Raw genomic sequence first — 136,955 nt, forward strand, 5'->3', positions numbered from 1 at the left:
GCGTGCCTGATTTGCTTTTAGAAACAACTCTCTAACTCTTCTCCGGTTCTCTGATGCTCTTTTGGGACACCGGAGTGGAAGGAAGAAGAAGAGGAAGAAGGAAAAAAAAACAAAAAACAAAAAAATACATGCAAGTAATGGATAGCATTAAGATATTTTCTTTAATTTTTTTTTCTAGTTGCTCCTCTCCGTTTTAGCTTGCCCCCTCGAAAGCTTTCAGAGTCGTTATATCTTCTAATTGCTGCACAATGGACGAAGACGGGATAGCAAGTTTCCTCCGGAGGTAGTTGATATGTCACTGACTTAATGAAGCTGGAATTTCCGGGCCTAACTAGCCGATGAATTATTCAGTGAAACACATCGGTAGCGCTGAAAACAGCGGGAGAACGTTTTTCTAACCACAGCGCCTTCTAAGCCTTCTATTAATGTGACGTCGAAGAAATAATAAAAAACAAAGACTTAATTAAAGTGGATGTATCCTTGGAGAGAGATGAAATTAGTTGTCTCAGAATCACCCCTCGTCTAGTTCATTAATTTTACGAAAAGAGCAAAATAAAATAAAAAAAATAAATAATAAAAAAAAGAAACTTAAGATGAATTCCCATGTTTGTTCGACCGGAGGTTTCGTTGAGCCGTTTTTTGAATGAAATTTTGTCTCAATCAAGAGGGTTAATCCTCTTTGAAGCGAGGCGATCTTTTAATAATATTTCTCCCCCCGTTCTACGGAGGAAAAACCTCCGATCCCTCCGAGAAAACTGTTGATATCTACCGAAATTTATGGAACGTGGTTTAATTTAGCATAAAAATAGTACTAAAAGTATACGTGAAAATAGTAAAAAATATTCGGCGATTTTTACCCTACTCAAAAATATTATTTAAAAAAGAAAAAAAGAAAGGTGGCGTGGTGGCGGTAGTAAAAATACAACGCACTCCGCGCCATCTATCGTCGTCCGTACGAATTACAGTCAACGCTAGTGCCATCTGTAGAGGATAGTCGGAACGACTACTGTCATTAAATATCACTTGCATTGTCCTGTAGCCTTGTAAATGCACAATTAAACACCGATTATGAAAGTAAAAGTGAGAGTCACGTTTTCAAAGAGTATAACTGCCTCTCGTATTAGGTTCTATTATGAAAATTAAAAGAACGTTAAACAAGGAATTTTTGACACCATTAACCGCCTCATCTACCTTAAGTAATTTGAGCGGCATCTATGCAAATATTTATATATAAGTTTACCTATCATTTTTAATAAAGCAATTATTTCTTCGTTTATCTAGTTTTATCTTTCCGAGCAAAAAGACAAAAAAAAAAAAAAGAAGAAAAAAACGATTAAAACGACATCATTTTAGCTAGGAGAATAATTAAACTCGCTCCATTTTCAAATGATATTTTTGCTGGCGTAAGAAAAAAATCGAGTAAAATATATTAAATATATATTATATTTAAAAAAATATATTATAATAATAATTTAAATTTATGATACAATTAAAATAAGTAAAATTCTAATGATATTTTCCAAATTTTAAGTGGTTTATTTATTTATTTATTTGGAGTATAAATTTAAATTTCTGTGAAGAGTTTATAATCAACGGGCTATTCTAGCTAAAATTTAAGCTCAGAATTATGTATTTTTACAGTAGAAATTCGAAAAAATTGGCCAAAATTAAACTAGGTTCTATAGAACCCACAATGCGAGGGTCCGGAGGACCTCACACTACTTGAATATTTTTAAAAATTACATAAGAAAATAAAGAAAAAAAATTAAAATATTTTTGGTTAGGTGGAAGTCCCGAAAAATTTATTGCGTGGGCCTCAAAATTATTGATGCTACCGTCAAGAATCATCCAGTTTGAAACGTCTTCAGTATGATAAAATTCGGAAATAATTTAATTTATATTTTGATGCATCTGGCTGCTGTTTAGGAACCTTTTAAAAAATGTCAGATGATGTTCGAAAATTTTCCACGAGCAGAAATTCTTGAAAGCAATAAGAAATAATAAATATTACTTATTCTGTGAATTTTTCATTCAATTTTTCAACTAGGAATTTGTTTTTATGCTTGATATAATAAGAGACCTTAACCAGGCAGTCATGAGAAACTTAAATTAAACTCCAAAGTGTGCAAATATATATAACGTTTCCTAAATAAGTAACGTATAAAGTAAGATATTTGCTTAAAATTGAATCTTAGCAGATATTTTTCTTTCACTATTTACCATTTCCAGAGAGATAGAAACATTAAATTTGTTATAAAGTTTGAAAGTATTTGGTAAAGTCTCGTTTCCTAATCTATCAATAAGAACGAAAACAATAATCAATTTAGAATTTAGTACAAATATAAAGGGTGGGTTGAAAGTAACTAGGCAGTAAGAAATCGCTATATTTTTTGTAATAATAATGCAATGATAATAAAATATATGTATGCGTGTACAGTACATGTCGGATAATTTTTATTATCTTTGCGTTAGTAATATAGAAATTATAGCGATTTGTCAATACTTAGTTACTTACCACCCACACACTGTAAGACTCGAAACTCAAATATAAGTATATTAAATTTATTTATTCTTGTTTCTCACACACAATTCAGTGTAATTTAGCGATCACTTGGTTTCCTTTTATCTTTATTTTAGTTCTTTAGTTTATTTATTCTGTAGTATTTGCATGAAAATAACTTGTTTGTCACACGTTTTTCTTACTTTAATACATATAAATTAGTTCTAAATTTATATTTTTAACGGGATATAAAACCCAGCATATAATCTAATAAACACAAGAATAACACTTTATAATATAATTAAATAAATATTTAATTAATATGATTTTAAAGCGTCATTATTCAAACTCAAAATGGAAGAAAATAGAATTTGCTCTGAGTTATGTCACCATTGTTTATCAGTGGTTAATGCCAATTATCTAAATGAATATAAAGGAATAATAAATAAGTTATAGCAACCGAAAGGAGGCTTTATCTTACTTAAATTATTTATTTATTTATTTAAATTAAGACGAAAAGTAAATAAATAAATTAGGTTCGAGCCTATACTTTCAATGCATCAGTTTAATCTTTCGATTAGAAACAGCGAAAGAATACAAAAATTATTTATCTGTTCCTTTGATAAATGCCGCCAATAACAATTATTCATGTTATTTTATGAATAATTTCCATTTAAAATCGATATTTATTATTTTAATTTATCAAATTTCGATAAGACAAAGTCTTTATCCTCACTTTTATGTACTGTAAAACCTGTGTAAACCGGAATGGAATATTTTTTTCGTTTAGACAGGTTTCACTGTATATAGATTTAAGTATTAAGGAATTTAAAAAAAAATTAATTATGTAAACAGGTTTTTAAATTAATAAAACAAAAATTCTGAATTTTTTTAAAGGTGTTATTCCCACATTAATTTTAAGCATGTACTACAGTACTTAAGTGACAGTTTATTATATTTAATACAGGAAATTTTTTATTCTTCAGGAAAAAATAAAAGAAAATTTTAAATATATATTTTTTTCTAAATAGAAAAAAAAATTATAAGAAAAATAATTATAATATAAAGAAGTTGCGAGTAGTGTTGACATTGTAATTTAGTTTTAATCGAGTGCTGGGTAAAACTCGTGTGTCGCCATCTTTTGGTGATATTTTTTACAATTTAAAAATTATTTACTAAAAAATTAAAAAATAATAAATTTTTCGATACTTAATGTTAATAAAAATATTTTAAAAAATTAATAAAAATTTAAATTTAATCTTTTCTTTAATTTTTATTTTCTTGAATACATTTTAAAACAGTTTATTTCTTGTTTTTTTACATGCCAATATTATTTTTTATATGACGTTTTTCTAAATTTAGATTCTGTTTATGTTTATATTATTAAATATTCGCGATTATATTCCAATTAACTGTTTTACGTGTTGATTATTTAATTTTCTTCACTGGCATCAAAATATTGTAACGTTCCACACCGAGCCATTCTTTTTGTTTCTTCCTATAATAAAAATAAAATAAAATAAAATTAATTAATTATTTTTCTTTAATTATATTAAAAAATTATAATATTTAACAGTATACAAGCGCATAATTGTTATAAGTAAACCAGTCAATAGAGAAGCTTACGTGCAGGGGACGTGGCTTTAAATATCCAACGTTAACGGCAATTAAAATAAAGGCTAAATTAATTAAAATTAAGCGGTTTTTTTTGAACGATTACCTGGATAATTCTGAATAATTTCACTTGAAATTCCGATCCCAATCTGCTGCAATCATCCGCTCTCTTCCCCGTTTTCCAGTTCCTGGAGAAGGTGATTTGTCCATTCATTTGATCAATTGTCAAGAGAAAAACAACCACCAAAGCAACCAGATAATATCTTGAAACCATTTCTAGGGATATAAAATATAAAACCAACTTAAAACCTTCGATTATAATTAAACAAACTTAAGTTAATTGAACGAACACGAATTAATTTAAGAAGAAAGTCCACGTTTAGAACCGAAGAAATTGCCAAAAAAAGAGAAAAACAACAAATAAACTAATTAATTACTTAATAAAGAACCTAGTTTTATTAAAAATAAAAAAAAATATCAAAGTTTTGCCGTTTTGCAACTACGAAGTTCTTAATTAAAATATAAAAATTAAGGAAGAAACTTAAGGACGGGGAATTAAAGAAGAAACTTACCTAAATCCTTGAGTGATAGTCGACGTTCGGAGTGGGCAAAGTATCTAGATTTTCTTCAGCAGTAGTTCTTCTTATAAATCATGCCCGGGGTCACGTGGTTCGGCGATGTGTGTGTATGTGTGGGTAGAACGTCTTTCGGCCTGGTCACGTGATAAATAAAAATTAATATATATATATATATATCAATATATAAGGAAGAGAGAGAGAGAGAGAGGAGAGAATTAGACAATGCAGGTTCATTTTACGCAAGATTTTAATTTTTAAATCCATTTAAAACGTTTATTTTATTTAAGATTTAATGCATTTTTCGTCTTTGTCTACTCGATATTGCAATTGGAAATTTGTTTTCCTTGTTTTTTTTTTGTTTTCTCTCCCCCCTTCCCGATTTCTGTCCATGAATTATTTACGAAGAAGTTAATCTCGTAGGGATAAAGTGTTTTAGCATTAAAGCACATTATAAAGTTGGTGGAGAAAATATGTTGGAAATCATAGTGTAAATCGGTTTAAAACTGGCATTGTGTTAGGTTGCTTGAAATTTTAATAATTTACAATAAATAAAGGAAAATGTGTCCTTCTTATACAGTATATATACAGTATACAGCATATAAAATGGCATCGCTATGGGAGATCAGAAATAAATCGCCGAAGGAAAATTCAAAACATCTGTTAAAACAGATGTTTCGAATTTTTCTTTTCAGTGAATTTTTTTCCAGCCGATTACATTAATGCCTTTTATATATATTTGCGAGAAACGATTGTGTAGTTAAAGCAAATTTTCCCTTCTAACTATTGTTCTATCCCCCCTTTTATATACCTTTAAAGTAAAAAGTACATGAAGGGGGGGGAGTAATAAATAATTAAATTCAAATTCCACATTTCGTTTTGGAATCGATTTATCAACTATTTATTCTTTTTCCACAATAAAGATGGGTAAATTAAGATTGTTTTTATTCAGTTTAAACAATTATTTAAATGAATTTCTTTCATTTAAATCTCTAAACAATTTTTGTTTCGGGTATGTCATATGATGTTCCGTTTACAATTTATATGCAATTATGTCGAATTTTTTTCGAATTTTTAAAGATTTTTCATTAATAACCGGCGATTAAAATGTAAGAAAAATGAACAAATAAATGGAGAATTTACTAATTTCGTTATTTGATCGAATTTTATTAAATTTAATCTGCGGGGAATTAAAAAAAGGAAGAAGAAATAGTAGTAGTAACAAAGGCAACTCTGCAAATTTATTATAACTAGTCAATTAATTAAATTTGTTGAATGTTTTCATTCAATTATATAGACAAATATCATTTATTGTGGCAAAAAATATCAGCAATTTTTTAATATATAAGCTAATTATCTTTATTCATTCTATCATTTAAGCATTTTCTTTTTAATTCCTTTCGTTTTCTCTAGTTTAAAAGAAAAATGCCTTTTAAATACAAATAAAGGCAAAGTTTTAAAGATGTTTAATTAATTTTTTGAATATTTGTAGAATAATTTGTAAATAGAAATCATTTCTTTCGTCTCTCTTTGTTGTCGGCTTAAAAAATGCAGCGAGGAAAATAATAATAAGAAGAAGTCAGATGAAGTATTCAACTTCATAAATTACAAATAAAGAATTAAAAATATATAAAAATAAAAGTCTAAGACAGCTAAAAATAAGACGGGATATACTAATAAATGTAAAAATAAATTTTTTACACACTTCTTCACCAGACCAATCCAGCAATTCTGTTCAGAAAATTAAAAAGATTCAACTAACGAGTTGCGTAACTTTCCCGGCAAGAGTTAATGGCAAAAAGGTTAAAGGTTTGAGGGTAGAGATGAGAAGTTGTGTACATATATATTATATATATATATATATACAATTGTACAGTGTATATATATATACTGTACAATTGTAGATGCTAATAAGTAAAATCTTCGTCAAGTCCGATTCCACTTGAGATAAGTAGTGACCGTCTCTATCTTCCTAATACACAAACCTGCCTGAAAAATTTCAGAAATTTTCTACAAAAGGCACAGGAGTTATCAAGCTTTAAAGTGGGCGAACAAAATCGTCCACGACATACAAACAAACCCCATACACATACAAAAAAAGCACCAAATTTTGTTCCATTTCTGGAAGTTTCAAGGTCTCCAGTGTCCAAAAATATAAAAATATTGGTAGGTCATTTTTTGACTGATCTCCACACTTTTCCTCTGTTAACAACCAGGAAAGTAATTAAATCTTTAGCCTTTTTAACATGTCTATTGTGAATTTTTTTAAATATTAAAAAAATCTTATAAATTAATTTACAGGAGTATAAAGGAGTTACATCATATATCATTAAATTGTTTATGAATAAAGTTTGTATAAGTTGAAAGAAAAAGTTTCATTCTTCACCCAACACTCGATTATTAGTTGTAATCTGACACCAATTATAAGCTTCATTAGAAGAAAATAGCTATTAAAAGGCTGGTAAAAAATAATAAATAAGCCTCAAGCCTAGCGGAATATCAATTAATTATTGATTTATAAATAAAACTATTGATAAATCTTATAATTATTATTTTAAAACTTACCTGTTTTTTTATTGCTTCCTTTGTAATATACAGTATCAAAAATATGACAGGTTAATGCCTTTTATTGCTAACAGATTGAAAATAATTAATTACTTCCTAAAGATTAAGGGGAAAAATCTTTTCTAGTCTGGGAGATTATAACTTAGGAATAAATAAAGCATGACAAAGGAATGAAAACTTTATCAAAGGAGTAGAGATCATAAACCAGCAAAAATTATTGTGGCATTGTCACAATACCCGGGCACCAATTTCTAGTCACATTTTTAAAATTTGTTTAATTTAAAACATATGCTCTCCATCTCAAATTACTTGTCTTGCCCCTGTAAATCATACTTTTCCTGATAACAACAGAGTCGTGCCTGTCATCTATCTAACTCCGTTCTAAAGAAAATTTTGGATAAAAATCACATGACTATTCTCGATAATATTGATTATTATTATCTTTTATTCTCCGAAAATATGCAAAAATTAATTTAATAAAATTTCCTACACGTCAAAAAACGTGTTACTATAGTAACAATACACTAGAAAGGTAAGAAAGTAAGCTGCGAGAGTTGTTTTAATCGCTGTTATTTACTATAAACTAATTAAAAACGTTAGGAAAAACGTATATTGTGACGGGGGAAAGGTATAAAAGTAATATTTTAATAAGTTAACGTTTCTAACTCGATGCTTATTTAATGTTTACAGATGAATAAGTAAAATGAAGCAGAGTTTTTTCTTCGTGTTTTCTCAACTTGTTTTCATAGGTTTAGATCAATAACTTTCAACGTAAGAAAGTTATTAAGTGGAATCAGAAACAAAACTTGTCGACGTGACCGTTTTATGATAGAAGTTAATACTCCTGGGAAGTTCATTTTTAGAATCCACATCAATCGGAACCACTAAAGCGAACTTACTTAAATTTTAGATGTTTCCCGTCTTTAATTAACTTCTAAGTAATTAGCGAGGAGAGAAAAGGAAAAAAATATTCATAAAAACGCCAACATTATATTAATATTTATTAATGTAAATAAATATATTAATTAATTTCGAATCATTGATTGATATTTAATATATATATATATATATATATTTATGCAGCAAAAAGATTTTTTTTGTTAGTTTTATTATATATTTAAACAAACTTTCTTCGCTGTTAATTCTTGAAAAATCTGGAGAAGTAAATATTTGACTATGTAGACACTCGATTATTGCTTTAATAATAGTAAAGGACTTAGTCCCCCCCCTTTCTTCCATTCTCTTCCTTCAGAGATTTTTTTAAAATGTCGAGTGAAGAAATAATCTATAAAAGAATGATTAAAAGTAGAATTAAATCAATTTAACAAGTAGATTATTTTTTAAATGTATTCAAATTTGCAGTTTTATTATCTAATTAATCTTATAAATGGTAGTTATTTTTAAAATAATTTTTTAAATATATTAGTAGCGTTAAAGCTTATGTTCAACAGTATATTTTATTTGTTAATTTACAATTTTTAAATTTATTTATTTTAATTTTTAGGTTTCGTAACAGAGGACTTCATAGTTAGAGATCGAACGATAGATCTAGAGGATGCGAGAGGAGATGGAACGAAGATATATCTAGAGGATGCGATGAAAGACATCACCTTCAAAGACTTTTTTATTGATAACAGAAGAAATAATACGTTTATATTTTAAATATTTTTATCATTACTTTTCAGCTTGTCTCATTTTTATGTTTAAGTTTATTTAATTAATTTTTTAAGCAATAAAACTTTTATATATTTCTTATTTCTTTACACGAATTAAAAGACGTACCACTTCAAAATTAACTCCAACTTTCTGAGAAAAAAAGCAATTTTCTCCCTCCTGAGATTTGCCTCGTTCTTTATTTTTTCTTCTTTGTTTTATTTGAGATTTTATAAAGCAAAGAGATTTTGTAAGAATTATTCTCCTTAAAGCCCGATGCAGGGGCTCTAATATTTGAAAGGCTCTACGATTTTCAAGGCTTGTATGTTTATTATTCACTCTCAGACAGATAAAGATCTTACACAAGCAGCAAAACAAAACTGTTTAAGAAAAATGATTTTAATGAATGAATCGATCGGTTAGTATATTTATATATCCCTGAAACAAGAGCATTAAGCAATAAGAAAATTTATTGACTCCTGAAACAAGAGCTTTAAGCATATAAACATATGAAACAGAATGCTAAGATACAAAATCCTGTCCTCTTGTTTCATACTCTTATTACTTAAGTTGTAAATATATATAGTCTTTAATAATAAATGCAAGTGTTTAAAGGGCCCAGTAATAAAACTTATTTTTTATGCAAAATCCATCTTCCTTATTTCAATTGTAGATTTACATAATCCAGGACACACAAAATTATTTAAGTGCGTGTAGATTATATATGAACTGATAAATAAATATATATTTTTAAAAAAATAAATTAAATTATTGAAAAATTTTAAAAAATTTTCTAATTAATTTTTAATTACAAAAATTAATTTAAAATATTTTATTTGTTTTTAAATAAAATTAAAATAAAATTAAAAAGAAATGTTTTAAGAGGATTAATTTAATGTAAGTCAATATTTAGTAGTAGATTTAACGATAAAATAATCTTAATAAAATATATGCTCTCCACTTCAAATTAGTAGTGGCTTGTCCCTGTAAATCATACTTTTCCTTTAGCAGCAGAGTAGTGCCGATCATCTAACCCCGTTGTCGTGATTAAGACAAGACAGACACACAGACAGACGGTGGGAATTTATAGGTCTACATTTTGTTTTCAAATTGCAGCTCAATTAATACAACTAAACTGCGCATAAAATTGTTATTATTTATGAAATTAAATTATGTTGAGATAATGAGAATTAATATTTATTGGACTTGTAGGGAAACATTAACTGCGCGCTGATATTTGGGATTATTACTATTAGTTGACAACACAGGAAAAAAAAGCTTCTCTTGCAGAAAGATTTGAAATTCGTGAAGCGTGAGACGACTGCCAATACTGTTGAACCTCGAAATAATGGGTTTACAATAAGATTTAAATAAGTAAATTAACAAATTAAAATTTAATTAATTACCTAAAACTTAATTTTAATTTACAATAGAAAATTCCTTGAAGGTACAAATAAACACTTTTACCCCTGTTATTTATAATTTGACAGATAATTTTGTAGTATTTGGTTCCTTATTTACACATTGACTGTAGTGGCAACATTGACATTATTGAAGGAAAGTACAGGTGAAAGGGCAGTGGCGCATTATACTATGGGCAATTTCCTGAGGTCCTCACCAACAGGGGGTCCGAAACCAATCTTTTATAAACTCGTTACTCAAAATTTAGAATGTCAAAATTTAAATTTGGGCCATATCTGTAGACCCTACATTGTTACAGCACCCTGCATTTGCACCAAATCAGCAATTTAGGGACCTCAGATATAGCCCAAGTTTAAATTTTGATATTATTATTATAGTGATGACTTTATAAAAGAGGTCGCGTTGAAAAACGAACGTTAAAATTTTCACGAACACTAATTTCCACGTTTTTGAAGTGAATACTGTACACTGGGCCTTCTAATTCAAGTTTGCCTAGGCCCCACGAAGCTATAAAGTGTCATTGTGAGATGGACGTATCTTTTTAGATTTTTCGGACCCTGCTGGTATGCTGTGTCTGTAAATCCTTACACGTTGTACAGTACAGGACAGTGTAACAGATCATACACTTGTATTGAACGTCTGTCTGTATCTACGTTTCACTTGAAGGAACCATATTGTATCCAAATTAAAGTATTTAAATTATTCAGAGTATAATTTAAATACTTTAATCCAAATTTCGGGTTAGATTTTTTTCGTGAATGTTTCTCTAGAATTATTCTATAATAAGTAAATATAAACACGAGATAAGATAATAAAGTAATTAAATTAATAATGATTAAAATATGCGTATTGTATTGTATGCATATGTATTATATTACATTATATTGTTTGCCTACGTATTGTATTTTAAATAAACGTGTACAATACATTTATATATTGTATGAAGCTTGTAATGCCGATCTATTAAAAACACCAGCAATGTAAAGTCGATAGAGAATGCTGCTTCTTTAAATTGTTATTGTATTAAACGAGAATAAAGGAACATAAAAATCGAAACTTTGTGATAAAATATTTTTCATAAAATTATTTTGAAAAAATTCTACATCAGAAGATACACAAGTCTTGTATCAAGCAAAACTGATTTTTTTAATGCTATCGATCAGAAAATTTGATTAATTTCGAATCTTTCCTATAAGAAACAGAAGATTTTTACTATAACAACCCATTTTCACATCGAATTTTCGATTATTTAAAGCTCGATTTTCTTATTTTCGTTATGTAAGCCAACTTTATAAACTCAATAATTATTAAATAGGTCAATCGAACACTTAAAAAATAATTTTAATTTATATTATAAACAATAATAAAAAATCTTTAACTCTTTTATAGAGCATAAATTTTATAATAAACAAATAAAATCATATTTAATCGAAAATTAAGTGACCGATTTTTGAATGTTAATTTTAGTTTAATGAAAATTAAGTACATATTTTTTTCACTTTTAAAATCCTTGAAAAATAAATAAATTACGATTAGACAAATTTAGTAATTAATTTGCTTCATTAACTTATTAAATTATGTTAAACCGTCCGTCATTTTTTTGATTTATCAGAATAATGCAATTATATATATATATATATATATATATATATATAATTATAAAGAAATTATTTATTTGAATGCCCGAATATTCTTTAATTCTAAATAATTAATATAATTTAATCATCGTAATGAATAGCCTTTATATACAGGCTACTTACTTATTATTGCCTTAGAATGATTGAGAAGAATCCTTAATCTCTTGTAGGATCCTTAAAATCCGATCCTACATAAACAAAGTACTGATGCTGACGGTAGCGTGTTATAGCTTCATGGGGCCCTGGCAAATTTGAATTAGGAGGCCCCCCATATACGGTGTTGACTGACTTCAGACATACTTCTTCGTGGGGGAAATCTTTTGGGAAATGCTTTATTATAAAAGATTGATTTGGGGGCCCCAGGCAACTTTTTTTTAACTTTCCTTTTTTGCCCGTAGAATAACGCACCACTGGATAATGTTGGTTTGCTATTTGGCCTAAGCTTGAAAGCCATGAGGCTCCATCGAGAATACTACAGGGAAAAAAGTATTGTTTCACATTTTAATAATACTTATCCCTTCTAATAATGGAAGCCAGTCTTACAGAGGAACTATGAAACTACTTTTCTAGCCACATAATATATTTATTACGCTTTCATCCTAAGAAATACGTACTTTGTTTTGGATTAAATGTCAACCTTTCACTGACAATATATAGCAAGTTTTGAGTCGAGTAATGGATAAATTTAATTATATTAAATAAATAAAAGATTTAAATTTTATTTCCATTACTCCTTGTAGATCTATTGTTGGGCTGCAATTTGAAAAAGTTACAGATCTATAAATTTCCATTGTCATCCGTCTGTCTGCCTGTCTTTCCTTAATCTCGAAAATGGTGTTAGATAGGTGAAATAGAAAGCATAGGGGCAGGAGACCTGATAAACTACATTGGTATTAAATTGAAATTGATAAATACCCAAAAAATCATTTAAATAAACGATGATTATATATATAAAATAGAATGTTTGTTGTCTGTATGTTCCTAGTAACTTCTAAATCCTTTGCCCAATCTGGACCAAATTTTTCATAGTTATTCTCTGCGGATAATATAGTCTACCATGGATCCCGGAACCATACCCTTTCCCACGACTGAATACCTTTGATACTTTGTGATAATTCAAGTTTGGCGCGTTATTACACAAGTAAGCATTGAGTAATAATTAATAAAAGGCCCGAAAAGAAGTGTTTATTTGACGCATTGCTCACTGGCCTGCCTTTCTATTTTAAAAGATTGAATAAACAGTGAGCCTTTCAATTTTAATGACGATAAAACAGGCTCAAGATACTCTTGGTAGTCGGCATTAACTTAGAAAGTCCATGGTCTTCCCATTGGTGGCACGCTATAACGTTTATATATTATAACCTCGGTGAAGAAAATCAAGAATATTATGTGTTATTTAATTATATATTCACGTCTGTCTGTTTGTCTGTTCGAGTATCACGTGAAAACGGCTGAATCCTTCATGAACCAAGCGATGAGCTTGGAGCATCAACTTGGAGCAGCATACTTTCAAGTGTCGACACTTTTTAGAATCCTATAAAATCGTTTTTTTTTTTAATTGAGTATAATTTTGCTGCAGACCTGCGGGTAACAGTACAGATTGCATCATCGTGTCGTCAAAACAGATGTAAAAATGAACACGAACTATGTGTTCGCTTGTGCAATATAGGATTAGAGATCAACCATCCACATAAGAGGCCATTACCAGTGATTAAAGTCCACAGACAGCATCTGATATGAGTTAAACGACATGCAGACATGTAAAGTTCTGTTAGGGTTTTCGGGTAAATTTAAATTTAACCGGTACGGATCTGGCGGAAAACAATGTTAGACGTACAGGCATGCAACAAGGATTTCTTAATGCAGACAGTAAAGTTTCTTGCCAGTCAAATAACGTAAAGATACATTAGACAGATTACACTTGATTCTGCAAATGCAATGCTACAAAAACATCTTATTTTGCCAAACTGATTATAATAACCAATAAACAGTTCGTGACACGAAATCCTTCCTCTTCCAGCACACTTTGCGCCACGACACCGAGCCAAGATGGCGGCTCTGCAGTCATTGTTACCATTATTGTCACTTACACAGATACATAGATTGTTGTTTAGATTTTTAAAAATGTTTACAAGAAGTCCAGATTAGATGTGTAAGACGTGTATCCTGGTACCAATCCTATTGAGAACTGCTAGCATATGGATACGAATATTGAAGAGAACAAACCACTTCAGGTATGTACTGTAGTAGAAGACTACGGTATAGTTTACTTGAGGAAACTCATTCATACTATGTTGGAGCGATGAAAAACTGCTAATAAGACTTGAGGTAGGAGTATTAGGATCCCATTCAATGAGAAATAACTGTTTACGTTATATTTTTCAGGCTTACTTACAATTATAAATGGAAAACGTTTTCAACAATGCTCATTGTGTAGTGAGATTGTGATGTAAAGTAACACTTAAGTTCAATGTAGTATTTATATGTAATAAATTGCAATTTTTTGGTTTATTCTACTTGGTTTCTTCCTTGTACTAAACGTATTATACGTGTTAATTTGTAAATCTAAACAGCACATTAGTGGCTATGGAAATTCATCACTCAAGCAATTTTCGCAGCCACTAATGTATATATTTAATCCAAAATATTGTTATTTTACTAATTAATATTTATAAGGAACTGTTTTTTTTAATTAATTTATTAGAGTTGTTTTTGATAGCTTAAATAAGCCTAGAATTTTGTGTCGCCTTCAAAAATTAACGTGCATTTTAATTTTTCTGTTACTTTAAATTAATAATTGGATTAAAAATAAATTTTAACACGAAAATAAGTGTTAAATTACAATAAGCTTCCGACTTTTTAAAATTAATTATAAATATTTTATTTTGTAACATGATTGGGAATTAATAGGCATTTAAATATATTAAAATACACCACTTGGCTTTAATATAGTGTGAATTTGACTGATAAAAGGTAACTATTTAATGTTTTTAATCGTTAATAAAATTATATTTTTTTCTGATTAATCTATTAATAATTCTGTAGTCGATAAATAAAATAAAAACTTAGATGATAAGTCAACTTTTCCCACTTACTTGACTTATTAAGGTTTGTTTTATAAACTTTACAGTAAATATAAAAAGTTGATGATGTGTTTTCTTTACTTATTGGATTGCAATTTTCAAATTACAGATCTATAGATTTCCACTATCGTACGTCTGTTTGTCTATACGTTCTTCCTTAATCTCGAGAACGGAGATTAAATAGATAAATAAGAATCGAGAACAGATTATTTGATAATATATTTAGATAGGTTAATTAATCCTATCCTAACTGGTGTCAGTCCTGACAAGAGACAGAATCTCGCGATTCCCGTCTCCCATACTCTAAAAGCCATCCATTGACAGAGAGCAAGTTTAACCGATTCGTCGCCGATTAAGTGGTATAAGGTTCTTTGTTCACGGCTTCTCACACTATATTTGCTGCATGGCCCTATAGGATAACTATAGAAAATGTATTGCAGAACGGGTTTAGAGACGTGTAGAGTACAGAGAGACAAACAGGCAGACAATCTATTGTATATAAATTAGAAAAATAATGATAAAGTTATTAAATAAGATTTGAGATCTAATTAGTTTCTATTTGAGAAAATGCTAAAAGTTGTAAGCGTATAATGCTCAGAATATTGAAATATTGAATAATATTACGATAAAATTTGTTATTTTGCTTTAATATAAAATAAATAATCAAATAAATAATGAAAAAAGTAAATTATTAAACACTATAAAGTATTTATTAAATTTTATGGAAGCCTTAAGACAAAATAGCTTCATCCCCTAAGAGCACGGTCAGTTCCTCCGGTTTTGCGGTGCCTCAGGGAAAAGTTATTAGTGGGGCCCTAAAATATTTGCAAGAAACAATTGTTTTTAATCAAGTTTTCTTAGCAGTTTGAGAGTGCGAGGCCTCGGTCTTAGGCCCTAAAAACCGAACTCTGAGCCTATCCTTGCCTAAGATAAAACTATTCATAAAATTATCCACTGTGAATAACACTACAGCATACGTAAATCCCGAGAAATTAAATAGCTCGATAATACTAATTTTATTATAAAACAAATCTGGTATAGCAAAATCGAATTATTTCGAAGAGGATATTTTAAAGTAAAATCCTTTTCGGATATTGCTACTACAGGTGATAAAATAAAGAAATTTTACTGAATTAACTCTCATTACTGTGCCAATACACCAGTACAAGGTCCTATTAATAAATAACGTCCACGTAGACGACTTTAAATGATGATAAAATCCTTTTCATTCATCGCAGCCAGCGGCAACATCGTTTTGACTGTTTAGGTGCTTATATCTTCATCAATAAAATATCCCTGCATGAATTATTAACAAGAGTTCTATTACTGATTCATTTTATTATGAATAATTTATTTACGATAATCGCTCTGACGTGTTGAAAGAATTCACAATGATAAAAACCCAGAATTACAATTTTTTCATCATCAGATCTGGAAATTTACATATCTAAGATCGTGTCAATTCTAAAAATAATACAATAAAAGCATAGATACCGTTTGAATTATAATTACTCTATATGCCGCACCCCATTTTACAAAGGCATTCTTTGGAGGCAAGTAAATCTACATAATAAAAAAGTAAAAAACAGCATAATAAAACATAATAAAACAGCAAAAACTATTGTAAAATTAAGTCCCCTTTACACCTTAATTAACTGTAGGGATTTAATACGGAAAATCGAATGTATATTATCGTGACATAATCACAATGCTAGACTGCAATTTTTAATCATATTTTGATTTAAAAAATCACCTGACTTCCGGTCCACATCGTAAATTCGTTTATAGTTACGCAGGGCGTTTGGCTTCTAAGCTTTCCACATTTCGTCTCGATTTCCATTCATCTAACTGTGTCTTGAGGCAAATTCCTGTTCCGCTGTCTTTGAGGGCTAAATTTAGTGCTCACAGGAGAAAACACCCCAAAATACGAGTACCTCAACTCTTTCTTATTTAAATACGTAGTTATTCAAAACTCTTGAATATATCAGTGTGTAGAATTGCATTATATAGAAAAACTTGCTCTAAGTGTATGTAGACCTAATATTTATTTATTTTTTGGTAATTAAAATATATTAAATTAAAAAATCTAGCAACGAGTTGCTTAATTTCCCGGTGACTTTTGGTGGCGCCATCTGTTATCATATTTTATTTAGAAAACATTTTATATTTTTTAACTATTAAAAAATGGCAAAAAGCTTAATTTTATGAGTAGAGATGGGTTTTATAAAAAGTTTTAAATGCTAATAACGAGTAAAATCGTCATTATGTCCGACCCTACTCGAGATACACACGACCTCCTTTATCTTCCCACCCGCACTACCTTTAACCTCCAAAATTTAATAGCATCAATCTCCCTAATAAATAAACCGCCTTGTAAAATTTCAGGAATTTTCGACGAAAATAACGAGAGTTATTAAGCTTCAAACAGGGAGAACAAAATCGTGTCTTCCCACACACACTAACATATGGAAAAAATACCCGAATTTTTTTGAATTTCTCGACGTTTGAAGGTGTAAATGTAAGCACCTGGGTGGTCATTTTTTTTTTTTTTGACGATCGCCAATGTTTAATAAATTTATTTAAAAATAAAAATATAATTAAAAATTAATAATTAAATCATCAATTTGCATATTAAATGAATAAAATCGATCGTTTGATACAGAGACAAGCATTCGATTTATTTAAAGTTTAAAAATTAATTAATAGAATGAAACAAAATTAATTCTGATGTTGACTTGGTAAATAAAATTCTCCGTTTACTTTGCTCGTATTTACAAAAACAAATTTTATAACAATAAAAAATAATGTAATTTGAAAATAAAATTATTATATTTATATAATTATTTTATTTTATTCTGACGCACCTTCTCCCGATTACTACGTTAAATCGAGGTCTATCGTGAATATAAATTGGACTTTAAAAATAGAAATACCAAATATTTATAAACACTTCTATTTGTTTAGAGCTTAATAACACTAATAAGTGTTACCATTATATACCACTAACTTTGTAACAGCCCTATCAATGCCCTCGTATATATTGTAAAAGCATTATCAATGTCTTCATATACGTAACATACTTAGTCTCTCTTGACAAACTAAGTACAGCTGTACTTGAAATACATTTAAGAAAACGTACAAAATTTTTTTTAACAGAATAAATTGGTTTATCGTTGACCTCGAACTAAATTAAATGATTGATTTTAGGTCTCCTGAACAGCATCCTGAATGCGTTGTCTCTACTTTTGAGAATAGAAACACGAATGTATTGAGGTGTCACGTAACAAGAACACGTTTAATGAATGGTCTCACACACCGAGTTGATACCACGTGATATTCTCAAAGCGTTTGTCACCGCTCACGTAATTGGAGACTAGGCACCCTGGTCAGGATGCTTGAAATCAGCTTGATCTGATCACAACCTGGAAGAATAATTACGTAAAATTTTAAGTGTTTTTGTTGTTATAAACATCAGTTTCCCATGTTTCGATCGTAGGTTCGCGACACATTAAGTTTTCTGGTTTTCTTCAAGTTAACACCTTTATGAGGCCAGTTTTCTATAGAAAGGACCCTCGGGAGGCGTTTTTTTTTTCGGCAGATCGTGCGCGTGCCGCTTTGCCCAATACAACAAATAAACAATCATCTCACAAAAATCCAAATTCTACACCGAGAATGGATACAGATGATCGTTCTGTGAGATATTTTTATCGCAACTTTTGAAATCGTGAATATTCACATTTCTATGTAATTCAAATAAAAGAAACAGAAAATGTAGTCTTTTAAATAACACTAGAAATCTATCTTCGGTATAGTAATCATATACTCTAAGTTCAGTAAACTTCAAATCTCAGTCCAATCATTATTTTTGAGAGGAGGGTTTTGTCTAGATTGGGTGTAAAAGTAATTCCGAATTTTGAAACTGCTCGAATAATTTCTGAAACATCAATCGATATTTTATCCGATAGAAATTCTGATGAGATTTGGCCTTTCTCAAAACAGGAATTTCAGTCAAATCAGTCTTATATACTAAGGCAATGGTGCCAAAACTATAGCCCTCGACCCAAATCCAGTCTCCCAACATGGTGCCAACTGTTGGCAGCCTGGATGATGTAAGTGGTACAAGGCTCCCCCAAAAGTTGAAAGCTGAATATTACTTTTATCTCTCAGCTTTGGGGCTGCACCACTTAATACACTATTGGGTTCCGGGCTCGTTCCAGCGGACATATTTAATACATCAATTATAAATGATAGAAATAGGTCTAAGTTTTGAACATACGAAATATGCAAAATATATGTATCTCGCCAGTATACGATTTGGCCCACCAATCGAAAAGTTTGAGCATCACTGTACCAAAGTATAATTATAAAGCATAAAAGCGTATCTACTAAAAAGATAAATTTTAAAAAATGAACGAAAGTTTTTGATTTTTTAGAAAATATTTTAAATTAATTAATTACTCTACAGCATTCACAGAGTTTTAAATATTCGGTTATACCGATTTTTGGCTCCAGAATATTATCATAAAAAATGAAAGCGTTTTTCTATCATTTTCTAATGTCATCGTGGTAAACTTTCTTGAAGATTCATCTGTATGTTTTATCGCGCGCGATCTCCTTTCTCCAACGATCCAGAAATTCTGAAAAACGTGCCATGTATATAAAACAAGAGCATCAGAAGTTCTAAGAGAGACCGCCACCTAACAAATCACAGTTGCAGCAACAGCTGAAGGCCATGTAAATAAATTGTCTACTTCGTTTTCTACCGAATTAAAAAATTGCTATAAGTTAAAATTACTAACAGCTAACAAGTATTAACTAAATCTGAATCATAATTTAGCTTCAAATTATTCCTTTTAATGTTATTTTTAGATATTCTTTGCGGTTTTGAAAATTGCTGTTATCATCTCTATATTTTATGTCAAAGAACTCATATTTATTACTTCTTGTTGTTAGTATTCAGATAAATATTATATTCATCTCTATATTCTCACATTTTTTTATTTTTATTTGTTATTATATGTGTTTTTATTTTTTAATTTCAGTCCATCAGTAGCCGACTGAATAAAAGCACTGAACAACGGACCGTAGTCGATCGCGGTTTCCCGCCTGTTACGTGAAGTTTTCCATTTTTTTTTTTTTTTTTTTTTTTTTTCAGGTGACTTAAACATTTAAATAGGAGGCAATTCACATAGAAACTCCTCCTAGAGACACCTTTCCTTGGCAGATCACCCACGTGTACCATTAATCAAATCCAACCAATCCTTTTTTATTTTTGCATTTATTATGTTTCCCCGGAATGCCAAAAAGAAGCTTTAAATGGATGAAAGAAAATGGCAATGGTTCCGTGCACGGTTGTTTGTAACGTGCTTTTGCTACGTTACAAACAACCATGCTGTAGTACGAACCACAATAGAAGTGTTGTCCTGCCTATTCAATAAATTGTGCTGACATAAGTCAGAGATCTCGCTGCAAAACCATGAAAACCAACCTTAATACAAAGAAAAATTTGCGATTGTTTTTTCAAATAAGGTATTTTACTACATTTATTTCATTTTATATATTACTGTATTGAATCATCATACAAGATGATACAACACAGTAGTATATGTATAGTATACTACTGTATTGTATACTATACATATACATTTACATATATTGTATATGATACAATACAGTAGTAATACAGTAATATGTTCACATTAATTAATATGTGAATGTCAATTACCCGAAAATTCGCGCATCCAAACTGTGCTCGGTTCCAATTGATTCAGATAATCGACGTCCCACTGTAATGAAAAATCAATCAAATAAATACAAGAATTTCATCCTTCTTTTATTTTTCTGATTGCCCTTAAGATTTTCTTTTTCAAAAGTATAAAAAAATAAATAAAGTTATAAATATTTAAATAATAATAATTATATAATATATTAAAAATTAAAATATAAACTTTAATCCATATTTGAAATCAATTTTAAATAAACATTTACCATTAAATAAATTACTTATAAAATATTTATATATTTTTTAAATCTAAATTTATTAGTAGAAAAAATGAATATTTTATAAAATTATAAACATTTAATGTTTATAATAATTACTTAATAAATAAATGCAGAACAAAAGTAATTTAGAAATCATTTATCTTCTAGCATCCAATATTCTGATACCTCTTGCACTCCGAGACTGGTTAATTAAGGATTTGGCACTGAGATCTAGGTCGAAACAGACACGACAGCATAAGACAGATACTACACGACAAATACACACAAAAATACTTACATATCACTATAAAAGAAATGGTTTCAAATTAAGGGTTTTTGGTCAGATAAGTAGAAAATCTACCACTTTATTCACATTATTCCACGTTTGAACATATCAAACAACAAATAAACTAGATCGCACTGTTGATCATACATCCATCGACAGTATCTTAACAGCAGACGTTCATGTAAATATACTGTACATAACATATACAACTACAGTAGTTACACTATAGACACTGAATAAATTATGATAATTTATTTCAAGAAACACTCATAAATATAGGGATTTAGGCCTAACAGAATACAAACGTATTACCAATACGCATTCAACCAGAATCAACTGTTTAAGACAGCTACACATACATTCGTTTATTCTGGTGCAGTCACTTAGTTACTTAACATGGCCTTAAACTACAATCACAAAGACAATCAAAACACAGAAAAATCATAAACCTACCTGTCAAAGAGCCGTAACTAGCCATTCCTGTGCCCTGTGCAAGAATTTGAATTTAGGCCCCTTAATTTATTTGATTTGGGAAAATAATAAAACAAATACATTACAATAGATTTTTAATAAGTTTTATTTTAATTGAACTTTTCTGGCTTTCATTTCAGCAAATTCATTAATTACATCAATTTAGCAATTAAAAAAATCCCCGGGCAAATTTACTTTCGTTACAAAATGTTACCTTTACAGATTTCTAGCTCTGCACACTGTAGAAAAATCTAAAAATACGGTTTTGTATATCGTAATAATATTAGTCGTTGCCAGAGAGCGCAATAGAGAAAAATTTGTAAATTTGAAAACTATAAACATAAATTTAAATTTCGCAAAAAATAAATGAAAAAATTTCAAAAGTCGCTACTTTTGGCTGATTTGTCTGCGGTTGACGCAACGTCACTACGTCCCTCTAAAAGTCGCCACGGTTGGGAACACTAGTGAGCAGACATCTAGGGTCTAAGTAAGGCAAAATGTAATCGCCAAACCGCGCTGTAGAAAGGCGGAAAAATTTAAAATTTAAAAATATAATTTCTTGTGAACAGCAGTTTGGCCCCCCCCCTTTCAAGTGGGCCCTGTGCGGGTGCACCTGTTGCACCTGCCTAGTTACGGCTCTGCTACCTGTCAAAGAACACTAAAAAGATAAATGAATAATATTAGTCAACAATTAGACGAATTAACACAATACACTGAAAGCACATAACGCCATACATAATGGAAGAAGTTAAGAAAATATTCAGAAAAATTAAAACACACATAGCATGAACAACACAATACTAACATATAGGAATACATTAACACTCAAAGCAAAAACTGAAATGATACAAAGCCTGTACTTTATGAAAACAACAAAATAAATTATCCACAATGAGGCACTTTTCTCCAAAAACCATGCTAAACCCACCACACAATCATAGTACAATGGTAGGCCAACAGAAAAACAAGTCACAGACTATTAGTTTACTGTTTGGTCCAATTCATTCATACAAATAAAGCAATGAAGCAAGTTGGATGAAAGAGAAAAAAGAAAACATACATGAGACATCAGTCGAAAATAAGACCATGCTTACATAAACAGGCAATACAAAGAACACAGAAAACATCTGATGTAAACATCTACGTAGCGCAATTTCTGGTATAAAAATTTATATCTCTGCACCAGGATCTAGTCAAACAACTTACACACACCATCAACAATCTACAAGACATGCCTAAATTTCTTACACAAGGCATCACAAACATAAAATCCAAAAAACAACAACAACAAATAGCCTACACAATACAAACCAACTACATGCCATCCTACACTCTACAGAAAATTCACTTCATGCATCTCAAACAAAATATACCATCATATACAACAACACAACATTCTCGCAGAACAAAAAAAAAAGGCTGTCGTAGAATACATAGGATACAATGAACAGTCACTCATGAATTCAATCATTCTATAACGCTTTAAATCAATGGTGTTAATTGCAAGAGTGTAATAGTAAATTAAAAGGTACCAGGGCGTTAACCGGCGCCCCGAGTTTCAATCGCCACCGTTTATGGAATTTTGTATGGGCAAAGCGCAACTTTGTGGCGCAATATCTGAAAAATGGTTTAAATGTGCCAAAAAATAATTTATATATTCCTAATCAACGCAAAAAAAAAAAAAAATTCCGTGCAAGAAGGAATTTTTTTTGGCCGAGGTACAGTACACAGTCTAAACTCCAACCTAGACTTTCACAAAGTACAAGCGTTTCTCCCTGCTTAAAACAAAAAGAACCAGGGCGCCACCTAGTATGCCTGGCACGACTACAACGCTGGTTGATTAGTTATGTTCAAGACGTATATTTTATAGTGTAAAAAAGTTAATTTAAAAATTAAACTTTTTATACTATATAACAAAACCTCATGTACCGCCATTATCGTCCAGATAAGGAATCGCTTTGTTTTAAACTACAAATACCAAACAAATTAACAAGTACTAGATAAGGTACTTTTTTACATAAAGCAAAATCAGAGACGATAGATATATTGGTCCTTGAGCTATGATCTCAAGTAGAGTTAATGTGTCAGGTTGCAGATAGCTGGCGTTAGAGTCTCACTGTGGCGGGAAGAAGATGGTTTATCTATTTGGTTAGTAAGTAGTTTTATTGTTTTTGAGCATTTTTATAACTTTTTTCTACTGTTCTGTCAAAAAATCTTATTTGTAATTACATTTTTTAAATTTTATATCATGTATAAAGAAAAAAAAGTATATTTGGTTTATAAAAAAATTTAATAAGATGATAAATTGAAATGACAGATGAGGATGTGGATAAATCAAAAGTAATTTCATTTTCGATTTAATTTATTCAGGTTCAAATATAGATTTGTTTAAAACTGTTGTTTTGCTACATATTGTGAATGAAAGTTTTGTACATAATGTTCGGAGTATAACGTATCTGTTCAACAAATAGGTAAGTAAATAAATTTGCATTTTACTATTTTGTTTTATTACATATGCATGAAATTATAATTAGGAAAACCATAGCTTATCCTCTGATACATTTAAATAGCCACAGAAATTTAATCCAGGTAAAGACAAACTATTTTCTAAATAATTTATTAACTTTAACACTACATAAAGTGTGCTATACAATTTTACTGGATTCAGTATAGTGAGAAATAGTACTTGGGATGAAATAGTTTTGTATTTTCGACACGAGAAATTACATTTCTTATGACACTCCCATTGGATCTACATATTTTGGTAATTTATATAATATTCTGCACTATCAAAAGTAGAATATAAATGAAGATTGGCCTACTACACCTGTCCTTTTTTTATATAGGATTAAAACTTCATTAACATGTTTTTTAGACTCCATGTCATCACTATCATTGTCAATATCTAATAATACCGTCTAAACTATTACTATTACTCTTTACCTATTTTATTTATCAACCTCTAACTCATCAACCTCTAACTCATCATCCTCTAATTACCTCTAAGTTATTGTGTCTGTAAATTTGTTGAATATGTTGTCTAAGTAGTTGGAATTTCCTCTTTTTCCTCTAGCAGCTTATATTTGAAATTCAAGAATTAAATCTAGTGATTTTTAACCTCCCTCTCATATCCTATTCCTAACTTTTTTAGGCTCAACTTTAATCTCTCTCTATCTCATCAATAAACACAATATAAATTGTGAATAACATATATCATAGTTCCTTTCTCACTGCAAACTACATTAATAAATAAAAAATAAGATATGGGCTTAACCTTGATGAACTCCACTCTAAATCCTAAAGCTCTTTTTTTGTAACACTTTAAATCTATTCTATCTTAACACATGGTTTAACATTTCTGTACATTTCCATAATGAAATGTATATAGTTCTCATCATTCCCTTTTCTTCCTGATTCAGAGAGTTCTCGGGAATCCCGAAGACATCCCTTATTACTATAATAATGTAAATGCAGGCTTAACTATTAATTTTTTGACTTCGTTTTCTTGCCTTTAACGAAAACTCCCCGTTTCTCGCCCCTTTGTGGGCCTGGCCGAACCCATAATAGGCATACTAAAAGAGGCCCTCTTAGAACCCCAGAGCGGAAAGAGAAAAAAGTCCATTACCGCCTTTGAATATTAAATTAGATAAATTGTTTTTTAATAAAAATATTATTATTATAAATCTATTATCTGATATTTATAAGCTGAAATTTAAATAAAACCGATGCCATTTTAAATATTCCCAAAACGTTTCAATATATGGCAACACGTAAAGTAAAATGAATTAAAAATGGCGTCTTTGGTGGAGATGATAGCGCGTCAAGCTCAACAAACATTCTCCAGAAATTTCAACGAAGACGTCTTCGTGGACTGTTTGGCAAAATTAAGAATCATGTTAGGTCATATTAAGTCGTCGGACGTTAATTTAAGTCGCGATATTTTTAAACTTACGAAAGATAACTCCGTAGAGAAGAGTGCACCCGTGACTTACGTTGATTTATTTGAAAATCAGATATTTTCCATGGGAATATTTATAGTCAGGAACGGAGCGAGAATTCCTCTTCACGATCACCCAGGAATGTACGGACTGTTGAAAGTTTTACACGGAAAAGTAAAAATTATAAATTACAACCGCACGAATTTAAATGAAAAAATAGGAAGAATTCCCCGGGAGATAATTCATAAAATTCCCACGTGGCAAAGACATTTGCTCCTACCCTCGAAGAGGAACGAAGACATAGAAGTGTCTACCGATACCGAACCGTGCGTCCTTACTCCCACCGAAGGCAACCTGCACGAAATTCATTCCGTAGGAGGAATTGCCGCATTTTTAGATATTCTTGCTCCTCCGTACATGAACGAAACGGATTGCCATTATTATCAACATGTCGGCGACCAAGACGTCAACGACAAAACTAAAATCTCTTGGTTGGCCGAAATATCCTCCCCGACGGACTTCTGGTGTGATTCCATTCCGTATACCGGACCGAATATTAATTTGGATCAGGGTTAGATTCCGTTCGTATTTCTAAATAATATCTTTGCCATAATTCTCCGATAAATGCGGCATGAAACTCTTTTTCGTATGTAGTCTACTGGTAAGAAAATTAAAAATACACATTTATATATTCCATGTTTAATTGTTGTTAGAATATAAAATTTATTGAGATGAGGCTTGTTTGATTACCGAAGAATCGAATCTTAACTGATTAATATAAACTATTTAAAATGATTGGTATCTTTTCCTGTCGCAGCTTTATTTAAGCAGAAAGTAATTTCTAATGTAAAATGGATCGAGACATTTGAATCTTTTCATAATATATCTTTCAACAATTCAATATGTAACAAAATAAAAAAATAGCACTTGCATGTTTAGAAATTATTACTTATAAAGTAATACAGAATTTATAGAAATAATTTTTTTAAGATACATTCAAAAATACAAAAGTGACTAACTTTAATGAGATGTTAATGAATTATGTTAGAATATAACTTTGTATTAACAAAGCATTCCGTCTTGTTTTGCATTTCTGAAAATTTCGATAAAATACAAGAGCTGCCATTCAAGTCATGATAAAACCTTAATTCTTGATGGAATAAACTTTTGTTATTCAATTCTAGTTATTGTAAAAGATAATGAACATCAATATTATTCCTTTAAAGTGACATATGTCACTTGAAAAGAGTAATATTGATATCTATATACATAAATAAAAATATTAAATTAGAACAAACAAGCTGGATCCAGGTTTCTCATAATAATAAAGGTCAACATTTGTTTTAAGGAATTGTAGAAAGCTTGTGGAAACCAGACACTATCTTATAGAATTGTTTCAACAATTGAAATGGCTGAGTTAATATATTTAATCAACTGCAGTCAGGAGGAATGGGGCCCAAGTTGCCATTTTGGAATTGCCTTTACAGACAAATGGACCTTGAGATAACTGTTTAAACTTTTTCATGACATGTTTTCTGTACAGGTCATGAAAAAGTTGAAACAGTTGTTGAAAAATTCCTAGAAATTGCAGAAGATTGCATCTTGCTGGGTTCTACATCATTTGATGCTTAAATATGCTAGTGCCTGAATTCATATGGAACATTATGATAAGGAAGAGATGTATTTTTTAAGGAAATTACTGTTATAAATGAAAATTGATTGTATGAAATGAAGCTGAAATAACAGTCAAATGAGTGGAGACATTTTGATTCGCTCACATTAACCTTGTAGACAAATATGCCAATAATTATGGAAAATTTCTAGATCATCACATTTGTCTAACTACATCATAAATAACCTGAGAAACAAGCCTTTAATCATTCTGCATGATTATAATGCTTGCTATCATGTATGTGTCAAAGTTTATGACATTTTTTGCAGCTAGATCTATGAAATACTGGAATGTCCTCCAACTTGTCTAATATATATATATATGAGCCCCTGTAATTTTATTTGCAAGGATCAAGGAACCCTAAAACTATTTAGTGACAGCTGATCTCTGTGCTTTCGAGCAGTTTGAATGTTATCTCTAGAATAATAATTATGCAGATGAAATAAGTTAACTTCTAAAGAATTGGCAAAAAGTTTCAAAATAATGGCAGAGACTATATAGAAGGAATCCATGTAACTGACTTGTGTAATAAAATTCTATTGTCATGACTTAATTGACGGATCTTGTACAATAATAGTTTAAATATTTTCAGTAAGATACGTAAGATGTGATATAAAACTAAATTTAGTTTATTCAGAGCAAAAAATTTGGTGATTAGGTTAAATCGATAGAATACTAGCCAAAAGGAAATGTAATATGCTTAATAAATATTGTTCCAAATGGTTATTTAAACCAATAATGTCAATGGCTTACTGTAAACCAAAAATGGAGTCCAATTTTTTGTTCTAGAAGTAAAATAAATAGTTTTTTTAATGTTTTAATATAGTGAGATAGAAGCAGTATATTTGAGTATTAAAGTACTATAGTTATTAGAAATCAAATTAACAAGATTCATTAAATTTCAGTTATTTTGTTTAATTCTAAAACAGAATAACTGAAATTTAAAGGATTTATTGATCTGTGTATAAGTAAAGCTGGATTGCAAAAAATGTGTTTCTATCTGAAAAAGTTAAATTAATTACTGCCATTTACATAAATCAAATAAAGTACTGTTAACAGTGGATAATAATTTGAAAAAAATGCAAATTTTTCAACTTATTAACAGTTTAACTTCAAATTTACACCCAAAGATTTGGATCAAAATAATTTATTTGTAACTCACTATTAAAGGTGTATTGTTTGTTTGAAAAGTAATTAATAGAGACAGTTTGTAAGATTGGTCTTTGATTTTTTTTTTTTTGGCAGTGATTTGAAATTAATTTTTTTTATATTGAATCATTTTAATATTTAATATTTTAATATATAATATTTAATACAAGCTAAAAAATATCTGTAGCAAGTAGAGATTATACAACTTACTGCTTTCTAGTCTAAATTTATTACAAATATCAACTTCCTGAAGTCCAATGTATGGATAGAAAGCCAAACAGTCATTGTAATTAATCGGGCTATTAATATACTATAATTAATAATTAGAAACTAAGTAATTTGGTTTAAGTAAATAATTAGCAACATCTACCTCTAGTACCAACTTACTTAGTTTCTAATTATTAATTATAGCATATTAATAGCCCAATTAATTATGGTGGTCGTTTGGCTCCTAAATTTATTATTTTTATCATCCAAATATGAAAGTAGATAGAATTAATCATGTAAAGCAAGATAGAAAAACCAATAATCTTTTTTAGTGTTACACAGGTTCACCCTGTATATTATGCAACTAAATGCTATAGATCAGTGATTCTCAAAGGGTGCAATTTCCCCAGTGTCTACCACTCTTTATACTGTCACACCCTTACCTTCCAATACTGTCTGAGTCGCCTACCACTCTGAGGGTGGTATGCGACTCAGACGGTATTGGAAGGTAAGGGGCGGTAGAGTAAGACGAGAGAAAAATTCATTTTGAAACAAAAAAATATAAGAAATATACTATACATACTAAAAGGGGTTGTAATCAGAAAAGTTTGAGAAACAGCTAAATATAATGAAGAAATACTATTTAATTTGGCAGTTATAGTTTATGCAGTGATAATTTATCATTAATAAAATTTGATTTGCTAACTTATTAAAAGAAAATGAGAAATATTTTAAGTTTTGTTCTTAAATAGACTTTTTATTTTTATGGCAGATTCAAGATCTAAAATCATATCAAAGTAATAACTTCTTATCTAAATATTCTTGACAATCTTAAAACACAAACCTAAAAATTCAATCATTTACTTTTGATAAAGCACTAAAATTGTTGTATAATGTAATTTATCATTGTAAACATTGAAATATTCATATTGTATTTTATAATTCTGTATTGAATTTAAAAATGACACGAATCTTGATTAATATAACTAATCAAATTTTTATTGATTAAAAAGCTATGTTTTAAATCTTTCATACAATTCAAATTTTGAACTAATTTATTAAATACTGAAATGAATTTGAATAAAAGTAAAAATATCTTCTGTAAAAATTTTGAACTATAATAATTTGGTATATACTTTAATTTTTTATATATGTACATACATATTCTTCTATTTAAAGTTAAAAATAAATTCTTGTACATTCTCTAATAAATGTCTAAATTTAAAAAAAGCTTTGTTTTGTATTTATGAACTTAACATAGACTTATAACGTGTTACAGTAATTTTGGATTCCTTTTCGAATGTTTAAAATTTCAACAAACTCAACTTTTATCGTGATATTTTAAATTACAGAATATTTTTACAATATAATTGAACGTTTTAGAAATTTCAAATAAATATAAATTAATGTTTAATTGTAGACTCAATTTTTGTATAGTTTAAGATATAGTTAATAACAGATTTATATATTTATACAATATTTAGCAATAATATTCCAAGATTATATATAGTATTATCTGTTCAAGATATTCTGTATGAGAAATTACACGAGAGCTGCTTATAGAGCTGTACAAATAAGTTCAATTAGATTTATTGCCATTCCTTTAGTTGTATTCTTATTTTCATATACAAACAAGATGATAAATACAAAAATAATATATATGTGTATATATTTGATTTAGTTATTCTGTTTGTATCATAGTTTTTGTGAGCACCTGAAAAGAGGTTTTGTCACATGTCCTTTTAGAAGTAAATAAATAAAAGTAAAAGATATACAATTTACTGTATACTGTAGGTCCTGTAGATCTTACGAAGTTTATATTTTGTTTTCTTTACCACAGCAGATTTTCATCAAGTTCAATATAAACTAACATTGAAATAGAAATCAAAGTTTAACTCTCAACTTTAAACTTATTATTTTCATTCTCTCTTCTATTTCTGATTCTACAGAGTAGTGATTTTCTTGATATATTTGGTAATTAGTTTTTTGGCTAAACTTTTGCTAACATATGATTCATGTAAAACTTAATTTTGCTTGGATTAAATTACTGTCTCTCAATATGACTTATGCTTTATGATTTGATTATATGCTACAGTATAAAAGATTATATTAATTTAAAAGAATTTAGTTCATTTGCTCTACATATTTTATTGGTCTTTGTAAGCCATATTTCTATTTAACGATGTTGACATATACAAAACTGATGATATCTTGGAAACTTTCATGTTCTAACAACTTGTTTGAAGTTTTGTTTGAGAGTACAAATGATAGATAAAATTATAGTTGACCAACCATTCGTCAGATGTATTGAGATCACATTCCTCCTCAAAACATTCTAGTATTAAAAATAGTAGAACTGTTAGTCTGAAGACAATGGAAATTTTTATTAAAATTATTCTATTGTCTTAGATTCTAGTTTATATTTGTTTCTACTTTGCATTCTGCTATTAGACAGATACATCATCTCATTGTATTTGATATTAGGTTGGACACAGACGCTAAGTTCTTTTGCCATTTTTATGTGAGAAACATTCAATACGAGATTCATATTTATGTATTGCAGCTTATTTTCAATAAACCTCAATATATACAATTAATTCTTAGAGTAGAACATCTCAAAATTATGTATAGTATTTTATTTTAGTTTAAACAATTAAACTAAAATAAAATTCTAATAATTTATGTTGAAATAAGCAAACTTTTTTAAAATAGCTATACTTCAGTTTTATTTATTTATATTTTAAAAGTAGCAATTTCTTATTTTAAATCTATTAATAATCTCAAACCACGTATTTAATTACAATACACATTTAAATCCCAGATTTAAAGCATATTTAAAACTTGTATGATTGAAGTTAAAGCATGAATATATACATTTTAGGACAATGATTTCTATACATGTACCATACTAATATGAAATATATTTCATGTAAATATGAAGAAACATATAGTTACCGGTACTTACAGTGATTTACACATATAATACTGTATATTTAAACAAGGTCAAGGCAAATAAAATGTAATGCAACTCATTAGTTAAATATCTTCAGACTGTTGTTTGTTAATCATATCATTTATTAAAAAAATAAAACAAAAATATTTTTTAAATAAGTGAATTTGCTTATGGTTGATTAGTAATTGAGTTCTTTTCAACCAGATCAATCTCTTTATGACAACGGACATTTGTGCAACAGTTAATTCCTCGAAAATCACTTAACTGACTTAAATCATTTTTCGCATACAGATAGAATCCAATTCAGTCTGTCATGATGCAAACAACATTTTAAAATTTTACCTGCAGCCTGATATATACAATATCAAAGTTTGTAATGTGTGAGTGGAGCAATGTTTCTGGCCCACACGACCAAATCTAGTTTAAAAATGTGACTATTTAAGATCTAAACAAAAGTTTGATGTACAAGATGATTTTGAATCAGCTAAAAAGGAAAATACTATAGTTTTACATGAGTATGTTTTCAATGCATAAATAAAATAAACAATTGTCTTTGATTTCTTGTGGTTTTAAGCTTTTTATAAAGAAATCCCTTGAAATGAGAAATACACAAAACAGGTGAAATATAATCACATTAGATAAATTTGACTTTTTTTTTTTTTTTTTGAAATAATAGAATGAAATCTGTTATGTATTGCTAATACAGCTTATAGTAATATGTTTGTATATTATAAAATCAAAGCAGTATAAACAAATACATTTATGTTTTTAGAATTAAAAATACCTATAAGAAATTTATGAAGATCTCGTTTTTTTACAAAATGATGAATTATCATATTAACACTAAAGAAACATTAGAAAGCACACTTATGATTGAGGTAAGTAATTTTTCTCAGTTATAATTTCCAAAGTATTGTTACTGTAATATTTAGTGTAAAAACAAAAGGAGGAAAGCTTTGCTAATGCTGCCCCATTGTACATTAATGGAAATAAAAGTTATACTGTTGTACGTTTAAAATTTATAACCTTTTGTGCCCTTTGCTTTTATGCTAAATATTCAGTGCTTTTAAGAAGGGTTTATTAGGAAAAATGCAAGCTGCTTCATACCACTGTCCAATCCTGATGATATATTTTATTTAAGAGTTTTGAAAATATTATTCTTGGATTACTGAAATACTTCCAAGTTACTTCTAAAGATGAAATAATGTTATTGTATTGTTATCTTATATATAAATTGAATACTATTTTATATTTCATAAATATATAAAGTGATTCTAAATAACTAATAGGAGATTACATTTATTTTTCTTTAATGAAATTTCTTAAATTGCAATCAGAATTTCTTTGTAACAGTCAGATTAATTTGGAGGTAACACCGTAGAAAGTCTAAGCAATGGCACTGGAAGAATAATTTATAACAAATTATATATCAAAATATTGTAATAGTAATGTATATGAAAATTGAAATATATACTATCTGATATACCACATTTTGGAATTTTACTCCATTTTCCAGTTTTCAGACATTGAATTGTGTCATTTCCAATTAGAACAAAGTCTTTAGCACATTTTATCCTACATGTCTCACCTACTCCCACACTACAGGGTTGAATCAAGACTAAGTTTGGAGGTAAAATTGGCCGAAGACACGATATTGCTGTTATAAATGCAAACACGATTAATATACAATTAAAAATAGTCATAAAGATTATTTAATAATTTAAAATACAGAAAAGTTAAATTTACTAATCAACCTAAAGATTATAATTATATTTTTTAAACTCAAGCAATAATAATTATAATTTTTAGATTTTTCTCTTATGGCTCAGATATAATGTTTATGTTAATTTCTTCAGAAATAACTTGAGACTAAATATATATCTTAATATTAATTATGTAATAACTTTCATCTAATTTGAGTAGAATAGAGAACATGACAGATAAAATATTCAATAAAGGGCAATTTTAAGTTATGAAGAAGCTAACTTAATAACTATGTTTACCAAAATTACTACATAATTACAAATGGATTATAAATTATCCAAATTGCTCATTGTTTGTTTATAAATATTATATACTAGTACAGTATTTTTGAAAAATAAATTTATTTAGAAATAAGCAATTAATACAAGCAACTTGTTTGTTGCTTTTTATAATTTAGAAATAAAATTACATCTGTAATAATATAATATTGATTGTGAAGTATTTTTTTCAAACCTATGTATAATCAAGCTATAAAAAGAATTCACATTTATTATTATTATTACTGTTTTATGGAGAAAAGATTTTAGATTATTATGAATAGAAGTTTTTAAGAATATTTCCTGAAAACAATTCAAATGTAGCTGAAACAAAAATAATCCTATAAACGAAAAGTAATTCAGCATTGGAAATAGGTATAAAATATAAATAGAAAAGTTTTTTTATGTTTTTGTTTTCTTTTTAAGAACATTGTCTATTGGTTTAGTTAAATACAGTTAAATCGTATTGTTTACGTGTTTATTACAGTCTCAGAACTACAGTGAGTACATAAACAATACAATTGAGCAGTAATTTTCAAAAATTGCAGACCCATGAATTCCCACTAATGCCTGTTGTTAATCTCGAGAATGAAGTTAGACAGATGAAAGTCGAGATCAAATATGGGAAGCTTAGAGGCAGGAGGCACAGATTAACCATATAGAAACTTCTATTTGCACAGAAAATCACGTTAATTCAAAAAATTTTCTCCGGAACGGCGTTAGATAACCGGCATAACTATTGTTAACAGGAGAAGTATGATGTACAGGGGCAATACATTACCAAAATTGAGAACAATTGCTCGTAGAAAACTTCTCATACATACGTAATTTCAATTACCAGAAGTATCTACATAATTAAAATCAAATAAAGTAGCTGATTTGTCAATTTTTTAACGGACATATTCAGAAAACCTTCATTATATAATGAAATTTCGGCCTTAACGAACGCCCCCGAATTAGTCCGTTAAATCGATGTTTTACTGTAATATATCCTACTTTAATTACGTTTTTTTTCTTTTTACTGTACACAATAATTTTTTTTTAAATGCAAACTTGAAAGAAGACGCTTTTCCGTTATTATATTAAAACATCAATATGAGCTGTTAATTCTCGTTGTCATCGATATCTGTCATGTTAGCTGTTTCTTCAAACTACAGGCTAATATATATTTGTCACTCTCTTATATTTACTGCATCGATCAGTAAGCGAATTATAGAATAAAAACATAAAACTTATATTATAATCATTCGTATTTTTACATTCTTGAATAAAAAGAAAAAGTGATAAGTATTGAACAGTATCAGAATTATGGTTTTTTTCAATAATTAGAGAAATTTTTATATTCACAACATTCAGTAAAACTACAGCTTCAACTCAGTATAGCTGCTGTAATTTGAAAGTTTTGCAACACAAAATTAGACTAAATATCAATAATAAACTTACGGCATCTGAGAATTTCGGTCCAAGTACCATCGTTATTACAATAGATATATTCTTCAATATGTAGATTTTGTTTACACTTAACTTTGCACATGCCACCAAAATTACATTGACATGGATATTCTAATATAGTGTTTTCTGGTAATTCAGGACTAGAACAACCTAAAATAAATTACGAAACATTTTAAAAAATACTTAAATTAGTATAATCGATAATATGCTATCTGCCTTTACGCGTTTCATTAGATGAAAATCATGAACTAATATTCTAGACACGCAAGAGTAATTGAGAATGAAGATTGTTCTATTCAATAAATCATGGCTTCCCAAGTTTTTTATAATTTTAAATCCAAACAGTGGCGTAGCGTGGGTATCAGCCGCCCGGGGCGGAGGAAAATTTCGCCGCCCGCTTATTTAGGTATTTTTACAAGATGATATTATTTATTGTGAAATTTTGCCGCCCCCTATAAGTGCCGCCCGGGGCGGGCCGCCCCTACCGCCCCCACTACGCTACGCCACTGAATCCAAATTAAACATTTTTATATCCTCGTCGTCTAGTTGTGAACTCTAACTAAAGCATTTTAGTCAGCAGATACATTTTCCTTGACAGAATTACAAAGCATAACATTTTTCTAAAAAAAATTTAACTTTTTCCGCCTGCACGAACAAAGAAAACAATTTTTAAAAACTTTTTTAGCTTATGGATACCGAAAGGGTGCTTTTAATCCTAACCTTGTATGTCTAACCGGGCTCGGTTAGTCATACAAGAGGGATAGCCGAAGGATGAAGGACGGGACCCGACATATTTAGGACAGGCCATTCATAAAAAATGGGTGGTCGGGATCGAATGGCGGACCTAGATTTAGTCCTGAGTCTCTGAAACGGCAAACTGATGTTTTACCACTCTGGCCATCACTAAAACGACACTGTTTTTACACCCATCATGAGTTCATTCAAGCCCACAATGAGAGCGGTCGAGTGATGAGAAAGGAGTCCAACGTATTGGGTCACTAGGAATCTTTCTGAACTGCTTTGTATATTTAGTTAGAACAGTTTGTTGTTCATGGTTAATGTGTTTCGTGTGTATTTATTTTAAATATATTCTTTCTTTTTTTAAAACTCTTTTCGCCCAGTGGGCACTAAGAGGGCCTCTTTTCTAGAAGGTCCATTATGGGTTCGTCCAGGCCCACAATGGAGCGACCGGGTGGTGAGGGACGAAGCCCGACATATCCGAACGGACCGTCCCCCGAAAAATTCCTGGGGATTATTCGACCCGTTCGGATTCGATCCCGGGTCCCCAGAGCGATAGGCTGTCACCTTGACCGCTCGGCCATCCGGTCGTCAGTTTAAATGTTTATCTTTTGTCTAATCGCTCTCACATGTTCTAATATTGTAATGTTGGAGTTTTCAAACCTGATGATGTCTTCTGATAGCAGTTGAAAACGTTTGTTTATTCTAAACCTAAACATATTCTGAAAATGTAAAACCTGAAGATTCTCAGTGATGATTGATTTTCAATGATGCTTCTCAAGCGCAGTATGATACTATCGTTCAAGGCTGCCAAATTCCCAATATGTCCTCAAATAAACCAAATCTTTTAAGTATGGCCATAAACAAAATTTACACGGATGACCCAAAGCTTCAAAAGTGCCATAGTGATGAGTTTTAGTACTAATTTTCTTTTGTTGCAGATATGTCTTCCGCATATCTTGAAATGCCACCATACCAGATTTGGTTGCATTTGGACTGCTTAATTGCAACCACCCGGTATTTACTAAATAAAATATAAAAGTGTGCTTACTTACCAAATTTTTTATCAATTTTCCAATTTCTCCATCCCATACAGAGACCCCACTGAAGAATACTTTTCATAGTCAAATGTTCTCTTTCGACATTATTCATCGTATAATAAGTATTATTCTTATAAGTATGGTCTAACGGAGCAGATTTCATATCTAGACATCCTGAAAATGAGAACATTTCTAGTTAAAACGTCATTAAAGTAAATTCTAAAATAAAATAGAGTTGGTCAAAACAATACATTTTTATCAGAGGCGTATACAGGAGGTGGTGTTTATGGTGCTGCAGTCAGCATCTTTGATACCAAAACAATCAGTTTTCTTACTTACAGATAAATACAACGCATATCGCACGACTTCAATTAGGTGAGATTATGTAAATAAAGTAATTCTAAGTTAATTGCAAGTGGAAAATGTGCAGGTGGCAGGTGACTTGGTTCACCAATGCCTTGAGCAGCATCCATATTCTCAGAATCTTGCATACGCCACTGATTTTGATCATTCAATATTGTAGCATATTATTTAAGATATAAACTATAATTTACTTACTTTGAAAATATTCTTCGCATCTGCTTAAATTGCAAGTTATCAATAATAAAGTAACTGGTGTGAAAAAATGGAATATATTCATTGTAAATATTTCAAATGGTATTAGAACATGTTAAATGTCATATGGAATATTAGGCTGCATGATGCGATACTTCAATAGATTAATTTCCATTAGAAATGCAATTGTTTTTTAAACATTCGTATTTTTAATGAAATAGAATAGAATATAAAAGATCATATTCAAATTTTATTTTAAACATAATATATTACTGCCACCTAGTCTTTAATTATGAAATATTTTCTTACTGGCCAATCTTTTAAAACTCTTTCCACTGTGAGCACTAAGAGGTTCCCGTTATAGGCCAGGCCCAGAATGGAGCGAGAGTTAGTGAAGGATGATGTCTGACATGTATGGAAAGACCATCCCCGGAAAATTTCTGGGAGTTTTTTCAACCGGTCCCGGATTCGATCAACTACAGTGTAGTAGACTGGGTATCTTAACCCTCTGGGCCATCCGTTATCGTTCTAGTGGCTAGGATATCTGAACTTTCATCCGAATCGGACGAGTCGAAAAACACGAGAAATTTTCGAGTGTAGTCCATCCTTATACGTCAGGCCCCGTTCCTCACCACTCGACAGTTCCATTGTGCGCCTGGCCGAACTCATAATAAGTTTGCTAATAAAAAGGTTCTTAAACTCTTAGTGCTCACAAGAAGGAAAGAGCTAAAAACTAAATACTTTGACGACCGGATTATCGAGAGGGTAGAGACGTTAACTTGTCTCTTTAAGAAATCTAAGTTCGATTTTGTATTGTAGAAATTTTGACGGCCGAATGTCTTATGTCGATTCAAGTATCAGTCTACCGCTCTGCTCTTGGGATCCAGGATCGAATTCAGGCGGGCGAAAAATTTCGAGAATTTTTCACGGGAGATCCCTCACCACTGGTTTCCCCCATCGTAAACCTAGCCAAACCCACGATAGAATTAAAAAAAAAGGCGCGCTTAGTGCTTACAAGGTGAAAAGACCCAAAAAACGAAAAAAGTTTTAAATTTTCATAAATGGATATGTCGGACCAATCTACTACCGAGCCTTTCCATTGTGGGCATAGTCAAACCTGTAATGAACACGAAAAAGGCGTATTAAATGCCTGTAAAGCTGAAAATATTAAGTGAAGCAGGATTCTTTTTCACTCAAAACATATCGTAGGTCTATCTACTGCTAAAAATTTCAATTTACTCTAATAAATTCGAACCGAGATACATTATATTATATTTCAATAATTTAATGCGATGTCGTAGAAGCAATATACAGTTGTATAAAAATTAATATACTTTTATTTATTTAATAAAAATATATTATTTTTATGAATCTTTAAGGAAAAATTTCTACGGATCGAATCTGAACTCAACACATCAACGCACTAGAAACGTTCGTCATACGGAAGGGCCAGATAATCTGGTGGAGAAAAGCGGATAAAAAATCGAAGTCAGTAGCACCCGAAATAAAATAGAAGAAGAAAAAAGCTTTTTTCTAATATTAATAATTACGTTTTAATTATAATTTAATTAAAATTATTAATAATTACATTTAAAATAATTATTTTTAGACAGATGGCGCTAGTGTGATTGGATAAGTTTTAAGGGTTATGTTTGTTATTTAACAAAGAATTTTCTTAAATATTTAATTAAAAAGTAAGTATAAATTAAATTAATTTTTTATAATAGTTTGAGTAGGAATTTGTCATACATTTATACAATTTAATCAGAAAGATTTGTCTTCATTATTAAAGCGTAATTAGACTTTTAATGGTTGCAAGATGGAAGCTGAGCATTTTTATTCCTTGAAAACATCTCAAAACATCTTTATTATTCAGCATTCACTCTCTAATTTATATTACATGTGACAACATTTCAGAAAGATTCAATGTCAAATAATTTCTTTTGTATAATTTTATGATAATGAAATATATTTTTATAACTATCACAAATATTACTCACCAATCATCATAACACATGAAGCCATTCTTATTTCCAGGATACTTCTGAATAAAAATGACTTGTCTCTTGTGGCGTGACATTTAAAGGCCGTGATGCACTAGGCACAGCCTTTAAATGTATAAGGCGTCTCCGAGCGGTAAAAACCTGTCGATGTTTCGGCATGCTAGGAGACGAGTTGCCCGAGTTATGTGATCGACATTTCTTATCCTGTAGTCTTACATTTTTGCTAATGGCGTGAAAGCGTATATCTTCGAGTACCTTGACGTTATATTCTTTAATAGTCTGTTTATAAATTGGTTTGTACGATTGAATTAATGAAATTAAACTCTGTGTCCTACGAGTGAATATCTTCCATTTTTATTTTTGTGTTGTAAATGATAATTTTACTTATGTGGTAAATCTATATGCGCTCGTTACTTACGGCGAGCAATGGGAGACTTTTTGTTTCCCGCAAGTCAAAGCGATTTGACACCTCGACAACTGCTCTGCCACTGCTCGGGAAATGGCTCTGGTAACGTCTCCTGCAAAAAATCGTCTAGTGTGTCACGGCCTTAAGCTTCGGCAATTTGACAAAGAATGGTCACAATTCTAAGAGTTTGTCTATTATTTCTAGTTTGAGATATGTTACTAAGTAAAAACCTGTAAAAGCCACAATTACAGAGGATTCTAAACTTTTTGGCTTATATGGGTTTTCTATCTTACAAGCTGAGTTTCTGAGTAACAAATGGATATAGCCTATATCAATATTCTAAAACCCAATGTATTGATACTAAGTCAAATAATTGCTGCAATTAATTGGGTTAATATTATGCTATAATTAATAAATTATTAAATTATTATAATTATTAATTTAGATAAGAGATGGTGCCTAACATCTACCTCTAGTACTAAATTCTTTAGTTTCTAATTATTAATTATATCATAATATTAGCCTGATTAATTATGGCAAACATTTGGTTTAGTAATAAATGGATACTGAATATTCATTTTGTATGAGTGTACATAACAAATATCAAGAACACTTGTCAAAATAACACTTGCTGATTAATCAGAATCAGCAAAAACACACTAATTTTCTGTAAAGTTATTTAGTTTTAGGACAACAAATGTATAACTGCAAATTTGTCAAAAAATGCTAAAAATTTGTTAATTTGACATCAATACTACACAAAACATTGTTTATTGAACTTCCTAATGTTGACAATAATGAAATCTATATTCTAGTTCATTATTCAAAAAGAAATCATCAAAGCAAAGCTTGATCAAGCACCAAGAACATTGCACGTGAGCTTTTTGTGGGCAATTTTCAGTTTTATTGTTGTGGACACTGAATTTAAACATTTTAAACATTAAAATTTTTGCATTTTTGAACAGTTCAAATTCTTATCTGATTCTAATCAATGAGCTGGCTGAGTTGCATAATTGCAAGTTTTCACTCTTCAAATGTAAAAGTTTTGTTTATTGCTACATTATGATTCTTATAGAAAATCAACAACCTTACTGAAATGTTTTATTAAGTGCAAAAAAAATCCTATATTTTCAATTTATTACTCCGTTTTGGAGTAATAAATTGAAAATATAGGAAAACTGCTCATTAAGCAGACTGAAACAAGATAATAGTCATTGATTCAAAATATGAGCATAGTTTTCTTTTACCTAGTTTCAATTTAAACATAGTATTTGCTATATTTATTGAAATTAACTCAAAATAAAAGGAAGAGGGTGCAGAAAATAAATTATTTATTCTTATACATAAATTTATATTTCACTATGAATTATTATACAGGGTGACACAGACCACTTGTATGCCCCTTTTAAAATGAAGAGAAGTGAATTTCATGAAAAATCCTAAATATTTTGATAAATAAATGTTTGAGATAAAAGTTTATTTTACTTTATTTATTATTTTTTTAATTTAATTGAATCTAAATTAAAAAATACCACGTATTATTTAAATTTAAAATTTGACTTTTGTCCTGGATTATTTTATAATACTGACATTCTTAACCAATACTGAAAGTTGAAAATATCACCATTCGATAATGTACCCAATTTACTTATAAAAATTTTTAGGATTTTTGATGAAACTCACTTTGCCTCATTTTAAAAGGGATGTATGGGTGGTCTGTGTCATCTTGTATTTTTAAACAAGAAAAGAAAGAATGCATGACATGCATGTGTTCTAAGGGAATCTTCTTTGTGCTTTATCACTGGAAATGCATGTGCCCTCAAGTTCACTATCTCTTCAATTAGTCTCAAATATAATGTCTGGAAGTAAGCAGGACTTTGTAAGCTACAATTTTGAGAGATACTACATTGATAAAAAGTGCAAATATTAATCAAAAGATATCAAATGTAATTTTAAGTGTTGTACTAACAGTTCCTCCAAAAATAATTGAGCTTGGCCATTGTTTATAATTATTGTATATATTTAATCATATATCCTGAATTCTTTATTTGCTACTACAGAATAAACAGGAAATGATCATGAAGCATTATGGCATGTTTATAATACTGGAATGTATTGTAATTTTTTAAAACTCCTAACACAGTTTTGCTTTATGTAATTCTTTAAAATGCCAGAATTTGTTGTGGCTCTATATAAGCAGCTAAGGCGTGAAATTTCTTGTTGCAACTGTATCTGTAAAATTACATGTTCAGGTCATTTCTTATTCATTCAGCATTTTTGATCTTTGAGCCTGGTATATGATTTATAGTTGAGTCTGCTTAAGAAAGTATCCTTGAGACTGTTGCATCATGCTCTCTTGTTCAAAATTAGCAGATCACTCAAAGTATCCAATTCTCTCCACTTTGTCATGTCTTAGCTTTAGGACAACAAATTTATAACTGCAAATTTGTCAAATATGTAAGCTATAACACCTTTAGAACTATAAAAATTCATTATCTATAACTTCACTGTATTTTCATATTAGTTTCCATTCTTAATCAATTTTATTGTTCTGTTGAATTACAGTATATTTACCAATCACATTACTTTCATTTCTTCTCAGAAATATAATAGGAATTTTATATGTATAGTTTTCTTGCTTTTTTGACTGCAACCAGTCAAAAAATCCACAAAGCAAGAATTATACATGTCTGCTCATGATTGATTGGTCAGTCATGAGTAGACATGTAAAATTATTGCTTCATGGATTTTTTTCACTTTTATTGTGTTAGACTTGGAGTTGTATAACTTTTCATAAGACATACCAAACAGATCCTTGCTAACGACACTGGTGTCACAAGGTCACAGCTATTGCCAGGTATTATTAACTTTTTCGTAAATGAAGGCAATCAAGATGTGTTAGTTGCAACTTTGACAGATTCAAGATGGTGGCAAGACCCGGCATTTTTGATTGATACGACAGGTCATTTGAATAACAAATTTAAATCTTCAAGAGAAAGATAAAAATATTTTGAATGTCATATCTGTAGTAATTGCATTTACAGAGAAACTAAAGTTGTGGAAATACAATCTCAAAGAAAAACAATTCAAGCATTTTTTATGCTCAAAGAATGAAATAGAAGAAAACATTCAGCTGTATTCTGAGATAGAGAAACATTTGAGATTAATTGTAGACTTACAGCAGGACTTTAATAGGAGATTTGCAAAATTTAAAAAAAAATAGTACAATCTGTCAGTTTGGGTCATTTCCATTTTCAAGTTTAGATGCAACAGTATTATTAGCAGCAGTAGAAAAGAAATTTAACAAAGAGGGAATTGCAGTAAAGCTTGAAATAATAAATCTTAATGATTTGAACATCAAAAGACTTGCAGATGGGTGAAATGTTTGGCCATTGATTGCTAGAGAAAAATACCCTTATTTAGTCAGAGTAGTGCAAAGAATCAAGTCGCTGTTTACTTCTGCGTATCTATGTAAATTCTTATTTTCAAATATGAATTTCATAAAGAACAAATATAGAAACAGAACGACAAATGAATATCTTCATAGCTGTTTGAGACAGCACAACAAATTATTTGCCAGATATTTCAAAAATAGTGAATGAGAACAAGTGTTAAGTTTTACATTGAGTTATAAACATACAGTGTGTTTTTGTGGGTAGCACAACTGTTGACTTTTATGTTGCATTAACAATAAAAATAATGTTGATTGTGTTTTTGTATTTCCTTGTCGTGTTTTGTGGTACATAGTCAATGTTACAGTTGGTGATGCTCACTTTGTACTGATTCATGCTCCCTCTCAGTAGGAATAACTGGCAGTTGTAAAATATATATATAAATGATTTCCTTATCATGATACTCAATATAGGTTTGTTTTGTAGAGTCGATACCAGCTTGGGAGCCTGAAAGTAAATCAGTAAACCTCTCAGGTTGCCAACCACTGCAATAGGAGACCTAACTAAAAAGATGTGAACATCTTTGATCCAAAATTTCTGAATGCTTTCTAATGGAATATACAGTATAAAAACAAATAAGCACAGTATTGCCTTAATAAGTAATTTTGCTGGATAAATATATTGATATATATTTATCCAGAATGTTCAATATATGCTGTAGATCTTAATTTCAAAATATTTAAACAAAGATCAAGAATGATTTAAACCATTTATAATTGTAATAACGATAAATTTATTCTATAAACTTAAAAGAATTTAGAGTTAATTTAAATCTGCTTTTTTAATTAACTGAAATTTTTTCATTCTAGGATAAATTCCCAAATGGATCCATTTCAATCAGAAAGTACTCTTGCTCCTCCAGGTACAACGAGTATTCCTTCGCCACCACCAATTGAAATAAATGCTATTCAAGTAATTATTTTTAATTTATTATATAATAAATATTTCAGTAATATTTTATCAAATTATACAAAATTCTCAATATTACAAGCCTGTTTAAGGGCATGTCTGAAATAATGATATACTCTATAAAATTAGGATAAATTGTTTTTATGTGATGATAAAATAAGTTAGTAATAAGCATTGTGTAAGTTAGTAATGGTCATTGTTGTAATATTTGTCATTTTCTTTCACTATATTCTTTTGAATGTTCTGTGGATGTTTTTGCTGATGGTTTTGACATCAAAGGACTTTTGTTGTCATCCAAACTATGATTTCATTTCTTTCCTTTACTTTTATGTGAAGGCATTAGTAAAATTTTATCCACATGCCATTCTTCATCACTATTACTGATGACTATTCTTTAATTAATGCAAACTAAGTTCATATTATTATGAAATGCATCTCCACATACTAGTTGCAAACATTACAGTTTTTATTCAAATCACATAAAAACAAACTTTCCTTTCTGATTTTCACCATCAAAATCAAAACATGAACAATCTTCAGAGTACAAAAAAAGCTTTTTTCTTTTGAATTGGTTGAACATCACAATTTTTTGAACATTCCACAGGAAATGATTACATGGTTTGCTTCACTCACTTGCCCCATGGACTTTGTCCACTTTTTCAAAATATTTTGTGATGATTTAGCAATTCTTGGTGCCAATGTTTCTACTTTTCCCTCCTGGGGCCACTGTTGGTAGCCCAATCTCCTGCTTGGTTTTGCTTGTTCCATGGGTTTTTCCCCCACTTGTTGGGCTGAAATTTGAAAAAGTTGTATACCCATAATTTCCCACTTAGTCTTGATAATGGAGTTAGATAGATGAAATTCAAGACCAGAAATGGAAACCTTAGGGACAGGAGGTCCCGATTAACTATATACAAACTTCTGATGCAAACTGGAAGTCGTGTTATTTTAATTCAAAAATTTTCCCTTGTAAGGGGCCATCCATAAATTGCGTAAGGGTGATTTTGGCCATTCTAGACTCTCCACCCACCCCTGTGTAAGAAACCATAATATTTTCTTTTATCCTCCCTTCCTTTCCCTATCTTATGTAATATTTAGGCATGATTTTATAGAAAGATTTTAACAAAAAACATTTTTTTATGAAACCCTAAAAACCTTAGGTCCAAAATATATACCGTATACCTCGGCAGATAAGACGATAGTTGAATCATAAAAAAAAGTCCCCAAAATCTGGGTCGTCTTATAGGACAGATACAAAAAATTAGATTGAAATTTATATAAATTAAAACACTATAAAAAAATGGACAAACCGTAATTATTTACTAATAGAGAGTAGGGTATGTGCATAAAATAGAATAGCTCATACGACATTTTTGTGAATAGTCAAGGTCATTACCTGAATGCCGAATCACTGCAAATGCTTGCAACAATCGCAAGGCAGTGTTGCCAGATGCAAGAAAATAAATTTGTTTGTTTGAAAACTTACAAATAGGACATAATTCCCTATATGCTATACAGTATTATTATTCAGATGATGATTGCTGATCTAAACTAAATTCATAGGCCGTTGATAGTTTGAGGGTCATCTTATAGGACAGATATAAGCTAAAACTATAAAAGTTTGAAGAAAATTTATTCCTTGTCTTATCTGCCGAGATATATGGTAATTATTAATTAGTTAATTAATATGTACTATTATTTATAAAAGACTATGTGAACAAATTTAAAAATATAAAAATTTAATGAATTCGAATGAACAATTTATTTTAAGAACTTTATTTTTTAATTATTAACAATCTGTTTATTATTAGTATCATTAATCAGTGTCATAATATTCATTTTCATATTAATTTTAATTTTCACAAAAGGACGCAAAAAAACTTTGACAGATCAACCAGCTAGTGCACGTGTAAACAGAAATGTCATACAAAATAAAACAAGAGAGAATAAAAACCACATTTCATTGCCATACTAATTACATCTTGGCTAAGGCCAAGAAAATAAACTACATGCTGCTAAAATGTGCTAGGTGCATCTGGAAACTAAATCATAAAGCTTGTAAAACTATATATATTGGGACAATGCAACCAATGTTACTTTATGCAGCCTCTAGCTGAGATCATGTAACTAGTATAAATTCAGTAGCAAGTAAAAATTACTCTCTTCAAGGACAGTTTGCCTTAAGAACTTTAAAATGCTGCAGAACTGTTTCTACTAATGTCTCTCTGATATTAGCAGAGCTCCTTCCTTTGCCACTATGTATTGTAGAAAAGGTTCTAAACTACTACATCAGAACACATCAAGGCTCAACAACAGTCTCTGCTCCTATCTACGGTTGTTCATATGCTACCACATTGCAATTACCCTACTATCTGTGATCATCACCCTGTAATCTCCAGGGTACATTTGGTGTCATCTGCTTCCTCCATGGATAATCATGCTGACATTAATATCTACACAGATGGGTCTAAAAGCTCCCTTCATGTTGGCTCAAGTATCTGTATCTTCCTCCAAACTGACATATTTTGCCCAAAATGTTAGAAGATACCTCCCACATACCTCCATCTATCAAGCTGAAGAAGATGCTGACTACCAGGCTGTTCAGTGGGCCACTTCATTACCAAACAAAATGCTGTCTATCAACATTTACAGTGATTTTCAGTCTGTCCTAAAAGCTCTATTAAATCCCAATTGCAATAGCAATAAAATCGTATATATTCAGCACCATATTAAAAATCCTGTAAATATGATAACTTTTATATTTTTTCCTGGCCATACTGACATACTTCGAAATGAAAAAGCCAACTTTGAGGCTAAGTCAGTTGCAAAGAACACTGACTTGGACTACACTCGCATCCCTCTCTCACGTAGCGGCCTTAAAAATTATATTCCTGACAATGCTATGCAAAAGTGGAATCAACAGTGGTTGAGCAGTAAAACTGGTAGAATAACAAGACTTCATTTTCCTAGTGTTGAATGCAAGTTCTCATCACCACTTAGAGATTTAACATTTGTTACTGCTCAACTACTTACTGAGCATGATAATTTTAGAAGCTATCTGGCAATGTATAACTGGGTAGAAACTGCTTCTTGCTTTTGCTCTACAGAAAACCTAGACACTGTTGACGATATGATCTATCATTGTCCAATTTATGATTAACATAGTTATTCTGAAATTAGAAATCTTTACACTTGGTTTCAGGTGGCCATGTCTGCTCAATAAGCTTGTTCAGAAACCACTGTTTGATGCGTTTTACAATTATGTTCAAAAAACATGGAAGAAAAGACTATTTATAATTTCTAATATCTAGTTTTACATTTTAGTTTTCACTGAAAGCCAAATACTAATCTTACGTTTAAACTGTATCATGTATTTTGGTTTATGTATTCTTAGTATTATACACCCTAGAGTGGTGCACTTATTGTAATAAAAAAAAGAGAAAAACCACCATATGACCTTTCTCCCATGATAAAATGTGTAGAGCGTAAGTCTGCTAGCATTATTATTCTATCACGTCACATGAGATGGCATTAGTACAATGAGTGTTCTTAATAGAAACCACCAAATTGAAGCCAAATTCAAAACTCCACCATTCAATGAGATGAAAAAATAAAAATAAGAATATTACGTAAGACGAGATCTATTACTCCCTACCCCTGAGTAAGAAATCATAAGAAATCCTTGACCCCTACCCACCCCAAAATACCTTACATAATTTATGGACGGGCCCCTAAGGAGTTAGATAGATTATGGCATGACTCTGTTGTTATCAGGAAAAGTATTATGTACAGGGACAAGACACTACTAATTTGAAGTGGAGAACATATATTTTAAATGAAATAAATAAAAAATATGATTAAAAATTGCAGCATGTGACGATGTCACAATAAATAGTCGCTCATTTATTGAAATTAAACGAGCAATTATTATAGCTTATAGCTCATAGCTTCATATATATATATATATATAGAGCAGTTATTCCAAAATTGAAACTGTTATATAAAATATATGAGGTACAAGTTAATTAAAATCATATAAATTATGTTACCAAATTAAATGTATTTCTTGTTTTTAACTTTTAGAAAATATCTAATGATGATGATGATGAAGAAAAGAATATAAAACTTCCTCAAGCATTAGAAAAAGTACTCGCTCTTAAGACCGTAAGAGCACAACAGTTAGGTGTTGATCCAGATTCTGAAATCACGCCATGTGTGTATCAATTTTAATTATAGAAATTATGTTTAATTATGATTATATTTTACAGAACTTCCAAAAATATAATAATGATAAATTTTAAAATGTTTTTGTAGTTTCTCAAACTTCTCAAGCAAAAGGAAAGCCTAAATCTTTAGTTGCAGTAGATGAAGTTGAAGATGATGAAGGTGATGAGGAAGTTACTTCTCATCCAAAAGAGGTAATTAATATATATGTGTATATATAAAATTATTTATGATTTATAAAAATATTGGGTTGTTCGGAAAGTTCGTAGCGATTTTTAAGAGAAATAAAAGAAATTGTTTTAATACTAAAAATATACTTTTATTCCATGATGTATGCGCCATTGTTTTTAATGACGTGTTGCCATCTATGGGGCAGCTTCATGATACCCTCTTCGTAGAACTTTCCAGTTTTTTCCGCGAAAAACTGATCCACGTGGTTTTTGCAAGCTTCCAAAGTATCAAAGTTTTTATCATGAAGGGAATTTTGTAGAGAACGGAACAAATGGTAGTCCGACGGGGCAAAGTCGGGTGAGTAAGGGGGGTGGGGTAAAACATCCCAGCCTAGTTCCAATAATTTTTGGCGTGTTCGTAAAGACGTGTGAGGTCTGGCATTATCTTGGTGAAACACAATGCCTTTTCTATTGGCCAGTTCCGGACGTTTTTCTTTAATTGCCATGTTCAGCTTATCCAATTGGGAACAATACTTATCAGAATCAATTGTTTGATTCTGTGGAAGCAGCTCATAGTACAGGATTCCTTTCCAATCCCACCAGACAGTGAGCATGACCTTCTTTGGATGAAGACCGGCCTTTGGAGTTTTTAATGGTGATTCATTTTTCTTACCCCACGATCGTTTTCGGCTGATGTTGTTATAAATGATCCACTTTTCATCGCCTGTCACTAAACGCTTCAGAAAAGGGTCATTTTCATTTTGTCTTTCAAGAGAATCACAAATGGAGATGCGATCCAGTAAGTTTTTTTCCGTTAAGTCGTGAGGTATCCAAATGTCATAACGATTCACGTATCCAAGCTTCTTTAGATGTTGAAATACAGTACTGTTTGATGACTTCACTATGTCTGCAATCTCTCAAGTTGTGTAATGAGGGTTTTCATCCAATAATGCTTTGATTTGGTCCTCTTCAATAACAGGAGGTCTTCCTGAGCGAAGAGCATCTTCAAGGCTGAAATTACCCGTTTTAAATTTTGCAAACCACTTTCGAACAGTTGATTCTGATACAGCACTCCCACCATAAACATCACATATCTTTTTTGCTGTTTGTACAGCATTTTTGCGTTTACGAAAAAAGAAAAGAAACAAGTGTCGATAATGCACGTTGTTCGCATCCATTTTTGCAATGAGCCAAATTAAACGCTATTTGAATAATCTTAACGGTTTTTTTGTAACGGACGCGTCTCAAGGTCATTTATCGTAATATTCATTGGTTTGTACAATTCTAATCATTTTTGCGTCAATCGGTGTCTCAACTGTCGGCTATCAAAAATCGCTACGAACTTTCCGAACAACCCAATAGTTAATAAAATTCATACGAAATGAGAAAGAAGAAAAACACTTTAAAAAAATCTTTAATTGTCTGATTATTTATTGAGATTAAGCACATTTTGGGATTTTAATGCCCCATTTTTGGATTTGAATTAAACAGAACATAAGTAGAATATAAAGTTAGAATGAAAAACAAATTCATATAAAGCGTTCTATTGATATATATAAATTATAAAAATGATAATTAAAAAGCAAATAAAAAGGTGACTTAAAAACCAATTAATAAGCATTTTAAGATTATCTTCATCTGGTGTTATCTACCAGATCCAAGATACTAAGTTTAATTTGTTTTTCCTTGTTTCTGATAGATTTGGTATTCATGAAAATGGTCAGTTTTTCTGTAATCCTTATGGAAAGGGTCTTTGTATTATCCATCACAAGCTTTCACTTGTCCCATATTATTTGAGCCTTTTTGAGCTACTCAGTTATATAAAATGATGCTAAATTAATAAATGAAAAATTTTCATCAAAATTTAGTATGAATTATTTAGTTCACTTATTAATTTTGTGTAAATGAGATTTATGATTAAGTTATTCATACATTGAAATTTATTGCTTTTTAGCAAATTATTTTAAAACTTTCTTTAAAAATGTCTTTATTTCAGAATATTTGAAACGTTGTGTATTTAAAAATTTACGTATATATAAATAAGTATAAATAATAATTATTACAGTTATGATTATAGTTATTAAAGAATTATATAAATTATAGTTATTATATATATTGACAAAGACCTCATTTTTCTTTTCAAATTTTAAATATATATAAATATTTCATTACAGTCAAAAAATAAGAGACGCAAAAAGAAGAAAAAGCGTAGGGCACGACAGAAAAAATTGGAACAACAAAAAGATAAACCAAAAGTTCCACAAGAAGAAAATAAAGAAAATACTGTTGATGTTGATGTGGAGTAAGTTTGAAATTATAAATTCATTATTATTATTATTATTATTTTGGGTTAAGTGAGATATACTCGGTTAACACTGGTGGCTGTGTACTATGCTGGACCAAAGTCAAGGCATAGCAACCAAAACAAAACTAAATAAGTGTATCAGTGTCAGTGGCTGTATTTTGAAATTTCCTAACAATATGACATGTATACAATATAGTGGCCTTCTGTAGTGTGATGTATGTGTTTCTATTCAATTGTAATGTGCCCAGGCTTTTATGTAGTGTGTGTGATATGACACCTGTAGAGGAGAGAACGACAGGTACAATAAGCATATCCATCCTCCACAGATGCCTTATTTCCTGGGCGAGTTCTGTGTACTTGCTGACTTTTGCAGTGCATATGTTTTGTACATTGTGAGTGTTTGGAATGGATATGTCTATAATGTTTGTGATTTTATTGTGTTTTTCAATGAGTGTGATGTCTGGTCTGTTATGGTAAATTGTTTTATCTGTGATTATGGCTCTGTCGTAGTACATTTTGTGCATGTTGTTTTTCAATACTGTCTGTGGAATGTATTTGTAGTATGGTTCATGGATGTCTACTAATTTGTGTTTCTTTGCAAGCTCTTGATGTATTATATTTACTACTTGATTATGTCTAGTAAATAATTTGTCTGTGCCAAGAGCTTGCAACCAGAAGTGATGTGTTGTATAGTTTCTGGCATAATTATTATTATTATTATTATTATTATTATTAGTCATTAAAAATTAAATTTAAGTAAATAAATATTTTTAAACAGATATGTGATGGAAAACCTTGAACCGACTGATCCTCTTTATGCTCAGTTTGTAAAAATATTTGAAAAATTTAAATTAACAGAATCAGATAAAGGCGATGAAAAATCTGATGAAGCACAAAAAGAAGCTTCACGTGAACCAGTTCGTTTAATAAAAAAACCTGCTGATTTGGATGAATCAGATTCTGATTCAGACTATGAATATATGATGGTAACTATAATTATTATAATTATAATTTATTAATATAATGATTGTTTTGCTTATTATTAAATAGCATATTTATTTTGTTATATCACATATAGGTCACTATTAAATTGCTATGTTGTCTAAAAATTAAAACAAAAAAATAAAAGATTTAATCTTGCTCTTCTTAATATCATTAATGAAAATTTTGCACATTTTGTGCAACTGGGCTTAGACAGTTATATGTTGTGTATATATGCAGGGTTTAGGAGAGAATAATGTGAAAATTCAAGTTAGATCCAGTATATAACATATCTATTTCAGAAACAATTCTAGCATTAATGTCACCAAAATTGCAATCTCATCATTCCTCTAAAGTCTATTATGTGTCTATCAAGATTGTCAGTCAGTAATTCATGATCAGTTATAGAGATATAACTAAAGGAACTGATAGTTTACAATGAAATGGTAAACAAAACCTTATCAAATAAATAAATACAAAATGGACAGGTGCCAGGTGCTCTTTGACTTCTGATATATATATATATCAGAAGTCAAAGAGCACCTGTCCATTCCAAAATGAGATAATGTACCTTGACATTTTTCTGACAGTGCTTGCATTTCAAATAGTGGCAGAGATAAGGGCTCAGTTCGAGTTACAAGGATACATGCAGGACATGAACTCTTTCACCTCTGACATAGGTGGTGAAATGTCATAAGCAGACTGTGCAAATTAATTTACTGAGGGATGACAACATTCCTGGTGGTTCCCAATTCTAATTGTTAGTTGGAAATTATTTGTAGTTTTTTTTTTTAAATATGTTAAAAAAACACTGTGTCTTTTCTTGGAAGTCTGCAAAGAAGACACAGGGTCTTTTACCTCAAATACAGTATAGATTATTACTTTGTTGCAGTCACATTTACTCAAAGAAAAAGACAAGACAACTAGCTTGAAATCAAAGGACACATGTCCATCCATTTAATCTTTTAAAGGTTGCAGGGTAAATCCTAGACATGCAATCTGAAAATTCATGACATTGCTGGATTAGACTATATAAAGTAACTGCAAACAGTTTGTATTTTCTGAATTAGAAGTGTACAGAAAAATTAAAATAATTTTTTGTTTCTTTTGAAAAATGTCATTATGGCATATGCTTTGGCTTCTGAGGTATTGATATAATAATACTTTTGAAGTTCTTTTACAGCATATTTAAATGTATATACATACATATATATATATATATATATATATATATATATATATATGTATATACATTTAAAAATATATATACAATAGCAAGTGATTAATCAAGAGTATAATCTTGATTAATCACTTGCTATAAAATATAACATAAAAAAAATATATATATATATATATATATTCAAAACTTTAATATAATCAAATTTTTTAATAAATTTTTTGTTTTGTTTTCTGAAGAATTTTTGAAAGTATTATTATAATTAATGATGATAATTTTTAAATTTAATTAACTTTATCTTATTTGATAGAGAAAAGAAGAAGAAAATAAGCCAAAATTATCAAAGAGAAAGTTGAAAAAGTTAAATAGAATGAGTATTGCCGAACTGAAACAAGTAAGAAAAAATTTTTATCTTAAATTTTAGTTTTATATTTTGACATTAGGTATTAATTCTAATTATTTTATAGAAAGTCAGTAGGCCAGAATTGGTTGAAATGCATGATGTTACTGCAAAAGATCCTGTTTTGTTACTACAGTTAAAGGTAATAAAATTTATATTTTATTGGTTTATCATAATTTTTTAAAAGAAAAAATTTACATTAAATTTTAATGGCAAATTTTTAATTGGGCCATAACAAAGCTAATTTGATGATTAGATATAAAGCAATTTGGCTATAGGGAAGTGGTTAGACTGCCATCTAATGATAAATTTAAAAATCAGAAATAAATTTAATTTTTTATTTAAATTTAGAATATACTGGAAAGAACTATAAATTTAAGTTTCATATTGTTTCTTGGTAAGACATTTAATATTTGACAGAGAAATCAACATCATGTGGATATAGGTAATTTTATTTTGTAGAAAAATTGTTTTTGTTAAATATATAGATTCAACTAATCATATTTTCAAGCTACTTCTGTAATAAAAAAACAAACTTCTTGGAATTAAAAAGAAAAGAAAGAAATTAAATAAAATTCAACATTTTAATGGTGAATTGCTTTTGATTAGAAGTTTCAGTTCAAATATAATAAACAATAAATACAATTATTATAAGAAAGAAAAGAAACAGATCTTTTGAGAAATACTCTTGATTAATCACTTGCTATTGTGAATTGGGATAAAAATATATAAAAGTTAAAACAAAAGTTTATGCAGAATTGTCAGTTAGAAATTCTAGTTATAAATTATAACAATTAAATTTTGAAATTTTTAACATATAAAGATGAAAGTATTTTTATCTTAATCTTTAAAAGTTGGAAATATATTTAGAGCAGTATAGTAATAATATTTTATAGTTATATTTTAAAAAATTTGTTGTTAGGAGAAAATGTATTATTAAACTAATTTAAAACATACTACATACTAAATTTACATTACAGTGATCTACATGTAACAATATTTTCAGTTTTAATTTATTAAAAATTATCTATAATCTATTTATAAAACCTTTTAAATAGTTGATTTACAATTAATCTTTTTTTATTATGTAATAAGGCTACAAGAAATACTGTTCCTGTGCCAAGACATTGGTGTTTTAAAAGAAAATATCTTCAAGGTAAACGTGGTATTGAGAAACCTCCTTTTGAATTACCTGATTTCATTAAACGAACAGGAATAATGGAAATGAGACAAGCTCTTCAAGAAAAGGTATCAAAACATTGTTGTTTGAAAGTGAACTAATTATATTCTAGATATGTTTTATATTTATTTAAACAAGAATTTTTTTTAAAGATTTAATATGTAATAAATCATGAAGTGATCATTGAACTTATTTATTAAAGATCTATCTGGGGAATTTTAAATAAATTGTGAGTCAATTTCAAGCCAGATGTCGAAACAAGTGGACTATGATTTTATCACCAGTATTATATATATATATATTTTGCAACTTTAATGAAAATATTGCCAAGTGGCAATTTTGGCACTGTGCAGTGTCACACTGCACAGTGCCCTGATTATTCACTTTTATAATCACTTAAAAGGGGTTTTTTGGATGAATAAACTGAAATGTTATATCCTTCGAATTTGACATTCACTCGAGTTAAAGAATTACTCAGAAGACAATTTAATTCCCAGATATTTTATTTAAATGCATTTCAGATCTGAATTCTCTCTGATTCACTTCAGTTTATAAACAATAAAATTTTTTTGTAATTTACAGTTAAAATTTTTTATAAAAATATGAACTATTAAAATATATCACTCACAAATGCTACAATATGCGACAGAACCTATACCAATATTTCAGATTCTTCAAAATCAATTACAGTAACAATCAACTAGCATCGCATAACATACTTGTATTCTTATATGTGACATCATTCCACATGTCATCTATTAACATCCCACTATTCAAATTAATTGTTATCATTATTTTTAATCACTGCATGTTCTGTAAATTGTCATAGATATACATCATTTTCTAGAAACAAAATTTTAATATTATCTTTATTAATTGCAAAATTATTTTCACTGCAATGTATAAAGTGATTGAGTATTTTTTAACCTGATTGATGCCTCATGTTGTTTTATCCTTTTTTCCAATATTCTTCCAGTTTCTCCAATATAATAGACTTTATCTGCACATTTACACAACATTTTGTATATGACACCAGATTTTTCTAATTTATTTTGTTTAGTAAATATATATATTTTTAAAAGTAACTACTGTATTGCTTCTATTTATTGTTATGTCTTATACAACCTCTATTTTCATGTTTTATTTCAAATTGGATATGCTTATTTAGGTTATTTGCAAAGTTTAATGTTTTTAGTTCATCTATTTTTTCTGAATCAAATATTATTAAAACATCAACCACGTATCTTACTGTAAAGATTATACCTGGTAAATTAGCTAATTTATTATCTATTGTATTCATATAGATTTCTGCAAGTATGGGTCCTATCACACAACCCATGCTAATGCCTTCTTTTGGCAGAAATACCTTTTATCGATTTTAAAATAATTACCGAAATATGTTAACTGAATTAGTTTTTGGATCCAACTTTGTATATCCAGTGTTTGTAAGCTTGCTTCTATCATTTTCCATTTTATATTTGGATACATCCAAATTACATCTAGACTTAACGGATTGTATGCAAGTTCGAATTTCAGTTTTAATATTCTGTTAATTAATTCATCTGCCAACGTTATTCTATAATCAGAGTGCGGGTTATCGTGTAGTTTCTTTTTAGATAATGCTCTAAGTTATACAAAATAGAGTTCCAGAAATCAACTAACGGTCTACATTCTAAACTAAACTACAACTAAATCAACTAACGGTCTACAAAAAATGAATTATTTTGTAAAAGAAATATATTTCTTTTACAAAATAATTCATTTTTCAACAAAATCCATTCTGATGTTTGATGGATCCAATATAAATTGTTTTTCTTTTGTATAATTATTCATTACATTTATATACCATTAGTAATGTGTATTCTGACAACAGTGTTGTGGCAAGGGGAACCCTGGGCAACTGCCATTGACACATGGAGCTGCAAAATCTCTTGAAAAGTGCATTGACAGAATTAAATAAACTCTAAATAAACCTTTAAAGGGCTTTTAAAAAGTTTTTATTTTCAAAATCTGTTGACTAATTTTTAATTGGCAGAACTTGGGTCTCATTGATGATAAAACTTATTGGCATCATTAAAATTTGAAATAAAATAATAATTTTAAATAGCTTCAATTAATATTTGAAAAGTATGTTGCCTGGTTTAAGAAACAAATGTAATTATAGTTTAACTGTATTGGTAAAGTTCTTTAAATATAAAATGTACAAAAATATTGAATTAAAACTCACAAAAATAAAAACAAACTTAGGTTTTATATATTTAACAATATTTTGATAAACCAGTTTAAGTAAATTTTAAAGTGGTAGAAAGTAGATACTTTTTAGAATAAGACTAAATATTTAAATAAAGTGTGTAATGAAAACAGAAATAATAATTTATTGTTTATTCGTTTGTTTTTAAAAGTATTTTATGAAATGTATTTTATTTTTAGGAAGATGAAAAAACACTAAAAGCAAAAATGAGAGAAAGAGTGAGACCAAAATTAGGAAAAATTGATATTGATTATCAAAAACTGCATGATGCTTTCTTTAAATGGCAAACCAAACCAAGGATGACAATTCATGGAGATTTATATTATGAGGTAATAATATTTCAGAAATAATTATGTTATATATAAAAGGTAATTTTCATTACATTTCATGTGCAAAATTACACTATTACATAATAAAATAGTTGTAGCCAGCAAAATGTTTGCTATATAAAACTGTTCTTAAATTACAAATAAATAGGGGAAATAAAGAAGCAAATAAGGCTTGCACAAAAAATGTAAACAGTGGGTGATCGGTTAATGAACAAAATGGATAACAAACACTTTCACAAAAGATTTTTATGTTCGGATAACGAACACCTCACAGAACAAACACAAGGAGAAGCAACATAAAATAATGAATACCGATTGGTCTTCCCTTGTCTTCAGGCAACAATTCGAAACTTTTCGGAGCGTGGGAGACATCAACATTGACACTCAACCTGGTATATACCGATCGGATAGTATTCCTCAGAACTTAAAAGGGTGGAATTACAAGAGAGTTTATTTTTCTGACAGAAACAATTCTTTTGTAGTATTCTCAAGACTGTCGAGCAGGCACTCATTAAGTTTTGCATCAGTTTTTTATTTTTTATTTTTGAAAGGTGAGAGTATAATAGCAAAGGTAGAGAGTGGGCAGATGATGTCTGATGTTTCTGGGAAGTATGGCTTGAACAGATCTACAGTAGGCTGCAGCTCAATCTTATCTCAGAAAGATACTGTTTAATCAAAAAGACTCAAGCAGCTTAAGGAGTAACAAAAATCACATCTGAAAAATAAAGAACATTGAAGAGCTCATAATGGAACCTGAAACTGATCTGATGACAGAAGAATGCCAAGAACTCTTGAATGAAGAACAGCAAGAAACTTGGCGAGATATATTTTCTTCTGAAAAAGAGGATTAATTCTGATATCTGCTATTAAACATCTTTTGAAGAAGTGGAAGGATGTCAGAACAATGGTCTTAGAATGGCATTCAAACCAGGTTGAGGTTAATAGGCTTAGGGATCTCTATAATGACAATGCTATTAATTACTTCTGAAAAATCCAGAAAAAGAGAAAAGCAATTGACATTAGACAGATTCTTTAACCCCCACAAATGGAAAAACATGACTGATAAAAATGCAAAACTATATATATATATATATGTATTTTTATTATTACATATAAATAAATGTAGTAAGAAAGTATATATTTTTTATTTTTTGGGGTCTCCAGAACAAATTAATCAAATTTCCAAAGAACCTATGGTAAATCAATAATCGGTTAATGAACAATTCGGATAGTGAACAAAGTCTTAGAACGGATTATGTTCATTAACTGATCACCCACTGTACTGAGAAATTTTGTAAGTTGCTTTCACAGTGAGATGAAAATAACTTATTTACTCTCAGCATACAAATTAAGTCACATTTCTGCATGCAAATTATGTTGACAATATTTAATCAAACATAATTTCTCATTCCTTTCTTGCCTATCTGTAAGGATTTTTCACTTAGTCACCATTTTATTCAAAATAGCTTTTACAATAGCTGTTCCCATATATACATAAGATGTTAAATGCAAGCTTACAGTGTGGTGGATGAAAACAGTATACGATTGACTTGCCCTCTAAAGTTCATTTCAATCACAAACATAGCTAGACTTTTTTGAAATTTGAAAACATGATAATTTCAAACATTAAAATGATTTTTAAAAAATATCCAGCAGTGAGTTCCTTAACTTTCCTGGCAATATTTAAAACTGCATATGATGCCATCTGTTATAATATATTAGTAAAAAAGTTTTTATATTTTTACCTATTATAAAATGACAAAAAGCTTAATTTTGAGGGTAAGCATGGGTTTTATAAAAAATTGTAAATGCTAACAATGAATAAAATCATCATTAAGTCCGACCCTACTCAAGATACAAGACACGATCCCCTTTATCTTCCCATCCCACTGAACTTTAATTTACATTAATCCTCCTAATACAGGATCCTCTCTGCAAAATTTCAGAAATTTTCAACAAAAAGCACAGGAGTTATTAATCTTCAAAGAGGATGAAGAAAATCATGCTCCACAAACATCCATACGTACAGATAAAAACCCCAAAATTCTTTTGCATTTCTCGACTTTTCAAGCTCGATATTTTTAATTTTTTGACTCAAAAATTAAAACTATTGGAGGGGGTCATTTTTTGTCCAATTGCCATATTTTTTCTCTGTAATATATAACAGAGCTAGAAAAGTAATAAAAGATTATATATGGTAAAAACTGTTCAAATGGAACTTGAATAAAACAGAAACTTATCTAAATGGGAAAAATTCTTTGGAACAAAGCAATGTTAAAAAATACTTGCTGAACTAGAAAAAAGTTTGGTACCTTATAATTCTAATTTACACAGGTTTTATTGTATTTAATTTATAGTATTGTTAATTTATTTGTATTCTCAGATCAAATATATTAATTTATTTATAATAGAGAGTATTTATGGATTTTTTTAAAATTCTGTTTAAAATATTTTACTGTTTTCAGGGAAAAGAATTAGAAACACGTCTAAAAGATAAAAAACCTGGTGAACTCAGTGACGAATTAAGAGTAGCATTAGGAATGCCCACTGGACCTGTAAGTTTAAAACTTAATGGCTATTAATTTATTTTACATGGTTTTATTGTCATGATTTACTTTTATTTTCTTTCACAATAAAAGATGTCAATATTAAAGATGGAAAATGTGTATATATATACACCATCTTTAATACTGGATAAACATGTATATGTGTGTGTGTGTTTATTTTAGTTTTGTCAAATAGTTCCTGTAATTACTATATCAGTAAAATATACTTCTTAATTAAATATTCTTTTGAAAATGTTGTAATTTAAAGTATTTTGCGAGATCACAAAACAATGGCATTACTGCTACTGTTATCACATTCTCGCAATAATAATAATGTCATTCTTAAAACATTGTTATTGATTATGTTATCAATAAACTTTTAAGATGAATAACAAAATTCTAAAGTAAAAATATTTTTATATAATATAATGATAATCATTATGCATTTTATTATTATAACTTGATTGTTATTACAGTTTATTTTTAAATTAAAAATTTAGTGTGTAATTTTTAACAGTGCAAATTCAAAATTTGAATTAAATACATCTTTATTATTATTATGTCTTTTATAAATTTGTTTTCTCTTAGTATTGGAGTCTTGCATTGTATTATTAAAAATATTCAAATTTGACTGAAAAATTCAACTTTTATTTTAAATTAAAATAACTATTATTTATTAAGAAAGTTTTATTTTAGTAAAACCTCAACTTAACGGACTAATTTGGGCAAGGGGGTGTGTTAAAGCTGAAAGTCCACTATATAATAAAGTAGGTTTTCCCAATACATACGTTTAAAAGCTGTCAAATTAATTAGTTTAAAGAAAATCTGTTTTTAATCATGTAGATATGATTGTATAATAAAATTACGCATGTATGAGGACTTTAATTTCACAGAAAAGTTTTCTGTGTTATTGCTTATTTACACACTGTAATTCTGAGATTGTAATAAATGAGTATGCAATATAAATCAGCATGAATAAAAAAAAATCATTTTTTGGAAAAGACACCTTGAGGAGTGGCTCTTGGATTGAAAAAAATAAACCTGCTAATTTTAAATCACTTTTCATATGTAATTAAATTAACAGATGTTAATTTTCACATATGGCATATGATACGGACCAGAAATTTTGTCCATTAAATTCAGATTTTACTGTAATTAAAAGGTAAAATAGGTTTAATAGTTTGATTTTCATTAAAACAAATTTTACTACTAAATAATAGAATTAGTTAAAACTTTGTACAAATTCAACACAGTTCTATATTATTTTATGAATATTTGATCCATGAAATTATATTTTAGGAAAGAATTTCATTCCAAATATTAGACTACTTCCTTATTTTACTAAAGCAAGTACAGTTAAATCTAGCAATGTCTAAGATAGAAATATGGTTTAATTATAAAGAATGATAATTATTCAGAAGTAAAGCAGATTGAATCGTAAAATTTTATATGCAAAAATTATATTTCTCCTGTTAAGGATAAGTAAATTTTATCTTTTATATATTTTTAGAATGCCAATAAATGTCCTCCACCCTGGCTGATTGCTATGCAGAGATACGGGCCTCCACCTTCTTATCCAAATTTAAAAATTCCAGGTTTAAATGCTCCAATTCCTGATGTAAGTTTCTGGTATGTCTTAATATTTATTTATTATCTTTATGTTTAGTTTGACCAAGTTTTTAATAAATTATAGAGCTGTTCTTTTGGATATCATGCCGGTGGATGGGGTAAGCCTCCTGTTGATGAGTTTGGACGTCCTCTTTATGGTGATGTATTTGGAACACAGCTTTCTGATAATCAGGTATATATTTTACTTTTTTGTGTATACCATTTTGAAATTACCTTAATTATTATTATTATTATGAAAGTTTAATGATAAATATGACAAGGCCCTGCCATATGTAAAGTGTAAAATAGCACCTGAATTAATTATTAAATACCTACTAATATACCTATAATGATACTGTAAATCTGAAAACTTTAAAATCGTTTTTGTGAAGCAGACTTTTTTCCTCACCGAACATAAAATTTTAATTTTTTTCTCTAAAGTATGAACCTTATAGCTTTTCTTTGGATTATCAGAACTACCAGCATTTTGGAGTCATGTTTGCAAAGTAATTAGCATAAATGAAATCAAAGAGAAGCTCTGATATCATGCAGGGACTTGTTACAAACAAGTATTCCATACAAAGACTGATACATGCGCCAGTGTTTAGTGTTTCTCAGAACAAGAAACTGAGACTCTATGCACCTTAAAAAATGGGATAGTTTTAATGCAAAATTAGGAGTATTTTGTGTATTTTTCACTTTTTTTTTAATCGTCAGTAGTGTAAACCTGAAAAAGCATGTGGTGAGACCACATGCTTTTTCAGGTTTACTGTGGGTGTATTTCAAATTTAAATTATAGTTAACTGTATTTTAGCTGTAGTTACAGTTTAATGTCGGATAACATATTATGTTAAGAATAAGACGTTTTGATATAATTTTGGAATTTAATTATACAGCCCCAGTTAAATGATGAAGATATTGACCGAACTCTGTGGGGTGAGTTAGAATCCGAGTCATCTGAAGAGGAAGAGGACGAAGAAGAAGAAGATGAGGAGGAAGAAGAAAAAGCAGAAGATGAAACAGGTCTAGTAACTCCGGCTGAAGGACTGGTGACTCCAAGCGGATTTAGTTCTATACCTGCCGGAATGGAAACACCCGATATGATAGAACTGAGAAAACGTAAAATAGAGGCCGAAATGGAAGGGTTTGTATATTTTAATAATGTTAGAGAAAAGTAGTCGACATCGTAAAAAAAAAAAAGAGTATCTTATTATTTATAATTATTTCTAGTGGAGAAACACCAGCCCTGTACACAATATTACCTGAAAAGAAATCTGAAAAAATTGGTAGTGCCATGATGGGTTCAACTCACATATATGATTTATCTGCAGTAAGTTATTTTAATATTTATTATGAAGATTTTTAATAATATTTAATCAATATAGTATTGTATTATATAAATCTGAGTATGTTACCTAGTAAAGCTGCTTTGTTAAAAGACAAACTATTTCTGCTTTATATTAGCTGCTATAGCACTGAGGTTAACTTCTGCCTTCAGCACTTGTGAAGATGGCTGCCACCATAAATTATACACACATGTACTTTACATCAAATGAAAACTATGACATTGGAAAATCTATTTTACGCTAGTTATCAGAAAAATTAGAAATGCAATTTTCCATGTGATCTTCTGTTCCAACATAAACATCTTCAAATTTATTAGTGATGGTGAATGCACATGTTCTGTTATAGGTAATTGCATTCTCTTGATCAGCTAGCTGCCTTCAATATTTTATAGTCTCCGAGACAGTTCTGCATTATTGCTGACTAAACATTTCTATTCATGCAAAACGTCTACAAAAAGCCAAACAACAATGCCAAGTAGCTGATGTTTAGAAGTGTTTTCTACTAAAATGGAAATTGCTTAAAGCACCCTCCAGCAGCTTTACTAGGAAACATTCCCCCTAATTACCAAGCAATTTTTATCTGTTAAATTTCAATATTTTCCTATCTTTTAGGCTATTCCTGGTGGAAAACCGAAAACACCGGGCATGGTTATTTCAGGCACCACTTCTGTTCCTCCTCACGGTATCGAAGTTGCTCTAGATCCAAGCGAATTGGAAATGGATACCGCAGCAATGGCCGCCAGATACGAGCAGACGGTCAGGGAACAACAGTCTCATCTTCAAAAAGAAGATCTGAGTGATATGGTTGCCGAACATGCTGCTAGGCAAAGGGTAAATACAGTACAATTACTTGAATAAATTAAAACGAAAATAATAAATCATCATCATTTAAAATTTTTTACAGAACAAAAGAAAGAAACAGCAACAAGACAGTGGGAAAGCGCCCAAGAAATACAAAGAATTCAAATTTTAATTTTATATTAATATTCTCTCCCAAATGTTTTAATTAAATAAAATTTTATTTAAGGAATCAAGGTACTGAAATATTAACATCACCATATTCCTTAATTGCACGAATGACCAAATTAAGTTTATGTTTGTGGTTATAATTCTTGACAGTCACAAAATTTGGAGATGTAATTGTGTATGTTTGACATTGAAGTAGATGATTGTTCATTCATTTCTTATGTGTAAAATAGTTTTGCATATTAAAATAATATTTCCTTCATCTTTTGTATTTTTAAAATTCTTTAACAACAAGAATGATTTATAAATAAGACAAAAACAAACATTCCTCCATTTTGAGTAAACTGAATATAAAGTTATATTTGAGCATGGTGTTTTGGAAATTTAAGGCAAATAACAGGTATTTTTTTTAAAGAATATTTATATTTGATTATGTAGAATATTCCTGATTTTTTTTTTTTAAACACTTGTATTACAATTCAAGGATACTCATAAATTAATACAATAGTTTTATATCAAGCATTTAAAATCATCTGTGTTAATTAATAAAGCAGTAGTGGAATTCATCTTTAAGCATCAGTAACAACAACCGTTACTTTCAAAAATCCACGAAATTCACCAAATGGCAGTTTTAATATTAATTAAAGTCAAAAAAATGAAGGTAGAGTCATTCGAAATAGTCACCTTTTATTAGCTTGTTTTGGAGTACATTTGGTGTAACTATTTCAACAGACTTCTGCCTTTAATATTAATTGAAATAAAAAAATAAACTGCCATTTAGTGAATTCCATAAATTTTTGAAAATATTTTTTGCAAGAATTCACTTCCAGGGCCAGCTAGAAATCTATATATTAACAGCACTTTCTCCCATAGATAAAAGATATCCAGCAATAGGTTTAGTGCTGCATGGATGGAAGAATGGAAGACAACCGCTTGTTCTCATTCAGGTTTTTAGAAAGTTTTTAATCTTTTAATTTAAAATATGTTTTAAATTTATTTGACAACCAAGTAGCTTAAAAAAGGAGGTCAAGTCATTGTCGTCAAATGCATTCCAGAACGTGGAAATGAATAAAAGGGCAACTATTTCGACCATTGCCTTCATTTTTTGATTTTGTTTTGACTTTGTATCGTCGAAAGTATGATTTACAAAAAATATGGAATAAAGAATATTAACATTAATAAGAAAAATTAATTTAATTTTCCATATTTTCAGTGTTGTCAAGAGTGTATAATAATGGATCCGTTGCCCGTGCTCGTAATATAAATCGAATCTAGTCCAAATTTTCAGGTATTTTTGTGGTATTCAACTAACAAACTTGGATAATTTGAATGGGAAGCATCATCTGTTATTCAAATTATTCAATTTTAAGGCTGCATACTTCTAAATTAAGTATTATAATTAACCTTATGAGAAATATGTACATATGTTGGAATCTATATACCTCAATTATCCAACGTAACACAGACTGATGCTGCCTCAATCAAAAACTTGGATTAAACAAGCTCATTTTAAAAACTTATGTTTTTAATTATTGTAAAATGGCAAAAGCTTAATTTTGAGGGTAGAGAGCAGTTTTATATGAAAAAAATTGTAAATGCTAACAAGCAATTATTTATTGTGACATTGTCACAATGCCGGGTGGCAATTTATAATTAATTTAAAATATGTGCTCTCCTCCTCAAATTAGTAGTGTCTTGCTCCTGTACATCATACTTTCCTGTTAGCAATAGAGTTGTGCCGCTCATCTATAACACCTTTCAGGGGAAAATTTTTGGATTGAAATAATGTGACTTCCAGTTTGTATATAGGGGTAGAAGGCCCAATTAACTAAAGATAAGACCAGATATAGAAACCTGTCTTTCATCTATCTAACACCATTCTTGAGATTAAGGAAAGTTATGTGGATGATAGTGGGAAATTATAGGTTTACAATTTTTCGAATTGCAGCCCAATAATGAGTAAAACTATGGTTTCTTCAATGGGATCCTGGGAAATCCAGGATTCCGGCTGTTTTTTTAACCAGGGAAATCCCTCAAATTTCTTTTTCTTTTTTTTTTATGTTACAGGTGAGGAAATTTTGCAATTAGAAAATACAATTATTAACCCATAAACTGTCAGAATACATTTGTATTTATTAATTTAATTTAAGCCTGCCTACTAGTTTTTTTTAAATTTTTGCTAATTATGGCATGTCATAGATTGTCAATAATCAATATGTAGCCTATTTGTGACAAGAATCTGAAAATTCTTTACTTGTTAGAACCTGTAATATCTGGAATAATTGTGCTTACACTGTCTTAATTTTTAACCATGCCCAGTAGCTTCAATAACTGCATAATGCCAGGTTGTGAAAATTTGGAAAGGATACAGACGAGTACAAAGTCTGTATGTATGAAGTTTTTCTTCATAAACCTGATTATTAAAGACAAACAAACTGCCAAATTATTGGACTATAAGTTTGATATTTCTATTAAAGCATCCAAGGTAGACAAATCAAGAATACTAGAGAGCAAAAGAAGTACTACAATCTCGAAAATGAACTAGAAATTTTTGAGGTTACAGGTGAAAAAACACATAACATTCATCTTCTCTTCCATGCATTGAAAATGATTTCACCCGCATCAATTAAATTGAAAAGGGCATTTTCGGTAGCAGGACTTTTCGTTACTAAAATAAGAACCAGATTGAGTGATCGGAGAATTGATTAGCTTTTTAAAATCTTTATAAAAATTTACAATATTATTTTGTATTATATGTTAGAAGTTTGATCAAAGGCATTTTTGTTGTAAGCAGTTTTCAACAAATTTTTCTATTTCTGAAAATTATTGAAAATTAATAAAGCTAATATGTTTGATAAACACTCCAAATGATTTGCCAAATTCTTGGGTTATGTAAAGGCTATAATTAAATATTAGAAATTAATTAATTTGACTAGAGGTAGGCAGTTATGTTTCCATCTCGTATTAAATTTAATAATAAATTTTTAATTCAGACATTTCTAAAATTTCATTTGGAATTGGTCATTAAATTTAATGACCCAAGAATTTGGCATATCATTTAGTGTGTTTATTATATAACGGGCTATGGTTGTTGATGTTTATAAATAATGTGTGTGAACGCAAGTTTGGAACGTCCCCTCTCCTCATCACTCCTTACGCGAAACATTGGCACCAAAGAAACAGGACTTGTTTCATTGGTCCACCATGCAAATGTGTTGAGAATATGCTAGCCTAAAAATTTGAATCAGATTCATTAGGTTTGTAAATACAAGGGTAATCTGTTTGGCTAAACATTACAGTTTTGGGAAAATAATTCAAATGATAATTCATATATATTCTGCATGTTAGTCTCTCTGTGAGGTATGCATGTTGCTTTCTTGAGCCTTGTAAACTCGAACACACAGGACAGACCTGTTGGTTTTTTCATCTGCACGTTCGGGTATACAGAAGCTTTACATTAGAAATTATGATAATTCTGTACTCTGACATGTACTTAGTTAACCTTACATCACAGTAATTCATTGGATTATATCAAAATTGATTTTTAATTGTAATTTAACAAATTTTAACCAATATAATCAACAACAGTATTTAAGAATTTGTTTATGCACAAAAATTTCATTATAAAAATACGTGCCCAATTTAAAAAGGAATATGTTACTTCATGCATTTCGATAATAAGGTTCATAGTAAGGCAGCTCCAAGTGCCTAAATACTTCCTCTTCTGATGACGCAGGCAATAACCTGTCCTAGAAATAAAAAGTGACATTAGATTGGAACCACTAAATTATAATTTAAGAAACGATGTCATACTTCGGTAAAATCATACAATCCGTGACTGGTGAGCTTCATGTTCTTTTCCTTCTTGGCGTAGTTCTTCAGGCTTCTTTCAAAATGTTTATTGCCCGTCCAACCGACTAATGCAAAATAAAATTGGGAGCGGGGCGCAATCACCAGATCGACTCTTCTCGCCGTCCAACTTCTTGGCCGAGATGCCATTTTCAGTAGAAATTCTAAATCACTTCCATCTGAAGGAAAAATATATTTTAAACAAATCATTTGAATATTTTAGTTTCACACATGCTTCTTCAAATTAAACTCGAAACCTAAAATAAATTTGAAAAAGACTGCTAATAATCTTGAGAAACAGTAAAAATGGCAGATTAAAGGTATGGCACATGGATGGGATGACTTCCCACTCAAAAAAAAAAGTGCAACTTAATTTCTCTGATGCAAAACTTCAAGCATTGCATGATTTACAGTGCATTCTTCTAATCTGCACTTCTGTACCTTAATTCTTTGTGGATGTTACTCGTGTCAAAAAAAATTCCTTGTCTAAATACCTTCACGCTTTCTTTTATAAATTCCACTCGAGTGCATGTACCGATGTAATTCTGTCCAAGTATGCAAGACCACTTTTTCTCTCTCCATGCTCGTCCTCCAACTTCTTGCTCTAAGTTGGATTGAGTTTTGGAAACATGCATTCAAAACACACTTGTTTCTCAGAAATTAACAAGATAGTTTTGATATTATATTGACTTAGTGATTGACTCAATATTGAAAACAGATGTAACATTTTCTTTATTCTACCTTTTCAAAGTAGTTCCTTCATTTTGTAATCTACAATCCAAATGCTCACTTCTAAGCAGTGCCTAAAATTCAAAACAGTTGGCAAGAAGAGTTTGGAATAGAAACTTTTAAAAACACTCAACTGGCCATTATCATCCCCAGAAATGATTGCATCTTGCAGTTCACAAAAGACAAGTTTTTAAAAGACAGAAAACATTCCTAAATAGAGCTGTAGTAGACAATTAAATTTTTGATTTGTCAAGGAAATGCAGTTTTTGGAAAATGTCGACAAATAACTAGATTTGATTCATAACATGAAGGTATAAAAGTAAGAGTAAAATCTCTCAATGAACTTAACCTATATTATTCAAATGTCATCACAGTATTGTGATTAGATTAGGTAACAAAACAATTTAAGGAATTGAACTAGAAACAACTGGCCAAATTAATCTTCCTTCTTTTTTACAGGTTCAGCAAAAATGTTGAATCATCCATATTCTTAATGCAAGTGACAAATGCATCCATTTAAATATCTACCGATACCACAAAATCTGTTTGAAGAAGGCAACAGTTTTAAAAAAAGTCTGCATTCATATCAAAGAAACAAGCTGACTTTTTAAGAGTTAAAATTCAGCTAAGACAGAATGCTGTCTTGTGTTTACATCATCACCCATTCCTGCTGATACCCAGAGAGTGTACAAGTCAACATGGTGAAAAAAAATCAAACTTTTATACTACCATCCATTCCTTTTTCCAAACTCCTATCAACAGACAAGTTTTTAGCCTGGATTAAAGTTAAATTCCTTTCTTCTAAAGCCTGCTTAACACTATCAATCTGTTTTCGTCTAGGATATCCCTTTGGTTTTAGCTTCAAGTACCTGTTTGTATCAGTCAGTCTTCTCCCATTCTTTCCAAATGGCCAAACCACCTTGGATTAGCCTTGCTTACTCTTGACCAAATATTTGTTATCCTAAGGATTTTCCTTACATCTTCAGTTTTAGTGAGATTTTGTCACTGTATCAAGCTGTTAACACCACTAATTTTTCTAAAAACCCATTTCTGCTGGTCCTAATTTTTGGCCAATTTCCTTATTTCTCACCCAACTCTCAGAACCATGTGTCAGTATAGGTTTAAAAACTGTTGTACACAGCTGACGACTTATTTCTTTCTTGTTCCAGATATATTTGATCAATTGGCTCCCTGCCAGACCTGCTTTGTTTAATCTACTGCCAATTTCCAGATCTAACTTTGTCTTCACTAAAGATTTTTCACGAATATGAGAACTTATTGACATGTTCTAAGCATTTGTTTCCAAGTATAAAACTGTTATCATCTCTTCTAATAGCCATAACCTTCGTTTTCTCATAGCTTACTGAAATTCTCTATAGACTTACTGAAATTCCTGCAACTTCCCTCTAAATTATTTAAAGATTGTCCTACTAAGCAGTAAACCCAAGGCCCTCCAGCAATGTCACCTGCATAAAGAACCAATTTTTATATTTCCCAAACTGAAGTTTGTCAATGGTTTTGAGTCTTATTAAATTATCCATGAAAATTACGAATAATAGAGGAGACAATGTACTGCACAGCCTTACCTTACTCCTAGTTTTACTTAGAAACAGTCACCTGTTTGTCCTTCTATCATTACAACTTATTTACAGTTCCCATACAAGCTTTGGATTCCCCTGAGTAGGGTATCCTTGATGTCATGTTTCTTAAGAACTTCAAAAAGTAATCAATCCTCTAGGCACTATCAAATGCCTTCTTGGGTCAACAAATCCCAAATATAGTTGTTTCCTATATTCTCGTTCTTTCTCTGTCAATTGCCTTAGTGTAAATATTTGATATTGGCTCCTCTATTTGGGCTAAAACCTGTCTGTTCTAGGTCACTTTCGACTATTTGTCTGATCCTTTTTTCTAAAATGTTGGCATAAATTTTATCTGGTACACTGAGGAATGAGATTCCTCTACAATTACTACATTCTGTTTTACTTCCATTTTTATCAATTTGAGCAATTAATGCTCTTCCCCATATCTTTGGAACCTTCCCTTCAGACCAACATCTTTGAATAATGTGATGTAACCACTGTACTATTGTTATTCCTCATACTTTAGCATCTCTGGTCTGATATCATCCACACAGCTTTATCCACTTCTAAAACCAAGATGGGATCCAACACTTCCAAAATTTCAGTACTTTTCTCTTGTTCAACTAAATCTGTCACTCCTTCATTTGATAGCTGTTCAAAGTATTTGCTCCATACCTTTAGAATATCTTTTTCTTCTGTTATAATTTTACCTTTATCATTCTTTATTCCTCTAGCTACAGTTTTCCCACAGGTTCTGAGATTCTTTACTAATTGCCAGGGCATTTTGCCCCTTCTTTATACTTGCTTTCTATTTGTTCCAAAATTTTCCCAGAATCTTTGTTTAGCTGTCTTACATTTAGCTTTATAATATAATATGTTGTTTTTGATCTTATAAAAGATATCTGGCAAATAAGCTGCCTTCTTCTCTTGTGTACTGCTTGTCTAATCTCTTTGGTTCACCATGGAGTTCTAACCTTCCTATTTTTGCAAATGACTTACCCACATACTATTTTTATTGATTCTACTAGCATTTCCTTGAATTTTTGCCATTCCTCCTAAATCCACTTCGGTAATAGGGACGTTATTAGCTGCAGTATTAACCATAATTCCGTATTTAATGGCATTTGAAAGATCTGATCATTTTTCTATTTTTATCCATTGAAGCACCTTTTTACATCTCCTCTTCCTAATATTGATAATTATTTTGCTCAGTAAATGATGATGATCACTATCAACTTCAAAACCTCTAAAGACTATCCATTTAGTTGAAGATGCAAATGTCCTCATCTACACTAATATATCCAGTTATGCTTTTCAGATTTCTAATGTGTTCTCTCCATGTGAATTTGTGACTCACTTTGTGTTGGAATATTGTATTTGTAAGTACTAATGAGTGACTAGCACAAAACTCTAGCAGTCTTTTGCCATTGGTGAGAAAGTTTGTTGTTTGTTGTTAGGTAAGAAAAACCTAACAACAAACTTACCTAAAATGCTGCCATAGATGTAGTTGTTGTTTCCCACTCTACTATTAAGATCTCAATATATTCCCTTAGCACACCAGATTGTTTAAAAAATAGTACTCGCATCAAAACCAATAACCAATGCAAAAACTTTCGACTCCCCTTCTGGGATCTTTGTCAGGCTTATATATGTTTTTTGTTGAAACCGGATTCAAAGGTTTTTTAAAACTATAGCGTGCTTTGCTTCCAAATAATTTGTAAAAAGGAAGCAATTCACGAGCCGTTATGAAAAAATATAATTGGCCGATGGGGTCGCATCGAGTGCACGTCCTCATAAAATAACTTACTTACGAGTATATTATTGCATCATTCCCGATTCATCCTCCAATAATCACTGCCATTCTGTGGAGAGGTTTTTTTTCTTCTTTAAAATTAATGCATCCTGCATCGCGATCAGCCTTAAAAATTTCAATCGCTTCTAATGTTCTTGATGTTGGGTGGTTCTTATAATTTGCGTTTCTTCAAAAAATGGTATTATGTCCAGGTTCGTGGCATAAGTGGACAATGCTGTTGTATACTTGTTACATGCGATATCAGACTTGTGCTCTTTTATTCTAATATTTAATGGCCGTTTGGTGGAACCGATGTAAAGTAAATTCCTATCCCATCTTTTGTCTTTCAAAGGAATGCTATATACACCCGGGAGTCTATTCAGGTCAGAGCTGTCTTTCCCATTCCTTAAAATATCATATATGGAAGGGTTTCTTCTGTATACAATCTTTAATCCTTTTTTCTTAGCCACTGTGGGTTATACGATATCGGGATTCTCTGTGGATTGCTATCCTTCTTTGGTTCTTCCTCAACCTCTGGAGTGTTTTGTTGCCTACTGTATCGGTTACATAACCCCTTTATGATGCTGCCGTATCCGTGTTGTTTGGCTATGCTCTTAATATAGGATAATTCCTTATGTAGATACTGGGCTGTTGAAGAATGGGTATAGGCTCAATGTATTAAGCCTATATTAAGAGCATAGCCAAACAACACGGATACGGCAGCATCATAAAGGGGTTATGTAACCGATACAGTAGGCAACAAAACACTCCGGGGGTTGAGGAAGAACCAAAGAGGGATAGCAATGAGGAAACCGCCGAGAGAATCCCGATATCGTATAACCCACAGTGGCTAAGAAAAAAGGATTAAAGATTGTATACAGAAGAAACCCTTCCATATATGATATATTAAGGAATAGGAAAGACAGCTCTGACCTGAATAGACTCCCGGGTGTATATAGCATTCCTTTGAAAGATGTAAAGTAAATTCCTATCCCATCTTTCATCGGTTCCACCAAACGGCCATTAAATATTAGAATAAAAGAGCACAAGTCTGATATTGCATGTAACAAGTACACAACAGCATTGTCCACTTATGCCACGAACCTGGACGTAATACCATTTTTTGAAGAAACGCAAATTATAAGAACCACCCAACATCGAGAACATTAGAAGCGATTGAAATTTTTAAGGCGGATCGCGATGCAAGATGCATTAATTTTAAAGCAGAAAAAAACCTTTCCTCCACAGCACGGCAGTGCTTATTGGAGGACGAATTGGGAATGACGCAATAATATACTCTTAAGTAAAAGTTATTTTATGAGGATGTGCACTCGACGCGACCCCATCGGCCAATTATATTTTTTCATAACGGCTCATGAATTGCTTCCTTTTTACAAATTATTTGGAAGCAAAGCATGCTATAGTTTTAAAAAACCTTTGAATCTTGTTTCAACGGAAAACATAAATAAGCCTGATGAAGATCCCAGAAGGGGAGTTGAAAACGTTTGATTTTTGAAAGTTTTCGCACCAGCTATTGGTTTTGATGTGAGTACTATTTATTAAGATCTCCAGCTAGAACTATTTTTTCATTAGTATTTCTCTCTATTGCTGATCCCAGAACATCATAAAATTCTTCTATATCTTCCTTCTTTGAGCCTTTAGTAAGTCCCAGATGACTCTGCTAGAGAGTGCTTTCCATTCTATAAGATTATCTTCCATAGCAGATGTAAATGCTACACCCTCCTTGCATTGAGCATCATTCCCTAAGTAGATCAACTTATATTTAATATTTAGGCTTGTCTCTCCAACTTTAATTTTCTTAGTTTCAGTGATATCTGCTATTTGTACATTATAGCTAGCTCTACTTCCTTTCCATTCACACTTCTAACATTGATGGTACCAATCCTGCTGTGTGTCCTTGTTTTCTGACCAATACAGTGGAAACCTTATTGACCCAGGTGACGTCACAGCCAGTATGACTTTTTGTTGATTTGATTTAACGTGTTTAAAAGTTTTAACTGATAAAGAGATCCATTATGGTTGGTTTAATACAGTTATAACAGCAGCCAATCCTCATTCGCTTTGATAGCCCAGTTAATTGGCTATTTACTGCCAGGTTGTCCCATGGGGGTGAGGAATGGACATTAAGTCGAGTCCCCAGTTGGTTCCCCATGTGCCCGACTGTCTAGGGAATGTGAGGGTCTCCCTCTGACTCAAACCTTTAACAATCCTTTGTATTTACATATTAGGTAATATACTTGTGATAAATATGTTACTGGAGTTTTCAACTAATTTTCAACCTGTAAATTGTCAAAGTATTGAACAATTATGACAAAATAGTTATAAAATAATAAATGGTATGTTAAAATAAAATGTACCTGCATTTTCCAAAACTGTATCATGGCATTCTTTATCAAAATCCTTAAATATCAGAAAACATTTTTCAAAATTATCTATAGAAGTCTTGGATAAAAACTGCATTGGATCTTGAGTGTTAAACCTTTCGATTCCTCCATACAAAACGAGATTTCTCTCTTTTAACCTTTTCAGTATATTTGAAAGTAAACCGATTTCTTTTCCTTCAGTCGTGTGAGAGATTAAAATATCAACGTCGTGGCCTTTGGTTTTACCTCTGAAAAGGAAAAGTAAGAGTACTAAAAAAATCAAGAACACTGATGAAAAGTTGCAGTCTAGCATTGTGATGATGTCACTATTAATAAGTAATTAGTGTTTTGCCTCTATATCATACTTTTCTGGTTATCTGTCTAACTCCATTAGAGGGAAAAGTTTTGGATTGAAACAATGCAACTTCTGGTGCAAACCAGAAGTTCATGTATAGTTAATTGGGGTCTCCTGCCCTTAAGCTTTCCATATCTGGTCTCAACTTTCACCTATCTAACTTCATTCTCGAGTATAAGGAAGGGTAGTGTGAATTTATAGGTTACAATTTTTTAAAATTGCAGCCCAAAAACATGATATAGCAGACTCTAATATGGCTAATTAATTGTGAAGACGATATCTTTACAATTAAGTAGCAGATTCAATTAGATACACAGCTAGGTTGACCGTAATTTCTTGATGCCAAAACGGAACGGTTCAGCTACAACTGACAAAAGCAGGCACCATGTTAAGATTTCATACAGAAATATACTCTGACATCATTAGCAATTTCTTAGTACTTTCTTAGTGATATTAATTTGGTGGCCTAAAAATAGAAAGAATATAAATCCCTCTAAAGGGAAAATTTGGGAAAAATGGAATTCAAGATTTTTTCTTGCATTTCATTAAATATTTTGACTAATCTTCACAATAATCAATGACTACTTCTTCATTCAAAGTGTTTTATTATTCAATCAATGGGTGCTAATGAAGATATTATGATGAAACTGTTCTGTATTTTGGGCATCGTTTTTATCAAATTTATGATCTTTATCAATGCAGAATAAACATTTTCTAACAAATTGGTAGTTCAGAGTATAAACAACAAATAATTTTAAAAAAAAACTATGAAAATTTTACTAGATGGTAGGATGGGCAGGACAGCACAAAAAAATGATAGGTCCCATTCAAAACTGTACTCGTGGTTGCCCTATATATAGCCACAGTCCCAATTAGAATCTGGCTGTATTAAATTTATTATTTATTATTAATCCAATATGTATAAAACCAAGCAGGACGTATAAGCATGAAAAAATAATATAATTTCATCTATATAACGAAATGTTCATTAGTGTTTTAGACATTATCCAGTTCACAAAAAAAAAAAAAAAAAAAAAAAAAAAAAACTATTTTTCAAATTTATGTTTGCATTGAGTTATCATCATTTACAAATATTAAATAAGTTTAATTTTCCAATAAAATATAATCAGTAAATGTTCTACATACCATATCCTTCCTATAAATATTGAAGAAATTTCCTAATGAGATTTGGTGGCAACAATTTGCAAACTTGTGGTTTCTGTATCTAAGAAATCAGAGCCCACTATTGCCATGTGAATTGCACCGTAATACAAAAACAATGCACTTATGAATGTTAAATGTAGTTTTGACTATTTGTTAGCAGCACAATACAAACTTCGATCTTCAAGTATTCTTTTGATATCGCAATAATTCTTCCTACTTCTCAATTTGTTTTTAAACCTTAACAAATCTGCATTTGGTACACACAAATCAGTTTAACCATTGTTAAAAACAGGAATTATGATTGCAAACTTGTCAGAGTTTTTCTTGCCACCAATGTGACTATTATGTTAACATTTACATTTATTTATTTGCTTCAGTCAGGTTACAATTTATTTGTATGTAAAAGTTTGTGTATATTAGAGCAAAATTTGTGCCAGGAGATAGCAACTCACTTGTCCACTACATAACTTTGTACGAGAGACTTGTCTCAAAGTAGAGTAACTCTTGTGAGCTACTCAAGAGCATCAAAGTTTTTCCACAACAATATCTTTAAATAAAAACTTCACATAAAATTTGATGCATATCAGGAATTTTATGCACACCATAAAATAAGAAACTTTTAGACAAAATACTATTACATATTTCCAGAATTACAATAAGATATTTACCTGCGGAATCCACCAATTAAACATACTGACGCATTTTTTTCAATGACTTTTGTTTCGTTCTCGACAATTTTTAATATTTCAAGAGCTTTAGATTTTAAAATGGGTTTGGCCAGATCTTCATGAAACGCCAATCCTAAAATAATTTATGCTACACAATAAGTCATCATGAATGTGTAATTCTTAAGAAAATATGAATAAAGTTGATAATACGTTAAAAAAATAAGTCAGAATAAAGTTTAAATAATCATTCCTTTTATTAACAAATAAAAATTATTGGCATTAATGTAAATCTTGCAATTGAATTACCAGTTATGTATAATTTTATGTATTTTGATATTACCAAAATTACATATAAGCCAAGCTAGACATAGAAGTAAATGATAATGATTTAAAATCAGTATGCATATGTTAAAACAGAATTATTAATTAATAATTCTATGTACTAGGTGATCAAAGGAAAAGTTTACTCACAAGAAATAAAATGATGACTAGAGTATTGCTGTGAGTCAGTCATGCTTGTTATTACCCTATTGTGTGTCAAGAGAAGAGTTTAAGATTTACACTTTTATTTAATACAGAATTTAGGAGTAATATTTGAAATTCTAAATAAATAAATATATCATTATCGTAAATCTGAAATCCAATTTTGAAATGAAACATCTTGAAGACTTCTTGAGACTAACTTCTAAGTATATCTGAATGTCTCAGTTAACTTTTTGTTTATAAACCACTATGTTTTTTTCATTTACACATAGACCCTGTACATCATCGCCTATTAAAAATTTGGTAAATTTTTGTAGGTACAGATGATTCAGAAATGTTTTTCCTCCAAAAATTACAGGAAATCCTCATTAGTTTGAAATTCGAGGGACGGAATAATCATGACTTTGAATTATCTGAGATTTACATATTTTTGTACAATATGCCAAATTCCACATAACTGACAGCTGTCTTTTGTTTGCTTAATAAATGATAATGAAAATAGCATTCTGTGTTAATAATTATAAATAAACTGGAGGTAAACAGCATGTCTGGTGAGAACCTCACAGGAACACCAACAAGATAGGTTTTATAAAAAGTAAATCTGAATTCCTAGAAATGTAGCCTGAAAAGTAGTAAGTCACTCAAATCTAGTAGCCTAGAGCCCTACGAATATCTTGATCTGCTACTAATAGCCCAATCTTGCAATCCTGAAACCCAGCCACATTTTAAGAAATAAGAAAAAAAAGGCTAGTCACAGATAAGATGACACTTGAAAATATGTTACTTTAAAAGTAAAACACTATTCACTAGATTCAAGTTGTTTTTGGTCTATTCTCCTCTCATAGTATGGAGGCACTTCAATCTAAATGATTGTTATATATACTGTACATAAACTCATAGTTTGGACAGAATTTTCACTTTGAAGTAGCCGAACTCCTTAATGTGTAAATCTATACTATAATTGTACTATTTGTCCCCGGCTGGGACAAATAGTACAGTTACCAACTAATGGGAATTTGAACTATCTGAGTTTGAATTGAAGAGGATTTTCTGTACCATTATAATTTTTGGTAAAGAATTTATCAAAATTCTTTGTTCTATAGTGCATTGCATAAGTCATGCACTGATACTTGATGCATTTGTCTTCAGGTTTTTCTGTTTCAAAACAATTTTGACATAAAATAATCTTGATGCATTTGTCTTAACGGTCAGTCAGTGCAGGAACATGGAGGTGGCAAAACGAGTTCAAGTTTTGCCATCTCCCTGAAAAATACCCAGAGTGAGCACAAAGTTTGCTTATCATATTGGAACTGGTTATTCAATGACAAGAAGATGGGATTCATGGTTGAGAAAGAGTGTTCAAGTTCAATGTCAGCCAAAAAGACAACACACACAATAATTAAATTAATCAAACATAATTTGTTAAATCATTAAATAGTGAAAAGTGTTTTGTTTTTTAAGCATCTTTATTAAAATAAAATCATTTTGTTTGCCATGGGAACAAATTAAAACCATCATCTAAATAACTTGTTTAAATTAGCCATTAGTTTTTGCACCATATGACAGGAACAACTGGTATGTAATATAATGTTTCTCAATGGGCAATCAAAAATTCCTTTGTGGTCAAACAATCTTTTGAAGGAAAAATTTTGATTCTAGACTCAGGAATTTTTTAAATTTTTTGGATTAAGGTTAAAACTTGGCAAAAAGGAACAAATAAATCATTTAAATAATTTTGATAATGAATCAATTATTTTTCATTCAAATGTATCATCACTAATATGTATTAGTGACTGACAGTCTTAATTATAACGATTAATCTAGTTTATTTTATGAAAATTATTTTTAAAAAAGAAATATTTTATTATACAGAAAGTACCACGTAAAATTGTCCTGACTAAGATGAAGAAACATTAGTGATATAAATTTTATAGGAAACAATGGAAAAGTGCACCAAATCAATCCCAGAACTGAAGAAAAGGACTGAGGCTATGGGCATCAGTATTTTATGTGAAGTCAGTCTGAACATGATCGTGTTATGTGTAGACAAAAGATGACAGTGACACCACCACCACTTTCAGCATTTTCTTTATTTTTAATATTTAAATAATGTACGGAAACAAAGTTTCTAATTAGTGTTTTTCACCTAAATTAATTTGTATCATTTCTAACAAGTGGAGCCTATTTTACGTGGGGACACCCAGTACAAAACTATCAACATTAATGTTTTTAGTGTTAAAGGATGCCGAATCCTCAAATAAAAGGTCGGCATTCCGATCAATTTTAACTTTGTGTGTTAGTTTTTTATAACTTACAATCTGTCCTAATGAAGTTAATTCAAGCCATTATACTGCGATTCTCTGAGGTGTAAAAAAGGATGTAAGATAGACTCGAAAATTTAATAATTTTTGTAAATAGTCATAATTCAAATTTAATTGAAGATATCCTGGGTTGTTATGTTAAAATTAATGTTCTTTAAACTAAATGTAACATGGCAACTGCTATATTCATTCCTATTCCTTCTGTAGTAATATAAACATTTCATAAAAAATTTTATAAATACATGTAAATCATATTAAAAATAAATACTTAACCATAATTAAGTCTTTTGTTGGTCGATTTTGAACTTAAAATTTTCTTTATGTCTTCGATTGTTCTTAAACCTGAAGCAAACCACTTGTTTGCCATGGCCGGCCCTATTCCGTAAATACTGTTAAAAAGCTGAAATAGTAAAACAAAACTTTCAAAATCATAAATTTCAAAGTGATAAAAATAAAATATATTTATCATCATCTTATTTTATTATTCTGCATATTTTGAATTAACCTTCAGTAAACACTTATAAAAATTACAATAAATTTCAATTGAAAATAATAAAATTTAGAAAACAGGCATACCATTTACATAACTATTTCAAAAATTATTAGTCTAATAATATGATGTGCAATTAGTCAAAAGTGACAATTTCTGATGTTGTAACTTTATTTAGAATGCTTAAAGCAGCACTTTGGTCTCAATACCATCATAAGCTGACAAAATAATGTTACGTACAGTAGTGGCCAAAAGTAGAGCTACCCTTGACATATGTTTTAAAAATGCGACCTCTATTTTGTTCACCACCTACTACATAATTAATATTGTGATAGTTGAAGAGAGCAAAAAAAAAAAAGTCAAAGTACTCAATTAACTTTGTTTTTTCTAAATCAGATTTAAAATAAAATCTAAGTTTTTATATTTTACACTGTGACAAAAGTAGAGCTATCAAAGGAAGTATACAGATTTGTCCAGTATATAAAAGATAAACTTAAAACAATAGGATTGGTTATATATATAAATATAATTCTAAAAATAAACCATTTTTAGAAAAATTTATCAAGTAAATGTTATACTCGTTCTATTCAGATTTCGAGAGATTTAAGACAAATAAAATATGCAATTACCATCAAACCAGCAAAAATTCAATTTAATTAATCATTAAACAAACGTTAACATCCATTTTCAATGGTCATCCTAAGGTTTTGAAGTAATGGAACATTTGTCCGAAGAATGCAAATTCTAAAATTTTAAAAAAGTTGTATGCCATGAAAATACACACATGCTCGATGTGTGTGTGTGTGTTTTTTTTGTTTTTTCTATGTTTTGTTATAACAGACAGGAAAGTTATACTATACCACCTCTAATAATTATGGGAATAAAAAATAAAAAAATTTAGAATATTTATCTTCTTAAAAACACTGTTTAACTTGTATTTGGTTTATTATTCTAACTTCCATGTAATTATTTCTGGGAAACAAATTCATTATATAGAAAATTATTTAAATGGTAAGTATACAAATAGATAAAAAACAAAAAAAAACAATGTATATTGTACGTATGTTTTATCCCCCCAAAATACTTTTGTACTCTTATTAATAACAAAATAAAATGTTACATGTGCATTTTAAATGATAAAAATAAAGCAGATGATGATATGATTGAAATGGCTCCATTTGCTAAATGCACTGTTGAAGGAGAAAACATCAATGATAAAGTTTCTTAAGAAAGAAATATTGAAACTCAACACATTTGTATTGTATGCAACAACAAGGCACTTGTGGAGTTTCTCACATCTAAGCAATGGAGGATCTACATTATCTGATGAAATTGTGAAGAAAATTGTGAGACAATTTTCCAGAATCTGCTTTGATAACAATTTGGTAGATTTCCAACATTGTTGTTATAGTAGAAAATGGAATCATCTTGTCAACTATCAACCAGTTTTTGAACTTTTTAATATATCTTCTTGAGTGTAATTGAGTATAAAGTACATGTGAACTTTATGGTCTCCTCTTCAATACACACTACTTTATTTTCAATGTTTCCTTGTCATTTTTTAAAACAATTCTCAATACTCTTCTCAGATTCTTGATCTTATGACATTGCAAAAGACTCCTGTCACATAGTTAATTTAGCAACAGATTGTCATCAAGGCATTTGCATTTGAGCAGTAATCCTAAGTAAATGTTGAACATCAACTGATTTGGAAAAATTAAAAACCCTAGAAGTGTTTCTTCTGACCTTGTGTATTAACAGCATAGAACTCAATAAAGTCATTTAGACATTAAAACCCTTTAGCATTTTCATAAAAGTATGATCAGGCATTGCACAAAAATAAAGTGTTGGTTTGTCTGCATTGTACATATTCTTTATCTTTGAGGAAGATATCTTTGAATTTCGTATCTGCTTCTTCCACTGTGTTAATGAGGGGATGGCATGACATTGACATTTCAATCAAACTTGGTGAGGATAAAGGGCATCCCAGATGACTGACATGTGCCAAGCAGATTCGAAACACCATCCTCATGATTATGTAACTGGCAAGCCCCTCCCATCGAGCCACCGGCTGCTCTATATATGTTAGAAATTCCAATGGTTTCAAGTGATTTGCAATTTTTAACTTCAATTTTCTCTTTTAATTTTGAGTATTATGCCTTGTTGCTTGGTACGTGTCGGTCATCAGGGATGCCCCATATCTTCAAGTTTGACAAAAATCGGTGACTCCAGAAGTCACGTTATTTCAATTCAAAAAGTTTCTTCCGAAAGGTGGTAGAACATTCTTTCGATACCATTTTACAGTTAGTATTCTTTTAATTAATTTAAGAGGATATTGTACACCATTAACTGTTATTAAATATATAAAAATAAAACATCTGTGTCTCACTAAAACTATCACTAACTTCTTTTTTCAAAAAAATGGACTTACACCACTTTCATTTATAATGGCTCAATTAAAAACAGCTGATTAATATGTTGTTTAAAAGCATTAACTTTCTTTTGCTGTGTATGTATATATATATATATATATTTGTTTAATTTCAACGGGAAATATATATATATTTCCCATCAAAATTAAACAAATTTTCAATATTCATTAACATCAAAGTTTGAAAAATCTTACCTTTACTGTACAAAACTGTTCCGATTTAGATAATTCATCTACTTCAGTGCATTTACCATTATCTAAAATTTCCTAAACAAATATTCAGTAATTTAAATAATAGAAATTATATTACTTTCTGCTCAACTAAGAATATAAATTTCTATAAGTACAGTTTATTTTATGACTTTATAAATTATAAATGAAAGTAAATATTAAGTTAATTTTATAGAAAAAGATAAATAAAAAACTCATGCCAAAATTGGATAGTCTCTTGAAAATTAGCACAGAGTTCAGCATTAACACAATTTTTCTTATCTCGCAAGTACTTTCGACAATTATAAGATCGTCATCCTCAGGTGAACAAGAACAAATTTGAAGAAATAGAACGTGTAGAATGTTCCAAGTAGAAAATAGAAAAATTTCTTGGCAATTTTTAAATTTAACGTTCGGTAATTCCGTTGGTAACAAGTCGCACAATTAGCACGATTGCTCCTCAACGCATGCGTTGCCAATCGCGTGGATTTAAGATCTTTCGAACACCTGAAAAAGCTTGTTGCACGTTACTAATGGAATTACCGAATGTTAAATTTAAAAATTGCCAAGAAATTTTTCTGTTTTCTACTTGGAACACTCTGCACGTTCTATTTCTTCAAATTTGTTCTTTTTTGCCCGAGGACGACAATCTTATAATCATCGAAAGTACTTGCAAGATAAGAAAAATTGTGTTAACGCTGAACTCTGTGCTAATTTTCAAGAGACTAAGTTAATTTTATTTAGAATTTCAATTTCTTGAAAAAACAGTTTCTTCTATTATTACTATTTATAAAATCTACATTTCATGCATAAATATTCAACAAAGAAAATTTCCAATAACCTTTTAAGTATTTTAAAAATACAAATAAGGAAATAACTGTGCAGTTTAATAACTGTTGCACAATAAAGAGTAATTTTTCATAAAATAAATGATCAGCATCTATTATAAATTACTTGAAATCTGTTCTTATATGATGGAAGTCTGATCCTGGGCATACTTGTTTAACATAAGTCCTCTTGCCTCTTACTTTTAGGTAGTTTGTATTTTTTGTGTCTGTATTAAAAGTACAATTAATAGTATATACTTTATAGTCATTTCTCCAATTGGTGAATCTTACAAATTGTATATTTTTAGAACCTGTAGCAAAAACACTATCCGAAATTTAGCATGACTTCTCATTGATTGATCTATTAGAAATTGCCTAATATTATTCCTGATAATTTGATAATTTTAATTTATGGTAATAAAAGAACTGGATAAGCAACAGACAAGTAAACTTCTTTATAAATTTGAAATTGAAAAAATAACAAAAAGCTAAGAAGTGAATTAACAATAATTTTTATAAACATTTAGCCAAGTAATTGCTGTATCTTGGCTTTTCATAAAACTTTTTACGATGAAATTTTATGTAACTTAATTTATTCTGCAGTATTGGCCCAAATATCAATCAATGCTTTTTCCCAGTTTTAAAGAGGAAAAAAAAGAAAAAAAATAATCTTTACATATGTGAGTTTGTGGATGGGTCCAAACTAGGGTTTCTCATTTCCCAGACTTTTGCTTGTCCCGGGATTCTGGGATAAAAGTGAACTGTTTCCCGAGATAGAATTAATTATTTTTAAGATATAATTATTTATCTTGGTCAGTGGCGTAGAGAACATAACTGGTGCCCAGAGCATAACTGGCACCCCCTCCCCTTCCAGAAACACACAGTTTGTCTTGGAGACCATTTGGGCGCCCCTCTGCGAATGGTGCCCAGTGCATGATACACCCCCTTGCACCCCTTCGCTATGCCACTGATCTTGGTCTAATTCCACATGAGGGAAAGGAATGTGCTGAATAAATAATGATGTTTGTTTACTTTTGTCTTTTTTATTCATTTATTTGTCCATTGTAAGGCTTTTTTACATTGTAAAACAACACATTTTTTTCTACAATTGGAACTACAATTTTTTTACAGAATCTTTCTTCCTATTTCATTAGTTTCCAACTAAATTTGGTACAATTCCAGTTATTATATCAAGCTACACAAGGCTTTAAATAATACAAGTTTAATCATGACTATCTTGTATATCTCTCACCCAATCTAAGAAATAAGATATTTAAAAGAAAAAAATGCAAAAGAAATATTAAAATATAAACACTTAAAAATTTATCATACTCTAATAACATTTAAACTGTGTCTTCCGATATCTTTTGTGTTTTTCACTTGTTCAATCCTGGTTATTTCAGTTGGCAAACTTTTCAAAACTGATGCAGCTTTTCTGAATGCTAAAGCTCTTCCCATATTTGTCGAATCAGTTTCTAGTTCTGCACTTTCGGCTAGAATTTCCAAAGCATCCTACATTAAATAACATAAATGTTACATAAAATAAAATTGAACAATGCTGAAACAGAATTTCTAAAACAAGAGCAATACAAAATTATTCTCAATGGCAAACATCTTAATAAAAAAACTAAGAAATAAAAATAAATATTTATAACAATCAAAAACAATAATACAGTAGAGCATCGATTATCCGACTTAATTGGGGACTGGGGTTGGTCGGATAACTGAAAAGTCAGATTACTAATAATGTATTTTTCATACTTTTCGGTTTAGTGTATTAGGCCTGGTTTAAATACTAGCCTCCCTTTCATGGTCGAGCCAGTGCTGCCAGCTAAAACATGCAAAAATTTAACAAAAATAATATTAAAGTAGCCAAGACATAACCAAATATTGTAGCACCACATCACTAGCGGACGTTTGAATTTGCCGACTAGAACGCGGTCGGTTAACCAATAAGTCGGTTAATCGGGGGTCGGATAATCGATGCTCTACTGTAATTCATAAAGAATCAGCTATAGTATATCAAATCAACCTTGTACAGCAGCAAGATGATTTATTAAACCGGAAAAAAACTGATGTTTTTCGTCATATTTAATGACTATTGGGTTGATGTAAAAAATAAAAATAAATCAAATTTACAAATACTAAATGGAAATAGGACAGATATGCAAATGCCAAACATACTTAATATATAAATGCAAAAAAAATTCTAAAGTCTGCTACATTGCTGACAGGCATGAAAAACAGACATAAAATAGTAACAAAATGCATGTTGGAAACCAGGATTTCCAAGCACTCAATATTGTGTTTTGGTCCTTGTAGTTGACTGTTCCTTTTACAGATTAATTTATAGATTTGAAGGATCTCAACACATCTAAAAAAGTGGTGCTTATTTCCGATATGCTTGGATTTGGTCGACATTAGTTGGAATAAAGCTAAGATCATCAAGCATATAAGAAACAATGGGCATATTCAAAGACTCAGTGTGCAGCCAGCAGCTCTCAGCATTTCTGTTCAAAATCTCAGATAACTTCCAGTTTGCTCGATACACCAGCAAACAAGATGCCAGCCACCACGAGGCTCGTAAGAGCTCTATTTTGCATTGACAATTTTGAATTTAATTTATTTGTTGATGAATAAATCCCGAATAAATTAATTTGGTTAGTACATTAATAGAATATTTTAATATATTAGTATATTTATGTAAGACATCACAATTTGTTTTAGTTATTAAAGTGTAATCTTAGGATTTATTTAATTATTTAAAACTCCTATGGAAATTTAAAGAATCTTCATCCCTATTTCTCTCTTCAAAATATTCATTTTTCATTAACCTGTTCTCGCTAAATACGTTCAAAAATAAATTTAACATAATATGGAAGTCCACATCATTTGCTATTTTTTTGTTTTTCTCTCCTGAAATTCCCGACAGTCAGCATTTGAGTTCTCTAGAAAATGCCAACAGTTGCATCACTCTGGCAGCATCACATTGGATTTATGCTGAAATTTTGAATATGCCCAATGTGTCTAAGTTGGTGCTTGAAACCATCTATAAATCGATGCATGAAAGAAACTCTGAAACTGCAAGGACTTAAATACAATATCAAATGCTTGGAAATCCTGGTTTGAGGTGCATAATGTGAAGTACATTTTGTTACTGTTTTTTTGTCTTGGTTTTTTATACATATCACAGTAAAAAAACATTTTATTTTATTTTTATTTTTTATGCATAAATTTATTTAATCCTAAGAACGTTTTCAAACGCATTAAGCGTCCATCTTCAGTTACATCTTTAAATTAAATATGAAATTCGAACAAATATTACATAAATTAACGGTACGATTACAATAAATAAATAAATACATAAAAATATAAAAATAAAATAAACTATTTTATTTTATTTTTATTTTTTATGTATTTATTTATTTATTGTAATCGTACCGTTAATTTATGTAATATTTGTTCGAATTTCATATTTAATTTAAAGATGTAACTGAAGATGGACGCTTAATGCGTTTGAAAACGTTCTTAGGATTAAAGAATTTTTGCTGAAGTTGGAATGGTTGATTATTTTATTTTATATTGTCTCTTCAGTAAGGAAATATAGTTTTATTTATTCATATCACAGTAATGTAACAGACTTTAAATGTAAAAAATAAAAATTTCTACAAATATTTTGCATATTTCTGTTATATTTCCATTAGTATTTGTAAATTAAATGTCCAATTTTTTGATCATCAACCTGAGTCATTAAATATAACCAAAAACAATAGTTTTTTCCAGTTCTATAAAAATAGTCTTTTTTTGTTGTTGTATAGATAATTGAGTAAAAGAATTAAAAATACATTTCTTACTGTTAGTCTGTGATTATGATGATGAAGTGGATTCATTCTTTGACAAGCATATCTCGGAACGCTTTGATAATCAGTAGATTCATTATTTTCATTTTTTGTCTGAAATTGTGCAAGTATATTACATCTAAAATGTAAATATACATAAAAAAACATTATGTAATTTTATATATATATAAAACCATTAAGTTTTGTATAGTACCTTTAATGTTTTTAAACAATGACAAGGTTGTACTTCTATTATTTTTCTTTGCTTTACACATTCTGCAAACCATTTTGTATTTACAATTTTTGGACGTTTTCTCAAATTCCATTCATCCATGTTCATTTTTAATGATTTTATAACTTGAGCTTCTTCGTCAAATTCAGTCACGATATACGTTACTTCATCACTATATTATAAAATCATTTTTTGGTTTTAAAAAACAAAGAATTTTCAATATTTCAAAAAGTAATTTTTGTTATAGCATAAAGTTATATAAATTATAAGATTCAGAAACTCACTCTGCAGTGGATTAACACCTGCTACTATGAGTGAACACAATCATATAAAGAGAAATTACCAAAATACATATCAATTTCATTTAATAAAACTCAATACACAAGCAAATACTGGCTACTAAGGTAGCTAAAGCATATGACTACAATTCTAAAAGGTCTCCAGATTCAAGTTTGGCTCAAATCCCTACAAATTTTTCACATTTTGGCAAAGGTATGTTAGACCTAAGATATTAACGGTGAATGACATCCATTGTTCTATGAAAAACTAACTCTGAAAAAACTGCCTAGAAAGATAAAGATGTTACGTCTCAAATGCTTCCTGTCTAATTCCAAACAAGTTTAAATCTTATAAAATTCAACTGAAATTTCAGGTGAACCTGAAATAAACCAAAGTACACTAAGTAAAATTTTAAAGTTAATCCAGGCTAAAAATGATAAAATTGTAAAACAAATTGATTCACTTAAGTACAGAACTAAATATGATTTAAACATATATCTGGGATATTAGGAAGCAATTTCAAACAGTTAATGTAAACAATAACAGCTTGGAGAGAAAATTAATTATCTTGTATAATACCCTTCAGTTTTTATTTGAAAATGCATCCAAACAGAATTGTTGACTGGATACAGCTTAACTTGAATCTAAGAAAATTTAATTTAAGTGATATAGGGTGGTACACAAGAATGTATTTTTGGTCTGTAACTTAGCAGAAACATAGAATAATACAGTAATAAACACAGAAGTCAACTGCTGGTATCACTGTCATACAAATTGTTGACATCGGTCACATGTTGCATCTATACACAGCTGTGCATTTTAAATCATTGTTTATTACAGAACTCTCCTAAGTAAATAAAAATTTCACTAAAATAATTAGCTCGGAAACTACGGAGAAATGACTTAAGGATTATAAATTGGAAATGTTAAGAACTCAAAAATTAAAAATTCATACACCAAAGTTTTCACATTATTATTTTAATTTCAGAATTATTAGAATAATTGAGATCTAGATGACAACTCAAATTGAAAGAGAAAATGAATGAATGAATATATAATTGAATTAATGTTGGCACAAAGATCTATAAATCCTCAATGATCTTCAGGAGAATTTTCTACAAGGGCTGTTCGGAAAGTTCGCGGCCTCAAATAGAACAACAAACAAAATAATGTTAAAACATTTTTTATTTTTCAATATAGTTTCCTTTATTAGCAATGCACTTATTCCAGCGATGTTCTAGCTTTTTTATGCCATCACAATAGGTCAATTTGTCAAGGTGTGCAAAATACTCATTCACTTCAGGAGATGACTTCGTCATTTGAGTGGAATCTCTTTCCAGCCAAAAATTTTTTTAGGTTTGGAAAAAGGTGGAAGTCACTAGGGGCCAAATCAGGTGAGTACGGTGGATGTGGAACTAATTGGAAGCGAAGTTCGTTTATCTTTTGTTCGGAGATTCTGGCAGAATATGCAGGTGCATTATCGTGGTGGAACGGAACCCTTTTTCTTCTTCAAGTGTTGCCTCTTTTCTTCGATTTCTTTCTTCAGTTTTTACAAAAGTTCACAGTAATAGATAGCATTGATGGACTTTCCTCTTTCTAGGTAGTCAATAAAGATGATGCTTTTAGCATCCCAAAAAACCGAAGCTATCACTTTCCCCGCTGATGGAACTGTCTTTGCCTTCTTTGGTAATGGCAAACTGTGGTGTTTCCACTGCTTTGACTGTTCTTTTGTTTCAGGAGTGTGGTAATGGATCCACATTTCATCAGTAGTCACAAACCAATGCAAGAAATCCTGTGGATTTTTCTGGTAGAAGTCCAAACACTCCTTTGACATCAAAGTGCGAACACAATTTTGCTTGGCGGTCAGCAGATGTGGCAACAACCTTGCTGAGACCTTCGTCATACCCAAATTTTCGGTTAAGATGTGGTGCATTCGGTCAACAGAGATGCCTGTTGTCTCAGCTATCTCAGGCGTTTTCAAACAGCAATCTGCTAACACAAAATTGTGAACTTTGTTGATGTTTTCTTCAGTGACAGCAGTTGACGGCCTGTCCACTGCAAGGGTCATCTTCCACACTCTCTCTGCCAGATTTAAAAAGGGCTGTCCATTTTTCACAGTGGTGTACAAAGGAGCAGACTCTCCCAAAACTTCATCCATGTCAGCTTTGATTTGAGATGGGGTCAACCCTTTTTTCGTCAGGTATTTTATGACCGCACGAGTCTCCGTCTTCTCCATTTTTGACAAAGCACTCGCACACTAACTATCTGCTAAGCGGTCGTGGCAAAACTTTATGACAAATCAAGAGGAAATTGGTATTGTATCTTTAGCAAAGATGTCTGAATAATTCCCGCCAAAAATTAAATTGATCACAGCGTCGCATATAGGCAAGGCCGCAAACTTTCCGAACAGCCCTCGTAATTAAAACAAAATTAGATAAATGGAAAACATGATAAAAATCTAATTATTATATCAAAGTTCTATTGAAAATAATTAAAATTTTGAAAATTTAAAAATCAAAGGGATGATGATAATTTAAGTTTCTCCAGACTAGAATGAAATAGTATCAGAAAGCTTTTAATCTCTTACAAGTTTGGAAACAATTATCCAATTATATTTTATTACTTGAAGATTTAACTCTACAACAGCTAAACATGATAGTCGATACTGAAGATCCCAATTGTATGAAATATAATAGACAATGGTCTAAGGATGCATATCAAATTTCGTCAGTCTAATTCAATAAACTCAGCTGTATATATTGAATGGTAGTATCAATTATCAAATTCTGATCGGAAATTACTTTTATTACCAATAACTGGTAAATCATCATAAATTTAACTATTTCCTCCAAATTTTTACCAGATCTTTTAACATAATGCAGTATTAATTAATTAATTATTTAGCTGATTTTTTCCTACCTTAATAGTGATCCTTGTTGGTTCAACATTTGTAAGCAATAACCATAAAATGATAAATCAATCAGTGAAACAACATTATAACTATCAAATATTTCATGATGATACAGACAACCATAATAGGCAATGAGTAATAACTCTTAACAAAATGTGATGTTTTATATTTGGAAATCACAAAATTTATGAATAATTTTATAAGTAAAAGCATAGGAAAAAAAATATTAAAAATTTTTTAAAAAACCCATGGTTTGAATGTCATTATAAAATAAAAGGAAATAATAGGAAGTTTAGTATAATTTAGAATGTTTTCTTATGAAGAAAATTCGGAATATTACAGGAAAAATAGCTTATTTAAATTGGTAGCATTATAAATTATATGCTTCATTTATAGATCTGGGGAAGGCATCTGATTCCATGCTGTGCCTAAGTTAGTGAAAAAATTAGAAAAAGTTAACTTTTCAAGACCATTTTCTTTATCGTATTAAATAATAAAGTACTGGTATGTCTGAAAAAATAATGTTTCCAAAGTTTCTTAAATCTGGAATTACACGAAAAAATGGTCAATTAGATTATTTATAATTCTGCCAATATACCAAGTATTATAAGACCAATTAAGTAATCAACATTTGTGATATGAAAACACAATGAATATAAAAACTTTTGGCTGCTATCTGCACTACAAACAGTACTTAAAATGTTAATAATTTGTTAAACAGTCTCTTTAGAAAATGTAATTTTCAATTGTATATCATTTACTTCCTAAGTTGAAAAATTTCTATCATGTACAAAGAAAATCTAATAAAAAGATATTTAAAAATCTCCATTAATACAATAAAAAGAGTTTTCCTTTTACGTTTTTGAATAATTATAGGCTTATAAATAATTTTAAAGCTTTTATTATATTAAAGCTATCCAATGAAATTAATACATAAAGTTTAAAGTTAGTAGGATTATAAATTCCTAGAGTAAATATATCACTGTTTTATATAATGGCACAACTAAAAAATTGGCTTTGCTTTTTTTGCATACTTTTATAACGTAAAATGACATTTCTATCTGCATTGTATTCCCATCAGAGATTGTACGTGTGTCATCAACTTGCATTCAACTATTAATTTTTCAAGGGAAGCATTGACTAACATTTTTTTAACTATGCAACTATCAAAGCAATGATATAATATTTACCATAGGAGTTTTGATAACCATTTTAGGTTAATGTTACCTTAGGTAGCCAAGATGGCGGCTCGTCTCTAATTCCAGCAAGGAAACAGTAGGACGCACGTTCTAACCTAACCTAACCTATTCTAATAAATTACCATAATTATTAGCAACCAAATTATTAGAATAGGTTAGGTTAGGTTAGAATGTGCGTCCCGCTGTTTCCTTGCTGAAATTAGAAACGAGCCGCCATCTTGGCTACCTAAGGTAACGTTAACCCAATTTTAATTTAATCGACAGGTAGAAATTTTCTTTACTTAACTTGCCTATATACATTTATAAATGACCTAAATGTAACGTGTTCTAAAAGGTAAACCATATAAATCATCTGAAGATACTTTACTATTTATGTGATTAAGTCTGATCGAGACTCGGCCGTAAGAGTTAGACTAACAGTTATCAACCAGCAGTACACAAGAAAGACCTGTTAATACTACAAGTTTATACACAGAAAGAATCCAATGGTATATGAGTGAAAAATTGAGAACTTCTGCCTTCAACTATAACAAACTTAAAAAATAATTCATTATAATGAAAAATGTGTATAAAATAAATTTAATATAATAATAATAATCAGTGACGTAAATCAGTCTTTTTTCTATAAACTATAAATAAAAGATAATTACTTGGGTACAAAGATATAAAAATAAATATTTACTTTTAAATCATAAGGCTGACTTAAATGGAAATAGTTCATTCGGCAAAGTATAAAGGTTTACATTTAATTTACTTTAATATGCAGCTAATTGCAAGTAAGAATGATCACTAAACATCATTAAAATGTTTAATAGAAGCATAGTTAAAATACATGTACAGACATAGTTAAAGCTGTACATGGGTGGTTTCTGACTTTTTATTTTTATTAATTTACGAAGATCGTAATTGATATTACCTGAATTTATCAATAACCGTAAAGTTATTCTTTACGGCGCAATTCTTCATAATTGATAATCTATTTTTCTGAATTCTTTCCGGTGCAAAATATAACGCGACATTCAAAAATAGAGTCTTATCGGCCTTTCCCATATCCGAGCAATCCTTGTGCCTCTTTTCGGGAATAACATCATCTGTTTTCTCTTCCATCTACTGTATTTATACCTAGATTTTAAACCGGCCTCCTTTCCTGATGTCACACACCACCATTTGAATTAATTTGCAGTGTTGCCAATTTCGTGTTTAATGTTATAAACATTTATCGTAACTTACGACATAAATTCGAGATTGAGAAATAGAAGGCCATTCTGCCAGTTCCGTTTGGAAGAGAAAGTAGATAAAAATGACTAAAATTATTTATACTACGCAACTTTGCCATTTATTTGCTTAATTCCTCACTAGAGCGTTTCGGTTAATGTTCTCATCAGCTTGGTTTCACCATAATACAACTGTATTTCGGAATAGAAACTTTTATGTTTTTACCATTCATCATCTAAAAACATACTTCTACCATATTATTAATTAATAATGATATTTATAATATTAATACAGTATATATTTTATGCAGGGCTGTTGGGGGACCGGGGGTGGAGCGGACTCCTTTTGCCTTTCTTTTTTTTTATGAATAAAATACGTACAATGCTTATTTAAAAAAGTAGTTTTAAAGATTTTTAAAATATTTTATTAGTATACAGATCCGGGTCGAATAGTTCGGCTCCCGAAGCACCATCCCACCTTCGCCCTTTAGTAAAAATAGCATTAATTTATATGGATAGGAACTACAATTGGCCCCTAAGTTCTCTCCGAGCTCGGGGAATATCCCCAGATTCCCATCTCGACGGATCCATATGTATATTAATTAATAAATAAACTGTCAGATGACAAAGGATAAAATGATACGCAACAGAAATGGCTTGTTTTGTAAGGAAACAAAACACAACAAGTAAAGATCAGGGAAAATAACATTGTATGAATAATATTTTTGCCGTTCTAAGCCTCTCATTCGTCGGTAAAAAGAATATTTTCTTTGATGAAAGCGCAGTAGATGGACAAAAAGAATCGAATTTCTCTTCATACTGTGTAAGCTATTGTTTAGTTTTGTTTTTGTAATTTTAGCTTTTGCTGTGCAGAAATTTACGAGTTTGTTTAAAAAGAGAAAGCCTTCCTCAAAAATGTAAAATTCTTCAAGAAGTATGGCTGGTATGATAAAAATATAAAATAATAGTGGTAATTTAATTGGTTTAAAATTTTCTTACAGTATAATTAAATTTTACTATATTTTCTTTTTGTGCCTTTAAAGATAGGCTATTGTAAAGCAAGAACCTTGACCTTGAGTTCCTCTGAGACTCAAGAATACCCATATGGCCCATATTGGTAAGCAAACTTTTTGACAAATATGAGAACTCTTAATAAGAATGCAATTTTTATGAAAAAAAAAACTATATATATATATATACTGATGTATATACATGCATAGTAGAATCTGCTTACTGTAATCAGACATTGTATTGTTATCAGAGATCTAATAGGCATATCCCTACTTTGCAGGTATGTAATGATATCACATGACCTTACGTACAGTACACGTGAAGCAAAGATGAGCCTATGGGTAGCCCGCTATCAGGGGTACTCTGCGAGCTAGTATTAAGATCAGTCATCTAATATCTCAATTAGCATATCTTAATAACATATAAGTTAAAATACATTCACACTGTTTACTGTAATTAGAGTTTTGATTATAATCATTTTCAGGTAAATAGGCATTTTTAAGCTGTTATTTTTTTTACCATTTTATATGATAGCCACTGTTAAAGATGACAGTATATAAAGCAGACAAGTAAAAAAATTAATTTTTATAATTAATAAATCCCCAAGATACTCACTGTATTTTTTAATTGTTTTGATACTCTTTTTGTGTCAGACTGAATGAAATCAGAATTTCTATTATTTGTCATATATCAAGATATTATCAATCATCAAATATCCTAAAATGAATATACATTAAGCAGTTTCTTGTTACACATGAAAACTAATTGGTATGTATTTGGTATACAATTAGTACATATGTATCAGATATTTCCGTAAATAAGTCCATGAGTTATTTCTGGATACTAGATTATTTTATTTATTTAGATTTACCACCAACACAATTTCAGTAGACAGCTTTTAAGCCAGTTTCAGAGAGAATGTTTTTCTTGTAGGTTAAAGAATCTAGAGAATCAGAAAATAATGATGATGACAGAATAATATCTAAGTATTGGAATGAAAAAAAAACAAATTATGTCATTTCCAACTGAAAAATCATAATTTTTAAGAAATAATTTTCCAAAAGCAAACCTAGGTATACTTTTATCATCAATGTTTTGTACCAAAATCACTTAGATCTCATAATTAACACCAGGACTTCATTTTTTTACTGTCATTGTTAGCAAGTATTAATAATAGGTTTGTGTTTGTTTAGTTAAGCTACAACACAACACTTGGGCAATCTGCCTAGGGGAAATGCCTCCTGGAGTCTTTTTAAAGGTAACTGGCCTCTATTCAGGAATTACAGACATGGAGAAAACCCAGAAAATTCCACATGGCCAGCCCATCCTGGCAACGTGCAAACCTATGCCAAATGGCAGGCCATAGGTTTATGTAAACTTTTCTTGTTGACAGATATAAAAAGCTTATACACACACTTTTAGTTGAGTAGCTTGTTTCTTCCATTTCACTGCAGAGCTTAACAAAACAATATATGTACTTAAATCACACTGTACATACTAAATACATCTTACTACAATTAGTATGACAGAACAAGACTTTATGATCATTCTATAAAACATTATTTGCTTTATATAGTTTTCTTTACATAAAACTTTTAAAAAACATATACATACTCAATTATAAAATGTCAATTTGTTTATGCTATTTTAAAATGTAACCAATTATCAATGACTATTATCATCACTTACACCATTGATTAATAATACAATCACTTAACTAACACTGGTCTTTTTAGCTAAATCAATCATAGATGGTCATCAAATATAAGCAAAAAAAAAAAAAAAAAAAACTATTTTTAATTTGTTCTATGTCTATATAATATGAAAGCTGTTAAAAGAATTAAGATACAAAACTGGAAGATGTTTAAATGTAATTACAAATGAATAATCATTTGTAATTGCACGAGTTTGCTTATAATTCTGATGTGTGGAGGAATTATCTGATAATGAATTTCATAAATTTGGACTTTTAATACTACTAATAAAATGTACAATACTAATTTATTTAGATTATTATTGGTAATTACAATTATACTTCTTCAAAAATGATATAAAGTTTAAGTTTTTTTACATTATTACATGATATCAAAGACAAAATTTACAGAAATTTAATAGATTGATTAGGCGATATCATTTACATAACTGTGTTTGATTCTTTACACCTTTAACACTGCAAATAACAAAGATTCAGCAGTATTACAAACATGTATTAAATACATGTGTTTACTGTTGTGATAAATGGAATATTATGCACTGAAAAAGATAAAGAATTATTTCACTTATCACAAGCAGTAATCACAGATAGAGATGATAATTTTAAAGTGCATTGATTTCAATCTATCAAAATATTTTTACATTTATTATAATACAAATAATTATTTCCAAATTTTTACTACCCCATCTCTTGAAGCTGAAAGTAAAAAATTCTGCGTTGTTTGTATCATACTTATATCACTAATGCAATCGTGATGTCCAACAGCCGGAGTATCTGGATATTTCCAAGGAGGATCTTCGTTACTTGATGGTCTAGATCTGCCATGTGTTTCCTGTATTACTTCTGTTCCGTCTATTAAACGAGACATGTAACTAACAAATGTAGTATTTGGAGGATCATGAGCAGATCCTGCAATTATGTAAGAATCTGCTGCATAATCAATATCCCAATATCTGATTTTCATATCTGATCCTGCAGTTATTAAAAATATGCCTCTGTCGGTATTTCCTACATACATGGAGTAGGTAGCATGTTTTGAATGTAATGATTGGGAAAGTGGTGGCATACTACTAGCCCAAAGAGTTGATGTTCGAGCTCCACTTTCCAGATCCCACAATGACACTTCATTATTTCCTTGAACGGCTGAAAATGCCGATGAATGAAGATGTGGATGAAGTAAAAGACGACGAACTCGAGCTCCAGTGGGATGAACAATTGTTGTTATTGGAAGTCTGAAACGTAAATCCCAACAAACAAGATGCCCACTTGCTGTTCCTAATAATAACCAACAATGTTGAGTATCAACACAAAACGAGGTAATTAAGCCTTGTTTTGTGTTATTGTCTAACTTCCATGCAGTTCCAGGAGATCGAAGATCCCATCCAACAACTGATCCATACACAGTTGCATAGGCAAGAACAGACTGAAGACCTGCATCCAAATAATGCATATCGACAACAGATCCTTCTTCTTGAGGATCTAAATTTCTAGAAGTTAGAAGACATGTTTTTTGAAAACTTTGTTCTATTTTAAATACATGTATATTTCCATTATCAGAAGATGCTGCCAAAGATTGTAAATTTTGACAAACAGTCATACAAGTTAATTTACCTCCTAAACGATTGTAAGTATGACGCGAACGATTAACTACGCTTCTTTTCTCCATGTATGCACAATCCCATATTTTAACAGATCCATCCGAGGAACATGTTGCAAATAAAGAAGTATCTGGAATCACTTGTAATCTATTCACTGCACCTTGATGTTCATGAAGATGTGCAGCTAGAATTCCTTTAGGTCTCCACTTTTGTAAAGATGGCTTAGGTTCTCTGTTTATATCTTCACTATATAATCTAACAGCTTCATCTCTGATGTTTTGTTCTTGTTTATGACAAATTAATACCAATAATTCATCTCTGCATGGAGCACAGTGATGACTTTTTAAAGTTGAATCTGAAGTAGAACTTGATTTAACAGAACTTATTCCACTGGATGCTGTCGAGTTTATCAATAATGGCTGTGATCCATTAAAATCAGTAGAATCTTGAATTAGCGATTTTGATGTTGAAATCAGTTTTTGTGTTTGTAAATTGGTAGAAGTATCAGGAATCTGAGGCTGTAATTTTGGAGAAAGTGGTGGTTCATTTGTACCAAACATATGCTGCCATTCCTCATTCATCATTACATTAGGAGAATCTAAGCTCGCTCCTTTCTTCTTTCCAGCACTTTTAACTGGCAAAGCAACTTGAGTTTCAATATCTCTTCTTGGTCTTTCAAGATTAATTACGTTTAAGGGAACATTAAATTTTGAATCAGAAAGATCTATAATTCCATTTTCTTCTTTACCAGTAATTCCACGAGGATCAACCATGGTATTATGATTTTTATGCATTTTTAATAAATGTTCTTTCATAACTAGAATTTTTTCTTCTACTTCTTCTGTCATTCCATCAGACTGTAGTCTGCGATAGACAGCTTTTAAAGATGGGTCCATATCTCCGTAAGATGGCTGATGTCCCGAACGAGCAATGCTGCGAGAAATCTGACGTGCTCGCAAACTCTCTAATAAAGTTGGCAATAAAGGAAGTTTGATCAAATAATCGTACATTGAACGAAAAAGTGGTTCATTCAAGGCATTTAAGAGAACAACTTCTTGATCTATTTGTATAATTGTGTATTTAAGGAATGGTTGTAATAATGGCATTAACTTACATTGAATATCTGCTAAATTCAGCAGTTTAGAAACAGCACATATAAATCCTACTGTTCCATGACGAATCCATAAATTAGGCTGGAAAAGTAAAGGAACAGTTTCTCCAACTAAGTCATAGAGCATTTGTTTTTGCATCAATCCTAACTCTGTTAAATCTGTCATTGCATGAAGTGCTTTACTTATTACAAATTCTTCTGAATCAGCTAATCCTTGCTGTAGTAATGGTTTTAAAATAGGACAGCACTGCCATCCAACATAAGCAGCTACACCAACAATAGCATCAAAAAATGCTCCTCTAAGATGTCTATCTTCTTTATCATTTAGAAATGTGATCATATGAGATAACAGAACATCATTAGCTTTCTGTCTTCCAAAAAACACACAGAGACGTGTTATTCCTCTTTCTAAAAGAGTCTGCTTGATAATATTATCTGGATCACTCAACAATGTTGAAACACTTTGCTGAATCATCTCTTGTAATGCTTGAAGTTCTGATCCATATGTTCCATAATGATGATGAGCTTGAAAATATGTATTTTCAGTATTTGACTGTTCTGTTTCAGTTTGTTCGGTTTCCAGATGAGTCATTTCTAAAAATCTTAATGCAGTTTCTGCCAATTCTGCAATGTTTTCAGCATATGCTACTCTTACTAAAACAGCTTCATCTTGAGTTATCCTTGCTAAATTTGGCAAAATATATTCTGGGAACACATTAGCATCACTCCTCGGAATACTTTTCACTTGAGTAAGACAATGAGTTAAAGTTTGTAGTGAAGCAATACGAACTCTAGGATAGCAATCATTTGATAGATATATCATATATGGTAATAAACGATCTAAAATAATATCAGGACTTAAATATGGTGATATGTAATGCAATATTTCCAAAGCATTCAGTTTAGCAGTACAATGTTTGAGAGCACGTAAACACGAAGTAATAAGAGAAACTATTATAATAATACCTTCACTGATCTCGTTATAATCTTTAGCTTCATCACTCAACTGAAGAGCTTTTAAAATTGTTTTAGTATCTCTTTTAATTATTGCAATCTTTTCATCCGGAGATAATACCGGAGATGATGCAAATTTTTCCATATAACCTTTCAGAAACGAATAAAAATATTCAGGAAATGCTTTGCCTCTCTGCTGTTCCAAATATTCATCCGCACTCAATCGCTTACCAGAATCTTTTTGAATCATGTGTCGAACTAATTCTCTTATATACACATCATCTATTTTTTCTAACACTTTCCAAGGACTATATTCTCCGCTATGATAAGCCAACAACTGAGAAAAATCGAACGGCGGATGCCCTTCGGTAAATAACTCGGTCAACACGCATCCGAGCGAAAATATATCCATTGATGGCGTGATATCTCCCTTTTTAATCTCCTCTTCTGGCAAAACCATGTTGACAGAACTATGATGGACAATTCCTTCAGAATTTAAAGTCTTTACGAATCTCTCGGGAGCGATGTAGCACGTCCTCCTCCGGGACGTATCGAAAAAGTACGAGAAGTCTGCGGGATTATCCTCGGGTAAGTACGTCGGTTTAAAACTAGCAAAGTCGGTCAGCAACACCCAATTCCATCCGGTAACCATTATGTTTTCGAGCTTGATGTCTCCGTGGCACACGCCCACTCCGTGACAGTGGCTTAGAGCGCAGAATAGCTGAAATGCAATCCATCTTTTTTCGATAGCATTTAGGAATGGTCGAGTACTGATACGATCGTACAAATTGTCTTTAACGTACTGTCGAACTAAAATTCCAGCCTTTTCAGTTAGCATTGCTCTCTGAAACGGTAAGCAGTTAGGTGCATTGATCAGCAAGGATCTAATTTCCTCCAGTCGATCTCGATGATTTCGTAAAGGAAGCGAGGGATCGTGAATAGCAAATACTTTAACCACAGTCAAACCTTCCTTATGTCGTGTTTTTGCTACTTTAAAAAACCTCGTGCTTCCTAAATTGGAATCGTAAGTAAAATCGGGAAGTTCGGTTAAATAGTGTTCGACTGGATAAATTTGAGAGGGAGCGATTCCCGCCAACTGATTGCCCATTTTTGTAATATACAATTTTATTATAAATCACATCACTATAAGCAAAGAACTGCCTACCACCATCCAACCAGCGACATCTATCGACAATACTTATAGTCTGATTACTTCGAACCAAATTCCATATAAATAGCCCAAATATCTAATATTAAATGCAAACTTTCGACGTTTAAATACTGTTTAAATAAAAAATAAATATTATATAAATTTTCATATAAAAATAAAAAATATAATATTTTAATAAATTTCGTGTTTTTTTTTAAAATCGAAAATAACAATTCGATAGCCATCAATGAGGTCATAGAACATAAGATCGTCTCATACGGCTATTTTAGGAACATCCTCCCAGAATCCGATTTCCAAGCCACTGCTTCACAATCTGCGAATTTTATTTTATTCGCCAGTACTTTCAGTGCATATGTTTAAAAATTAAACCCGTTGTTATTTATTGTATTATCAATTTTGATGTAAACGAATCAGCTCTTTTTCTACTAAAACTGTTTTCAACTCTAATCAGCGAAAACGTCACATCTGGTAGCAATTGCTCAGCGCGCTTGATGAATAAAAGAACTCGGAGGGTAGTTAAACAAGAATAGAAAACTTTCAAAACTTTTAAAATAATAAATTTTCCTTCACCGGCTTGACATTCTGTAGTCCTTGCTCATTCTATAGAAAATATATACAAATTATGTGTGAAGATACAATGAGCTTTAGTAATTAACATAGTATAATTACTACATTAATTGTACTACAGTACTTCTTTAAAGAAAAATGATGCATTAAACACTGTCCTTTCTTCATAGAAAGCTACGGTTTACCATTAATTATTTTAAATTCTAAATTTAATCGGGATTTATAAACAATTCAATTAAATAAGATTGCTTTTCTATGAAGGAAATAAAATAAATTGTGATAACAATAGAAAAATTTATACCTTCTTCTTCTTCTTCAATGCTGCCGAATGGCAGCATTGAAGAAGAAGAAGAATTCGAATATATAGAATATATAGAAGAAGAATATTGTATCGTTAAAAAATAATTTTTAACGATACAATAGTCTCAATTATTATTATAAAAATTTTTGTTAGGCTTAAAATCGACGAAAATTCAACACGAAGCGGCACGCAACGGAGAAAAAGTTCAACATCGGATAGGTTAATATATTTGTTCGTACATAATCGTTTATTCGAAAAATCAGTTATACAAACACCCCATTCCTCAATTGATTCGGATAAACGATGCTCTAATGTATTAAAGACAATAATTTTATTTACAGTCAAACCTGTTTTTACGCGGTCTTTTTTTTGTGCGATTTTTTATTTGTGCGGTATAGTTGGCGACTAGTCTCGTGCAATTTGTCATGTCTCACGTTGACTTATTATAGCTAAATAAACTTATTATAGCATAAATGAACTTATTATAGTAATATTATTGCATGAATATGCAAAAAATGAAATAATTTATTTTTTAAGTCAACAACTTTTAACAACTTTTTTTAAGTCAACAATTTTTTGTCCAGGTGGTGTTTTACCACCGGGACAAAAATATGTAAAACAGACGATAGACGAAACGATGCAGTCAAGTGCTGACATCTGTTGTCAATAAATTCTATTTCGTACGGTTTTGAGTTCTTTTCTATGTGAGACTTTTTTTTATGCGGACCCTATTAACCGCATTAAAAAATATTTTTTTAATTGTGTTGTGTTGCGAAAACTATTTTTTATAGCCACTCGTGAAGTTTCGTGCGATTTTTTTTATGCGTTTTTTTTAATGCGGTCTTTATCCACCGCATAAAAACAGGTTTGACTTTATATCAACAATTAGTTTATTATAAAAACACTAGAAATAAAACAAAATTATTGGGGAAACACACGTCATACTTTAAAAGTGAGAAAACATAGGTGGCGCTGTTCAGACCGTGTCGGAGTTTGAACGTTTAACATGTGGGTAAGCACGTGGGTCATATGGTGTGACAGAATAGGTGTATACTAACGGTAAGTGTTCTATTGATATTTATACTTATTCGAATAGAAAAACAATTAATGAAAGTAACAATTTTAAAATTTAAAGATATATTTATAACGGAAAGAGATTTTCAGAATTACTATTGTGTAAAAAAATAACATAAAGGCTGTACTGTTCTCGTCCTAACGGTCAAAGTTTACCGTGGTAGTTCTCCCAATGGCGGGCGCTTCGGTTACGTTGGGGATACTATAAATCAGTGATTCTCAAAGTGGGGGTCGTGAAAAATATTTGGGGGGTCGCTGAAAAATTGATTCTAGATCAATTTTTTCGAATATTTTATAAATTTACTTATGGGTTCATGTTTAGAAATAATAGAAATAAAAACTATATAAAATAATTATTACTTAAATAAATTGCACATATAAATAATAAAAAGAATATAAATATTTAAATACGAGCTTAACCCCCTCCCTCCGGGATGTTTTTCGACACATACTCATTCTTCGGGGGTCTTTTGAAATTTTTAAGTGCAGAAGGGGGGGTCGCGGTCCAATAAAATTTTATATTATTCAGAAGCAATGTTGGGCCGCACACTGCTCAAATTGTTGCCGCGCGGGCGAGCAAGCACACTGATTTGAATTGTTTACTTAATTTCTCACTGTCTGCAACATGATTATTGCTACGTATATTTCGATTAAATACATTAAATCATTGACAAAAGATAATATTTTGTGTGTAAGTATGTTTTAAAATAAATTTTAATCTCTACTTTATAATTAATTTTTATAGGAAAAAATAAGGTTTTATATACGGTATATATGCTCAGAAAAATTTTTTGCTCAGAATCTGCTCAGCAAAAATTTTTTTGCTCAGAGAAGTATATGTTCCGCTCATCTGCGAAAAAAATTAAAGGGAACATTGTTCAGAAGCAGTATTGTCGGTCAAAAGTTAAGTTTCAACCAATCTGTCAAAGTTTCGTCGGCACTTGTGCAGTTTAGGGGTACGGCTGTTTGAAAAGTTTTCTTCGAGTCAAATTAGGCCGCGACTCCACTAGCCGTAAAACAGCCGTAAAACCCCTCACCGTAAAAGCTTTTAATCACGTGACCTATTTGCGTTTGCGCTCGGATTGCGGTGGAGGTCCGGCTAGCGAAGCTTTTTACGTCGACAAGTACTATTACGGTGTATACGTGATATATAGATATAAAGACGACAATTATATTCTACGAGTTTTCTCTATACTATAATTACAAATATAGTAAAAGTAATATCTTTACTTTCTTATATTGACTTTTATTATTATATTATTAAGATAATATACAGCATTTATAAGCTTAGCTTTTTTATTATATACTCCTCTAAATTGAAGGATTTTCCTTTGGCCGTTCATATCGCGTGTTTTAGACATCCATTATTATAATCGGGATACCTCTTGTCGTAGATACATGAATACTTTCGGATGTTTTCGATAAATCTTTCTAGATCTTCTAGAGTAGCCACGAGAGAACGTACACAAAAGCTCGTTTTCCGCCATTTTCGCACCGTGTCACGATGACCTAGATTTAACTGACTTCTGATTGGTGGATGGTACCGGTTTACGGTCGTATTCACTTCGAAAGTTGAACACTGCTCAACTCGCTTTTACGTTGGTTTTACGACCTGCTCAGGCGTAAAATATCATGGTCACGTGATTAAAAGCTTTTACGGCGAGGAGTTTTACGGCCCTTTTACGGCTAGTGGAGTCGCGGCCTTAGTCTAGAATCGATTAATTTTATGGAAGAAAACTTTTCAAACAGCCGTACCCCCTAAACTGCGCAAGTGCCGTTTCGTCGATTGCTTCCGGCACAACTTCCGATTGTATATCGACTGATGGTGACTTAGCGCATTCGCAGTTAGTCAATTCTCTGTATCCCTACCGTAAAAGTTTGATCAATCCAAACTTTTCTTACGGAATGCGGTACGACCATACGGATACGATACGGAGTTTATAACCATCAGTGGCGTGCCGTGACATTTGATGATAGGGAAGCTGTTTCTGTAAGAAGCCGACTTTCAGGGGCAATCAATTAATTGCGCGTCAGGGCCCGTTCGTATTCGTTTGTTCGATAAGCCATAAAAACCGTATACTTCTTTAAATGTATTTTTAATAGATTATCTGACGTACTTAATAAAAAACAGAGGTAATTATATTGAACTTTCTTATTAGATTCAATAAATTCCCTGTGCCCTCTAAATGCCAATTCTTGCTTTGAGAAAAAACATATAACATCCATTAATTTAGATATATCTATTAATCGTAATTATCTTGTTATAATTTTCAATATTTATTTTATATTGTCTACCAATGTTAAATTCTATTCTATTTTGATTTCCAAATTGCTTCAATTTTACGAAAGAATCGTCAGTCGTCACAAATTTTATCGTCAAAATGTCGAAATTTTTTGTTGGCGTATTTATATTTAATTTAGTCATCGGTCTTTCTCTTTTAATAATGTTTTCTTTTTCATTATACGGTCTCGAGCCAAAACTTTTTTAAAATAAATTTTTTAATCACTAGCCATGACATAAGGGCTAAAATTAAAATTATAAAAGAAAACTTACTTGGTAAAGGTATTGCTTTATTTTATCGACACCAACGTTTTTTTTTAATTATATTTATAATAGAGACATACATGCTAGACATGTCCAAAACACATCGAATATATGAAGGGCAACTCATTTAAAAAACGCTATAAACAAAAAATCATAGGACTACTTACCGACTGTGCACCGCCATCGCTTTAGCTTGTTTTGGTCGTGGAGCTACACATTGGAGGGCGGACGCGCACACAGCGTGTCACGTGACCTGGATTCGACGTCAGTCGCTCACGTGACTACAGCTCTGACGCGTTTCCGGACAACTTTTTCTTGTGGCGGAAGAATTCGTTCTGTTTGCACTATACCTCGCAGGCGTCACGTGATAGAGTAAAGACACCCTACGGTGCCCACATTAATAGCGGTGCTTCGCTGGGCTGCTGTTTGTAGACATTTGCGAACGACGGTGAAAAAAAAGAGACGCCCGTAATATCGTGATCTATAATTTTAAAATATGCGTTTTTAGAGAGAAAATTTAAAAGATGGGTTCCAATAGCATCCAAAGTAGCTGCGAAAAAAACTCGAGACGACACTTATATATATTGACGCGCGTTTTCACAACTTGTAAATTTTCATTCATAAAACTACATAATGAACACAAAAACCCGCGTGGACAGCCCGCGGACCAGTTTGACGAACTTTGCTTAGTTACGCTTCCGTAACACCGTAACATTCTATAACGAAATTCACAAGCTAAGGTTTGACAACGACGATTTATTTTTCGAGATTAACTTGTTAAAAAGAGAACAATCAAATTACTTTAAAATTCAGATTAAATGTTTATAACTATAAATTTATAAACACGTGTGTTTTACATAGCCTAACTAATCCTTTAAATTTAAAAATGTAAAGTTATATAACAATAATTTATATGTAAGATGTGGATCAATAGGCTACTACATAAAGACTTTTCTGTTTGGTAATGTTTTACTTAAAAACAACAGACGCAACACGCGTCAGAGCGAAGTTCTCACACCCAGTTTTTTTTTTCATTCCAATACCTCGCGGACCAATACTTTTGTGAATTAAAATAAAAGTAATGATAAGGCGGATCACAGTTTGAGTACGTCCAGTTAGACCGCCAGCGACTTTCTTTTAATTTCTTTTATGAATCGCATATTATAAAATAAGTTATAGTTATCATATACAAATCAATTTATGATTGATAATGTTAAAATGAAAGATGTATAAATGAAATAAAAAATGACAACATCCTGAATATCGTGTAATTCCTATTCGACTGATATAATAAGTCTAGTTTAGAACGTGGAAAAGAATATGCCGACAATAAAACTATTTCGTTACTAAACGGTACACCTTTATATTTCACCTAAACAAGGTAAAAGTAATAGGAATAAAAAATCTAACCATGGACTAGCCCAATGAATATTGTAATTAATATCTTAGTTTGGTAAGATACAGCTTCACTCACGGGAACAATGCGTAACGAAATTTCATATCGGTGATCGAAAAAATTACAATTTTGGCTAGGAAAAGGTGGAAGGAGTAAAACTCACATTTTTATTTAAATATCGTAAATTAGCAAAGTAATTAAAAACTATTTCAAACATGTATTAAGTGGCAGACAATACACGACTCGAACGTAAGAAGTTACACGATACTGTTTGTTATAATCGTGCCGTCAAACCAAGAAAGCCAAATCAAGATGCCTTTCCTATTAGTTCAAAATCAAAATACGTATATGATACTTTTTTATTTCAAAGGATGACAATGACGAAGAGAAATGACTCGTCAACACAGAATTATTTTTAAAAGAGCGTCTTTTTAAAAACACGTTATTTTATAAAGTTTAGTTATTTAAAATGCGCAATGTAGATCTTTCTCGCTAGACTTATTATACCATCAATTAGAAACAGGACAAGCTTTAGAAAATCACATTTTTTCCCCTAGAGTATGCATTTTTCGAACTTCGAGTCCCTTATCAACTCTGTCATGTAACTGTTTAGTTGCACTGTTACAAAATTTGTAAAATTTTTTAACTTACATGGTTATGAGAAGCACAGAAATGGTGACGATTGATAAAATACAGATGATAATTATTAATTTATAGGTATTTGCTATCGCAATAGTTAAAATGTTAATGATTTACAAGAACAAACATGCGCACGAGAATTACGTTTTTCTGTTATTCAGAAGTTAACTAAAATCCCATTCGAGGTCTTGCCTAAACGCATTCCTAAGCTTGTAAATAAAATTATTTTTATAAAATTTGACCATATGGGAAGTGTTTAATGTGAACGTTATATTGTAATTTATCTTCGATCGTTAAGTATACAGTATTTGTTGTCAGTTAATTCTTTGATGAAATTGGTATCAGAATATTGCGGGTGTAACTCGTAATAATAATATCGTCTGCTTGGATTAATTAAAATATTTTCTTTTGAAATTATTTGGAAAAATAATTTGTTTTCTTACACCCCATAGCTACCTGTCAATCTTCATTACAGACTCTTTATAACGTTTGAGTGGAATCCTTTGAAGGTCCACTGACAGTTTTACAAGTTTTGGGAATTTGAACTCGATTTTATTGTATATTTATTTATTTATATTACCATGTTCTTCCTTTTTGTTTTTATTTTTTATTTTTGTCCGTTACTAATGGTTTGAATTTTTTCAAATAATTGTATTCTTTTAATGGAACGATAATGTTCCTTTTTTCGAAAGTTAAAACCTGAAGATGGCTTCTTGAGTAAGCCGAAAACGTTAGTTTTCTCAATAAAATTATCTCAGCTATAAGTAAAGGTGTTGTTTTGTGAATTAGGTTATTTTCTACAACTTTTGCATGTGAATAGTTTTTCGTAATGAATTTAGTAAGAATTAAAACAAGAAACCGGCTAGCAGACACATCGAAAATAATTTAAAACTAGCAGTGACTAATATTTAACCAAACATTTCTGATATATAACGTTTACATCATTTCTAGAAGCTAAATTAAGTACAGTATATGTTTATTTATTTGTTTATTTAACTAAACGACATTATGGCCATTGGCCTTTTCCAAGTGTCGACAAAAATACATATACAGAAAATAAACAATCAACAAACAAAAAAAGAACAACAAAAATAAATAATACACAAAATTAGACATCGTTCAATTTTTTAACAACTTGTTTAAATTGCCCATAAGTTCTCAGATCTTTATATGCTTTTAAAGAATTCCAGTTATACATCAGTCGGTAGATCGGTGCATCTCGCCAAAACAGTGCTTAACTCTTGGTAGAATCAAATTCTTTTTTTCCATTGACAGTTATAGTTAGAGGTCCTAAGGTGTTTATTTAACTTATCACTTATTATATAAGTGATGAGTTAAGATTAAGAATAATATTAGCTAGAATCTTATACTAAGCTTAAGATTAAGAATAATAACTAATAACTAAGCTTCTGAACTATAATATAAGCCAAACATTTATTTAAACTTCAAAAAAATGTTTGAAATATGAATATATATAAGATTTTTTCCTGCCAGCCAGAAGCTGTATCCCATATGGAAATACCATATCGAAGTTTGGTTCCATACAAGCGTGATATAAACGCAAAACAGTCTCAAAATTTATGAAACTCATTATTCTTTTTAATATTCCAATAAATCTAGATAAAGACAATGTTAGATTATTTATGTGATTGTTCCATCGTAATTTATCATCAATTTCAATACCGAAATGTTTTACGGTATTAACTCTTTGAATACGTTTATTATTAATTCTTACTTGTATATCATCTAAGTTGACTTTTTTGTTCTTATTTGATAAATAAACATATTTTGTTTTATTCTCATGTATTCTAAAGTTATTATTCACCATATATTTAATTAATTTAGCCAACAATAAATTCATGTTATTTTTAATTAATTGAAGATTCCAACCCGCATAGGTTATAACAATATCTTCTGCCAACAATATATTATTATTTTCGGGAATGGTTTCTATAATATCGTTTATATAAATATTAAAAAGCAGCTATGCTAATTTATGATTACATATTAATAAATAATTGCGATTTACTGGCATTTCTTTTTTCTCTTTTCTCTCGTTTGGAGCCCGCGTTAGTTCAAAAGTTTTTAAATACGGCCGTTACATAGAAAAAGGTTGCCCATCCCTGATTATACTAAATGATTAAGTATAAGAAGCGCGTATAAACGTATTAAAGTACGAACTTAGTTTTATTTTATTTCATTCATTTAGAAAATATTACATTTACTGCAGAAGGAGAAATCTTATTTCAGATAGAAAATAGTTAAGAAAATTTATTGAAACATCAAATAAATACATTTTAAAACAGTTTTAGACGTTACTAGTAAAATTTCATTTCATAATATAATACTGTAAATATTCTTCGATACAACTATGTAAAATTTTAGATTAACACTGTTTTATTTACAAGTTTAATAAGGGCGCTTTCGTGGATATCTGATTAATCACAATTAAGTGTTGAGACTTTGAAAGCCATATTATGTGTGAAATATAATTTAAACTCTTGCGAAAAATTTAATGACATTTTAAACGACAGCAATCTACTAAAAAATTCACTCGACTGAGAAATATGCGAAAAAAGAAGAGTTTTTAAAGATTTATAATAGTATCTAAATTTATTATATTTGTAAATTTTACATACATTGAAATTTAAAAAAATATAACAATACAATTTTTGCGTTCTTTGATAATAAAATTTTGATCTAGAACAATTTTTTTCAAGAAGACAACAACTTCCTACTCCCCCGTCAATTTTGTCCCGCTTCACAAATGTTAAAATCTGGTCACCTTAAAGAAAATAGAACTTAAATTTAATTACTTTATACTTAACGTGACCATTTATTTTTTGACTCAAAACGGGACATTGGTTTATTTAGGTTAATTAACAGGTAGTCAATAAAAAAACACTTTTTTAAAGTTATTTATTCAGAAAAAGTCAGTTAGCTTAAAAGTTACGAATTAAAAAATATATATACCCGAAACGTTTAGTTGTATTTATATTTATCAGAGGAACAAATTTGCTTTAATATAGCTGGTGATGATTTTAAGTAAGAATGAAACTCTTGGCACGTTTTTTTTTATATTCACCTTAATTATCAACATCGCCTTTAGAACTGAAATTTGTAACTGGGTCTTCTCAGATGGCCACAATTTGTTCATCATAGAAAATACTCTTTCTACTGGAGCATTTGTAGCAGGCAAACATAAAATATATTCAATTAAAATAGAAAAGTTTTCATGCTGAAGATTGTTGGCTTGAAAGTGTTTGAATACTTCCACCCAACGAGTTTCCGTGGAAACATTTAGATTATTCCATTCGGTTACTTTCTGCGATGTAATGTAGTATACAAATTAACGAAAATTCGTCAAAAACTTCTGCATCTTTATTACAGTCAATATATTCCTTTTCAATTAATACATCCAGATATTTTTGAACGTCTTTCCATGCGGGGACCTTTTCTAAATCTGCCCAATAAAATATCTCCATTTCTTTGGTAAGAAAGCAAGTCCACTGCTCCAGATATTCACGGCTTGTTTGATAAAATTCTGTAGCCGCCCATTTCACAAACTCTTCATCTATGTCAGTAACATTATATTTCGATTTCACTATTAATTGACGGACCATAAATGGAAGAAACTGATTGGTCTGTTTCTGAGTCAAATTGTATTTTAGTTGATTGATTTCTTTTGCAGCTTCAATTGCCGATACAGTCTGACTTTCCAGTTTCAATTCAGCTTGATGAAAACTTGCTGACAGAGCGTGTAAAAAATAAAGCCACAATTCGGATGTGGGATCTTCAAAAAAGTTTTTTAGTAACAGGGGACATTTTTCGGTTAATATTACCTATGGTATCGAAGATGGCGACGGGGAAATTTTTTTCCCTAGCGACTCGTCGGCGATGGGGAAATTTCTCCCCTCTCTACTTTCAAGATGGCCGCGTTTCCGGTAATCTCGAATCAGATTCTCGAGTGATAATCTCTACTGGGGGCGTACCCGTACTATCTGTCGCATTATGCAAATTAATACTAATTTTTCGACGAGAGGAAAGTTTCGACGTGCGGTACGTCTATCGAAAACCGAAAATTTATTCGTAAGAGAAGTCTTTTTTTTTTTGTGATTTAGGTTTGTATATTTCGAGATAATTCGCATTTTGTGTGATAATATTATTAACGATAGCTTTGTTATTTAATTTGTAGTTTTTTTTTTAACTCAAGATATGAGTGATATAGATATTAATTCCGAAGAATTTTGGGCGGGATGTACTTCCCAGACTTTTTTCCAATTGTTGGAACACGATTATACTGAACTTGGACTTGACTCGCGAATAGACAGAGGGTTTAAATTAGCTGTCAAATTGGGGTTACAGCACACTGTAGACATTTGTTCGAAATGTTCCAAACCGTGCAAAGTAGTATATCGCAACGACAGAAAATCGTGTGCGATGAGATGCCACAAATGTTGGAACTTCAGCTCTGCCTTCGACGGTACGTTTAAAGGTAAATGTGGAAACTTACCGTGGAATTCGATTTTGTCGTTTATATGGCATCACCTTGCGCTCGATTGCTCTACAAATATTTCTGCTAATGCCGCCGGAATATCTAACAAAGCTGCAGTCGATTGGTCGAACCATATCAGATTTGTAATGCTAGTAGCACTACATAATATTCTATCGTTCAAAATAGGAGGACCAAATAAAACTGTCGAAATAGACGAGACCGTTATTTGTAAAAGAAAATACGAAAAAGGTAGAAAGCTTAAAAGCACAAAATGGGTCGTCGGAGGCATTTGCCGAGAAGATAAAAGCTGTTTCGTTTGCCAAGTAAACGACAGGTCGGAAAATACTCTCAATTGGATTATATCGAAATTTATTAATTCGGGCACTACTGTATTGACTGACGAATGGAAAGGCTACTACAATATCGACAAATTGGAAGGAATCGAAATATCACACAGGACGGTTAATCACTCTGAAAATTTCGTCGATCCAAAAACGGGAGTCCACACCCAAAATATCGAAAGACTGTGGGGATATTTGAAAAATAAAAAAAACCTTCCAAAACACTATACAGAAGACCTTTCCGATTCTTACATGTACGCATTTATGTATAGAAAATACCTGAATTGGCCTTCAAAAAAACTAGGAGATCGTTTTTTTACCTTCGTTCGACATTTACGGAATATATATCCCGGACGTGGAAAGGAACCAATATGGAAGGAACCCGCGACAGTCCCAGCAGCCCCTATAGCGGAAAAACGTTCGGAAAAAAAAGGAATGCGGGGGGGGCAACTAAGAAGATTGCAGAGAAAAGTACTACCAAAAAGAAACAGAAAAGAACGACGACATCAAGTATTTCCGAGTCTTCAACATCGATTTCAACAAAGCGTCGAAGGACCGCGAAGGACCAACGCTAATGTAAGTTTATTTATACCATCTATATATATATATATATGTTTAAAATAGTTTAAAATATCTTTTAACATCTAGTTAAGTATAATTTATTGTCGTCGTCGTCGTCGACGGTCGCCATCTTGTTTGCACGTTAGCTTGCGTGCAGACAAGACGGCGACCGGAAACGCGGCCATCTCGAACGTAGGGAAAAAAAATTTCCCCGTCGGCGTCTAGTATCTAGGGGGAAAATTTCCCCGTCGCCATCTTCGATACCACGGGTAACATTAACCCATTTTTCAATACTCAAAAAGTAGTTTTTTAATGGCTGATACATTTTTAAAACCCTTTCCAAGGCAGGCATAAGAGCAAGCCATCTAGTTTTGCTATAGCCGAGCATTTGTTGATATTCCGTTTCAGTTTCGGCGCAAAACTCCTTTAGAGCTTCAACTCAAATCGTGTAAACATAAAAAAAATGAATATATCTTCACAATAATGCTTTCGTAATATAAGGGTAACCTGTCTGCAGCAGATTTTATTGCATTGTGAATTCCATGGGCTCCACATCCAATACCTATCAATGGCTTTTTCAGTGATGATTGCAATTTCGTTAACACATTGTTAGTTCCTCGCCTAGCCGCACCTCCGAAATTGACGTTGGCATTGTCTCCGCAAAATGCCACGACTTTTGCTGTCAAATTATTATCTGTCAACACTTGGTTTAAATAATCGACAATGATGTCAGAAGTCTCACCTGGTTGGTCTTGGAGATCTAAAATTTTTACTTGCACACCTACGTAAGGTTGAAAAAAGCGCACTGGAATAGGGTATATTTTCTTCTTACCGTGGTTTGAAGCGTCGTTTAGTATTGTAATACAATTGGACTTATCAAGATCATCTTTTAATTCTTTCATTGCTGTAGGCGTCAAAACATTTACTACAATAGCTTCTGCTTTCGTACGCGCGCATGTAAATTTGGGATCAAAACATGATTGAATTAATTTCGACGCACAATCATTAGAGCGAAAACTGTGGTTTTCTTGTATCGTGTGATAAGCCCAGACGCCTTCTGCCGCGGCGATATCCAAATCCTTTAAAGTTGGTGCGTCCGATTTCTTGAAAAAGGTTAACATCGAAGAACTCGAAGCGGCGGTACGATCGGCATTTTTATGTTTTTCAGACTTTAAATGCTGTTCAATATCACTGGCACCACCATGGGAAACGCTAAATTCTGTACGACACTTTTCACATCTGACATCTGAGGGAGTATTTATTTGCTTGATAAACGGATATTTTGCTTGTAAGTTAACATTGAACGTACACTTGCGTTTCGGCATTTTAACTTATGATTCCAAAACAAAAAAAGTTTAAGTTATTTACTAGGTAGACGAGCATCAAACAACAACAAAACAAGTATCGAGAAGTGGGCGAACGAAAAATCTGCCAAACAATTAGTCAACAAAGCGCGAGCGATGACGTCTTCGCCACTCTCCGCTATCGTCGCGTCAACCGACGACGCGGTTTGCTCTCGCACACCGATCGCGTCCGGCCGGCTCGACTACTCAAATTTTCGCGCGGTTTCAGAAAACGGGACAATTTTGCGTCCCAGAGTTCATTTCGGGGACACCGGGACTCGTAACTCTAAAAAGGGACAGTCCCGTTCAAAACGGGACGTCTGGTCACGTTATTTATACTCCATTTACACTCAGTCTGAAATGGATCCCCTGCTGGACTGTAAATGGTCAGCTACTCCTACCTAAAGAGAGAATTACGGTCATGTGTGTCATATGTACTGTACAGCTAGAATAGTGATAGTTGAAGAAAATACTTTAATTAATCCAAGCAGACGATATTGTTCCTTGTTCATTTAGTATAAGGCCTACAAGTTTACTAACATCATTAAAAAAACTATTTTTCCCTCAATGTATTCTCTATGTTTTGCTTACGAGCAATTCGTGAAAATGTGTCATTTTTGTTATTTCCTGAGTCTACACAGTACAAGAAAAATTTATCTGCGCAGTTTTCGAAATGGACTCGCATTATGGTGCTTGTATATGTAAATATTTATGTAAAAATGAATTATGTAACATAATACTTGTTTTGCGTTACTTCATGCTGTGTTTGTATTCCTTTCTTAAACGTTTAACCGTTAACAGTAATATTAAAAATATACACTACTTTTTCTACAAAATCTCTTTTAAAAGAGTAATTTTCTAGAAAAGATTTAAGGGTGCTACAACCACAAGTAAATTATAAGATTTTACTGTTTTTTAGGATTGATTGTCGCTTAACGCGTTCAGAAGTCTTTCATTTATCCGACTTTATTCGACTCGAAGCAGTAGGAAAAATTTCCAAGTTTAAAGATTTGTTTTTAAGCCGGCGTTACTAAAAAATGAATAACCAAACCTTTTTAGATATCGAGCACAACTTTTACCAGGCAAACGTTTTCGTTACATTAGGCATTAAGAATTCAGCCAAATATCTAGAAAGGTTACGTTATTCGTTCTTTAAATACATCCGGGTTGGCAATTTTCTGTCAACTACGTTACTTCCGATTTCTTTCAATATGGAATCATTTTTGTATACCTTTTGGTGTTAAAAGCTGCAGATATTTGCGTGTTTAATTGAAAAGTCTGATAAGAAATAAAATTTGTGCGATTCATAAAAGAAATTAAAAGAAAGTCGCTGGCGGTCTAACTGGACGTACTCAAACTGTGATCCGCCTTATCATTACTTTTATTTTAATTCACAAAAGTATTGGTCCGCGAGGTATTGGAATGAAAAAAAAAACTGGGTGTGAGAACTTCGCTCTGACGCGTGTTGCGTCTGTTGTTTTTAAGTAAAACATTACCAAACAGAAAAGTCTTTATGTAGTAGCCTATTGATCCACATCTTACATATAAATTATTGTTATATAACTTTACATTTTTAAATTTAAAGGATTAGTTAGGCTATGTAAAACATACGTGTTTATAAATTTATAGTTATAAACATTTAATCTGAATTTTAAAGTAATTTGATTGTTCTCTTTTTAACAAGTTAATCTCGAAAAATAAATCGTCGTTGTCAAACCTTAGCTTGTGAATTTCGTTATAGAATGTTACGGTGTTACGGAAGCGTAACTAAGCAAAGTTCGTCAAACTGGTCCGCGGGCTGTCCACGCGGGTTTTTGTGTCCATTATGTAGTTTTATGAATGAAAATTTACAAGTTGTGAAAACGCGCGTCAATATATATAAGTGTCGTCTCGAGTTTTTTTCGCAGCTACTTTGGATGCTATTGGAACCCATCTTTTAAATTTTCTCTCTAAAAACGCATATTTTAAAATTATAGATCACGATATTACGGGCGTCTCTTTTTTTTCACCGTCGTTCGCAAATGTCTACAAACAGCAGCCCAGCGAAGCACCGCTATTAATGTGGGCACCGTAGGGTGTCTTTACTCTATCACGTGACGCCTGCGAGGTATAGTGCAAACAGAACGAATTCTTCCGCCACAAGAAAAAGTTGTCCGGAAACGCGTCAGAGCTGTAGTCACGTGAGCGACTGACGTCGAATCCAGGTCACGTGACACGCTGTGTGCGCGTCCGCCCTCCAATGTGTAGCTCCACGACCAAAACAAGCTAAAGCGATGGCGGTGCACAGTCGGTAAGTAGTCCTATGATTTTTTGTTTATAGCGTTTTTTAAATGAGTTGCCCTTCATATATTCGATGTGTTTTGGACATGTCTAGCATGTATGTCTCTATTATAAATATAATTAAGAAGAAAAACGTTGGTGTCGATAAAATAAAGCAATACCATACTTTTAAAGAAACTTATAATTAAATATAACTTTGTGAAGAAACGTACTGTACATAAAAATAACAAAATATTCTTTAATTTAAATCTTAAAACAATCCACTTAGTGAAATAGCTCCCTACGAGTGGCTAATGAATGGAATCAGACGCGTCTTGGTAGGTGTGCGGCGCATGCATGCACGCAGGCTGCCAAATCCCGAGGGTGCTGATACCGGTCAATGTCAAATGCCTCTTTTGTCGCATCACTAGTATATCTCAAAGGACGCCACAGGGCTGTTGTAAATTTTAAACGTTTCTCACCATAGATGTAAATATGTTAAACTTAATAGTCATTTGTTTTCTAACTACTGTAATTCGTTTTAGTACCAGGGGTACACGGAAATCAGTTCCCCACTGTACTGAGCTAGTGATTGGTTCGGTTAAGCTTTTGTTTAAGTAAAATTCTGGCTCTTTCAGCAGGGCTTTATTTATGTCCCCATTCCCTAATCTCTTAATTATTTAACTACTTCTTAGTAGAAATAAGTCGAAACCAGTTATTTTGTACCTGAATATCTGTAGTCTTGGGAAAACATTGGAAAGACAAATTTTTATGACAACGGATATATAAATCGTAAATTTTAGGAAAATATTCTAGAGCTTTTTTTTGTACTATTATATGTCTCATTCATTAAATTTGGTTGTAAATGATGCTGCCAAAGTAACAGTTAATTTTTTAACACTACTAGAATTGTACACGTTTTTTCTCCATCCCCTGACAGATGGGACATACTAAATCGTAATATCACCGGTTTAACATTGAAATCCGTAAGTAATATAAGATGGGAGAGCAGAATAAACGCAGAATAAATATATCAAATATTTTAATGGATTTTTTTTAAAACTCCTGTCAACTATACAGAACTATCATAAAAACATGCCAGTAAATTCCTATCGGTTGGGTTAAGTTATAAATCTAGTCTAGGGTGGGCAACATTTTTTATAACATAGGCCAGAATAAATTTTACGTTTTTTCCGCGGGCCGTAGTAGTCAATTGACGCCTTCTTGTGACTCGTAATGTGTTTAGTCTGCAAATATGAAATAAATAAATAAAAAGTTAATTACTACATTTATTTCTCTTATCGTTTTCGAAAATTACAAAGAATTGGAAAAATAACTATTAATTAGTTATTTTTCCAATTTAATAATCTATTAAAGATCTCGTGGGCCCGATAGAAACTTTTCGCGAGCCGTAGCTGGCCCGCGAGCCGGGAGTTTCCCGCCATTGATCTAGTCTACTCATGATTCACATAATTGGGCTAGGGCGGCCGAATATCTAGCAGGCAGGCGGCTAACAGCCCACAACCGGTCCGGAATATAAAATTAGATGCTTTATGTGTAATGCATCCACCAGCTAAACCGGGTGAGGTTGGTGCTCTGTAAACCGCATATGCCAATGCCTATATAATCTGGCTGATTGGAAACTGACCCAGTTTCGACATCCCTTCCGCTACTGAATTATTCGAATATACAATAGCAATCTTATCGTTTTTTTCACATGTAGTATAGAAATTTGTAAAAGATACATAATGCAGTATTATAATTAGCATAATAAAATATTAATTTTAATTAATGCAAAGTACGTTAATATATGAAAATTTATATTTTATAAAATACAAGGGAAGGTCATTGGAAGGTGGAATCGGCGCTTCCATCGCTTCCAATGACGGCACGCCACTGATAACCATGCTATACGGATACGGTTATGTTATGGAGTATATAACTCGACCCTAACAATTGATCAGCCGTACGTAAAACGAATATTTATTAAATTTATGCTTGTAAAAGCTTGCACACGTTGCAAAGAGACATTAATTATAATTAAAGTTTATAATAAAACTACGAAAATCTTAATCGATTTGATCTTTGTATTTTTAATTAAAGGAATCTGTCAAATTGAGAAAGAATGGAAGAGTCAGATTTCTACATGTCTGGATCAACCGAGTATGACCCGCTTCAACCATTCGAAAATAAAGATATCAACAAGTATTTAGCCGAGTTTGACCCGCATCAACCATTCGAAAATGAAGATATCAACAAATATTTAGCCGCGTTTGAACCGCATCAACCATTAGAAAATAAAGATATCAGCAAATATTTAGCAGAGTTTGACCCGTATCAACCATTAGAAAACGATATGAACAATAATTTAACCGAACTTACCCCGCTTCAACAATTAGACAGTAACGATATCGACAAGTATTTAACCGAGCTTATCCCACTTCAACCGTTAGAAAATAAAGACTTTGGCGATTATGTGGTCTTTGCCCCGATTAAATTACTTGAAAATGAAGGTAAGTTTATATCACTTATATATTAAAAAAATCGATTTAGTAGTGTATAATTGCAATATTTCTTCGGTAAAAGATTGCAGAAGATAAACTAATTCAACTAATTTTAAATCGTGCTTTCACTTGTCAAGTTATAAATTGACACGTTACAATTTTATAAGTTATTTTCTTGAAATGTTTTAGTAGAATAGAAACAGTTCCTACTTCATAGAAAGTATCTTTGACATTGAATGAGTAAGAAACGATATTCCGAAACAGTTTATAAATAATTTCAATATGACGTGGCACATACCGTAAGGAGGCCCGTCCGATACATGGATACATTGCATACATATTGTACACACGAAAAGTTTATTAGAATTTTAATTTTTAAAAATAGTAAATATTTTTATTGAATGTTGTCATTGTCGTTTTATATTTCAGCTATGGATCGTGCTATGTCTTCCTTCACATCAGATGAGAATATCGAGCCAATGTATGGAATGCCATGTGATGGCAACGAACCATTTTATGGAAAACCATGTGATGGCGACGAACCATTTTATGGAAAACCATGTGATGGCGACGAACCATTTTATGGAAAGCCATGTGATGGCAACGAACCATTTTATGGAAAACGATGTAGTGATGACAACGAATCATGTGGATCGATTGACTTCAAACGTAAAAATAAGAGGAAGAAACGAAAGAACCACAAGAAAAATCGCAAAGAAAAGGTAAATTTATTTTGTAAATTTTAATTAATAAACTCTAAAGTACTTTAATGGTAGATCTTGCTAATTTAAGTCTAAATACGTTAATTATTATTTGTAAATTTAAATAAATTGAATATTGTAGTTATAATGGGGGACTATTGATTAAACCGTCAACCGCTGTTAATCCATTCGGGACAAGCAACTTATCAAATTTTTCACGAGTGGTTTGTCCCTCACCACCTGGTCAAATCCCCAAAGGATAAAATTTCCACGTACTAGTGTTATTGTTTACAAGAAACTTTAAAATTTAAAAAATAATTAGCGTAGAAGAACCCTTTTATTTACAGTTTTCAATTGTTCTAAATTTTGTTTACAATTTTAACTGAATTTCTTAATTCAATGGTGGAATAATGTTGATTTTTCAAAAATAATACACAATTTTAAACATTACATTAAAATATTTGGTAATTCTCACTGTCGTCCGTCTGTTATTCTTTAAACTCGAGAACGCAGTTAGACGAAAATCGAGACCAGATGTGGAATGCTTGTTTTTAAATTAAAATATTAAAAATTGCAACCTGCCATTGTGACGATTTCATTATAAGTAATTGCTAGTTATAATTTAAATTCGAGTATATCGTGCATTAAAGTACAGTATATAATTGACAGAATAAGTTACTAATAACGTTTATTTATAAGAACAACAGTACTTTAAGTTGGAACGAAACCAATTGAATTCTTCGTAAGATAATACTACCAAAGACTCCCTTACAGGAATAGGAATTAATTTAAAAATTTTACGACTGCTGAAAAATCGAGGAGTTTGATTTAATGGATAATTTCCACAAAATTTTACACTGGGCATTATCAGATTTATTCTAACAAAATAATCGAAAGTCAGGAAGTAAAATTTCCACAATTTTTGAATTTTTAGAATGTTTAAACTAAGACTAAAAGGAATGTTCATTTTTAGTATACCTAATTAGTTTAATTGCTCTAAGAGGTAAATCATAACACTTCATTTAACTCCATTAAGAAATTACTTTCGGATGAAAGGATAACAATAGGCAAGTTTTGGTGCCTGATGGTTGACGTCACGATAACGTTCGGTTCGAAGAAATTCGTCTTTGTCACTGAACACACCTGCAGTCTTATGACGTCATAAATAACACGTTCTAAATACAAATCTGTTAAAATTAACATATTTTTTAAGGTGAATGCCGATGATATTTTGACAACGTAAAAATAAATTACATTTGGATAAAGTTAAAATAAGTTTGTTATATAATAGAAATAACGTATATTTCATTTAATAAATTAAATGCTTATGATTTATTAAACTTTCGAAGTAAATTGTGTTATATAGCGTATACATCGGTAGCCATTTTGAATGACGTGTTTACAAAATGGCGTTACGATAAGTTCGTCGAATGCTTGCCAACGAAGATTGTTGGTGGAAGTTTTCTATAAAGTTACATAGAAATCAACGCCGAAACGTGATATAATAAAGGCACTTATTGGATGAATATCGCTTCTTAATGTCTTGTAATAAGATTGGTTTGATCAAAATATTTCAAGATCGATCTGTAAATGTTAAATTCGGCAAAGTTAATTAATGGCATGTACTTAGTACTTGTGGCTTAAAGTAATTAAATGCAGTAATGGCTTAAAAGCTTACTCGTTAGACATTATCCCCGGCGGCTAAGAAGAGTCATAAAACCTATTGTTTATTCAGTGTGCAGTACTTTGACAGAACAATAGATATGACTGGCAGTCATTTGCATGGTTTTTGAAATGCTGACAAATTCTAGCAAATAGCTTATACGAATAATAGTGGAAACTCTCGTGAATTAGCTTGGACCATAATGCACAGCGTCTAGTTTGCGACAGCGCAAACTAGTGACATCTAGTGGTTCGAGGAAAAAACTAACACTGCAGACTATGTAAAATCTAACAACTTGCAAAAATGCAACGAAATAAATATTTTATCATCTTTTTGTCTATATTTTATGATTTTAAAACATGAATTATAATTTTATTTAGTAGGAAACATGGATGGATAGTGATTTAATGGAAGGAATAATACCAATAAAACAAATCAAATGCAATAAGAGTCAGATTTTTTAAATTAAAATCTGAGGTTTTAATTTCATTTTATTAAATTGAAACATTTTTTAAAAATAAAACATTACATACGTGAAATCTTTAATTTAGCATTTTTTGTTCTCAGAGAACTTTCATATGAATCATTATTTTTTCTCACATATGCTTTAATAAGGACTTTAAAATATTTATCTGCCAATAATTTGATACAATTACACCTTTAATATTTGCATTTTTTAAGAAATAATTAATTAACTTAGTTTTAATTCCATATGGACTCTGTAACAAAAATACATTAAAATTGTTTTGAAATATTGCAGATATTTCTGAAGATAATTTTTTCCCACACTTGTTTGGATTCAGCATTCTGCAATTGTCATCATATTTTTTCATTTCTATGTGAAAATTTCCCATATCATAATCATTATTAAAAGATGATAATACATTTTTACATTCAGTATGGAGTAATTTGCTGCATGCCCATCCCATCACATAATGCTCTGCATTTGTTTGTGCTACATTATAACCAATTATATGATTGTCCTGGCCACACTTTTCACTGACATTAACTTTGAAATTACACTTCAGCAAATCACTATGTGTTATCAGAAATGTTGCAGCATCAATTTCACAATTGCTGTCATCAGAAGCAGTAAACAATTGATTTACCATTACACTTTTTAAGGCACTGCGGAATTTAGTTGCATCTGTAGTTACATTGTTACCTCCCCTTCCCCGAATAATTGAAAATATGTTTTCGATGCAGTCTTGTGTAAACCTTCTGGTTAACAAATATAGAAAACCATAATCATTATGTAACTCTGACCACAGTAACTTCAATGCAATGATATTATCTATCCAGCCTTGAATACAAATAGGTTTACATTTGCCTTTATTTAAGACTATCAGCTTCCTCAAACATTCAATAATTTCATCTACCTTTTGCATATGTTTTGAATTATTACTTAAAGGTTTTCTATACTCTTTTGGACTTTTGCAACTAGAAGAATTAAATATATCAAATAGTGTGTCGCATATTTCAAGAAATTCCGCTGTGTTCACAGCAGTTTATGGCAGAGAATTGAATGCTACATGCACTAAGATTCCAGAAGCTACAGAGTGACTTAAGACTCTGACAGCTAAACATACTCTCATACATGAAAATGGGGGAAGTGTGATGCATTTTTTTTGTCAACTTTGGAGCCAATCTTGGAATCATTTTGGAATCTTTATGATAGAATGTTTCTATGTGAGACCAGCTACATAGTTTACCATTACAAGAGAAGTCATATTTTTTAAAATTGTTTCTCACTGACTTAATCAAATGAGGCGAATCATGAAAAAAATAGATTTTTTCATCATTAATTTCAATAAATGGCTTTTCTGCAGTCACACCTAACAACTTTCTCATTTTCATGTTATTAGCACCTTGGTCACAAACACAAGCTTTAGGAACTAAACCTACTTCCTGAAGATGCTTTATAATATTGCATAACAAATCTTTGATGCGATGTCTTGGCATAGCATTTTTTGTTAGATAGTAACCAATTATTTGTTTAAAATTGCAGTATAAACCTTTAATCATAAATACCATAGCTTGGTCACATTGATGACGGGCAGATGCTTCAATTGTTTGTGATGCAGTATCTTCACCAAAATCTTCATAGGCTTCTAAATAATCAGTTTGAGGCTTATATGACAATGATGACTTGATGGACATCTCATCAAGCACCAATGAAATCACTTTTTCCTCTCTTTACATTTTCTTGGCTTTTATTTCTAATAAACTTAGGACCAGTTTATTTACTCCAGGCTTTACTTCAGCATTTTGTAACCAGCTTCTTAATGACCTAGTACTGGGCAAAGAAAAATGCCTTTGCAAAAACTTGTATGATCTAGGTGAGCAATAATGTAAAGCCAAAGCAAAACTCTTATCATTATGTGAATATCTTCGGCCCTGAGCTTTATGGTTCTTTAGTTTTAGTTGTAGATTTATAAAGTTTCGAGCAACACTATCATCAACATTCTTTTCACAACTGCACTTTGTTCTTTTTGCAGCTGCCATAACTTTGTTTTCAGGCTTTTTATCAGTAATTTGTATTTTCACAATTGCTTCTGTGAATTTCTAAATTTTTTTGCTAGATTTGAGCATTTTCTAATGTCTTTTGTTGAAGATAGTTCATTGCTACTTTCCTGGGCAGCTGTTGCTACTGTTTCTACATCAAGTGACATTTCTACATTTGAAGGTTCTTCTAGTTTTCTTTTTTTGGGGCTGCTTCTCATCGTGGTCTGCTTGGCATTATAAATTAATAGCGAGGGTACTGCACCAGGCCAGATCCTGTAACATATGTAAAACAATTTATTAGACAAGTGCAGTGATAGGAAACTAAATAAAATCTGTGTGCACACAGGGCACACAGATTTTATTTAGTTAACCCACTTTGGGGCTCTAGACATTTTCTTCTTATCGGGCCCTCTCCCTCTCCCACAAGAAATAGAGCAGACAAAAAATATAAAACAATAAATAAAACAAAATAAATAATGTGAAAAACTAAAACAAATCTTAAATCTTGTAACCAGCTTTTATGGATTTCGATGCTAAGGTTCTTGTTAATATTATTTTTGTAAAATTAATAGTAAAAAATACCATTAAATAATATTAAGTAAACAAATAATAAACAATTTTACATACTCTTGGCTTAAGAGATTTTTGTTTCTAAAATCTTTTTTTGTAAAATGGTCGGAACACACGACGTAATTTTTATTTAAATATTCCGGCCCTTTAGTTTTCAAAATTTTATCTAAATCGAACCTTCTGCTCTTAATAAGCCACTGAGTGCATCTGAAAATCAATATAAACACATACGTTGAATGATAAAAATATTTTAAAGGAGGAATGTTGACATAAATGAAAACAATCTAATTGCTTATTAATTTACTTACACTTGTTTGTTTGTAGGGAATCTGTAAAACGACTTGCGATCACTTTGTATCTTATAATTAAAACAGCCATACATAGCACAAATAACCCCTCTTCCGGCCATTCTAATTATTGAGATATAAAATTGTTCAAAACTTTATATATAATCAAATACAGGTATATACTCAAAAACGTCTTCTTAAAACACGCGGTACAAATGGAGTGAAGTGTAGTTATCTCCTCGAACCACTAGAGGGCGGACAGAAGCTTGTCGCCAGTTTTCAGCAGAAGTTTCCACTATTGTGGTATAAGCTATTTGGCTCTAGTAAGAAGAATGTGTATAAACTAAGAACAAGTAATATAAAAAGAAATTTTTTAAAATTTCTACTTAGGTCAACGAAGAAAACTTTTATTTTAGTTACTTTATATTAAATAATAACAATTATTATAAACATGTATATACATAAATATCTTATATAAGAGAGATTTATGTCCGTCTCCTGTCGTTGTTGGTCCGAAAAGTGAATGAGTAGTTCAAAGTTCGCTTTTTTCTCCTCGCGCCCTCTATCGGTCCGAATCGGCATATTGCTGACGGGCGCCACAGTTTAAATTTAATTAATTAATGAATTAATATTTGAAAAAACTGTATTAACGTCGAGTGTCATCCACTACAAGTTTAAAAAAATGTATTTGAACTTGAGTGGATGAATAGAAAGTTTTTTATTAACGATTGAAAATTTGAATGAACAAGATATAGGGAGAGTGTGAACTAATAGTAGGAATTTAAAAAGAAATTAGTAGGGCCGTTGTTCAAACTTAAATAACAACCATTAAGCTAATTTACTTGCGTGTATAGTGATGATAAGCTTCGTTGCCAGAATGAACTTGATGGAAACTTGTTAATGAAGAGAACTCCAGTAAACCAGTGTTTTATTATACATTTTACTGAATTTGAAGTTAAACAAACAATTATTTATTGTGACATGGTCACTACGTCGTGTTGAAATTTTTAATTTATTTAAAATATATGCTCTCCATCTCAAATTAGTAGTGGCTTCCCCCTGTACGTGCCGGTCATCTATCTAACACCTTTCAGGGAAAAATCTTTTAATTGAATTAATTAAAAGATATATAACTACAAAATTAATTAAAAAATAACAAATGTAATAAAATACAATACAATATAATGATCCTATACAACTTAAATTCCTTGTATGAATCAACTATATCTTTAAATACATTAAACCATAAATGTTTTAGATTAACCTAGAAAAATCTTTAAAACTAAACTTGGTGTTATTGCCAGAGTATAACAATATCGTATCCATCCGATTACTACGTTCCCAGAATTACGCACAATCACTACACGTGATGTCATACCACTTCTTGGTAATTTGCATTCCTTTACACATGCTTAACAGATTTCCTCTACGTAAACTTTTTTAGTGCTGTGTTATTTAAATTTCTTTTTATATTTATAAGTATAAGATTTTTCTATTATCCTTCCTATCTTTTTCGTATGATTCCATGATGCTTGTCTTGGCTAGTTGGGCGTGAGCTTCGCTCTGTAGTAAAGTGTGACGTAATTGTCATGAAATAGTAGTTATATGCTTTTTATAATGGTCGTTACATGGGGAATAATGTCTCCCGGGAGGTCTTTTAAGGGTAACTCCACGTGGCCAGTCTATCTGGTCGAGGCTCAAACCCATCACCCTACTCCCAGTGTTCACGGAACGATAATGATTATGTATATTTAAGACATGCATTCTTTTAACCTTTTTTTTTTTTAATAAGTTCTGCCAATGGTGCGTTATCCTATAGCAAAAAGGGCAATTGCCCGGGTCCCCACCGACAAGGGGCACCAAACCAATCTTTTATAAAAAATTTCTCCCAAAATTCCCGAAGAAAAATGTTCGAAGTCAACACTACATGGGGCGCCTAATTCAAATATCCCCAAGAAGCTATAACGCACCATTGAGTTCTGTCTGTCTCTCCTACGTAATAATACGTGGATTGATATTGTAATTTTTAAATTATACTTGCCTTGCTTGTTTTTTTTTTCCTTTTTAATTTCTGCCCTATTATTTCTGTGGAATATATTTTTAAATTTATTTCGTAATGTAGGGGCAATACATATATTAAATTTCCGCATTTTATTTAAACATTTTCTTAAAATCTTTTTCATATAAGGCAATTTCGTGTAGACCACTTCCTTGCCAATTTTTTTACGTCATATCTGTGAAGGAGAAAGTGATTGTATTATTTCTTCGATATTAGTTTTAGGTAATTATTTAGTCAATATTTTAAATTAACTATTAGTCCTTGTATTATATATTTTTCGTATGCAAAAAATTGGGGGATTTTTTCTGTATATATGGATGTTAGTATGTGGGGGATACAATTTTGTTCACTAACTTTGGAGCTTAATGATTCCTGTACCTTTTGTCGAAATTTTCTGAAATGTTTCAGGAAGGTTTGCGTATTAGGGGTGTTGTTGCTGCTAAATTTTGGTGGTCAAAGGTCAAGGGGGTGGAGAGCTAGAGGGAGTCTCGAGTGGGGTCGAATTTAATACTTTATTCGTTATTAGTATTTACAGTTTTTTTCTGTAAATATAAAAGTGTAAATATTCTTCTCCACCCTCAAAATTAAGTTTTTTTTTCCATTTTTACAATGATTTTATAATAAAATATTATAACAGATGGCACTACACAATTAAAAAAAATTTTTTAGCCGGGAAAGTTACGCAATTCCATGCTGTTTTTTCTACAGCTGTTTTCCATTACGTACTACTATTAATTATTCGAGAGTCATAAATTATTAAATAATCATCTACATATCTTAAACGTAACACTATATTTGGAGTTTTAATTAGTATTTCGTCAAATTTAATCATAAATAATTTATGTAATTTAAGTTCCATTTTAGTTCCTGTAATTACACCTTCTAATTATGTAAAGATATTCTATTAGCCAATTACGTGTTTTAAGGTTTACGAGTGTAACATATATTAATTAATGCTATATTTGGAAATTTTTTACTAAATTTAAGTGTAATAAACTTCTAAATAATATAAGGGTAGTGAACTTAAAATCAACTAGTGGTCTAGATCAGGGAGGGCCGACAAGTCGATCGCCAAGCCAATTTTGATCGATCGCTCGCGATGCCTTGACTTAATGTATTATATTTAACAAATATAAAATATAATTACGACTATACAAAGTTGAAGACTTTGTCTTGTCTTTTAATCCGCCGTTCGCACCATCAGCAATCCTTTTAAATTTCACAAACTCCTGGAGGCGACCTTTCCTTAGAGGCTTCAATCTCCGTAAAAGAATGTAAAACAGGTAAAAAGCGTCCTCTAGTGCTATTGCCACAGTTAAATTATTACATTTTAAAGTAAAAAATTAAATTTAAATTTACATTTTAAAGTAAAAAATTTAATTTTTTACTTTAAAATGTAATAATTTAACTGTGGCAATAGCACTAGAGGACGCTTTTTACCTGTTTTACATTCTTTTACGGAGATTGAAGCCTCTAAGGAAAGGTCGCCTCCAGGAGTTTGTGAAATTTAAAAGGATTGCTGATGGTGCGAACGGCGGATTAAAAGACAAGACAAAGTCTTCAACTTTGTATAGTCGTAATTATATTTTATATTTGTTAAATGTAAATAAACGCCGGCCATGTTACGTATTTAATTTTTTATTTTTAATGTATTATGTTGGTAACCGAACGCAACAGTATGCATGCAGTTATGACTCGACTCATAAGCAGTGCACCTCGTACTGAAACACATAAACATAGTATGTATTTCAAACCTCCCCCTCCCACTTAGACTATGCCTATGACAGAAAGTCGATCGTGACACATTTTTAAGATAAAAAGTAGATCTTATGTACACAAAAGTTGGCCACCCCTGGTCTAGATTATCGTTCCTCCTTATGAGTTTTAATTATATAAAATTATGAAATTTTAAGCGAGATCACGTCACGACTCAGTTGTACTATCCGCGGACTACAGTTTGAGTAGCACTGGCCTAAAGGAATGAACTGGAAATGGAAATAACGGTGCATAATGTTAAAGACAGGATTTTAATACTTATTACAAAATGGCGAATGTAGTCATCCGTATTAGTAACTTGTCAGCGAAGTAACTTCTCATTTTAAATACGCTTTACAGTACAGTAGAGTCTCTGTAGTCTTTCACTTTCCAGTCCGATAGGTTCTGTAATCCGACATATATCGGATTACAGAGAATCTGTAAAATTTTACAGACTAAATCTTTAGTAATGCTGTTATCTGGAAAAAGTTTTAGATCAAAATTTGTTTCTGTAATTAGTGTTTTAATACATAATTAGCGTGCTTTATATTGTATATTTATTACGCCTATCCGATATAAAATGGCAATCGAACGCGTTGAAAGCTTTAGACAAAGTGAAAACCGTGTTCTGATGTGTGTTTTTCTTTCGCTTTGTCACATTTGAATAGTCATTTATTTATCTGTGAGAATGACACGACAAAATATTTGTCCTCGCATAGTCATAGTTGTTACATATCTGTGCCAATTATAAAAAGTAAATATTTAGGTCGATGCCACACGAAACCGCTAAAACGGTTCTGGCAAGATGGCAGAATGATAAATGAAATGTATCTTGTGATTAATTTGTTTGTTTCAATATGACAGCGCGACACGTGGGCGATCTTCCGAGGGGAAGGACTTTTTATGGGAAACTGGCTCCTATTTAGGGGTTACAAACGTGAAAAAAACCTTAAAAACACGTGGCCAACCCGTTAGCCAGGCGCGAACCCACGGCCAGTGTTCAGAAGTGTTAATATAAATTCATTTATGATTAGCTGCGTGTTGTCCGTGTTGCGGGGAGTGGGGGTTGATGAGTGTAACGAGAACAAGAGTCTTAGTAAGTAAAATGTGCAGTATATTTATTGACCTGTTATTTACAATAATGAAACTACAAAGCGTAAAAAAAACTGCTCGAGCTTAAGTGGGAGTGGGCTTTAGGGGTGGTTGAAGAGTGGAGAAACTATGGTATTTTTCTAGTTTGTCGAAGAATATTTATGCCAAATTTGGTGCATATACCTTACATAAATACATACAAAATAACGTTTATTCGTAACGGTTTTGCATTACAAACGTTACGCAAAAATCTGTTTAAAATTACACTTTCTATTTGCAACATAATGAATCTTAACTAAAAATATCAATTCGTAGTTCTGTTAGATTAAACACTAGAGTTTTTCGAAAATAATATATATTTAAACAATTACCGTAGGTATATCAAGTAAACGATCATTTTATATTACGAATACTATTAAAGTTCGACATCTGGAAGTCTTCAATAGATAGTGCATTGTATTTAATGTAGTGGGTATGTTATTGTGTGACGGTACGTCATAATTTTGTATATACGCGATAGTCATAAGCCTAATATTAATCCTTCAATTATTTGTTCTTTATTTCCCTTATTTCTCGATCTTTCTATTTTCACTTTCCTTGCGGGTGGGGCAGTCCTTTTCCAAGAAGTAAGGGGAAGGACAAAGGAGTAAAAAGACCCTGAGGCACAAGAACGGGAGTAACGAGCATTCTTGGTTTGAAGCTGAGAAGGAGCAGACGTGGAGAGAGAATCCGAACGGCTCGTTCAGCGGAACAGAGATACGACCGGAAAAGACGAAGAATAGTAGCCAGTGTCTAAATATAATTCCCCGACCCGAAGATTTCAAGGACGCATCATTATCCTGGGTACCCCCTATACTTTCATATACTTCTCTATATCTATCTAACTCTTCCTTTTTCTCTATATAGTTTGTAAGTTAGTTTTAGTCTTAGTTTATAACATTTCGGGGTAAATATTCCATTGTAACTCGCTATCAGCGAGTCGCGCTTCGTTTGTGTGAACCACGTGTTTTTTTTTTTTTTTTTTTGTTTTTCTTTGTCTACTCCTCCTTGCCTACGCACGTGTGAAGTCCCGAGTCGGAGTCGTGAAAGAATCCTGTGTATCATCACGCGAGAAGAAAAAGTGTTTTGTAGATAATTGTTTTTTTTCTATTACATTAGAATTAAAGTTTTGTTTTATTGTATTTTTTGTCCTTTCGTTGGCCATACACTCGCGTGATCTAACAATTGAAGACTGCACACTGCTGTATACCAATGGTTCCCAAACTTATTATGCTCACGGATCCTTTTTCATAGCAGAAACCTGACCATGAACCCCCAAATGAAATAACTCTACACAACTACATAATAGCAAAATTACAAATATAACTTTGATGTCTTGAATGGTGAATGGTGACATAAAAATAACATATAAATAAAACATTTTGATAAAAAGAAAAATTAAATAAATGTATAAAATTCTATAAACAAACAAAATAAATTTTAAAATTTCATAATGTATGCAATAAATGTATGTGGCCCATTTTCATTGTTATAAAAGCAATCATTTTACTTTTTATTATTAAATCTTCCACGGACCCCATTAGCAGTTCCAAGGATCTCCAGGGGGCCGTAGGAACCACTTTGGGAAACATTGCTGTATACTGCACTGTCACGAAGCTTTTGGGCTCATTCCCTGCATTAATAAGTTCAACAATATAATTTCATCTTAGTATACAGCTGATTGTAATAAATCCGTGGTCCGCGGAATACGGGTGCTCCGTTAAACCACTTCAAGTGTTCCGCGGAAAACTGAAATATACAATTAAAAATTATTGCAAAATAAAAATCAATACAATGTAAAATAATTTTTGTTTGGGAATGTAATCAGCAAATGCCAATGACGTCATATACTAGACCGAGTGCGCTCTTGATTTCTAAAAGGAAAAAGTTTGCCACACCTGCTTTAAAACTGTATTAGGGGCCGTTCATAAATTACGTAAGGTATTTTGGGGTGGGTGGGAGTCAAGGATTTCTTACGATTTCTTACTCAAGGGTAGGGGGGTAATAGGTCTCGTCTTACGTAATATTCTTGTTTTTATTTTTTAATCTCGTTGAATGGTGGAGTTTTGAATTTGGCTTTAATTTGGCGGTTTCTATTAAGAACGCTCCTTGTACTGACGCCATCAGATGTGACGTGAGAGAATAATAACGCTAGCAGACTCACTCACTACACATTTTTTATCATGGGAGAAAGGCCGTGTAGGGGTTTCTCACTGTTTTTTTTTTATTTGAATAAGTGCACCACTCCAATGGGTATATAATACTAAGGATACATAAACCAAAATACATGATAAAAAGTAAACATAAAATTAGTATTCGATTTTTAGTGAAAACTAAAATGTAAAACTAGATATTAGAAATTATAAATAATCTTATCTTCCATATTTTTTTAACATAATTGTAAAAAGTATCAAACAGTGGCTTCTGAACAAGCTTATCGAGTGGATATGGCCACCTGAAACCAAGCGTAAATATTCCTAATTTCAGAATAAGTCTATCTTGATCGTAAATTGGACAATGATAGATCATATGGTGGACGGTGTCTAGGTTTTCTGGAGAGCAAAAGCAAGAGGCAGTTTCTGTCCGGTTATACATGCTCAGTAAGTAGTTGAGCAGTAACAAATGTTAAATCTCTAAGTGGTGATGAGAACTTGCATTCAACACTAGGAAAATGAAGTCTTGTTATTCTACCAGTTTTACTGCTCAACCACTGTTGATTCCACTTTTGCATAGCATTGTCAGGAATATAATTTTTAAGGCCGCTACGTGAGAGAGGGATGTGAGTGTAGTCCAAGTCAGTGTTCTTTGCAACTGACTTAGCCTCAAAGTTGGCTTTTTCATTTCGAAGTATGTCAGTATGGCCAGGAAAAAATATAAAAGTTATCATATTTACAGGATTTTTAATATGTTGCTGGATATATATGATTTTATTGCTATTGAAATTGGTATTTATTAGAAATTTTAGGACGGACTAAGAATCACTGTAAATGCTGACAGACAGAGTTTTGTTTGGTAGTGAAGTGGCCCACTGAACAGCTTGGTAGACAGCATCTTCTTCAGCTTGATATGTGGGGGTATCTTCTAACATATTTTAAGCAAAATATGTCAGTTTGGAGAAAGATACAGATTCTTGAGCCAACTTGAAGGGGGCGTTTGGACCCGTCTGTGTAGATATTAATGTATGCATGGTTATCCATGGAGGAATGTACCCTGGAGATAACCTTATTTACAGGGTGATCAGAGATAGGGTAATTGCAATATGGTAGCATTTGAACAGCCGTAGATAGGCGTAGAGACTGTTGTTGAGCTTTGATGTCTGTCGTTCTGATGTAGTAGTTCAGAACCTTTTCTACAATACATAGTGGCAAAAGAAGGAGCTCTGCTAATATCAGAGACATTAGTAGAAACAATTCTGCAGCGCTTTGAAATTTTGATGGCAAACTGTCTTTGAAGAGAGAGTAATTTACTTGCTACTGAATTTTTACTAGTTACATAATCCCAGCTAGAGGCCACGTAAAGTGGCATTGGTTGTATTGCCCCATTATATACAGTTTTATAAGCTTTATGATTTAGTCACCCGGTGCATTTAGCACATTTTAGCAGCATGTAGTTTATTTTCTTGGCCTTAGCCAAGGTGTAACCAATATGGCAAATGTGGTTTCTATTTTCTCTTCTTTTATTTTGTATGAAGCTTCTGTTTACACGTGCACTAGCTGGTCGAGCTGTCGAAGTTTTTTGCGTCCTTTTGTGAAAATTAAAATTAATATAAAAATGAATATTATGATGTCGATTAATAATAATAATAATAATAAGATTGTTAATAATTAAAAAATAAAGTTCTTCAAATAAATTGTTTATTCAAATTTATTAAATTTTTATATTTTTAAATTTGTTTGGATAGTCTTTTATAAATAATAGTACATATTAATTAACTAATTAATAATTATATATTTTGGATTAATCGAATTAATATTTTATTAAATTAATATAAAAGTTTTTAGGGTTTCATTAGAAAAATTTATTTTCGTTAAAATCTTTCTATAAAATTATGCCTAAATATTACGTAAGATAGGGAAGGGGAGGGGGGATCAAAGAAAATATTACGGTTTCTTACACAGGGGTGGGTGGGGGTCTAGAATGGCCAAAATCGCCCTTACGTAATTTATGGACGGCCCCTTATAAGTGTTCCACGGAAAAAATGTCACAGTTTAGTGTTCCCCGACTTTAAAAAGATTGAGAACCACAGTAATAAATTACTGTATATCCATCTGATAACCCCACTAACTCGGACTACTTTCATCCCCTATTAATACTAATTAAAGGGTTTGCTGCATATGTTAATTAAGCTGAAATTTTTATTTAAATTAATCTAATTAATTGTATTTTGTTTTTGGTATGAATTTGGGTAATTCAAAGCCATACATTTCATATTTCGAACACGATAAAAGTAACGTGTAATCAGATGCTATTATTGGAACCAGCGTGTTTCAGTGAAATTGTAGGATGTGGGGAAAATTGTCACATGTTTCACAGCTTTAGTGACATTTGTTAAGTCATTCTTACGACATCTAAGCGTGGAAATTACACAAATATAGCTTAAAAATCTAAAGTATAGTTAATTAAAGGAGTGGAAAAGAAAGTAAATAATCTACTGTCAAACACTGGGAACGTGCAGAAATTGTATTTTGTTAAACTTAACAAATTCTACTCGAAGATTATTTAGATAAAAAAAAATGTAGTGATTTATAATTTGTTAAATGACTGCATCACGAATATGCTATGAAGTTGCATAAAAATGTGTGTCAATGCAACGCGTATTAAAGAAGTATGAAAATGTATTTTTCTGTAAACTTTATATCCTGTTGCGTATCGATTATATTCTAGAATTTTCAAATATTTAATTTACAATTTCATTTGCAGGCGTGTTATCCCGAATTCGAAGGAATCTCAGGATTGGCAATCCTTCTATCCAACATGTGCAACACTACCGACTCTTCAACTCCTAGCGATTCAGGTAAGAACTTTAAGGACTCTCATAAATTTCAAATTGTTTACATGGTATTTACTTTAATTAAAATTTAAAAAACTAGATAAGGTATACACCGAAAAAATGAACAAAGAACAAAATGGCCCTAAGACGTTTAAAATGAGGACAAAGTACCTTCATGTTCCTACATGGATATGGCACTCGGATAGCAACGAGAACGTTGGAAAAGCGTTAGCGGAGAAGCAGCATACGGACTTTTTAACAATGAAGCATAAATTGGATACTTATGGCGGATGGAATGATAAAACGATCGAGGAGAAATATTTAGTGATAACTATATACAAATTGCAAAAAGTAAACGCCGAAGAAAGTTTGCGTCGTTCCGTTTTGTTAAGAAATGCTCAGAAGCACTTGGTTTGCAAGTGTGACTACGATTCATTTTAAATTTTTATATTTTAATATATATTTTTTAAAATTTTAAATCTGATCTCTGGTGATATAAACTGTGATATTTTGACTAAATTAATATATAGATATAATTTGATTGATTCTATTGAAACCGTGTTGTAATTTGTGTTATGGTATACTGGCACGATAAGTGACTTTCATTCAACACTTTGCTGTTTTTCATCTTTTTATTCAGTTAGAACTAACAGAATAAAAAAATGAAAAACCGGCCAAGTGTTGAATGAAAGTCACTTCATCGTGCCAGTATACCATATAAATATAATTTGTTAAATTTATGTATACATGGCAACGTGCAATATTTAAACCGACAGAATGTCAGCTTTGAAACCGGAATAACAAATTTGTTTTTCGGGGAAAAAGATTTTTGATAACAATTCTAAATATCTAAATTTTATTTTATTACCTTTTTATTTGTTTATTTCTATTCGAATTATGTCACCGAGTTTTCATAATAAATTCGAAATAAATAATTTGTTTCTTTTTTCTTATGCATGAATAATTTTCATACCAAACATTCAAAGATTAATGAAGCTAAAATACGTGTCAAATATTTTTATTTTAAAAATTAAATGGTAGATAAGTTAACACAGACAGTAGATGCATAAATACGGTATAATACCTGTAGATTTACATTATTTCAGTGTGAAGACGTTTGAGCAAGTAAATTTGCATACACGTGATTACAATATCAGTGGCGTGCCGTGACATTTGATGATAGGGAAGCTGTGTTTCTGTAAGAAGCCGACTTCCAGGGGCAATCAGTTAATTGCGCGTCAGTAATGGTCTAGGGTCCATTCGTACATGGGTGGTGGCTGTAGAGACAAAGACGACAAGTGTCTGACAAAAACCGTTTATTTTAACATAAAATAAACATATACTATGTACAAAATAGTTTGCTTTAAGACAATCAGCCGTTCGGACGTCCTGAGAGTCGATGTGGTTCTTCGATGGTCGATCGAAGGTGGCCCCGGGACAGTGGCGTCGACAAGTCTGTAAGGTACGGGGAGACTTCGTCCGTTGGAGTAGGGGACACGATCTAAGTCCGAAGTGGCACGGGTTACAGGTTGGCACAATAGACGAGAAATTGTTTTTTTTTCTTTTTTTTTTGCGCCTTGACACACGGCGTTTTGGTTATTCGGAACGTTAACAGAGTGCCAGGTATCCTCGATTGGTCGGAGATTATATCAATCTCCGTTCTTTCTTTCATCCATTTTGATTGGTCGTTCTCCCTCAATCACGCTTCCCGAATGGTTGGTCGCTCGTTACTAAACGTAACGAGACTCTTACCTGGAGCGCGAGAAAAGTCAAAATCGAAGACGAATTCGATCTTCCACCGATCATAGGACGACTTCCTTCCGCGATTTATGGTTTCTGCCTGGCAATTTGATATAAACAATGGGTGTCCGATTAAAAGCGACTTTTACCTATGTTGTTTTAAACTAATAAATTTTTCTCTAAATTAACCATTTTTTCGCGTCTTTCGTGACGGGTCAGACCTGTCCGGTACGTGACATTTCCATAAAAGTTTTAAACAAATACTGGAAATGACAAAAATAAACAATTTATGTATTTTAATTCTAAAATACAAATAATACATACATAATACAAATTGATATGATACAAACAATGATAGAAAAACTTGTTTTTTTTAATTTTTTATAAACTAATTCTATTCGGCGATTTTTTCCGCAAAGTCGTTAATTACTTTATCATGAAAGTCGCTGGTCGTCGACTCCATCAACGTATTTAAAAGCACTTTTTCTATCGAAAGCAACGGACCCACTGGTAGATAGTACCGTAAAAATTAACGATATTAAATCATATAATTCTTTTATTACGTCTTCGTTCGGATCGACATTAATTATAATACTACTGTCTACGTCTAAGAGTTACTTGTCAATATAGTCCTGACACGAATATAAATATTGCGATTCGCTACGTAATTTAGATAAATCAAAAAATTTCCCATAAAATTTACTTAATTTAAAGAATTAAAAAAACACTTGGAAAAATTGTTAATAATTTTAATATTATGAAAAACATCTAAAAGTGATAAAAATTCTAAAGATTTTGTCTGAAAATCTGTCAATATAATTATAATTTTCTTTTAATTATACTGTAATTAAATATAACTTTGCAAAAAAACGTACATAAAAATAACATTGAATACTCTTTACTTTTTAAATCTTAAACAATTCACTTAGTCAGATAACTCCCTACTCAGTGGCTAAGGAATAGAATCGTTGGAAGCGTTACACGTGTGTAGTTTCCACTAGCTAAACCGGCCGAGGTTGGTGCTCTGTAAAGCGCATGCGTCAATGCCCTCTGGCTGCTTTACACCATTCAGTTATTCTCGCTGTGAAAGCTGTCTCGTAAGCGCTTCCATTCCGCTACTGACATTCGAATATACAATAGCAATCTTATCGTTTTTTTCACATATAGTATAGAATTTTTTAATAAGATACATAATGCGGTTATAATAAAATATTAATTAATTAATTAATTATTTATTTATTTAATTA

The 136,955-nt window shown here is 30.9% G+C and overlaps 5 protein-coding genes across 5 annotated transcripts; 2 read left to right on the plus strand and 3 right to left on the minus strand.

The window, feature by feature from the left end:
- Positions 1 to 25,564: 25,564 nt before the first annotated feature.
- Positions 25,565 to 28,219, plus strand: LOC136985352 (2-aminoethanethiol dioxygenase). Its single transcript, XM_067282619.1, has one exon. The coding sequence runs from the start codon at positions 25,580 to 25,582 to the stop codon at positions 26,300 to 26,302; it is 723 nt and encodes a 240-aa protein (XP_067138720.1). The 5' UTR covers positions 25,565 to 25,579; the 3' UTR covers positions 26,303 to 28,219.
- Positions 28,220 to 32,994: 4,775 nt separating this feature from the next.
- On the minus strand, positions 32,995 to 37,640 carry LOC136985362 (P-selectin-like). Its single transcript, XM_067282633.1, has 5 exons — positions 37,517 to 37,640; positions 36,974 to 37,132; positions 35,172 to 35,330; positions 33,194 to 33,364; positions 32,995 to 33,106 (listed from the first exon to the last, which is right to left on the minus strand). The coding sequence occupies exons 1-5, from the start codon at positions 37,596 to 37,598 to the stop codon at positions 33,066 to 33,068; spliced, it is 612 nt and encodes a 203-aa protein (XP_067138734.1). The 5' UTR covers positions 37,599 to 37,640; the 3' UTR covers positions 32,995 to 33,065.
- Positions 37,641 to 39,158: 1,518 nt separating this feature from the next.
- Sf3b2 (splicing factor 3b subunit 2) lies at positions 39,159 to 64,017 on the plus strand. Its single transcript, XM_067282641.1, has 17 exons — positions 39,159 to 39,207; positions 44,184 to 44,286; positions 48,367 to 48,496; positions 48,598 to 48,701; positions 50,852 to 50,979; positions 51,761 to 51,968; positions 53,451 to 53,534; positions 53,608 to 53,682; positions 54,636 to 54,788; positions 57,151 to 57,300; positions 59,766 to 59,855; positions 61,357 to 61,464; positions 61,540 to 61,647; positions 62,351 to 62,598; positions 62,685 to 62,784; positions 63,413 to 63,631; positions 63,705 to 64,017. The coding sequence occupies exons 2-17, from the start codon at positions 44,197 to 44,199 to the stop codon at positions 63,771 to 63,773; spliced, it is 2,064 nt and encodes a 687-aa protein (XP_067138742.1). The 5' UTR covers positions 39,159 to 39,207; positions 44,184 to 44,196; the 3' UTR covers positions 63,774 to 64,017.
- A 3,275-nt stretch (positions 64,018 to 67,292) lies between these two features.
- On the minus strand, positions 67,293 to 92,773 carry LOC136985367 (DNA-directed DNA/RNA polymerase mu-like). The gene is made up of 10 exons (XM_067282638.1): positions 92,426 to 92,773; positions 87,103 to 87,292; positions 86,904 to 87,002; positions 84,382 to 84,561; positions 82,208 to 82,279; positions 79,365 to 79,491; positions 76,288 to 76,420; positions 74,095 to 74,348; positions 67,580 to 67,794; positions 67,293 to 67,515 (listed from the first exon to the last, which is right to left on the minus strand). Exons 1-10 carry the CDS (start codon positions 92,614 to 92,616, stop codon positions 67,429 to 67,431), a joined length of 1,548 nt encoding a protein of 515 aa, XP_067138739.1. The 5' UTR covers positions 92,617 to 92,773; the 3' UTR covers positions 67,293 to 67,428.
- A 2,912-nt stretch (positions 92,774 to 95,685) lies between these two features.
- Vps15 (vacuolar protein sorting 15) lies at positions 95,686 to 100,343 on the minus strand. The gene has a single exon (XM_067282636.1). It carries the CDS (start codon positions 100,217 to 100,219, stop codon positions 96,110 to 96,112), a length of 4,110 nt encoding a protein of 1,369 aa, XP_067138737.1. The 5' UTR covers positions 100,220 to 100,343; the 3' UTR covers positions 95,686 to 96,109.
- Positions 100,344 to 136,955: the final 36,612 nt, after the last annotated feature.

This window comes from Centruroides vittatus, unplaced genomic scaffold (genome assembly GCF_030686945.1).
Source record: "Centruroides vittatus isolate TY-2023 unplaced genomic scaffold, ASM3068694v2 contig_962, whole genome shotgun sequence".
Lineage (NCBI taxonomy): Eukaryota > Metazoa > Arthropoda > Arachnida > Scorpiones > Buthidae > Centruroides > Centruroides vittatus.

Coding starts and splice junctions, on each gene's coding strand:
- LOC136985352 (XM_067282619.1), top strand. CDS start 25,580: ATGGCGTCTTTGGTGGAGATGATAGCGCGTCAAGCTCAACAAACATTC.
- LOC136985362 (XM_067282633.1), bottom strand. CDS start 37,598: ATGAATATATTCCATTTTTTCACACCAGTTACTTTATTATTGATAACT. Junction 33,365..35,171: donor GACCGAAATTCTCAGATGCC/GTAAGTTTATTA, acceptor CATTTATAACAG/CAATATCGTGTCTTCGGCCA. Junction 33,107..33,193: donor GAGTAAAATTCCAAAATGTG/GTATATCAGATA, acceptor TTATTCTTCCAG/TGCCATTGCTTAGACTTTCT.
- Sf3b2 (XM_067282641.1), top strand. CDS start 44,197: ATGGATCCATTTCAATCAGAAAGTACTCTTGCTCCTCCAGGTACAACG. Junction 51,969..53,450: donor CAGACTATGAATATATGATG/GTAACTATAATT, acceptor CTTATTTGATAG/AGAAAAGAAGAAGAAAATAA. Junction 61,465..61,539: donor TAAATGCTCCAATTCCTGAT/GTAAGTTTCTGG, acceptor AATAAATTATAG/AGCTGTTCTTTTGGATATCA.
- LOC136985367 (XM_067282638.1), bottom strand. CDS start 92,616: ATGGAAGAGAAAACAGATGATGTTATTCCCGAAAAGAGGCACAAGGAT. Junction 87,003..87,102: donor ATTGTTTAAAAACATTAAAG/GTACTATACAAA, acceptor GCACAATTTCAG/ACAAAAAATGAAAATAATGA. Junction 79,492..82,207: donor AACAGTTTTGTACAGTAAAG/GTAAGATTTTTC, acceptor TTACTATTTCAG/CTTTTTAACAGTATTTACGG.
- Vps15 (XM_067282636.1), bottom strand. CDS start 100,219: ATGGGCAATCAGTTGGCGGGAATCGCTCCCTCTCAAATTTATCCAGTC.